We start from the raw sequence: 144,179 nt of genomic DNA on the forward strand, positions 1-144,179 counted from the left end.
GAATACCTTTACAACGCATAGTGCTTTGGGGCGCTGGATAGTGAATAGTTTAATTTACTATTCCAACTCCAGTCCCCGTGGACACTAGGGAAGGTGTTGGATAGTAAATTAAATCTATTCCCTATCCTAGAGCGCCCCCCAGCGCAATGCGTTGTAATGGTTTGCGTTGTAAAAGTTGCGTCGTAAAGGCACTGCGTGGTAAAAATTGCGTTGTAAAGGATGTTTCCCGGGCCACACGCGGCACCGGGGTGCTTGTGACGAGCTGAGCTCGTCACGACTCCGCCCACTCCTGTGGAACGCCAGCACAGGAGGGGAATTAGGCCCGCGTGGGCGTTCCACGGCTGTTATGACGAGCTCAGCTCGTCACGACTCCGCCCACTCCTGTAGAACGCCCGCACAGGAGGGGAATTAGGCCCGCGTGGGCGTTCCACGGCTGTTATGACGAGCTCAGCTCGTCACGACTCCGCCCACTCCTGTAGAACGCCCGCACAGGAGGGGAATTAGGCCCCCGTGGGCGTTCCACGGCTGTTATGACGAGCTCAGCTCGTTATGAGCACAGCTCCACTGTGCCTCGGGTTAAGTGAGCAGGCTTGAATCCCAGCTGAAGTGAATTCTTACCATCAGAGCAACTTTAGCATCCTCCCACGTCAGCACAATGCCAACATTCGCTTATAGGGGCAGTGTGCTGCCCGTCACCCATTCCGGGATTGCCCTATAATTGACCCTTGGCAGTGACTGCAGGAGAGTAAATTGTATTTACTCTGTACAAACACCACACTGTCATCTCAGGTTCCCAAAGCAGGTGCAAACAGACAACATAAATGCTTTGAAAAAGTCAAAGCAAACACAGCGCTTCCATATTTAGGCAAACAATGTGCTGAATGAAACCGGTAGACAAAGGGGTGCTGCACCCAGGGCGCTGCCGCTCCCTCTGCAGCCATCAATACTGGACGGAGATCTAGATTTATATGCACAGTGTTGTCGTCAATTATGTTAATTCAGATGTTGCATTGATATTATCATTGGTGTCATAGAACGTCATGAGTGTTGTAATATGTGTGTTCGTAAGCAGTGCATGCGGAGGGCGTGAGTTAAATTTGCGTTATGGCACGAGTTATAGTTACTTGAGATAACTATAACTTGTGAATTTGAGTGGTTTTGTTAGTTTAAAATGGTATGTTTTAACTGACATTTTCACCTAACTATAGCATCCTTTTAACCATAGCTTTTTCAGTGGATTTCTAAGGTTGTTTTTTTAATGTAAAGTAAAATATACTCCCAATTCCTAACTATAACGACAATTTACCCTTCATTCTTTTAATTGAATTTCTCGATTTTTTAAAACACATAGTAATATTTTATTGCCATATGTAAAGCCAACACTCAGCTGAGCACGGTCTCTGGCAGTCAAATCCTGCATCCAAACCCCTGCGGGCAGCCAACCACCCGCTGCACACGATCTTTTGCCATGCACGGGGTAGGGTTGGCCTACGGGCCTGGCCTGCAGTAAGGAACTTCGTCCAATGCCTGTGGTCAGCCAACACCCCAACCCTTCCAGACATGAGCTTTGGGGGTGGATAGGACTAGTCGCAATTAGCTACCACAGGTACTCAGGCCCACCACTCTTTAAAAAAACATTTTATAAAAGTTTTTTTGAAAACATCTTTTATTTGTCAATTCGCATGTGTTGTGCAGGGCTCTGCACACCAGAGTCATCTGCTAAAGCAAACCAAATACATCCATCACAGCAAACGACTTTTGTTTTTACTCCCCCCCCATGGTCAACAATACAATACATAAGAGCATTTAACGATGTCGCAACCCTCCCCCAACTCCCCCTCCCACTCCCATCCCCCAAAGATCTCACAAGTCCATACTACCTCGTCCATAGCATTAAAAAGAAGATGTTCAGAAGGTCCTACTCTAGGCCCACCAACCCCCTTGCTCCTTCCCTCCCCTCCCCCTATACTGGATCCTCGACTTAAACCGGCGGCAAAGGCTCCTCTACCCCCGGGGGTTCTAGCCAGAGGCCCCAATACTCCTCCCATCGGCTCCATATTTTATAGTGTTTGCGCGGGCACCCCCTGGCCACAAAGATGGGCTGCTCCAGACCCGTGCAAAAGTCCAGGCCATTTTTACAAGCTGCCACCGATGGAGCCCTTGTCGCCTTCCAGGCATTAGCAATATCTCGTTTTGCCAGGGTAAGGCCTAGAAGCATGAGGTGTCGTTTATAGGCATTGCCCCCACCCCCTCCACAACATGCAGCTGTGGTGTGCGGGCAAGCTCCGAGCCCAGGACCTCAGAAAGACAGGCAAAGACCCCCCTCCAGAAGCGATACAGCGATGTGCACTGCCAAACTGTATGAATAAACGTACCCTCTGCCCGGCCACACTGAAGACATTCCGGGGAGGCGATCATCCCCGCCCACCACAATCGCGTCCTAGTAAAGTAGACCCTGTGGAGGTATTTGAATTGGACTAGGCGAAGCCGCATCGCTATGGCTGCCCCCGCGAGGCTGCCAGGGCCTCCGTCCAATCCTCCTCTTCCAGCCCGCCCACGTCTGCCTCCCAGTCCCCTCAGGGTTTCTGAAGTGTAGGGGAGCAATGTGTGACCAGGGACTGATAAATACGCAAAATCTTTTTTTCTTTTAGATCCCCCATAAAGATTTTAGCTTCAATGGGACTAAACTCAGGAATGGACTCCAGACCCTGCAAGCTAGGGGATAACGCATGGCGCAGCTGTAGGTATCGATAGAAGTGTGCCTGGGGCATATGAAACTCCTCCTGGAGATCCCGAAAGGATTTAAGTGTCGTGCCCCTCAGTACATCGCCCAGGGTGGAGATACCAATGGCATCCCATCCCCGAAACCCCGGAATGGCCGCCAAGTGGGGCAGGCGCCCATTGTTCCACAGAGGAGTCTCCCGGGCCAGGACGCCCCACCAGCCCATGTGCCGCAAGCGCCTCCCTCCAAACCTTGAACACCACCCGTGTAACTGATGGCAGCACGCTCCGCAGCCGTGCTGAGTACAAAAGTGTGTGCAGTGTGTAATGTACCATAGGTAGTGTTCCAGTGCGGACGCTGGGTCCTCCCTATCCCCATACCACCACTCATTGAGGACCTGTAGATGCGAGGCCTGATAATACGAGAGGAGATCCGGGGATGCCAGTCCCCCACAATAGGAGGATAAGAAGCATGTACGAATGGCCACTCGCACCTTCCCTCCCTCCCACAGAAACTGCCCCAGCACAGAATTTACCAGTCGGAACCATCTAGACGGAATCGGATACGGGTGATTCTGCAGCAGGTAGAGAAGTTGGGGGAGCGCTACCATTTTGAAGATCGCGGATCTACCAAACAGTGTCAGTTGGATGCAGGACCTGGACTTAAGGTCTGCACGCACCCATTCCCACACAGGTGTCATGTTACGCTCCCAGGCAACGGCCGGTACATCCGAGAGTCCCACCCCCAGATATTCAATACACCTGCAGTCGACTAAACCGCGGTCGCCCATGATCCCACCCTCGTCTGCCCTCCCAGCGCCCACAATGTGGATTTGCGGGGATTCATGTACACGCCTTACGTTTCCCCGAAGATCTGCATTATATGCAGAAGCCGTGGCCCCGTCCTGTCAACTACCATCATAAAAAAGAGAACGTCGTCCGCATACAACGCAATTCTTTCAGAAAGACCCGCGGCCCATTCAATACTCCGTACCTGGGCGTCCATGCGCACCCAGGCCTCCAAGGGTTCCATGGCCAAGGCGAACAGATACGGCGACAGGGGACATCCCTACATTTTACCCTCTCAAACTTAGCCATCTAACAATCGCAACTTTTACTCTTAAAGTTAATTTGTGTTATTTTCTTTGAGGAGTTAAGGATCCAACGTATTATTAAAAAAATACAACTTACTGTGTACTTGTTAGAACCGTAAGCGAGGAGCATTCCTTCTCCATTCTCCGCAACGTTCTCAAGTTCACTTGTCACTTCAACTAGCGTCAGTCACGTTTCTTTAGGCTAACTTGTGACTTATTTAATGAATGCCGCCCTCTTGGGAGTATTTCATTTCAGCACGCCTGCATTCATTTTCAGGAACGCGTTTTGCAATTTACGTGCAACGTTAAAATATACAAATTTTTCTGCTACGCTCTAGTTCTTGGATTTTCAGCGCATTTCACAGTTAACCTTGCCTGTAACATCGTCTTTCGTCTAATAGCGGAGTTTAAACTTATTATTCAGTCTTCTTTTCACCACGTTTTGGATTTTATGTACTTTACTATTCATTACCTGGGTATTAATTCATTCTAATGGCTACACAGAATTCTTCGATACAACCTCCACAAGCATTTTGGCCAGCAGGAAGTGAACCATGTATGAAATGGTTGCAATGGAAAGCTTATCTTTTTAACTTTATCGAGACAATAGATGAATAAGGCAAAATGAAACAAGAAAAAAAGAAAACATTTTTTTACATTCGATTGGTGCTGGTGGCTTAAAAATTTATGATGAAATTACTAAAACAACTGGTGGGGGGTGAATCTAATGTATTTTTAGATGTTTTAAAAGATTTTGATAACCACTTTTCTCCCAAAGTATGTATAGGTATAACAAGATATAATTTATTTCATAGAAACAAGAACCAGGTGAGACTGTTGACATTTATGTCGCTGCTCTTAAAAGATTTTTTAGAGGATTGTAAGTTTGACCATCTTCAAGAACAATTCATTAGAGATCAAGTTTTTATGCATACTCGTGATTCAGCAATCCAAGATAGACTCTTGATTAATGGAGATGCTGATCTTAAGGACGTTTTGGCCATAGTCAGAAAAGCTGAACTCTCGAGTAGAAGTGCCAAAGCCATTAAGAATGAGATAAAGATAAAGAAGTGCAAGAACAAGTTGTTTCCAAGATTCATAATAAGCCTAATTTTAAACAAAGACTTCAATCCAAAACTAATACACTAGATTTTAAGAAAAGTGAAGATTTAAAATGCTACAGTTGTGGCAGTGATTCTCATTTGGCCAATAACAAACTGTGTCCTGCCATCAAGGAAAAATGTTCTAATTGTGGTTTAATAGGCCATTACTCTAGAGTGTTTAGAAGGAAGAAAAGTATTTATGATTCATCAAGTGATGATGAAACCATTGTTAAGAAAATTATGCATTGCTCTGTTAAGGATAATTTATGTGATACTCAGAAGGAAGAACAGTTTATCTTTAACATTAATGATACTTCCACCAAGGAAATAAAAAAGATGCCAATTTGTAACATGTTGATTGGAGGAGTTTCTATAGATATGTATGCAGATTCAGGCTCTCCTTATACAATTGTTAACAGAGAAGTGTGGAAATCCAAATTTTGCCATTATTTAGGTGAAAAACTTTACACTCCTGATATTTCTCCTGAAGGTTATTCTGGAAAGAAAATAGACATGATTGGTTTTAGACCTCTCAATTTCAGATTTAAGGGCCGAGAATCTTTAGGGAAATTATTTGTGGCTAAGCGTGGACCTTCTGTACTTGGGTGGAAGGACCAAGTGAATCTTTACATCATTTTAGATCCCAATAGCTCTTATCCAGTTCTTGTAGTGGATGATAGTAATGGAATTGCGAATATCATGCTATCCAAATTTTCAAACGTTTTTAGTGGCAAGATTGGCAGTTTTAGGAATTTTGTTCACCATATAGTTTTAAAAGAAAATGCCAATCCGAAGATTCACAAAGTTACAGAGGTTCCAATTTTAATACGCAATGAAGTTGAAAAGGAGTTAGACAAACTTGTTAAAGAGGATATCATAGAGCCAATTGAATCCTCTTAAAGGATTTCCCCTATTGTCGTAGCCAGGTGCTCTAATGGTAACATTTGTCTAAAAAATGACCTTCGTCATCTTAATGACAACATAGTAAATGATAAGTTTCCTTTACCTAAGATTTAGGAAATGCTTTCCTTAGTAAATCGTGCCATGTTTTTCTCCACAATAGATTTTTCGGCAGCATATCACCACATTTTACTTGATGAAGAGAGTAAACATCTCACTGCTTTTATCACACCTATGGGATGCTTCCCATATAAGAGGATGCCATTTGGATTGGCATCAGCAGCTACTATTTTTCAACAAATGATGCATCATCTTTTTGGCAAGCATCCCAAGGTGAGGTGCTTCCAGGATGATATCCTTATATTCGGGAAAGATAAAATTGAACATGATGTTGTACTGGAAGAGGTGTTGGGTACCTTAGAGGAAAAAGGATTAACTGTTGAGCACTCAAAATGTAAATTTTGTGTGAAATCCGCAACTTACCTTGGTCACGTTTTATGTGCTGATGGTGTTGCAACTAAACCAAAGTTGGTGGATGCTATAAGAAATGCTCCTACACTGTCCAAGAAGGATGAGGTAAGGTCCTTCCTAGGGATGGTGGAATTTTACACCAAATTTGTGGCAGGTTTTTCTAGTAAAGTTTACAACCTCAGACAATTGCTCAAAAGCAATGTTAGATTTGTATGGTCAGATGCATGCACGAATGAATTTGACAGTATCAAGGAAGCCATTATTCATGCTCCGGTTTTATGCTCCTTCAATTTAAATACAAAATCCATTATTACTGTTGATGCTAGTAATAAAGGTTTAGGCGGTGTCCGCTCTCAAATTGATGAGAAAGGAAAATAATATATTGTTGCATATGCTTCTAGGGCACTCTCTTCTCCTGAATGCAAGTTTTCAGTCATTAAAAAAGAAACGTTAGCTGTTGTTTGGGTCTGGGAACACTTCCAAAGTTTTATTTGGGGTAAAGAATGCATAGTTAAATCTGATCATAAGCCTTTAGTTAAACTTCTTACCACTGAAGGTCTATTCAAAGCTACAGCCAGGATAGCCAGGATGTCAATGCATCTACAAGATTTTATTTACAAGATAAAATACGTTCCTGGCAAAGGCAATGTTTTAGCAGCTTTTCTTTCACGCATACCGTTAGATATTCATGAATGCAATGTTAATGAGTGGGATTCTTTACATGTTGCCCTTTTCCATTATGAGAGTCCTTTTTTGTGAAAAAGAAAAACATGGGGAGAAGAATATTTGAAAGAAAATGATTTAGTGTCCCTTATTTCTCTTATTCGTCAAGGTTGAAAATCCAAGGTAACTTCGAGTATTAAACCATTTTGAGAGGTAGGAAACGAGTTGTCTCTTACTGACAGTACTGTCTCTCGTGGGGATAAAGCTATTCCTCCCACGTCATTGAGAGATTCTATTTTAAAATGATGTCATGAAGATCATTGCGGCATAGTAAAAACCAAACAGAAAGTCAAAAAATGGTACTGGTGGCCAGGAATTGACCTTAATGCTGAAAGAATTGTTGGAGATTGTGTTATTTGTGCTAACTCTCACAAAGCACTTAAAACTTTGGGACCTGACATGTGTGAACCCATCATACCTGATGGTCCGTGGCATACAGTTGCAATAGATATCATGGGTCCTATTGGAAGCACTCCCAAATATATAATATCAAGATTTATAATTTTTTCGAGATGGCCTACCATTGTCATTGTGGAGAAAGTTGATTCTGCCTCTGTTTTACAATTCATTGACAGGGTTTTCATTGAAGAAAATCTTCCTGTTCAAATTATTAGCATTAATGGAGTTCGATTTATATCCGAATTAGCAAAAAATTACTGTGAAAGAGTAGGTGTGAAACATAGGACCACCTCATTGTATAATCCCAGTGGGAATGGTATGTGCGAGAGATTCAATAGAGTAAAGAAAAATGCAATCCAAACCGCTGTCATGAAAGGGGTTGATTGGAAACTTCAAGTATATCAAGCTGTTTGGTCTTATAGAACCAATGTTCATGAGGCTTTAAAAATGTCACCATTTGAAATTATGAGAGGCCGAAGTGCCAGAACTAATTGTAATCCTGATTGGTTACTTTAAAGTTCTGGTCTTGATATTTGCACTAAGTCTGTAAAAAATGATATTCTTGAAAAACATTTACAATATAAACGCATTTTTGATGATACATTTGGTTCAGGGTTAGTTGACATGAAAGCTGGAATGTGGGTTAAAGTTAAAAAACCTTGGAAAGTTCGCAAAGGTGAATCTCAATTTTCTGATCCTATGTTAGTCAAGAAAGTTCTACGTAATGCCGTCCTTTTAAGTGATGGTAAGGTTTGGAATATCAGAAGGATAGCTATTTTCAGAGGGAAGAACAAGTTTGCAACTCCTACTCCTTCATTGCCTTTTGGAACTTTTGATGAAGTTGACAGCCAAACCATTTCTTCGGATTTTGGTGTGTCTATTGCTCAGAAAGATTGTGTTTGCAATTCCAGTGTTGAACAAATTGCTGAGGGGGAATGAGTTGGTGTTGTAACATCTGAAAATGAAAATGTAACATCTGAAAATGGAATTGTTGAATCTGAAAATGGAATTGTTAAACCTGTTGAAAATATTGAACCTTTGAAACCTGTTACAGATGTTAATTCTGTCAAGAAAAGAGTATGCTCTAAACACAAGTGGTTGGAGGATTTTGTGTGTTCATTTTAGTGTTTAAGCTTTTCTTTTCTTTTTCTTTCTTTTTTCATTTTCCTTAGGGAGGAAGATGTGTCATATTTATAGTTAGTAGAATTGCTTTCATTCCCACCTTCTGTATTCCTTGTGCTCTCTGCAAGGATCTTTATTCCTTGCAGCGGCTACGGGAAGACAGTTGCTGAGTAAGAAGACCTGTGCAGGCTGCGTCCTGCCTTGCTCCTGTGTTCCTTTCAAATAAACATCTTTACTTACAATTAAGTGTATACCTTATACTTTACAGGTTTGCATCCATAAGTAATGATGCTCAAAGATGAAGAAAGTTGTGCACCTAGCTTGTTTTGAGTAGTGTTTTTTTTTTGGGCCCGAGAAGTATGCAAGCCACATGATTGGTCATGCTGGGAGCAACGTGATCCAACGTCAGCCTCCTCATCTGGTGCTGGCGCTGCCTCCGCTAACCTCACGCTGCTGCCTACCCTGACACCTTGCACAACAACAGACAGGTCCAGAGCAAGCTCCCCTCTACACATGTTCTCTGGACTTTGCATGCACTCCAGGTTGGGCAGTGTGCCCCACCAGATGAATGCAGGCGTGGCTTCTATCATCAAAGGACTCCAAGACCAGTAGAGGGACTGTGTATACCCGGTCAAATTAAGTCAGGGACATTTGTATCATGCACATATCACTTCCGAAGAGTCTCATGGCACTTGCAGACGGCTCTGACAAGTGAACAGATCATGGTTTAGTTTCCGAAAAGCCATGTCTTCAGCTTCTTACGAAAGCAACTATGTTCGTGAATGGTACGCAGTTATAAGGGCATTTTATTCCATGATGACGGAGCAAGAAAGGAAAAAGCTCAGCCGCCATTGCTGGTAATGTGGATTCTGAGAGGAGTAAGCAATGCCTCGTTGCTGGATCTAAGCGTTCTTCATGGCTGATACCAGCTTAGCTTTTGTGACCAATACTTTGGACCATGCATAGGGTTTTGAAAAGGATCCGCTTTTTCACTGGGAGCCAGTGGAGGCCTTTAAAGCAGGAGGCAGAAGCAGATCTTCGCGGAAGGTCGAGGACTAACCTAGCTGCGGTGTTCTGCAGAACCAGGAGCCTATTTAAGAGGTTTTCATTTATTGAAAGTAGTAGGGCAATTCCCGTAGTCCATTCTGTTTATAATAATCCCTGTACTAATCGTTTCCGCGCCTCAATAGGAATCCACTTACAAACCTTCCGCAGACTTTACATTACACCAAAACAGGTGCCAGTGGTGCTTAATTTGAGCTGGTGGTTTCCAGCGTTCATTACTTGCACCTAATTGTCAACACCAGCACATATGGCAGTCCGCCACATGGTGGTGCTGTTTGTCTAATGTTGAGATGTGTAAAACAATGGTTCTTTATTAATACAATATACATTAAAAAGAGCTAACACCTTCCGCCCAAGCCATTCTTACAACTTTGTGGGCTGGAGCAGTCTGATTTGTCACGTGTAAGAATGTGATGAATAGTAGCTGTGCTGGTACTGTCATTGGCGGCGCTGAACGGGGCAATGGGCAATGTAGGCTGCAAAGGCCTCCTGAAGAGGGCCTTGGCACTTATTTGTTTCTAATTAAACACCAATACCAAAGAAATCCAGGAGGGGTGAATCAGGATCTCCACCAATGGAGGGAACAACATCGACAACAACTCAGTCCATGATAATATTAAAGCACCTACACCTGGCAGATGTGCAGAGACGTGCACAGGAGACCCCAGGGCAGTAGGCTTTGCAGTCAGTCTACTCCCTTTCCGCACAATTTACATTTCCTAAAGGGTGTTGGTTTTACGACTTGGGGGGGCGCACTTCCATGCTTGGGGATGTATAGCATCTGATTTACTGTAAGCAGCTTGCCGAGCACCCCCAAACCACAGGACTGCACCCTGCAGATGAGCACCAATCAGTGCAAAGCATGTGTCCAAGGATATCCAGCACCTGCTGTACCAATACCATCAGGCAATCACTTGACTAAGCTAGTGAGGACTACATCTACCACAATGCATTGGGGGAACTGATGAAGGTGGTAGTGTGCTCTCTTCTCTGAATATTTAGACTTTATATCTCCCTAGAACCTAAAATCATCTGCACCAACAGAAAACAGCACATGAATAGATGGAATAGCTTAATGTGCTCCTATTGTTAAAAGGGTCTACACCCTGATTACACCCTCTACCATCACCCCCTCTGAACTGAAAAATACCCCTACCCCACACCAGGGCAAGAGACACTGGTTACATTCTAACTCCCAAATAGGCCTACATTTAAACATACTTTAAATGTTTTCAAAGTTGTAAAAATCCATTACGTTTCTTTGTTTTAGTATCACTAGCTCTTTATGTTAAGTGCATTGATCTGTCTTTTTTTGTTTTGTCTTCTTTTCTCTTCATTTCGCACTGAACTTGATGTGTTCCCACTTTTTCAGTTTTGTGTCCTGTGTGGTTTAAAAGGGAATTGGAAAAAGGGCTTGGGGTGACCTGGTATTATAGTAAATAAGGGTTACCATTGCGAATAATTAGCCAAAATCTTGCATATTCGCTTTTCTGATATCTAATTCCAGGTTTACTTATGGAGGCTGCTGCGCTGATGTGCCACCAGCATGCCAAACGTTTGCCCGTCCACACCTGGACTGGACCAGGCACCAGGACCCCTTGCTCTTCCAGCCCAAGAAGCTACACCCCTGCAGACCTCTGAGCCCTGGACCCTGATGCACCTGCAACCAGAGCTTCCTCTCTTCCCCACGTACCACTAGAGGACAGTTTTCCAGCCGACACTGTACACTGTCGCCTCACCTTCAACACCGAAGCAACCAACGACACTAGAGACACCACAAACATGGCCACGTCGAATGAGACCACCACAACATAACTCCAGTGCATCCTACTCAACGCACATCACTTGGTAAACATGCCACAGAGTTCTGGGACATGATCTCATCCCTCACCCTAATGTCATCTTCCTCACAGAAACCTGGCTAAACCCTGCCTTCGAACCAGAAATCGCTATCCACATCCCCGAAGGCTACAAGATAACTAAGCCTGGGCGGAGTTGGCAGAGTTCAACTATGCAGAGTTCCACGGAGTTGGAAAATACTCCCCTCCACCCTCCCTAATTTAAGCATAACAAAAAAAAGGCACTTACCTGCTATGGTGTCTCCAGGCTGCCCTCCTCCTCGCAGTGGTTTCTCCTTCCTAGCTGTCCTTGCCCACACAAACCCCTACATTGTACATCTTGCATGCGCAAAGTAGGGGTATGCGTGGACAAGGGCGGTGAGGACGAGGAGGAGAGAGAGACCACAGTGAGGAGCCTGATCACCAGACTCCACCACATCAGGATCCAGAGAGACGCCCTCAAATGGATCACCTCATATTTCAAAGGCAGAACCCAAAGGATCCGTCTCCCACCATTCACCTTGGAGCCCAAGAAGATCATCTACGGAATCCCCCAAGGATCGTCACTCAGACCCACCCTCTTCAACACCGACATGACCCCCATGCTCGACACTGTCAGATCACACGGACTCAACATCATCTCCGCCAATGACACACGCCTCAACCTCTCATGTCCGAAGACTCCACCACCACCAAAGCCATGTTCCAAAGATGCATGAAGAATGTCGCAGACTGTCTCAAACAACTGTCTCAAACTCAACATGGACAAGACGGAAGTCCTCATCTTCGTGAACAACACCTCACCATGGCCCATGGAGCTCAGCCACCCTCCCCCCACCCCAACAAACAACGCCCGCAACGTTGACATCATCCTGGTTAGCAAGTTATCTATGAAGAAACAAGTTAATGCAGTCTCATCTGCCTGCCTCTAAACCCTTAATATGCTCCAAAAGAGTTTCAGGTAGCTCCCAGTCAACACCAGAAGGACCATCACACAGGCCCTCATCACCAGCAGACTGCACTACGGAAAAACACTCTACGTATGAATGATTGCACGCCTCCTGAAGAGACTCAAGAGATTACAAAAACCAGCGACTAGACTCATCCTTAACCTCGCCAGAAGGACCCACATCACACCCCATTCCAAGATATTTTACACTGTAGATGCCAGTACTAGATAATGAACCACGCTTGCAAGGCCCAGCACAACGAAAGACCAGCATACATCAGCAAATGCCTGACCTTCCACAACTGAACAGACACCTTTGATCCGCTTCCCTCTTCCCTGCAGACACCCCACAAATCCACTGAACCAACAGCAGAGGACGCTCCTTCTTGCACCTAACAGCCAAGGCGTGGAACGACCTCCCCCTGAACCTCAGAACAGCACAGTCCTTCCAGCAATTCAGGAAGGATCTCAACTCAAGACCTGGATGTTTGAATGATCATAACACCATGCAGCAGCCAACACCTCCAGCGCCTCGAGACCCTCATGGGTGACTTGACGCGCTATGATTGATACATTCTGATTTATTCGCATACTTCTTCCTTTCTTGCCGCTGTTCTCTTGTCCTTCGTGCTTCTTGTTGTTTTGAGCCACCTCCTCATATCCTCCTTCTGCAGAGCATGCCTGGGTGAGATTCCAGGGGCCTGGACACACAATGGAAGCCAGTGGAGAACCAGGTACAGGGAGTCTGGGTGCTCTGGTGGGTAGAGAGTATGCCCTCCGGTCCCATGACTCACACGCAGACAGGGCCACGTGCTGGCGGCAAACAGGACCCGGTCTGGATCGCGACACACAATGGAAGTCAGTGGACCAGGAGCGGGAAGTCCTGGGACTCTACGGGCAGAAAGTAGGCCCTCTGGTCCCATGACTCACATACGAGCAGTGACATGCGCTAGTGGCAAACAGCATCTGGTCTGAACCTGAAAACACAATGGAAGCCAGTGGACCAGGTACAGAGAGTCTTTGGACAAGGGCACAGGTTCTAAAGTCCTAAAAAGCAGAATAGGGGTGAGTAACCAAGTTAGGCAGTTTGAAAGTGACATCATGACCCAGGACTTCACAGCATGTGACATACATTCCGAAGCGTGACAAAACATGTGGCATCACAGGAAGTGGCATCACAACCGATGACCTCAACAGAAGTGACATCACAAGAAGTGACATCAGATCTTAAAACCTCACACATATTGTAGGGGAGTAGGATCTGCTTCTTATAGTTACCCCCACTTTTTGCTGAAGTTTCACTGTTTTCGGCTTAGTCTGGCTGGGATCCTGCTATTCAGGACCCCAGCCTAGCTGCTTTCTCCTCTAAATTGATTGCATGTACTTTAGGTACACTCCAGATTGGATTCTGGGGTACCCTTAAAAGTCCCTAGTATATGGTATACTATGTACCCAGGGCATAGGTACCCCAGAGGCCTCCCAGGGGCTGCAGGATGTATTGTGCCACCCCTGAGAGACCACTCAAACTGACACCACATGTCTGCTACTGCAACCTGTGTAAGGTGGTGCATGCACCCTTTACTTAGATATAGGTTCACTATATCTACCTTATATCACTACACATATAAACCTATCAGTCACCCCTATGGCAGGCCTTATCAATCCTGAAGGCATGGTGCTGGATTTTGTGTGAGAGGGTGCCCATGCATGAGCAGAGCCCCTCTGCAGCCTTTATAATCTATCCTCGGGGTTGTTAGTGATGCAGCCAAACCATATATACTTAAGTGCATTATAACCTCGTGGTAAATGCTAACTTTAAAACGACAGATGGAAACATGTTGTGTTTGGTGTCAAACACCTTGGAATCCTATCTCCACACCAGTAACTGGTGTGGAAGGTATGATTCCACCCTCCTAGAGGGAGAAATATGACAACACAGGTACACCTGGTACCAGCTTTACAGGACCTGGCATCACCAAATGGATGCTGCCAGCCACAGAAACGAGTCTGCCCTCCTGCTGATGAGCTGAGCTCGAGCAGGAGAGGCTGGACAGGAGGCTTCCTGTCACAGGGAGGGGTAACCACCTCCAAGACAGGCTTCAGTGTATTGGGGCTGGGTGGGTGCACTCTGAGAGTGCTTTGATGTCTGCACTGGGGGCACATTTTGGTGACCCTGTTCATAGTCCAGTTCAAACCTGTTGCAGGAGCCATTTGCTCCTGCTCTGGCGCAAAACTGGACAAAAGGGCATGGGTGTAACCACCCCTCTGTCTCGACCCTCCCATAGGTGAGTCGCCAGAGTTTGTCCCACCCCTTCCTTGGGTATAAAGTAGGAACCCCTGACTACAGGACTTTTGATTTTACCTGGACTAAACTCTGCTAAAAAACCAAGTATCCTTTGATGATCTATGCTTTGCTGGACAACTGAAGAATCTCCCTTGGAGTACAGGAGTTACTCCCCTGCAAGTCAGGCACCTTAAACCCATCTGACCGGTTTGCCTCTCCCAAGCTCCTGAGGATTCTGAAGATTTCTGCAACACAGGAGGTGGGTTTCCAAGTGTCTCCGAGATCGACCAGTGCTCTCAGGAATCATGAGACCCGCAGCCCTCTTGGGGGCAATGCAACCCGTACCCCTGTGCACGTATACATTTGCAGCAGCATATGCTTTCCGGTGACCCCTGAAGCTGTGCTTTCGGCTACTTGCAGTCTTGACCCCGAGCAGTGTTTCCACCAAAGATTTCCGGCCTACACTCCACGAGTGTTCCGTGGGCTGGTATTTTGTGATTCCTCTTGAGGTCCCTTCGTGATCCCTGGTCTGTTGGCCTGTGGGTCCCTGTGAAAGTAACCTTAACTTTCTGTGGGTTTCCTGATTGCTCTAGACGTGCCCTGACTCTCCATTGCTTGGAGAGTACCCAGGACCTTGCGGGTCATCGCTGAAGCCTCTTTCCTCTGACCGCGTGATTTGCAGTTGCCAAGGCTTGTTGGTGTTCAATTTGGACACTGACCCCCAGCACTCAACATCCTTTGTGGGACAACTCACCGCCGGACTTTGGTCATCCTCGAAATCTTCTGGTGCCCGTGGCTGCAGAGTCAAGCTTTACCTCTTCTCACCTGAAACACCCGACAAGGGTGGGCATTCGTCTATCGTGCCCCTGGTCACTGTGAAGTGACCCAGACTCTGTCCCCACTGCTTTCAGGTTCTTCTCAGCTTCGATCCAGGCTTGGATAACACCGGACACTTTTCCTCTTGATGGCAGCAACACTTTTCAGCATTACGCCATTGAAAACAACGAAGATTCCCGACACCACTTGACACCTCTGCACCCGCTTCCCTGGGTTAGGTGACACGAGTACTCCGGTGCTCACATGGGTGCTGGCCTTAGAACCTTCAAAGTTTGAAACGTTTTGCTCAAAGTCCTCTCCTAAGTGTCCTTAATCTTTAAAATTCCAACCGCGACTTTCCCATAGAGTTGTAGGAAGCTGCAGCTGTGTTCTCACACTGCACCTGTGTCACTACCTTGGGTGGTTCCTTGGGGTCCCAGTGATTCTATGTGCTCTAGGCACTGTGTCTAGTCAAGTTGTGGTTGTTATACCACTTTCTTAGTATATGGTTTGGTCTCCCCCTGGAGCCCACTGTGTATTGTGCTATTAACTTGTCGTTCTAGTGATTTAATATTGAGTGCTTTGTGCTCTGATCTCATAAAGATTAGTAGAGAGTGTTTAGTAATAAATACATATTTTTATAATAACTCTTGTGTGGTTCTCCTTTCATTTGGTCCTTCAGGAGGTTATAAACTGGTAAAACAAGCCGCTTTACATTCCTTCAAGACTTAGCCTGAAGGCTGCTCTCCACAGCTACCACTAGGATAGCGTTCAATAAGGTTTGCCTTTAACCTATCATCAATGAGGGTTGTTTGGACTGGTACAAGGTGCCCACTATAATTAGCGGTCAGCGTATACCAGGCCAACTTCTCACACATATGTTTAGCAGGTAGGTCATGAGTACATTTGAGTGCATTACAATATTTAAGAAATTAGATTTTGCGTCGGAGTTGAGTCAAAAAAGTGACGCAATCCTCATGTAAAATCTGGGACTAAATTTATACATTTACTTTTTTTTAAGTCTGCCACAAAGAAATTGGCAACAAGAAAAAACGTGGCCGTAAATCTGGTCTACTTAATTGGTTGCAAAGTCTGCATTTTAAAATATCTTATGGGGTTAAGGCACTTGCTGCAGAGACCTTTGTTTGCCTGGTAAATCAAAGGGAATAGTGATAATGTTAAGATAACTCTGGAGTGTTTGAAATCAGGAAGTGTTTGCAGTGTCCCACAACTTTTTGCCAGTGAGTGGCACTCACTGGCTGAGTGGACCAGGTACCCAGAGTCCTGGGGCTCTGGCGGGTAGAAAGCATGGCCTCGGGTCGCATGACTCATGTGGGCGAGGCCACGTCCTGCTCAGGTGGGCCCTCGGGTCCCATGACTCATGTGGGCGGGGCCACGTCCTGCTCAGGTGCGCACTGGCCGCAAACAGTCCGGCTCTGTAGACTCACCAGCTGTCCCTGGAACGCACCGGCCCCTGAGCAAATAAAGCAGCGCCTGCCCCTGGCTCGAAGACAAGCGACCTTGATTTATTAGCGCACACAATCACCTACTGTTTGAAGTCACCGGGCGCGGCCGGGCCGAGGCCGCCGAGCCATGCACTGCTGGGAAAAAGGGAGTGTGCAAAATAAAAAAAATCCTGCAAATAAATAGGTTGAGGGGCAGGGGACCCAGCAGGACAGCTGCACATCAAGAAAGAAATGAGTTAAAAGACCCCAAACTCACCAGGTCTGCAAAAGGCCATGGGGTAATTGAAGGGTTTTCTCGATTTCAGATCGTGACAAATGTCATAAAGCTGAGAATCGTGGCTGGTTCCGTAAAGACAACGGGGAAGCAGTACTGAAGGGTTTAACAAAACGGTAAAGATCATTAGAGGAAGCAATCAGGGTACACTAATCACTGTTTATACAAGATATTTGAACAGGTTGATTATATGGTTAAAAGGTATCAAAGAAAGAACAAACGGCAGACCAAGGTCAAGCACGTCCGTATGTCCTATAAATTCAAAAGGTGGTGCAATCACTTCCCACGCCCGCCGTCCAGGGGTGTCAATAGTAGCCAGATTCACCAAAAAAGAATGGACGGTGCACTCGTTGTGAAGTCAGTACACAAACGTTAAGAGTTGTTCCAGAATTGCTTCTTTTTATTCAATAAATCTTTGAAACTGGCACACAGCCAACGCGTTTCGTTCCCGATTCTTGCCAGAGGGAACTTCGTCAGGGTTCCTATATATTTTGCTGGTCGAATACCAGTAAAGGTGTATATATCTGGGAAATCGGACCCAATGGGCCAAAAGGTTAGCCTCAATTGCGGTATATTTGGCGAAGTTTTCTCGCAACTCCAAATAATAATCAAACCCAATGGGGCAAAAGGTTAGCCTCAATTCTGCTACGGTGGGCGAAGTTTCTCACAACTTCAAGTAATATGCGTAAAAGCTTCCTATGCAGTAAGGTAGAACTGTAAGTGGGGACCAAAAAGTATTTTTTCCATTAACGAGCTGTGAATTTATGGAGTAATGCTGTATAGGCTGAAACAAGTGAGTCTTTTCGTAGCGTGGCTTAATAACCAGCAGTACTATAGGAGAATTGAGATCGTGGCCTTAGATAACAACTCTGGTCCAGTTTTTAAATATAGCTCTAATGAATTGAAAGAACTGAGAACACCCATACATCAGGATTGCACGGGCTTACACCTTGACATTGGCTTGACCTCATGCCCGACTTGTGGTTTATCCACAACAATCACATATAGAGGGGGGGATAAGACAAACACAAGGAGGGCGCAACCACAAGGGAAGGATAAAAAACTTCTGTTCTTGAGCCTAAACTGTAGATCTTTACCCAAGCATAAATATGAAATCTTTAATCTATTGCTGGAGGAAAAACCGGACGCTCTCTTTTTGACTGAGACATGGCTCCAAGAGAGTTCAGGGCCGGATATTGCAGTGGCTGTGCCTGATAATTATGCGATTGTCAGGTTGGACCGTCTCAATCAAATAGGAGGGGGTATAGCCGTCCTCTTCAAAAAAGAATATAGCTGTGAGCTTTTGAGACTCCCTACCATCAAAGGGGAGGCGGCGATTTTTAAGTTGGCAGTTACTCCGAACTTCACCCTCTCTGGGACGCTGGCCTATCGTCCACCAGGCTCAGCGACGGATTGGATGGCGGCCTTACCTGAAATTATAAGCCCCTTGGTTCTGTCTGCTGCGAATTTCTCTCTCCTTGGAGATTTTAATATTCATTTGGAGAATTTAGCTTGCACTACCATAGCAGATTTTATATCAGACTTAGCTGCACAGAACATGAGGTTGTTAAATACAGAAGCCACTCATAGTGCAGGCCATTTATTGGATCCAATTATTTCTAATTTAAGGGATGTCAAGATTTTGCCGTCAGTTCCACTTAGTTGGTCAGACCACTATCTGGTTGGTTTTTCCCTGCAGATTGCCCCCCAGAAAGGCAGCGACCCATTGGACTATCCCAGACTGATAAGAAGCTGGAAAAATCTAGACCTTGAGATGCTGAATAATCATCTAGAGGCACACCGCCCGTGTTTAAATGGGTTGTTGCAGTCTCTGTCTGAAGAAGTACAAACTTGGTTAAGGGTAGCTATAGATACCTGTCTGCCTCTTTCTAAAGCAAAGCGTAAGGGGAGGAGGCCACCGGCACCTTGGTTTAACGAAACATTAAAAAAGGAAAAATCGGAATGTAAAGTTCTGGAGCGGAGATGGAGAAAGCACTATCTCCCAGAAGCAAAAACAGAATATAAAAACAAGCTGAAAAATTATCGGTCTCTCTGTGACAAAGCACGAGCAAACTATGTCTGCTCCTCGATATCAGAGGCCTTAAACCGCTCCCAAATGTTATTTAAAATGGTCAAAGAACTGGCTGGGTCAAAAACCACAGCTAGCCCCCCAGAATTAAATAAAGGTCAATGTGAAGCCCTAGCATCATTTTTTATTCAGAAAGTGGATAAAATCCATCAAGGAATAGTGACAGCTAAACAATGTGATTCACACCCCAGGGCAATTCCCCTCCTGGAGAGGAGCAAGAGTGTGGATCGGAGGTAGAGCGGCCTTTGAATAAAGGAAATGTCCTAGATAAATGGCCTAAATTGAGTACGGAAATTTTAATTACACTGCTCAGCTCGATTAAGTCAGGATCCCCGAAAGACCCTTTACCTTGTAAAATCCTGAAAAAACTCTCTCCAGACGTACTGAATATTATCACAAGTTTATTAAATAGGTCCCTGCATGAAAATACAGTACCGTCTGAGTGGAAGCATGCCATGATTCAACCCATTCTGAAGAAAGCAGGAACAGACCCCAATCAGCCCTCCAACTTTCGTCCAATTTCACTATTGCCAATCTTCTCAAAAATTCTAGAAAAACATGTAAACCACATCTTAACTGAATTTGTTACCACCCATGAACTACTACCGCCCGGCCAATCAGGATTCAAAGCAGGCTTCTCAACGGAGACCACGCTCTTGGGGGTGACGGAAAATATCAGGAGTAGGCTGGACAGGGGAGAAACTGTGGCCCTGGTGTTGTTGGACCTCAGTGCCGCGTTTGATTCAATATCCCATGCGGTCTTGGTTTCGACATTGCAATCATTAGGTATCTGTGGTCCAGCATTGGAGTGGCTTATTTCTTTTCTAATGGAAAGGTTATTTCAGGTCTTTTCTCAGAACGCATGCTCCGACATCCACAATTTCGAACATGGTGTTCCCCAGGGATCAATTTTGAGTCCTTTATTATTTAATTTATACATGAGCCCTCAGGCTAAGATTGTGGAGGAAACAGGATTAGTGATGTTTTCTTATGCGGACGATTCCCAACTTGTTGTTTCCCTGACTTCTGAGACAGTGGAAGATGAGTCCACCCTGAAAAGTGGCCTGAAGAAAATCGCAAGATGGATGCAGGATAGTTTTCTCCAACTGAATGGGGACAAAACGGAGGTTATCATCCTAGGGAATAATAAAAATTTGTGGGGCCCCCACCACTGGCCAACTGAAATGGGTAAGATTCCCGTCCCAGTGACTCAAGCACGCAATCTTGGAGTCATTATAGACGATGCGCTTAAGATGCATAAGCAGGTGGAAAAAACTGCAGGAACATGCTTTGCCATCTTAAAATGGCTGAAGAAAATCTGTTGGATGCTACCTGAGCCAACCAAGAAGACGGTGGTGAATGCTTCGATTACCTCCCGTATTGATTACGGAAATGTCCTGTACTTGGGTGCAAATAAAGCACTAATTCGTAAACTACAGGTAGTCCAAAATTCTGCAGCTAGGCTAATATGCAGAATTCCCAGACACACCTCAACCACAAAATATCTGCGAGATTTGCACTGGTTGAAGGTGGAAAAGCGGATCAGATTTAAGGCACTTTGCATTATGCTCAAAATAAACATGGCCAGAGCCCCGAAATATCTGATGACACTGGTCCACCCGTACCTTCCTTCTCGATCATTGCGCTCCTCTACCCAAAAGAAATTCACTATTCCCAGATTTAAGCTTTCCAGCGTAGGAGGCAGGTCTTTTTGCTATCAAGGCCCAATGCTGTGGAATTCCATGCCTCTTGCAGTTCGGATGGAAGATAATTATGGCAGATTTCACAAAAGCCTAAAAACGTGGCTATTTAACATCTAAATTCCATATTCCGTAGTGTTGCTTACCTGTACAAATCTCCGCGCCGGGAAACCCTTTGTGGGTAGCTGTTGCGCGTAACAAATGCAATAAATAAAATAAATAATAAATACTGTGTGCCAGTTTTAAAGATTTATTGAATAAAAGAAGCAATTCTGAAACACCACCTAATGTTTGTGTACTGACTTCGCAACGAGTGCACCTTCCATTCTTTTTTGGTGTCTATGGTGAAAAGGCCCTTTCTTTGAGCACCGGGGTCACCGGGCTGAGAACAATTCACCCTCTCTTGCTCGTCAAAGAACCCTTCACGACATTGAGCCCCAATATGAGGGCAAAAAAGAGTGAAATTTGGGATTTTCTTCTGTTACAGCAACTAAGGGGCTTATTCCTCAGAGTCCTGCGTAGTCACTTACTATGAAGCCACGAAGGCCCCGTGCGTGGCTTTCAGTGGCCTCATAAATGAGTAGAATCGTTGAGTCGCCATACTCTGTACCTGGAGGCGTTCCATGGGCATTACTCTGTACCTGGAGGCGTTCCATGGGCGTTACTCTGTACCTGGAGGCGTTCCATGGGCATTACTCTGCACCTGGAGGCGTTCCATGGGCATTACTCTGTACCTGGAGGCGTTCCATGGGCATTACTCTGCACCTGGAGGCGTTCCATGGGCATTACTCTGTACCTGGGAGGCGTTCCATGGGCGTTACTGTGCGTCTGGAGGCATTCCATGGGCGTTACTCTGCACCTGGAGGCGTTCCATGTGCATTACTCTGCACCCGGCGGCGTTCCATGGGCATTACTGTGCGTCTGGAGGCGTTCCATGGGCATTACTCTGTACCTGGAGGTGTTCCATGTGCATTACTCTGCACCTGGAGGCGTTCCATGGGCAATACTCTGTACCTGGAGGCGTTCCATGGGCATTACTCTGCACCTGGGAGGCGTTCCATGGGCATTACTGTGCGTCTGGAGGCGTTCCATGGGCATTACTCTGTACCTGGAGGTGTTCCATGGGCATTACTGTGCGTCTGGAGGCGTTCCATGGGTATTACTCTGCACCTGGAGGCGTTCCATGGACATTACTCTGTACCTGGAGGCGTTCCATGGGCGTTACTCTGCACCTGGAGGCGTTCCATGGGCATTACTCTGTACCTGGGAGGCGTTCCATGGGCGTTACTGTGCGTCTGGAGGCATTCCATGGGCGTTACTCTGCACCTGGAGGCGTTCCATGTGCATTACTCTGCACCCGGCGGCGTTCCATGGGCATTACTGTGCGTCTGGAGGCGTTCCATGGGCATTACTCTGTACCTGGAGGTGTTCCATGTGCATTACTCTGCACCTGGGAGGCGTTCCATGGGCATTACTGTGCGTCTGGAGGCGTTCCATGGGCATTACTCTGTACCTGGAGGCGTTCCATGGGCATTACTCTGCACCTGGGAGGCGTTCCATGGGCATTACTGTGCGTCTGGAGGCGTTCCATGGGCATTACTCTGTACCTGGAGGTGTTCCATGGGTATTACTCTGCACCTGGAGGCGTTCCATGGGCGTTACTCTGCACCTGGAGGCGTTCCATGGACATTACTCTGTACCTGGAGGCGTTCCATGGGCGTTACTCTGCACCTGGAGGCGTTCCATGGGCGTTACTCTGCACCTGGGAGGCGTTCCATGAGCATTACTCTGCACCTGGGAGGCGTTCCATGGGCATTACTGTGCGTCTGGAGGCGTTCCATGGGTATTACTCTGCACCTGGAGGCGTTCCATGGGCATTACTCTGCACCTGGAGGCGTTCCATGAGCATTACTCTGCACCTGGGAGGCGTTCCATGGGCATTACTCTGCACCTGGGAGGCGTTCCATGGGCATTACTCTGCACCTGGGAGGCGTTCCATGGGCATTACTCTGCACCTGGGAGGCGTTCCATGGGCGTTACTGTGCGTCTGGAGGCGTTCCATGGGCGTTACTCTGCACCTGGAGGCGTTCCATGGGCATTACTCTGCACCTGGGAGGCGTTCCATGGGCATTACTGTGCGTCTGGAGGCGTTCCATGGGTATTACTCTGCACCTGGGAGGCGTTCCATGAGCATTACTCTGCACCTGGGAGGCGTTCCATGGGCATTACTGTGCGTCTGGAGGCGTTCCATGGGTATTACTCTGCACCTGGAGGCGTTCCATGGGCGTTACTCTGCACCTGGAGGCATTCCATGGGCATTACTCTGCACCTGGGAGGCGTTCCATGAGCATTACTCTGCACCTGGGAGGCGTTCCATGGGCATTACTGTGCGTCTGGAGGCGTTCCATGGGTATTACTCTGCACCTGGGAGGCGTTCCATGAGCATTACTCTGCACCTGGGAGGCGTTCCATGGGCATTACTGTGCGTCTGGAGGCGTTCCATGGGCGTTACTCTGCACCTGGAGACGTTCCATGGGCATTACTCTGCACCTGGGAGGCGTTCCATGGGCATTACTCTGCACCTGGGAGGCGTTCCATGGGCATTACTGTGCGTCTGGAGGCGTTCCATGGGCATTACTCTGCACCTGGGAGGCGTTCCATGGGCGTTACTGTGCGTCTGGAGGCGTTCCATGGGCGTTACTCTGCACCTGGAGGCGTTCCATGGGCATTACTCTGCACCTGGGAGGCGTTCCATGGGCATTACTGTGCGTCTGGAGGCGTTCCATGGGTATTACTCTGCACCTGGAGGCGTTCCATGGGCGTTACTCTGCACCTGGAGGCGTTCCATGGGCGTTACTCTGCACCTGGAGGCGTTCCATGGGCGTTACTCTGCACCTGGAGGCGTTCCATGGGCATTACTCTGCACCTGGAGGCGTTCCATGGGCATTACTGTGCGTCTGGAGGCGTTCCATGGGCATTACTCTGCACCTGGGAGGCGTTCCATGGGCATTACTGTGCATCTGGAGGCGTTCCATGGGCATTACTCTGCACCTGGAGGCATTCCATGGGCATTACTCTGCACCTGGAGGCGTTCCATGGGCGTTACTCTGCACCTGGAGGCGTTCCATGGGCGTTACTCTGCACCTGGAGGCGTTCCATGGGCATTACTCTGTACCTGGGAGGCGTTCCATGGGCATTACTCTGCCCCTGGAGGCATTCCATGGGCATTACTGTGCGTCTGGAGGCGTTCCATGGGCATTACTCTGCACCTGGAGGCCTTCCATGGGCGTTACTCTGCCCCTGGAGGCGTTCCATGGGCATTACTGTGCGTCTGGAGGCGTTCCATGGGTATTACTCTGCACCTGGAGGCGTTCCATGTTAGGGATTGTACACATTTTAAAATTAATTTCAAAAATCCCTTTTTCAATTTCTTCTCTTAAAATGGGTTTTCCTAAAACATCCTTTCTTCCTCTATCACCTGTGGAAACTGTGCTAAATGGAGCTCCTTCCACACTTTCAGTGGCAGGTACACATGGATCAATCAGGTGTCACATAAACATTGCTTAATGTGAGCCGGTGGGGCCCACCCTGGCACTCTTTTTTGGGGACCTGAGCTTATTTTACATTTTTTTACTTTGATCCAGAGCATGAGAGAGAGTAAAACACTACCGGAGATAGAAAGAGAATGATAGACAAAATACAGGGACAAAGCAAATATGAAAAAGAGGCCGCAGGAGTGAGACGCAGAGGCAGCGGTGTCAGGTGAGGAATGAAAGAAACAAGAGATGGAAGAAAGACTAGCCGCCTTGGTGTTCAGCACCTTGACCTTCAAAAGCACCTGCTTGGGCTTTTAAGCAAAACTTTGCCCCCGGCACTTCTTGTTTTACAAATTAAGCACTGAACATAAGTGTGCAGATAAGTGCAGCAAAAACACTTAAAAATGTTATGAACCGAGTTTGTAGGGAATTTCCACAAACCACTCCTGTCACAACCCTGAGAATTGCCCAAAGGTACAACTTAAGAGATAGCTTAAGAAGGATGAATGTATTCACACTTAAGTTAAGCACTCTTAAGTCACCAACTTACACCGGTTCTTGAATAGGGTGTAATTTCTGCAAGAGTAGGTTACACCTATTTACAGGTGTAAAACAGCCCTAAGTCAGGAAATGTTCCTTTGAGTTGTAATAAAGCTGAGAATCGTGGATGGTTACTAATCTGACGTCAACACACATTCATGGCTGCCGCTTGGCACAGACTGTGCTTAGAACACCCAAGGAAGTTTTCACTAAGACAGCAGTAAGTTCCTGTGAGGCATTGGTGAGTAGGCTTCAAGAACCTGAATTCCCTTGTGCACTGCCCACGACCCCAGTGTGTGGGGAATAAAAATGTCCTCTCTCCACTTCCTCTTTGATAACTTTACCTCTAACAGCTAGTCTGACTGTTAGGTTTGCATAACTTGACAAAAACATTCTTCTTCGTCCAGACAATTTTTGTTGTTTATAATTTGGTGGAGGATAGTGTTGAAGGGAGATGACCAACCTAAAAAAATGAGCGCTCCCAACTCCGCCGCTATCCGTAGAGTTCTGGAGCCCAATCCAGCAAAAGTTACCAGTAGCTCCGCGTCCGTGCCGCGGCAACCACCGCCCGGAAGAGCGCGAGTCTCTACCCAATCCTGGAGCTGCTTTCCTAGAATTTGTTCAAACAAATAGCAAAAATAAATAAAATGAATAAATGGGGTGAAATTTACCCGCATCAGTAGGGATCATGGACGTCAGTTCACCAAAACGCCAGGGGTAGCAGAAATGACATCTCTTCTCCCATAACCAGAGAAGCTGGTCTTTGAAACCCCTCATGCGGTGTATCAGCTTGTACGGTCCTCCTTCGGCAGCTGTACCCCTCTGAGACGGCGCTCTCCCGCCGCAGCCCACCAGAGCGGTCTATTCTATACTCCTCGCCCTCTCCTCACCCATCAGCAGTCTGTTTCACAGCCTCTGTTCAATGTTGCCTGTTGTAGGGATCATTGGCAAAGCATGGATCCCCCTCAGCTTCTGGGTTTTCACTCCTGGTCACCTCCACATCTCACCCTGCAGGTGTTCCTAGTAGATCCAACCTGGATGTCCCTCATTTCCGTCCTCATTCGGGATCCAACATCAACTGAAAACTGACGACAACCAACCTCCCACCTTGCTTTCAAGTCAATGTGGTCACCGGCCCGCCAAAGATCACCAGCTTCCGCCACTGCCTTCTTAACAACTCTTGTAAAAACAAAAATGACCTTATTCACCCCTGGTACCACCCTGCATTTCACATCTTCTTTCTTCCCATACCCTTGGGATTCCAAGGATATCATGAGCAGAGACTGAAATTTAAGCCACCAGTAGAACACTGGATACAAGTGTGGATATGACGTGCTTTGCTGAGTCCTTCTCTCCTTCAGGGTGCACAGTAGAGGCCTTCTGCTTCAACATTCCAATGCTCATCCTTCTGTTTGTCGCTGGATCATTTAGAAGATTCTCCCGCCACGGGCGGAAAGTTCTCGTTGCATTGCAGCCCTTCTGCCTCAGGCTATACCAGTTGTTAAAGGTTTAAACTGATCATAGCTGATACTGTGCATTACAAGAGCAGGTTAAAAACCTGAGATCAGCTTCAGTTACAGCAGTGTCAAGACGGATATTGATAAACTTGTGAAAACAGAGAAGTGTCTGAAAAAGGTCAAGCCCTGGAGGCAGAACATTTAAAGAAAGTCAAAGAGATCAGCAGGTTTCGCCTCCATCAGGGAGAAGGCTGGAGGACAGGGCAGCTCCAAGTAAATATGAAAGAAACCTTATCAACCAGACTGTTGTCAAGAGTTGCGGGAGTTCAAATCCAGTAGAATGAAAACCAGGTGACACCAACAGCTCAATGCATTCACTTATCATGATTGCAAGTTCATTGCCACGAGCCTTCAAAAGACCCTCCTTACACCACAGCTGGGAGTTGGGCATGATACTTTGCAGGAGGGTAACATGGGGTGGGGAGGATTTATTACTCCTGAAACAAACCTTGCTCCACAGTGGGAGAGAGATAACAGGAGCAGTGGTGGAAGACAGACCCTTCAAATCTATAAACCCCCCTGTGCTGAACTCCCAGTAAAAAAGAAAACATTTGTTTCATAAACATTGCTGCTGCCTTCTAGGTACACTGAACCCTTGGATGCGAAATGTCCATATGATCTAGAAATCAGATCAAATTGCGAGGAAGGTGGACCAGCTCAGGATACAGCGAAGTTAAGATGCATTAGGAGAAAGGAGACACGCGGTGATAGACATCCCTGGATGTCCGTTGGTCCTTTGAAGAAAGGACAAGATTGTAGCAATGCTCCCACCACCAGCCCTTCAACGCCAAGTGTAGAGGAAGGAGGCACCAACTTGTAAAAGTGTCTGCTAAAACTGGGTCCAAATATCAAAACCCTGCCAGAGATCACATAGTCTAGTTCAATAGAAATGAAGGGAGTGTATTTTCCATAGGTAAGATTCTGCATAATAAAAACTCTGCAATTTCATGAAGTTGAAAAAAATCTAAAGTTTAGAACTGCTGGTATTTTTTTCTAACAAATTGCTGATTGTCATGGGTTTATTATATTTCAAGGAAAGGAAAACCTTTTGCATAATAATCCCAACTCTCCAAATATGTTTAAAAAGTTCTTTTAAGAGGGGTTCATAAACCCGCTCAATGTTGCTAGGATTAGCAAGTTATTTCCATGTTTGTAATAAAGTAGAGATGTTAATTAAGGTCTTTTAAAAGCAATTTTGAATTCAGTGTCCCCTCCTGGTGAAACATAAGAAAATAAGTTACTTAACTGTGACTATAGTTCTCCAGCAGTAGTATCTTTCATATTCATGTGCTTGAATCTTCCCCCGTTGTCCCAGGGTACAATTCCAAAAGCAGTGTAATGTTAAACATAGCTTGGGACGGCCATACAGCCTTCACTTTAGTAATATATCTCCATCATTTAAAAGAGACAAAACTTCAACCAATCAGGTTGTAGCACCCTTTAGAACCAGAGGGGCTTCTGTCTCAGATTTTCAGAGCACAAGTGTGAATATGTATTAGTACCAAAGAGAAGGTGAGCCTGTCAGGGAAGGAGGAGGGTCGCATGTGAATCTACAAAAAAAAACAGCAATACCAGAGAACTACAGTTACAGGTAAACAACTTATTTTCTTCTCCAGTATTGAATCTTTCATAGATGCACATGCTTGAATCAGATTAAACATCATGTATGAATGAACACTAGAATGTACTTCTAAGCAGATATAAATACACATCGATATGCATTGTGAAATGTGCACAATATATTAGCAGATGGCAAGATATCACTTGCTATGATGACTCACCTTCACTGGAAAAGATGATGCAACACTTCCTGGCCCGCTGCCGCATCACTGTGGACTGTGGAATCCGAGCATCAGTGCTGCGTAAAGGTGTGTCCATTCTTCCAGGTCGCTGCTCTGCAAGTACCTTGGATAGACACACCAGCAAAGAACACTGTCAAAGTCAATATGCTTATGGGAGAATGAGCTTGCACCCAGGGCACAAGTCCTAAAAAAAGAAGTGGGGGGACTCTCCAAGGTAGGCGTGGTCACAGGAAGTGACATCACGACAGGAAGTGACATCACAACAGGAAGTGACATCACATGTAAGGCAGATCTATCATTTGCATATAATGCAAGATTTAACAATTGAAGCTGCTTGGTACTTAAGCCTGTGACTTAAGGTCCCTGCATGGAAGAATTAGCAGCCCAAATGTGGATGAAGTTTGGCGAAGGTGACATGAACACATTTTCAAAACGCTACAGGAAAGTTTGACTGCAAGATTTTGTATACATTACAGGTTCCCAGAGAGGCTGCTTCCCACACTCGACAATGACTATTACACACAGTAGGGCTCCATATTCACGTTATTCTATCGATGAGTGTTATATGTTATCTCCCCACCTATTGTAAACTAGCGACTCTGTATTAAATAGTTTTGTCCCAGCTGCCTCTCTCTAGCTGTGGCTAGATTTATTTATTTTATTTATAAAGTTTTATATAGCGCGAACTTGATCCCGAAGGATATGAACAACTGTGCCCCTGCACTAACACAATACATAGAAAGCTTCAAAAGTTTGAATTAAATTGTTTACATGAAATAGTAACATTTAGCACATCAATCTAAACAGATAGTGGAGGTACGTAATTCAGTGACAAATAGTCGAGTGAGAAGGGTGAGTCAATTAATAGTCTGTAATTAGAGTGTCCATTTTCTGTTTATTGTTCCGTTTCAAAAGCCAACACGTGTTTCATCGCACGGAACAAATGCGAATCTTCAGGGCTAAACAAAAAATACAAATAACATCTTCACTAAATATGTTCTGCTTGTAGAATTTTTTCAAAAACGGGTGACTCTTGGTGTCACCATGGTGACACAAGGCATGCTAAAAAGGTGGGGGGTGACTTCGTGTCTGTGTGAAGAACAGTCATGGCTAAAGTGACATATGTGACAAGGTGGAGTGTAAAGTGACAAACGATATTTTTTATATAAAAGTGTAAATAGTGTAACTCGTTATTTATACATTTAGAAAACTGGCCGGTCTGAGAAGTGAAGTGGTGAGGCAGATGGTGTGTCTGATAGAAAGGACGATATCCCCAGTGACTCATGAGTGACCTATGTAAACATAATGGAGTCAGAGTACACGAAAAGTGATGGCAGTGTTAAATATTCGTGATTGTTCGTCTAATGGTTTGCTGAATTTGCAGTACTTAGAATTTATAAACGCAATTGTGCACAACTCTTCTAGACGAAGTCTATCCTATCTAGGTCAAACTGCCGATTTGAAATGCCAGACATACCTGGAAAAAGTGGCTTTCGAGATAGGATGTGCTTGTTCAGATAGAACACAAGAAGGGGCGCGAAAGGACCGGTCAATGCGTAGACTCTGGTGTTTGTCACAGACAGGATTTCATAACAAAGATGGAAGAGAGAAGGAGGAAAAAATTGAATGCGTAAAAATAGTGAAAAAAGTAAAACAATGAAACAAAGTGAAAGGGAAAAAACACGCTGGGCGTTAGGTTTCGACGTAGGAAGACAAGGTTTTATATATTACACCAAAAAGAAAAAGAAGGGGGGCTAGTATTTCAAAAAGTAGTGGTAGTATTACACAAAACGGGGGGACAGGGCTACATATGATCTATTGCCTCTGGGTGACTGTACTCATGATTAGTAGTGAAGGTTCTATTTACAATGGTAAAAAACTCACCAGGACAATCGAAATTGTGTTTCCTTTGATTTCGGTTATAAGAGTAAGTACCACAGTCGGGGCGGAATCCCAAGTATCTAATTATAGAGCAATAGTATCTTTAGTGTAGCGAGAACGATCTGCAATTAGAGCAAGTTTAAAGCGCAATGTAAATAGCAATATTGGTTGACAAGTCGTCAAGCACGAAGGCAGAGAGGGAGCATAAGTGTAGAAACGCACCTACCTCGGTAATTTACAGGTTAGGTGGAGACCGGGAGGAGAAAGGTCTTCGTGGTTTGGGCGGGTGCGCTTGTAACCACAGAGTGCCTCGTCCTTAGAAGAAAAGAAAAGGAGGGGTTTAGTCCCCATGGACTGCACAGGATTCAAAAGCGTTTTTCTAATGTAGTTGCCAAACTACATAAGGCTGCAGAAGTTATGGGACCCAGAGCGCTTACCTGACGAACGAAATTCTCCCTCTTGGAGTTTCCCGGCGCCGTGTTTCAGAAACGGACACGTGACCGGAAGTGGAGTTCAGTTAAGTACCGGTTGCGTGTGGGTTTGTTAGAAAGACTAGAACGTGACCATCGAGCTCTATTGCAGAGAGAGTGGCAGAAAGAAGAAGAAATACTACCCTGATTGGTTGGGTAGAGGAAATGTATATCAATGTTCGGAGGATATTATTTTCACATAAAAAAGCGCGGGCGGGCAGGGGTTTTTTGACGTGCCCAAAATTGGTGTAAAGTATTACATTCTCGTTTGCAAATCAAGTATTGCAAAAAAATTTTTACAAATATATTCTTTTGTTTGTGTTGTAAGTGATAGAATAAATGGTATAATCTTTAAACATATCTTGAGACCGTGGATTTAATTACAAGGTGATCCACTTTAGCTGATGCGAAGCCCAAGGGGCCTCAGACATATAAACGTCAAGAGTCAGATAGGACAAAAAACAAGTGACGAAACACCCAGCTGGGTAAATATAAAAACATCGCAATGCAAGTGTGTTTGCATATATAGATGAGTTAATATACATCTAGACAGTCTCGGTGAGAAGAGATGTGAGCGAGATGCGTTGCATGTCTAAGCCCGGGTAGGGGTAACTTAGGTTCATTAATACTGATAAGTTGCGACTCTTATTCTAGTCGTCACACGAGGGATCAGGAATTGTCCTGAATGAGCACTTGTGTTTAAGTGGAGCAACTGTTTACTCAAATGGAAAAGTAAGTGCACAAGCTGGTTTTGAACGCAAAATGAGAACAACAATAAAGTATTGTTAACACATGGTTAATTACGTCAATGCATATTCATATTGGAGTTCTTAAAGGGGAAAGAAAAGGACAGCAACAAAGATACAGTTTGGAACAGGGTGCATCCTTAGTCACCCAAAAAGAATTGCAATTCTGGGTCATAATTTAAACCGCACTCTATGCTACGAAGGCGCATTATCCAAGTCGCTTCTTTGCGTCTTAAAAGTAGTTCTCGGTTACCACCTCTCACATGGATAGGCACAGTTTCTATTCCATAGAACGAAACTTGAAAGTCTTCTATGTTCGGTTGACATTTGGCTACATGTAGAGCCACTGGGTATTTAGGATCTTGTTTCAAGATTGCTCTCATATGTTCAGAGATTCTTTCTTTCAAAGATCTTATTGTGCTACCAACATACTTCTTACCACAATGGCATTCGATGATGTAAATTACGTATTTGGTGGTGCAATTTATGTTGGTTCTGATGTCGTATACTTCTTCTGAGGGGCCTATAAAATGTTTAGTCTTATGCTTGGCCCATTTACACATTGGGCATAACCCACATTTGAAGAAGCCATTACCACGTTGAGTTAGCCAGGTCGGGTTTCTATCCGACCGTGGCACTGTGGGACTGAGCCTGTTCCTCAGGGTCCTCCCTTTGCGAAATGTGATTTGAGGGGTGGTAGGGATCATTTCTTTTAGTGTAGAGTCATCTCTTAACAGCTTCCAGTGCTTGGTCATGCTGGTCCTGATCGGGTTGTGTAGAGCATTATATTCTGTAATCATTCTCACTGTACTCTCTTTCTTTTTTTGGGGGTCTTTGGTCCTCGGCGTTTCCTCTCTCTTGATTTTGTTTAGTTTGGATTGTGCTTGGGACAAGATTGCTTTTGGGTAACCACGTTTGGTGATTCTCAAATTCATGTCACTGATTGTTTTATCCAATTCCTCATCATCGCTACAGTTACGTCTTGCACGAAGAAATTCGCCAAACGGTATGGACTTGATCTGATGGAAGGGATGAAAACTATCCGCTCTTAGAATTGCATTACAAGATGTGGGTTTCCTGTATAGTTTGCTTTGTAGGGTGTTGTTGATTACATAGAATTCTAGATCTAGAAATTCAATGTGCGATTTGCTCTGTTTCATGGTGAAACTAAGTTCCCAAACATTATTGTTGAGATAGTCAAAAAAACTTTGTAGTAGAACATCAGTTCCGGTCCATAGTAAAATGCAATCGTCTATGTAACGACCCCAGAACAGAATAGAGTCAGTGTATTGACTGCTGTGCGTACCCCAAAGATGGTCTGCCTCAAACGCTCCCATAAAAAGGTTGGCGAAGGAGGGTGAGAATTTCGAACCCATGGCTACTCCTCGTTTCTGTTGGTACCATTTCTTATTAAACATGAAAAAGTTGTTGTCCAAGATCAATTTCATCATGGAAATAAGCATTTGTGTATGTGCCCAAAGCGAGGCCGGCCTTTTGGACAACACTCTAGTGATTGCTTCAATGCCTAGTTTTGGATTGATGCTGGTATAAAGAGCAACCACATCCATAGTGACTAATGTGGTGCCTGGTTGCCATTCTAGATCTCCTAGCAAGCTGAGAATGTGTTTGGAGTCTTGGATGTGTGAGGGGAGATTTTTGACAAGTGGGCCCAGAAATAAATCCACATATTCTGCTAGTCTTTCAGTCGGACCTCCAATTCCTGAAACTATCGGTCTACCAGGGGGAAATGGGAGATCCTTATGAATCTTAGGAAGGGTGTAAAGCCATGGATATGTTGGTTTCAATACTTTTAGATACATGTATTCTTCTTCATTAAGGAGACCATCCTCTTTCCATTTCAGTAGATGGTCGTTGACGGTCTTTGTGAGTGCACCCATGGGGTTAGATGCGATGGGTTCATAGCAGGAGAGGTCTGCTAGTTGAGTCATTATCTCATTGTTGTAGTCTTCTGCGTTCATTACCACAATGTTTCCTCCTTTGTCTGCCTCACGAATAATAATGGAGGGATTCAGTGTCAGTACAGACAAAGCGTTACGCTCTCCTTTCGTTAGGTTGTCTTTAAATATGAATGTTTCTTGTAGTTTTTTGGTGATGATCTTGTTAAGGTCTTCCAACACATGTCTGTGAAAATTGTCAATACTGTTACCGCCTGGTAACGTGGGAGTCCATGTGGACTTGGATTTGAGACCACTGGCTACCCCAAGGTCCATGTCTATGTTGAGTTCTTCTAAGAGTTGCCCCATTTCCATAGGGCTGTCTTCTCGTTCAGTAATTGACAATAGTAGATGGACTGCTTGTATATCTTTTATTGTATGTACAACATTGTCATTCAATACATCAGGAATGTTTTTGATATTTTTCTTAACAGGAGCTTTACCTGCAAAATACTTTTTTATTTTTAGATTACGGACAAATTTGAAGAGATCTATTTTTGTTTGACAAATATCACCGGTGGAGTAAGGATTAAAACTCAAACCTTTTGCGAGTAACTTTGTCATGTCAGAGGTGAGGGGGAAAGAGGATAGGTTGATAACTTGCACCTCCTTGTTGACGTTATCTAATTCTTTGTTCTCCCTGATCTTAGTTTTTTGCGATATTCGTCGTTGTCCCCCCCTGGTCCCTCTGTGGGTTTTGGAGTTATAGGGCCTCTTCGGGATTGCGCCCTGTTCCCTTTGCGAATGCTTTCCATTTCTACTAAAAAAGGACTGCTGTTCGCGTCCAGATTGTCTTCACTTTCTGTCTCTGGTTCACTGGTACCCACAGTGTTTAGGGATGTAGTACTTGATGAGATAGAGCCTGGGGCAGATGTATTGCCCTCCGGTTTTTTGGATTTGGTAGAGGGAATCAGGGCATCATATTTTCGATCGAAAGTGAACACTCTGCCGTTACGGTAGTCACCATCGTCTCTTTTGATTTGTCTTGCTTTCCTATTTTTGATTTCTTCCTGATGTTTAAGTAAAACCTCGTCCAGAATAGTATAGTTTTTTACAGTTGGTTCTGGCAGGTTAAGGTCTTTTATTTCTTGTTCAAGAATAGCGATTTCTCCCTGTAGTTTCAGGGTTTTGCGGTCCGCACTTTCTATTAGAATGTCCATAAGGACAAAAGAATTGTTGTTAACAGAGTCTTCCCATTTTTTCATAAGGTCTACATCTAGATTGTCATAGGTCGGAAAGATTTGAGAGCGCAAGCCTCTGGGTATTTGCTTGAGGCGCATATATTGCTTCAAAGTGGTGGGATCCCACCATCGTGAGTTCTCTTGCATCTTCAATTTTTCAAGTTTTTTGAATTTCTCTTTGAGGCCCTCCACTCGAGGGGGACCAGAATTGGCTGCTGCTGTATGAGTAGGCATGCCTTTAGCTAGATTTTCAAACAGGTCTGCGGCTACTTTGTCTCTATCCATGTTGTAAGGAATACGTTTAGATTGTTTAGACAGTTAGACGGTGCAATTAAAGGAGTACTGGCGGGGGGCAGCCCACTCTGGCAATCTGATATAGTAAAAAACAACTGATGAGGTCTTTTTAGAATTCCAGAAACACTGGGCGCACACCTGGGTAACCGCTAGATGATGGAAAACATGAGTAAATGGTGTAGGCAATGGGGCGAGTGGTAATACCTCACAACCACTCAGAAAGACCAGAAAACTGGTCTGCAATGAATATGAACAACTGTGCCCCTGCACTAACACAATACATAGAAAGCTTCAAAAGTTTGAATTAAATTGTTTACATGAAATAGTAACATTCAGCACATCAATCTAAACAGATAGTGGAGGTACGTAATTCAGTGACAAATAGTCGAGTGAGAAGGGTGAGTCAATTAATAGTCTGTAATTAGAGTGTCCATTTTCTGTTTATTGTTCCGTTTCAAAAGCCAACACGTGTTTCATCGCAAGGAACAAATGCGAATCTTCAGGGCTAAACAAAAAATACAAATAACATCTTCACTAAATATGTTCTGCTTGTAGAATTTTTTCAAAAACGGGTGACTCTTGGTGTCACCATGGTGACACAAGGCATGCTAAAAAGGTGGGGGGTGACTTCATGTCTGTGTGAAGAACAGTCATGGCTAAAGTGACATATGTGACAAGGTGGAGTGTAAAGTGACAAACGATATTTTTTATATAAAAGTGTAAATAGTGTAACTCGTTATTTATACATTTAGAAAACTGGCCGGTCTGAGAAGTGAAGTGGTGAGGCAGATGGTGTGTCTGATAGAAAGGACGATATCCCCAGTGACTCATGAGTGACCTATGTAAACATAATGGAGTCAGAGTACACGAAAAGTGATGGCAGTGTTAAATATTCGTGATTGTTCGTCTAATGGTTTGCTGAATTTGCAGTACTTAGAATTTATAAACGCAATTGTGCACAACTCTTCTAGACGAAGTCTATCCTATCTAGGTCAAACTGCCGATTTGAAATGCCAGACATACCTGGAAAAAGTGGCTTTTGAGATAGGATGTGCTTGTTCAGATAGAAAACAAGAAGGGGCGCGAAAGGACCGGTCAATGCGTAGACTCTGGTGTTTGTCACAGACAGGATTTCATAACAAAGATGGAAGAGAGAAGGAGGAAAAAATTGAATGCGTAAAAATAGTGAAAAAAGTAAAACAATAAAACAAAGTGAAAGGGAAAAAACACGCTGGGCGTTAGGTTTCGACGTAGGAAGACAAGGTTTTATATATTACACCAAAAAGAAAAAGAAGGGGGGCTAGTATTTCAAAAATAGTGGTAGTATTACACAAAACGGGGGGACAGGGCTACATATGATCTATTGCCTCTGGGTGACTGTACTCATGATTAGTAGTGAAGGTTCTATTTACAATGGTAAAAAACTCACCAGGACAATCGAAATTGTGTTTCCTTTGATTTCGGTTATAAGAGTAAGTACCACAGTCGGGGCGGAATCCCAAGTATCTAATTATAGAGCAATAGTATCTTTAGTGTAGCGAGAACGATCTGCAATTAGAGCAAGTTTAAAGCGCAATGTAAATAGCAATATTGGTTGACAAGTCGTCAAGCACGAAGGCAGAGAGGGAGCATAAGTGTAGAAACGCACCTACCTCGGTAATTTACAGGTTAGGTGGAGACCGGGAGGAGAAAGGTCTTCGTGGTTTGGGCGGGTGCGCTTGTAACCACAGAGTGCCTCGTCCTTAGAAGAAAAGAAAAGGAGGGGTTTAGTCCCCATGGACTGCACAGGATTCAAAAGCATTTTTCTAATGTAGTTGCCAAACTACATAAGGCTGCAGAAGTTATGGGACCCAGAGCGCTTACCTGACGAACGAAATTCTCCCTCTTGGAGTTTCCCGGCGCCGTGTTTCAGAAACGGACACGTGACCGGAAGTGGAGTTCAGTTAAGTACCGGTTGCGTGTGGGTTTGTTAGAAAGACTAGAACGTGGCCATCGAGCTCTATTGCAGAGAGAGTGGCAGAAAGAAGAAGAAATACTACCCTGATTGGTTGGGTAGAGGAAATGTATATCAATGTTCGGAGGATATTATTTTCACATAAAAAAGCGCGGGCGGGCAGGGGTTTTTTGACGTGCCCAAAATTGGTGTAAAGTATTACATTCTCGTTTGCAAATCAAGTATTGCAAAAAAATTTTTACAAATATATTCTTTTGTTTGTGTTGTAAGTGATAGAATAAATGGTATAATCTTTAAACATATCTTGAGACCGTGGATTTAATTACAAGGTGATCCACTTTAGCTGATGCGAAGCCCAAGGGGCCTCAGATATATAAACGTCAAGAGTCAGATAGGACAAAAAACAAGTGACGAAACACCCAGCTGGGTAAATATAAAAACATCGCAATGCAAGTGTGTTTGCATATATAGATGAGTTAATATACATCTAGACAGTCTCGGTGAGAAGAGATGTGAGCGAGATGCGTTGCATGTCTAAGCCCGGGTAGGGGTAACTTAGGTTCATTAATACTGATAAGTTGCGACTCTTATTCTAGTCGTCACACGAGGGATCAGGAATTGTCCTGAATGAGCACTTGTGTTTAAGTGGAGCAACTGTTTACTCAAATGGAAAAGTAAGTGCACAAGCTGGTTTTGAACGCAAAATGAGAACAACAATAAAGTATTGTTAACACATGGTTAATTACGTCAATGCATATTCATATTGGAGTTCTTAAAGGGGAAAGAAAAGGACAGCAACAAAGATACAGTTTGGAACAGGGTGCATCCTTAGTCACCCAAAAAGAATTGCAATTCTGGGTCATAATTTAAACCGCACTCTATGCTACGAAGGCGCATTATCCAAGTCGCTTCTTTGCGTCTTAAAAGTAGTTCTCGGTTACCACCTCTCACATGGATAGGCACAGTTTCTATTCCATAGAACGAAACTTGAAAGTCTTCTATGTTCGGTTGAAATTTGGCTACATGTAGAGCCACTGGGTATTTAGGATCTTGTTTCAAGATTGCTCTCATATGTTCAGAGATTCTTTCTTTCAAAGATCTTATTGTGCTACCAACATACTTCTTACCACAATGGCATTCGATGATGTAAATTACGTATTTGGTGGTGCAATTTATGTTGGTTCTGATGTATACTTCTTCTGAGGGGCCTATAAAATGTTTAGTCTTATGCTTGGCCCATTTACACATTGGGCATAACCCACATTTGAAGAAGCCATTACCACGTTGGGTTAGCCAGGTCGGGTTTCTATCCGACCGTGGCACTGTGGGACTGAGCCTGTTCCTCAGGGTCCTCCCTTTGCGAAATGTGATTTGAGGGGTGGTCGGGATCATTTCTTTTAGTGTAGAGTCATCTCTTAACAGCTTCCAGTGCTTGGTCATGCTGGTCCTGATCGGGTTGTGTAGAGCATTATATTCTGTAATCATTCTCACTGTACTCTCTTTCTTTTTTTGGGGGTCTTTGGTCCTCAGCGTTTCCTCTCTCTTGATTTTGTTTAGTTTGGATTGTGCTTGGGACAAGATTGCTTTTGGGTAACCACGTTTGGTGAATCTCAAATTCATGTCACTGATTGTTTTATCCAATTCCTCATCATCGCTACAGTTACGTCTTGCACGAAGAAATTCGCCAAACGGTATGGACTTGATCTGATGGAAGGGATGAAAACTATCCGCTCTTAGAATTGCATTACAAGATGTGGGTTTCCTGTATAGTTTGCTTTGTAGGGTGTTGTTGATTACATAGAATTCTAGATCTAGAAATTCAATGTGCGATTTGCTCTGTTTCATGGTGAAACTAAGTTCCCAAACATTATTGTTGAGATAGTCAAAAAAACTTTGTAGTAGAACATCAGTTCCGGTCCATAGTAAAATGCAATCGTCTATGTAACGACCCCAGAACAGAATGGAGTCAGTGTATTGACTGCTGTGCGTACCCCAAAGATGGTCTGCCTCAAACGCTCCCATAAAAAGGTTGGCGAAGGAGGGTGAGAATTTCGAACCCATGGCTACTCCTCGTTTCTGTTGGTACCATTTCTTATTAAACATGAAAAAGCTGTTGTCCAAGATCAATTTCATCATGGAAATAAGCATTTGTGTATGTGCCCAAAGCGAGGCCGGCCTTTTGGACAACACTCTAGTGATTGCTTCAATGCCTAGTTTTGGATTGATGCTGGTATAAAGAGCAACCACATCCATAGTGACTAATGTGGTGCCTGGTTGCCATTCTAGATCTCCTAGCAAGCTGAGAATGTGTTTGGAGTCTTGGATGTGTGAGGGGAGATTTTTGACAAGTGGGCCCAGAAATAAATCCACATATTCTGCTAGTCTTTCAGTCGGACCTCCAATTCCTGAAACTATCGGTCTACCAGGGGGAAATGGGAGATCCTTATGAATCACCCGTTTTTGAAAAAATTCTACAAGCAGAACATATTTAGTGAAGATGTTATTTGTATTTGTTGTTTAGCCCTGAAGATTCGCATTTGTTCCTTGCGATGAAACACGTGTTGGCTTTTGAAACGGAACAATAAACAGAAAATGGACACTCTAATTACAGACTATTAATTGGCTCACCCTTCTCACTCGACTATTTGTCACTGAATTACGTACCTCCACTATCTGTTTAGATTGATGTGCTAAATGTTACTATTTCATGTAAACAATTTAATTCAAACTTTTGAAGCTTACTATGTATTGTGTTAGTGCAGGGGCACAGTTGTTCATATTCATTGCAGACCAGTTTTCTGGTCTTTCTGAGTGGTTGTGAGGTATTACCACTCGCCCCATTGCCTACACCATTTACTCATGTTTTCCATCATCTAGCGGTTACCCAGGTGTGCGCCCAGTGTTTCTGGAATTCTAAAAAGACCTCAGCAGTTGTTTTTTATTTGATCCCGAAGGATATCAGAACGCTTTACAATTTGCAGCAAAGGTAACAAATCAGAACATTAGTCTAACATTGGGAATCTTGGCTGAAGACAATGGAGCTGCCGGGGCATTAACTTGGGTCAATGCCTACATTTTAGATATATTAACTGGCCATTGTATTTATTTTAGCAGATTTATTTATTTCTATTTATTTTAGGAAATGTATTTAGTTTTGGTATATTTTAGTTTGACTTATTTGCCTTCATTTACTTCAGTGCAACAAAATATAAACATTGCTTTACTTTGTATTAATACTGTTTATTTTTGTGATAGTTCCTAAAAAAAGGGTCGATTATGACTCATGCATTGTAATGGTTGTTTCCCCCTTTACAGAGACTACTTACTATAAAATCGGGGTGGGCCTAGCTCATGATGTCATTCTGTGGGGACCCCTTGAAGAAAGCGGGCAGAACCTTTGCAAAACTTTGTGCCCCCCTATCCAGTAGTGCAATTATCCAAACACTGACAGGATTGAGCCTAAATTAAAAATATACTGACATACGTAATGCCAAGTCAGACATCATCATGGAGTCATGTTTAAATGAACAATCCAGCGCCATCCTACACCTCCCCATTCCACAAAATTATACAATTCAGACCAACAACACAAACTAGAAGGGGGCGTTGCTGTCATCAGTAAACATTCCATGTGGAAACAGCGACACACGGAAGAACACACAAGGGTACACCATCATACTACTTACATTTTGTAGCCTGGTGTCAATTGTTCAATGCAGGGCTTAATTTGTGCCAGTGCTTAGCGCCGGCACTTAATTGGCAGGGCCGGGTCTAGTAGGACTCTGATTCTACACGCACGAGGCGCACAGTGCATGTAAAATGTTTTAATTTAACTTACAGCACTCTTGCTAGTACTAATACTTAGTTAACTCCTCAAGTCTCGTGCAGCCGCATCACATTGTGTTTAGTTTTTCACATCTCAGTTTACCCTTAATTGTTCACGATCACTTGAATAATGAAATATTCTGAGTGGGAGGGCTCTTTGGCAGCACTCTGCCAGGTTTCTCTCTCGTCACTCTCATGCTGCTGTGTTAAAGAGCCTCGGTTCTACCGCACAAAGAATTAGGGTGACCAACTGGCATTGGTGCAAATTCAGGACGGTGAGTGTAAAAATTCAGGACAAAGGGTCAAAATTCAGGACACAAATTCTGGACAGGAGGTCAAAATTCAGGACAAACCTTCAGGACAATAGGTACGTTTTACAGACACCTCAGAGGTCGCGCAATAGTATATAAGTAAGCCCAGCCATTTCCAAAAGTATTCAACCATTTGCAAACCTATCCATCATGTATCCTTCCATCTATCATTTCACTCATCCATCCCTTCATCCATCCCCTCATCCATCCTTTCACTCATCCTCCATTATCCATCCATCCATCCACCCTTTCACCCTATCCATCTGTACACTTATCCATCCACTCTTCATCCCATCCATCCATTCACTCATCCATTCAGCCATTTACCCTTTCACCAATCCAGCCATCCTTTCACTTACTAATCCTTCCACCCATCCACTCTTTTAGTCATCCATCCATCCTCCCTTTCTCTCTCCATCGACCCTTTCACTTAGCCTTCCTTCAATCCATCCATCCACCCACCCATCCATCCATCTACTCATCCACTCATGAATCCATCCATTGCCCCTATCACTCATCCATCTATCTTTTCACTCCTTCACACATCTATTCATCCTTTTGTCCATCTACCCTCCCTTTCACTCACTCATCCATACTTACACCCACCCTTTCACTCATATGTCCATTCATTCACCCTTGCACTTATCAATCCATCCATCATTTCACTCATCCACCTACCCCCCATCATCCACCCACCATCCACCCACCCACTCATCCATCCTTTCACCCACCCACCATCCAATCCACTGATCCATCCTTTCACCCATCCACCATCCACCCACCCACTCATCCATCCTTTCACCCACCCACTCATCATCCATCCATCCATCCTTTCACCCACCCACTCATCATCCATCCATCCATCCTTTCACCCACCCACTTATCCATCCATCCATCCCTTCACCCACTCTCCATCCATCCATCCTTTCACCCACCCATCCATCCATCCCTTCACCCACTCTCCATCCATCCATCCTTTCACCCACCCATCATCCATCCATCCATCCATCCATCTGTCCTTCCCCTCATCATCCATCCCCTCATCATCCATCCACCCTTCCCCTCATCATCCGTCCATCCTTTTCCCTCATCATCCATCCATCCTTTTCCCTCATCATCCATCCATCCTTTTCCCTCATCATCCATCCTTCCCCTCATCATCCATCCATCCTTTTCCCTCATCATCCATCCATCCTTTTCCCTCATCATCCATCCTTCCCCTCATCATCCATCCATCCTTTTCCCTCATCATCTATCCATCCATCCATCTGTCCTTCCCCTCATCATCCATCCATCCTTCCCCTCATCATCCATCCATCCTTTTCCCTCATCACCCATCCATCCTTTCCCCTCATCATCCATCCATCCATCCTTCCCCTCATCATCCATCCATCCTTCCCCTCATCATCCATCCATCCTTCCCCTCATCATCCATCCACCCTTCCCCTCATCATCCATCCATCCTTTTCCCTCATCATCCATCCATCCATCCTTCCCCTCATCATCCATCCATCCTTTTCCCTCATCATCTATCCATCCATCCATCTGTCCTTCCCCTCATCATCCATCCATCCTTCCCCTCATCATCCATCCATCCTTTTCCCTCATCACCCATCCATCCTTTCCCCTCATCATCCATCCATCCATCCTTCCCCTCATCATCCATCCATCCTTTCACCCACCCCCTCATCATCCATCCATTCCCTCATCATCAATCCATCCATCCCCTCATCATCCATCCATCCATCCACCCTTCCCCTCATCATCCATCCTTTCACCCACCCCCTCATCATCCATCCATCCTTCCCCTCATCATCCATCCATCCATCCTTCCCCTCATCATCCATCCATCCATCCTTCCCCTCATCATCCATCCTTTCCCGTCATCCATCCATCCTTCCCCTCATCCATCCTTCCTTTCATCCATCCTTCCCCTCACCCATCCATCCATCCCATCCATTTATCCTGCCCCTCATCCATCCATCCTTCCCCTCCATCCATCCATCCATCCATCTCCTCATCCATCATCCTTCCCCTCACCCATCCATCCATCCCATCCATTTATCCTGCCCCTCATCCATCCATCCTTCATCCTTCCCCTCATCCATCCTTCCTTTCATCCATCCTTCCCCTCACCCATCCATCCATCCCATCCATTTATCCTGCCCCTCATCCATCCATCCTTCATCCTTCCCCTCATCCATCCTTCCTTTCATCCATCCTTCCCCTCACCCATCCATCCATCCCATCCATTTATCCTGCCCTTCATCCATCCATCCTTCCCCTCCATCCATCCATCCTTCCCCTCATCCATTTTTCCTTCCCCTCATCCATCTATCCTTCCCCTCCATCCATCCATCCTTCCCCTCATCCATTTTTCCTTCCCCTCATCCATCTATCCTTCTCCTCCATCCATCCATCCATCCATCTCCTCATCCATCATCCTTCCCCTCACCCATCCATCCATCCCATCCATTTATCCTGCCCCTCATCCATCCATCCTTCATCCTTCCCCTCATCCATCCTTCCTTTCATCCATCCTTCCCCTCACCCATCCATCCATCCCATCCATTTATCCTGCCCTTCATCCATCCATCCTTCCCCTCCATCCATCCATCCTTCCCCTCATCCATTTTTCCTTCCCCTCATCCATCTATCCTTCTCCTCATCCATCCTTCCCCTCATGCATCCATCCTTCCCCTCATCCATCCATCCTTCCCCTCATCAATCATCCAGCTACCCTTCCACCCATACATCCAGCTATTTACATTTTCTCTCCATCCTTCCCCTCACTCATCAATCCATCTATCCTCTCTCATTATCCATTTATTCAATCTTTCATTCATCCATTCACCCTTTCACTAATTCATCCAGCCGTTCACACATCCCTTCACTTACTCTCTCGCCCACCTTTCCATATTAATTTTGAGCTGAGCCCTTTTGAGAAGAGGCCCATCAAGAGCTTCACCCTCGCTGCAGGGGCCGTTCCAGGACTGGGACAGAAGCCACCCAGGGCGGAGACAGGATCCACCACAGGGGGGGGACAAGAGCCATCACAGGTGGGGGTGGACGGGAGCCAATACATGGGGGGACAGGAGCCATCACTGAGGGGAGGGCAGGAGCCATCACAGGCGGGGGGTGGACTGGAGCCACCACATGGGGGACAGGAGCCATCACTGAGGGGAGGGCAGGAGTCATCACAGGAGAGGGAACGTGATCCACCAGGGTGGGCACAGGGGTGGGCATGCAGTATTCTAGTATCATCTTGGGCTTCTCGCCCCCTCCTGCACAAGACAACGAGAAGACAGGCTCTCTGTCCAAAATGCCATCCCCCACTGTGATATACAGTACTTACAGGAGATACTCCGAGAGAACTGATTGAACTGATTGTCCTCCATACTTTGTTAATCAGTGTGGGTGCGATTGTGCCATTTCTTTATTGTATTACATTATGCATGTTTGAAGAACCGAGGTTTGCTTACAAATTAGGGACAGTAATTAAGCTCGGTGAAGAGAAGCAGGTGCTGCCTCGGTGTAATCAGGGGTGTAATCTGGCCGAGTCTAGGATGTTTGGGGCCCTGGGTAGAAATGGAATGTGTGAGCCCCCCTTCTAAATAGCAGATACAAGACGCATTCAGGGTGGTTTGCGTGTGAATGGATGCCTCCTGCTCCTGAACCTGCAGCACCTCCCTCTATCACCTTCAAGCACCTTTTAACAGCTCATCAAGGGGTGGAGGTGTGAGGGCTGCCATCCCGCTGTGCCTCTACGGTGTTGCTGGGGGTCTGAGCTTTCATACAGCATCGGAGTCAAGAAGGGAGGTGGGGGCAAGTTGTGCCCGGTTAAAATTACGGACAAATGGCAGGGGCGTGGTGACCACCGGCGTGCTTGGTAACTTCCGGATTCAGCCAGCCACTCGCCCACCCGGAAATGCTTTATTTACTTTGTGCGCGCCGCGCTCCCGTTTTTTAATGGTGGACGCGGTTTTGATTCAGCAGGGTGGACGGCGTCCACCCTGAAAAACCCTCGGAAATAAGTGGGGGGATGCCGTCCACCCGCGTGGTACCCCGACTCGTGCCCTGCTTGCACCTTAGTTTGTAGCGGTGTGCCAGCTTTATGATGACAAAAACTGTACGGCGCTATTAATCCATCTTGCTATGCTTTTCTAGAAAGTGGATAACTTTCCTAGGAGTAATTGTACGCAACTAACAACTGACTTTATTTGCGGAATTGCTTTGTCTTGTAAAGTTAAAACTTCAAACATCTCTTAACATCCCTGGAAGGTAAAGTTATTTCTGGTACATTTTTTGGGGATCTGGAAAGAACGGCTTTAGGACAATCCGTTCATTTAAATGGAAGTCTGATGGAACCTTTGGAATGAATTTTGGGTTTGTTCACAAAATCACTCTATCGCTCTTGAACTGTGAAAAGGGTTCTTGAATCGTTTGTATTTCACATACACATCTTGCTGAGGTCAGTGCCCGCAGGGGTGCTATTTTACCAGAAAGAACCCTAATTTCTGCTTTGTGTATAGGCTCAAATGGGCTCTTCATTAATTGTGAGAGTACTGTATGTAATTGCCAGAGAGAAGGAGAATGTTTCCCTGGCGGGTAAACCCTACAGACCTTTGAGGAAGTGTTGATGAGTCTGCTAGACCATAATGATGGTGATCTCAATGATCTTTTGAAGCAATGGAGGCATGAGTGAGACCTGTCTGTGCCAGATGGAGCAAGTACGGAAAAACTCTTCCGGTGTGGATGACACTGGGTGTACACTTGACTGCAAGCAACAGATGCACAATCACTTCCATTTAAGACTTAGGCATAGATGCATCAAGGTCAAATCCACTCACAAAGGGGCAGATTCTCAGAATCTGCCCCTTTACGAGCAGGGAACCTGAAAGGGATGTTTTATGTGCACTTAACAGGCCAAGTGCAGCTATCTTGTCCCTCTTTCTGGAGTTGGATGTTTGTTGTTCTGCACTGTGTCCAGTCTAGCCCCCAGGAATGTTATCCTTGTGGACAGTCGAAGAGCTGATTTTTTGTGGTTTAGCATAAGGCCTAGTTCATTGAAAAGGGTAAGCATGCCTTAGTTGACCTTTGTGCAGATTGATGGGAAGGGGCCTTGACCAAACAGTCATTGAGATGTGAAAATACTCAGGGTCAGATGTAGGTCGCTCAATACCAACCGGTATTGGGCTTTTTAGATGTAGGTGGCATTTTTGTAGGATTCGGTATTTTACCGAATCGGAAATTTAAGGATTCGGTAAAATACCGAATTCTTAACATACCGATTCGGTAAATTACCGAATCCATGATGTAGGGAGCACTCAAGTTAGTGCATTCCTCAGTTAAGGATTCGTTATTTACTACCAACTACAAGTTGGTGGTAAAATAATGAAAACCTTTGAAAAAGCATTTTTTTGCTTTTCCAACAGTGCCATGTTGCAGACATACATGCCCTTGGAGCATGTATGTCAGCAACATGTCTGCCCTTAGGGCATGTATGTCTGCAACATGTGCACCCATACACAATTAAGGGGTGCAACAGGGTGTCAAAGTGACACCCTGCCACCCTTCAATGTTTTCCCCCTTTTACCGAATCGGTATTTACCGATTCGGTAATTGACATTCATTCCTATGGGCCTCCAGAAAAATTACCTACATACTATTTACCTATTCTTAAATACCGAATCGGTATGATTCGGTATTTTAGAATAGGTAAATAGTATTTACCTACATCTGGCCCTCAGTGTTTTTCCTGTCTTAGGAATGCTCCTACTGGAGGCAGGCACTTTGCGAAAACGTGGAGGGCTGACTTCAGGCAAAATGGGAAAACTTTAAACTGATAACTGCTGGCGGCTATGGTGAACCTTAAAAACTTTCGATGGCATGAAAATAGGCCTCTTGTAGATCTAATGTTGACATATAATCTACCTGGTTCAGAAGCTGTAGGATATCTTGAATTGTGACCATTCAACATGTCTGTTTCCTGAGATATTTGTTACATTTTCTTACATGCAAGATAGGTCTCCATTCCCCAGATATCTTCCTGATTAAAACAAAACCAGAGTATTGGACATGGCCCACCTTAGGGGAATTTACCCCCAAACCTTTTACGGTCCCCCCCCCCAGTTTTTTTCAACTCTCTCTGCATGACCCTACTGCAGAGAGAAGGTTCATATGCCCGCCTTGCCCGCATTGGGCAGCGTGTGCCCTGTAAACAGGTACACCACATACCTGGGGTAGGTATGGCACTGGCTAGTAGTGGGATGCAGCTTTGAGTGTGCCACCCACCCGATCGTCTGTCATCCCTAGATTGGGCCTGCAAGTGAAAGCCTGTGGGGCGCCATTGAGCCACTGCCTAGGTTGGCATCACTTCCACCTCTGACAACCCTGAGTGGGTTGTCCCATACCATGAGGGCAACCAACCCCCCCAGGAAGTGTGAGGAAATGGTGGTAGGCTGAAAGCCAGATAGTGCGGAACCCCCCATGGGGGGCTTACCCAGCCATGGAGTTTGCCTCTTCTCTTGGGATACTCCTGGGGTGTCGCTGATTCTCGTGAGTGGCCTCAGGGCCATGAGCACATCCTTATTGTCATGGCAACGTGGAAGTGTGTGTGCCTTCCTACACAGACTAGGAAGAGGAACTGACACATTGTTCAGAAACGTGGGCTGGTCTGCCAAAGCAGACCAGGTAGTGCGCACTTGTACCTTGGTGATGTTAACTATGCGTCCAGCCTGCCATTACAGTGCCGGGGTGTGCACTTTGGCCCGTATGCTGTTTTGAATACATGTCCAGCCTGCTGGGGCGGGCTTGAGGATGTGCCCTGGCACCTATGGAATTGTGGATAGGTGGCCCATGTGCCATAGCGGGCCGGTGAGTGCATACATGCATCCCCGGTGTTCTGAAACCTGCTGTATCAGGTCTGTGTCTGCACGCTTGTACCCTTGGTGCTAGTGGCAAGTGCCTGGCCCACCGTTACAGTCCAGGAGTGCACAATTGCACCCGTAAGGCAGTTGATGCGAGTCCTGCTGGCCCGGGCAGGGTGCTGAGTGCACACTCGGACCTAAAGTGCTGGGGCCTGGGTAAGCCCATAGCCTGGTCTACCATCACAGACCGGTGGTTGTGCACTGACATCTATAGTGATTAAACTCATGAGCCGCCTGCCAGGGCAGGCTACTGTATGTGCACGCCCACAGCCATGGAGCCCATGATTGAGTGTATTAACTCTGCCATTGCAGGTTAATACGCCAGCATGGACACATGTATTAATTGAACATGTGTCCAGTCTGCTGTTGCAGACTCAGGTGGGCGCACTTGCACCCCTGATGCTCGGGACTATCAGTCCAACCTGCCATTGCAGGTCGGTGTGTGCAATAACTCACATGCACCCAGGTAGAGCGGAATACCTGTGTGTGTTTTTTTCACTACCTGGGAGGCCTGCTCTTCCCATGAGTTAACGTGGGGAAGTGGTTAACACAACTTCGGGATGCAATAGTGGATTGCAGTGGAGCAGCCTCATTATGTTTCCTTTCAATGAATTCGTTTTGCCAAATCCTTTCCAATAGTAAAAGTTTTTTGGGAATAACTCCTTTAAGAAATGGCACTTATAGATTATGGACATTTCTATGCTATACGAGTCTCGTGTACCATGGTGCCTAGCTCTAGTGGACACAAGAGGTCGGGGAACACATCTGTTCATTCTACAAGCAGCAGTCATAAACCATAGGCACCCCACAGGAACATCAGGCCTCTGCTATTTGAGGGCCAAATGGGATAGATTGGAGAGAGAGGTCGTGACATTTAACCTCCAGGGGCCGTATTATGGCCCCACTAACGATTAAGATCTGCTTTCCCCTTCCCCATGGAAGACGGCCTACAATTTATTTAGGGGAGACATCTGTGGTTCAAAGGAAAACCCCTTGAGCCACCCTGAACTTCAAAGACACACAACAGTATAACTAATGGTGCCATTCTTCAGCAAATGGTGAGATATGCTTGTGGACACCCTGGTCCGGAGAACCCGGGCTGTGTAGTGCACACTGCCAGGGGACTCTGTCTGCCCATGAAGGAGACCGCGTGCCCTTTCTGAAAAGTGGCTTTCCTGGGCCACAGGCCTGCTGAAGTGTAGTGCCCGGAAGTGTGCTCCCCAATAATCCATCTGTGGGCCTCCTGTTCTCCCAGAGATATCAAAGACCTCCCACGAGGGACCCCCAACATCTACCTGTGACATTTGGAGAGCTGCGCCCTCATCCGCTACTGAATCCCAACTGGTAGCGCGGTGTGAGCATGGAACTAAGACTTGCGTCTGGAGACCGGATTCTCTAGTGCGGAACACCAGAAATCTTGCCCATATCTGAAACATGTGGTTCCTGCACTGCGGGTACCCTGACACTTATAAGCGCATAGTTGGAGGCGAGCAGATCTACCGGTTGCCAGACCTTGTGTGGCCCATTTCGTCGATCGTGCGCATCTCTCTCATGCAACACACTGACTGCTTACTCATGGCGTGTGGTGTCCGATTCACAGGGTGCGACCCTACGAGGTGGGGGAGTATCCGTAGTAGTTCCCCATTCTACCTTATGTGGATCTGCTGAACTTGCGCCTTTGTGTGTGTGTGTGTGTGACTGGACTGGTCTGGTGCAACCTGTATCAGTCATCAGCTGTTCCCTTTTGACTCTCAGTGTAGCAGACCATCTGCCCACTCCACACGGGCCCCTCCCGAAGACATCTTGGTGCCAGGTAATAGTTCGAGACTGAGTGACTGGGTTTAAGGAACGCTTCCTAGACCATCGCATACGGGTCCAGAGGCTGCTTGACTCCACTGGGTTTTGAGAGCCATGTGTGACCTTCCCGAGTGGCTGCTAAACTTCCTTTGTTTAAGTCTACCTCCTAATTAAAGCTTGCTACATATCTCCACCAGCTTCCAGAGGACCCAGACTAAGTGTGACTTTGGCCATGTGCAGTCTAGTGTCCGGGAGGTGGGGTTGGTTATCTTCCTTCTGGGGGTGTAAGACAATCAGGGTGAATTAAAGGGTGGAGGGAGGCAGGGGGCAGGGAGTCTGCTGGGTGTTTATTCATTGACCTACTGGGTACCAGTGGCGCCGCATTAGGGTGCCGGCAAGTGGATTCCATATGGACTGGCTGATACCTGCCGCTCCATGTAGCTGTGCAGAGTGAGTGTGTGGGAGTGAAAGTCTGCGGACCACCTGTAATTCACGACACTGGACAGCAGATCCGCTGTATCCATTGATTTCATGCCAAAAGCACAATACATTTGACATTAGGTTTAACCGCGTGGCTCCGGCCCACGGTGCTGCTAAAAAGTGTTCTATTTTCATGAATATATATACCTTTTATATTGTTGTGACCAGGGGTGTAGCCTATAACCATATGAAACTGTATTATCAGGATTGCTAGGGTGCGCCTGGGGTGGATAGCGTGTCTCACCACATAAGCGTGCTCTCTTTTTGTGGGGGTAGGAGGGTGGGGTTAGATTAGGAATTGTCCACAGTGGGCAAACAATTCATTCCATAACAATACAAGTGGGCCTAGTACTACTAATAATATTTCCAAATGTGTTTTGTGCCGAAAAGTATGCACGGTTCATGTACATATGATTGGATGTGTGTTGAATATTGTTGTTATCTCTTTTGTGATACTTGGTGTATTAATGTCAAGTGACTACAGTGCCTTTGCTTTACACATTGCCTCTGAAGAAAGCCTGACCACTCAGTGCCAAGCCAAGGTATACCAGATAACAGGATCAGATCGAACAGTTGAAAGAGTCCCTTACTTATTTACTTACATAAATGTATTTTTTAATAAAGTTTCACATTGCTTTTCACTTCAAGAAAGTATGCATATCGGAAATGGAACCAGATTGCAGAAACAGGAAGAGACTCGTACGGCCTTCAAACCCGCAGCGTTATGGCCCCGGTTTTATCTGTATTTAAATGTATCAATGCGATCAGCACTCTTATTCGGTACCCACCATGTGTAAGTATTGCCTGGCAGTGCACCGGTTACCAATGCAGGGTACCAATAGTTTCAAATTTACTCTAAGTAAGCATAGCACGCCAGCCCCCCCTGGAGTACCTTACTCTTGAGTCAACAGTTTCCTAAGCTGTTCCCTCTTGGGTAAAAGTTCCGAAGGCGCCTGGAGATGCTCCCGCCCCTGTGATGATAGGTTTTATGAGCCAAGAAGGGTTAAATCAGGTCTCTCTTAAGGTACTCTGGAGTCCAAGCCAATGCACCTTATTTGTGAGGTGACCTCATTTTTGGGGCACATGTACAACAAGCTCAGTACTCCACTGCCATAGTTTTGGATTCTGGTGTATGCCTTGTGTAGGTGGCTTTTGGGATATTTTGTGGTGTTTGCGCAGTGGAAGGCTGCACTGGTGGTTTTAGATGTAGCTCTGATGGACTAAGTGCCACACCAAAAAGACCATCATCATCGGAGTCATCGTCATCTTCAAGCAGATGACTGGATGGCTAGGGCGATACCTTGCTTGGAGATGTATGCTCCAGCATCAAAGATATGGTTTTTCCCATTTCCCTTTTTTTTTGTTGTTGTTTAAAATTTCCTCATCGATGGCAGTCTGACCAGCACTGCGGTTGAAATCGATTGTGACCGTCGACGGTTACAATTCTTTACCTTGTGAGATGGGTAGAGGCGGTATATGCAGTCCTTGTGTTGGTCCTCAGAATGCAGCCTCTTCTACCTACAGGTTCTACAGTTTAAAAAAATTGTTTTAGCCAATTCTAACATTGTATAGTCAGATTTGAAGCAGATGGGAACTGGTAATGATAGATAGATAGATAGATAGATAGATAGATAGATAGATAGATAGATAGATAGATAGATAGATAGATAGATAGATAGATAGATAGATAGATAGATAGATAGATAGATAGATAGATTGAGGGAGATAGATTGATAGATAGATTGATAGATACATAGATAGATAGATAGATAGATAGATAGATAGATAGATAGATAGATAGATAGATAGATAGATAGATAGATAGATAGATAGATAGAATCCCACTGAATATTCAATAGTAGGTTGATCTGAGCAGAGCTCAGGGGAGATTCCCTCACAGTGTGCAGTAGAAAATCTGAGAGACCGAAGCCTCTGAGGGGAGTGTTCTAGAGGGTGCTGAAACCTGATTGGTTGAAGTTTGGTCTCTTTTAAATGATAGAGATAGGTTACTAAAGTGAAGGCCTTATGGCCTTCCCAAGCTATGTTTAACATTACTCTGCTTTTCTAGACGTACTGCGGGACTCCCACTTCGACACCGTGGAATGATTCAAGCATGTGAATCTATGAAAGATCCAATACTAGAGAATTTCTCCTTTCAAAGAAGGTAAATATCAGGTTACAAAATATAATAAATGTTTCACACAATATCTTTCAGAAAACTTGCAGAAGTACAACATCCTCCATTATACCAATATCACGTTTATCAACTCTGGGAGTCAGTTCAATCATTTCTAATCAAATCAACGCCCACAGCCCAAGATTTTAAAATGTATATGCATTTGCCCCCAGAAAACATAATTTTACATTTTAAAGTAACTTATATCTCCAAAAACCTGTTAACTTGTTTGTCTTTCAATATTTTAATGGCCCACATTACAGTTTATAAAGTTCCTTACATCACTCCCAACTTTGTAATTTAAATGCATTTGATCGGGATTTTTTTTCTTCAATAAAAGCAGCTCTTTCAGGTTTGCAATCAAAATATATTTTACTAAGAGACTCCTGGGTAAAGTGCATTTCCAATACATTTAGGAAACAAAAGTTATACTGGAATTTGAAAAATAAATCAGAATCCGTACATTCGTGGTGCGCTGTAGAATCTTCCCGTGGGCAGTATAGCCGCTCTGTGAGGAATCCCTTGAATCAAGAGAAAACTATAAAAGGCACCATTCAAGAGGCATGAGGATAAAACGAAAACTATTATAAAAAATAAAATCAATGTGTCACTTCTTATGACAACAAATAAATATTAAATGCATTCTTCAATCTAGACAAAAACATTGACAACTTGACACTTCAATTTTCCATATTAAAAAAAGCCTTAAATTAGTGAAATCTTGCAATTTTTTTGTAAAGCAGCCAACCAAAAACAACAAATCTCTGGCAGCATAGTCTGTGTGAATAGTTCTGGAATCTGTACTGCATAGCGTTGTCCAGGATTACTGCACCTTGCATTGGTTGTTCTGCAGTTTTTGTGCAGTGATTGCTTTGTGTGCAAGCATTCTTTTGCTGGGTTGCTGCAGATGGGTCCCTGCAGACTTTTTTTGGTTTGCTGTATAGTTTTTTGTTTATTTTTTTGCTGTCCACATGTTATTGCCTGTCTTCATTTTGGTTCCCTTCAAAAAACTTGGGGCTCTCAGGGAGCCCCGCCCGCACCTTCCTCTTTTCCTTAAAGCGCCCAGAGCGGGAGATCTTGAGGTTCCTGCGGCCTGTCTTTTCACTGAACAGATTGTCTGCCTGGGCATCGCCACCCTGGCCTGGCTGGGGGTTTGGTGGCTGGTTCTCGCGAGACCTGGTGGTTGGGCCTTGGCCTGTCCCACCGCCCACAGCCACGCCTCCTCCAGTGCCAGGAAAAGTCCTCTCTGCGCTTGGGGGTGTGTGGTCCAGTGACCCTCCACTGGGATACACCGCCGCCTCCTTGGGTTTCTTCCGGACAGTCAAAGCCTTCCACCAGCCTGGGTTCCCGCCCTTTGCGGTCGCGCTGTCGGCCATCTTTGAAGGGGGTTGATGTCAGCCTCACACAACAGGGCTAGGGCAGCCGGCTCTCTTCACACCTGCAGCACCAAACAAAACAAAAGACAAGAAATAAATACCAGATAACAGGAGACAGATCCTACAACCCGCACAGTTTTGGCCCTGGTTTTATCCATAGTTACATTTATCAATGCGCCCAGCACTCATATTCGGTACCCGCCATGGGTAAGCATTGCCTGCCAGCGCACCGGTTACCAATGCAGGGTATCAATAGTTTCAAACATACTCTACGTAAACATAGCACAACAGCCCCAGCTGCATTACCTTACTCCTGAGTGAACAATCTCTTCAGCTATTCCCTCTTGGGTAAAAGTACCAAAGGCGCCTGGAGATGCTCCCGCCGCTGTGATGATAGATTGTATTAGCCAAGAATGGTTATATCAGGCACCACTTAAGGTATTCTGGAGTCAAATTCTATTGTGCTAAAGCTAAGGCAGAAGAGCCCTTCACCTAAGCCAGAAGGGTAGAGAGGTATTCCAGGGAGGATACGTCCTCGCGATTCAAATGCTGGTCACCAAAGGTATCCCACCTGGATTGGATTGGATTGGATGCAGATTTATAAAGCGCGTGGTTACCCTGGAGCGTCCCAGCGCTGCAAACACCCAGACTACTGAGGACAAGAGGAGGAGTTAAAGGCCCTGAGGGAACAGAAATGTTTTTAGGAGTTTTCGAAACCGAAGAAGGCTAGGTTCCGCTCGGAGCTTAAGCGGTAAGGAATTCCACAAGGTTGCTGCATTGATGGAAAACCGCCGACCACCTGATCGCGCCTTTTTCGCTCTGTGGACTTTGGCTCGACACTCATGGTCTGAGCGAAGGGGCCTATTAGCTTTGTAGGGGAGCACTAGGTCTTTCAAAATAGGGGGACCCTTGCCTTGTAATGATTTATGGGCAATACAAATGGATTTAAACTTTATCCTTTCGCGGACAGGCAGCGAGTGCAGCATTCTAAGGGCTGGTTTTGCTGATGACCTAGCTCGAGTACCTGTTAGCAGCCTGGCTGCTGAATTCTGTATATATTGTAGCTTATTAATAGTGGCTTCGCGAGCGCCAAAATATAAGGCGTTGCTGAAGTCTAACCTTGAAAGGATCAATCCCTGAATCAGAAGTTTCTTAGAGGGGGCGGGAAGAAGGGGGAGGACCTTACGGGCTGAACGAAGCAAGCCAAAACAGATGCCAGCAGTTTTCCTGGCTTGAACTTTAAAGGAAAGGTCCTGATCAATCCACACTCCAAAACTTTTGATTTCACTTTTAGGAGACGGGGGATCACCCATACAGGCCGGCCAAATGGCGTCAGGCAATGATGTCATCTTATGCCCCAAGAGCATTAGCTCAGTGTTTGAGCCTTTCATCACCTAGTGTGATGAAAGCAATTCCTTCCCTGCGCTTGAGCGGTTGACACCACGAGGGTTTAGTGCCGAGCTTTCATCACACTAAGTGGGATACCTTTGGTGACCAGTATTCTGGAGTCCAAGCCAATGTATCTCATTTGTGTGATGACCTAATTTTTGGGGGCACATGTACAACAAGCTCAGTACCTCACCCACATAATTAACTCTGTTACACAGAGAGGCAAGGGTCATACATGGTGTATACTGATTCCCTGCTGCTGATAAAAATGACAAACATTTAATCTGAGAGGAAGCAATACATCCCCAGCTGATGCTGGCATGAGTGGCCTGGAAGAAAAGTCAGCTTGTCGCGTGCTCTATACAAGTAACCAGCATTATCACTAGGTTCTCGTCGCCCAGCCGTACAGTACAATCACTTTCACTTGCAGTTTTGTCAACTAAGGAAAATTTGGCATGGAGTTGTGAGGTGATGTGCCCAGGATCATACAGCTTCAAGTGTCAAGTAGGGCCAGTTGGGATTTGAGCCCAAATTACCTGGGCCTAAATTCCAAAGTTTCAGACTCAAGACTAGTTAAACATAGGTACAAGGGTTGTGCATTCGCGGTTTCTAGAACTAAATAAGTGCTTTGTGGATATTAAGCTCTCATCTGACCCCACTACCCCTAGTAATGTGTGCTCTTCAGCAGCTTCATGAGGGTAAGGTAGAGGACTGATCTCATGCAAGGGTTGGGGTGGGGAAGTCCTCCAGCTTTAGGCCTGACCTCCCAGGTCTGAGCCCCCAAGTTCTTGCACTTGCCCAGAGATGAGTGAGTTAGGAGGTAGCTCAGCAGAAATGGCCTGACTGGCAAGCAATGAGGGGGTAGTTTCTGCAGATACCTAAAGCTCTTACCCCAGTATGGGGCAGAAACCTTGTGCCTGATGCTGTTTGGTTTTGGACTTTCTGGAGATTCTCAAGATTAAGTTTATTGTTTAGTTATTTGAAACCTTAACAATTATGGCAACAAATAAAAAAGAGCATAGGGAAATTTATAAAATAAAACAATTAACTTAACTTCACGTTAAGCAAACATCATCTTGTGAGGTAAATGGACCAATGCAAGAATGTATTATCAAAAGACAAATACATGAAGATTCTCAATTAAAAACAATTTTTAGCCTGAAATAATTGATGTTGCAATAACCCAATGCAACCCGGGCTCAGAAGTCAGGAAACGGAACCACACAGTTCATTTGAAAAAGCGGTAATCTTTTACAGAATAATATCTACTATTGTACATGAACGCTTCAGTCAACCAAGCCTGGACTGGCCGTACTGGGCATCAGGCGTTTCTCGGGAGGCAGGAAGGGTGGGGACCGGTTTTGTTAGTGGGGGCCGGTTTTATAGCACTGTAGCAGTTTTAAAAGCACTGCAAGGTTCCTTGTATATCCAGCTGTTTTCGGGCAACAATAAAAGTGTCAAGATAACTCTGGGGAATAATGTGCCTGCTGGAGAGAGATTGGAGTTTTGTCTAGTGGCAGTTTTGACTCATGTAAGTGCTGCAAAGAATGTGTACCATGCTGATCACAGAACAGTATTTTATATGCGTAGCTCAGTGGGTTACTGCTTTTGTCGCAGAGATTCTTTTGTTACAGCAGTTCATAATTCACAATTCTAATATAGCACAGTGAGCTATGAACTCCCGTGAAGGAGCTGCCTGCAAACTGCAAGGTAAATGTTAGAGAGTTTTTTCTCAGTCTTTCATTATCCTGGTTTTGCTGAAAAGGGTTTGTTTTGGTAGAAATACATTCTTGTTAGTAAAGACAACACTAAGCACTGTGTTATGTTTTGAATCGTAACTTTGTGGTTCTCCAGACCAAGAACTCTTAAAAAAAATGCCTTCCAGTCTGGGTGGCATGTTAACCCTACACCTTGAAATCCCCTTTGCCTTATGTAAAAAATTCTATACACTGATTTACCACGTATGATTAATTGTCTCTGTATGTGATGTAAAGTGCTCCAACACCCTACACTGGTATGCGAGGTGCTATAACGCAAATGAAATCCCTGTGAGAGAGGGGCTATGGAGAGATGAGACGCACTGTTGGTGATAGCGAGGGAATCACTGAAGAGCCCCAACAAAGACGGTCAGATCCTGGTGCACAGTAAGGCCATCATGACTATGCTTTAAAAGCTACAACAACTGAATATATATTGACAAAAATGTTGTAAAATGCACCATTTCCCCCACATTTTCTTGATGGGAGAACCCCTCCAGTGTCCCCTTTAGAAGTGACCAGGTTCACTCACTGTGCTCGCTACACTCCATACGGGGCTGGCCTGGCAACATATGCCAGGGCTGCTTTGGGTTCTCAGTCTGGCCCTGCATTCAAGTGCACACGACAGCAAAAGTAAGAAGGTCAAGTGTATTTCTTATCGACTTGTCCAGTTCTGGCCCTCTGGGGTCACACTGGAGGTCAATCTGAAGGGACACTAGAGTATGGTAGAGGTCCTCCAGGTACCCTTCCCCACATAAGTATCGTTTTATTGGATCCATTGAGGTCAAAGTTGCTTTCTCTTTTCTAGCAAAAGATGAGAACTCTGCATTTACTGAGCTTTTCTTATTTATTCTGGAGGTGATTTTATGTGCCTTCTGCGCACAGCTGGAATCAAGCTTGCCCGGCTCACATGTGTAGGCCAGAGGACACGTGTAGATACTGAAGTGTAGTGGGGTCACAAATAAACCCTGCTTGACCCCGGAGGAACAAGGTGATTGGAGCATTCCAGGAGCTCTATTCTGATCTTCTGTGTGTGGTTTTGTGGAATGGCTGGCCCCGGTGGAAGGCATGGACTGCAAATCTAGTCCATTTACTTAGCAATGTAACCAGGTAGATATGGAAACCTATCACAGCTGCTGAAAGGGCAGGAAGGATAAGAGGTGCCTGGTACCTGCCAGCAAGAGCAGGCATGAGCTCCTCACTTGCAAAGTGTACACAACACGACGCCGGGCCAACTCAGAGGAGTAGCAAAGAGGCCACTGGCAACAATGCAAGTGAAATGGGCCTGTTACTCAGTGGTTCCCGAACTGTGCACCGTAGCTCCCTGGGGAGCCGCCAACCCTAGCCAGGGGAGCCGTGCACCAAGCCCGTTAATGCATTTAATGTTGAAGGGTCTGTTGGCTTCAGTTAAACTAATTAGACTTAAACGCATAAAGTTGATGATTTGTAAGTGACATGCCTAAAGCTGTAAACGTAGTGCTTAATTGATGGCATGTCGAGGGAGGTGACCTCCATATTTCACTGGATCCCCAGATTCCATAACTCCCAAAGTCAGCGGATGATGTCAGATTAATTTTGTCAGACTCGTTAATGGTTTCGTTTTTCTCCAAATGAATTTTACACCAATGCAAGTTATCAGGAAAGTACAGTTGTCTTGTCTATTAAACACATTAAGTTTTGACACTTGTACTTGAACCATAGATACTTCCAGTACATATTTCTTTCAGTGCACACACATTTCCAGACAGGCCTGCTCTCTCCTTGAGCACAGGGAAGTAAAACACCATATACAGCATAATGCCAACATCTGAAAGCAAGAAAGAGGGACGTTAAAAAAAAATCAATAAAAAAAAAATCAGAGGAATTTATTTAGCTTGCATTGATTTGGAGGCAATTTTAGGGAGGAGACAGCAGAAATAATTGTGTATGTGGTTTAAAAAATCATGAGTCCCCCAGCTAAGACAGGTGTGCTGGCACGTATGACCGGTAGAAATGGAAGTGCATGCAAATATTCTTCAAGCGCAGAAACACTTTGGCAATGGGTCTACATGCATAGGGGTGTATCTAGCACTGTAAGTGGGACATAATAGTTTGAGAGGGTACTCAAAAAAGGCATGGGCAAAGAAGTCTAACTAGAAATATTTTATTAGAGGCGCCGCCTTAGTAATAAGAAACATCCTGTGCATATGATTAGAATACCTTCATCAGCTTCATCCCAATTTTTTCAGGGAGAAAAATGCAAGTACTCCCGAGGCCGGTCTTACAACCCCCCCCCCCCTCCAAAAAAGGTACAAGTGGGGAGCCACGGGCAATGGCCAATGGGTCAAGGGAGCTGCGGGTTGAAAAAGTTTAGGAACCACTGCTGTAACAGATTAGCCATAAATGGCGTGCCTGGCCCCGGTGCCACTTTGCTTGCTTGTCTAATGATAGTGATGCCACTGGGGTATATGGAAGTAACGTGCAGTTAGCCACAAAGCCATTCATTGCTCCCTAATCACAGAAGCTAAAGTCAAGTCAACGGTCTACTTCATATATGGACCCTTACGTGTCCTGATTTAGACTGGATGCATGTATGTATGTATGTATGCATGTATGTATGTATGTATGCATGTATGTATGTGTTGCATGTACGTATGTATGTGTTGCAAGTAAATGTCAAGGTTATGTGAACGGGTGAGAGGTGGTGCGTCTTGCAAAGTGTGTCTTCACTTTTTTCTGAATTGTAGGAGAGTTGGTGCTGGTCTGATGTTGACTGAGACGCTGCTCTTGATCCCGGGAGTAAAAACAAAGACGGTTTGCCTTCCCTTGTTTTCCTTCTTGCAATGTTTTTCTCCAGTCTGGTGATGTCCAGGCTCCTGGTCAGGCGTTGCCCCCTGAATAAGGAAAGTTTGCTTTCCAGATAAGCTGAGGTCTTGTTGTTCAGGGCTTTATGAGTGATGCAGAGCACCTTGAAGGTGATCTGGACTGGAAGGGAGGCCGCTGTAGGCCTTTGAGGTGATGCGGTTGAACTTCTTGGAGCCCTTGAGGAGCAGAGCTGCTGCGTGTAGCTACCTTTCAAGGGTGGTACAGCGGAGATCACCGAGCATGGTGCTGCCGCTGTCCAGCTCGGAGACAACTAATGCTTGCATGGTGAACGTGAAGGCACCTTCTGGGGAAACAGCTTCAATTTGCTACGGAGAGAGTTGGAATGGGTTGCATGAATGAACTTGACCATAACACAGCAGGGATGAGATTTGCAAAAGGGACAGTGGAGATTTAAGCTTCCTGATGACTATGGGACTTGTCTCATTCACTGCCAGAGGCCTCCATATGTTCTCTACTAAACAGAAGCTACCTTCCAGACTCTGCATCTGTCAGCCACTCCACTGGCCCTGTTGAGTGCAACCCCATTCCAACTCTGAAGACGTGTCCCGTCACACTCCGGAGTCCCCAGGCTCACAGCACTGCCATCTTCTGCACCCACGCAACTTCCACTGGAACACCCGTCTGCCCCATCATAGCATGTGAATCCATCACTCTTGAGCTCAGGTGCTCACAAACATTTTCCAAGGGGCCAATAAGTTTGATCTGTGATGTCACTGAGGTCTGCACTAATGCCAGTGGGGTGGCGGCTGGGCGTGGAGAATTGGCGGTAAGGTGGGTATAGGGGAAGCAAGGCATAATTGCAGAAAGTGAAACCATAAAACCAGGGATTAATCCTTGTTTCCCATTTTATCAAATGGTGTGATCCTGGGTAATTGTTTTATTTCACTGTCCCTCCTATTTCTTCATTATCACAAACAAGAGGACCTCAAAACAAGTGACTTAAGAATGTGCACTGTACAAAACCTTCTCCTGTGTTTGATTTAATAAACTACAATATTGTTCTTTTATAATAGGTACCCAGGTCACAGAAGGAGTGCACGTAACAACTGGTTTGCCCTTTTAGTTCCCCATTGGCATTATTGTCAGGGTGGAAGGTAGGATTAATGTTTATAAATTCATATATGAAAACTCTCACTTTTAAAAAAATACTTCCCAATGCACTGATATCATCTGATAAACTAAGGTGAAATGGTTCTGCTTGTTAATTAAATACACTTTTTACATTTTGAACAGACTATCAAATTTGTATTCTTTTGCTGCAAGATGTCTTTAAACATGAAGATGTTCTTAGAGAAGTGTGGCTCAATGGTTAGAGCGGCAGACCCTGATGCAGAGGTCTAGCCCGGGACCAGGGTTCAATTCCCCGCCTCGGCGGGTCTTGGGCTAAAAATTCCACGGACCTGATAATTCTCGCCTCGGTGCCTATTCCAATCATGGAGTCCCACTCTGCGACTCTGGGCAATAGCTTGCTTAATCTCCACAACGGCCCCCACAACGCTAAGGATGCCTGGCCTCCACCTTGGGGGTGCCCAGGAGTGGACGCCTCACAGGGAAAGCCAGGATGGGTTCCACAGCGGTATTCGTACAAGTGCCTTGAGACCCTTGCGGGTGAGTAGTGCGCTATACAAGTATCAATTTACATTTACATTGACTTAAAGTTGAGCGATGCCAGACTCTCCAGTTACATGCTTTAACACAAATGAACATTTAAATGATTCCCTACCTATTTATTTAGCATCTTTTTGTTGATAGAGCTGAGACAAGTAAACAGCAGCCCAGAGCTGCTGTTGACCGGGGGCTGCATCTAAAGGTCAGAAGGGCCGCATGCGCCCCCCCTAGGCCGTACTTTGAGTATCAGTTCTATTGAGTGTGCATCTGAGGTGACGGCCTTCACGGTTAAAGAGGATGTAGCCTACTTTTGGTGGGCCCAGAGTGATTTGCATATGGTTGGTCCCTGGCTATAGTCAAGCAAAGAAAAAAAATAAAGAATAATAAAATCACAAAATAAGAGAATGCCAAGAATAATCAGTAGTGTCTAGATACATTCAGGAATTTAATTTATCACTTTTTGAATTTCTCAGAAGACTGAATCAGAGACCCTCACAAAACAATGGTCACTAAACTTTATCAATCCAGCCTCTAACCGCTAATCACAAATTCTTCTACAACTACCTCAAACATTTGCATTCACGGAGCTCAAACATGCACTGATCTCTCCTGTGCTTAGTTTGACCAACTCTTGGCCTCATCCTATAGAGGACCGTGGATAATTCACCGGCCTTTCGAGCTGAGCCGCAGGTCTTGAGATGGTGGTAAACACCGAAGTGTCCGCCCACACTGAAAACCACAGACAAGGGTCTGTCTGCGATGAGGAAGGGGCAGCGCTCCGATGAACATAAGCAGAGGAGAACTGCACAGTGCAATGGACCACAGGCTAAGAAAGGGCTTTGATCCATCACAACCTCACAGCAACATTTGAAGGTTGGCCAGACACTACTCCCGACACTACTCCTGCACCAGCTCTACAAACCCTGCAGCATCAAAGGAAGAGCCTCTCAATAGTTTGCCTCTTTGATAACCCACTGGTCTCATCAGATTAAACAGGTGCCCTGCAAAACCACCTCTACCAGCATCACCAGCAGGGTCCACACGGGTCAGCGTCATCTCCATCCTTCTTCAATGCTCGCGTGATAGCCCGGGCTCAAATCTTCAACAGTTTCAACAGGGCCTACGTAAGTAAAAGATACCCAGCTTCACAAAGTGTGTAACAACCCTGGTATCATCTCAATGACAGACTGTTTAACACCAGACCAAAACTAGATGAAGAGAACTGTCTGAGCTTAAGTCTCGCCAAGACCGAGGTACCGCTAATGGATCCTGGGGAGGCCACCAGTGTTCTAGTTAGCTGCCCTCAGCCCCGTCCCCTCATCCTCCCAACAGTCACCTTTGCATCTATTCTGGCACTAGGAGTTGCCAAGGAAGCAAACCTATCACTGATGCCCCGGGCCAAGGTCACCTTGGATGAAAGCACCTTCTATCTGCCGTCCATCCCCATAGGAATCCTGCCCGTGCTCTACTGACCTCAAAGGGTCGCCCTTACTCTTGTTGGGGTCATTTCCAGGATGGGCCCCTGCGTAAGAATGAACAGAGGGCTCCCAGGGAAGACACGATCAAGGACTGAGAGACTGCAGCATCATGACACCCTACTCCTTCTGTGCCTAAAGTGCATAGGACATGCTGCACCGTCATCACTCTACTGGGCTCATTCTTTGCATCCAGTGCATAGGACATGCTGTACCGTCATCGCTCTACTGGGCTCATTCTTTGCATCCAGTGCTTAAAACATGCTGTACCGTCATCGCTCTACTGGGCTCATTCTTTGCATCCAGTGCATAGGACATGCTGCACCATCATCGCTCTACTGGCCTCATTCTTTGTATCCAGTGCATAGAACATGCTGCACCGTCATCGCTCTACTGGGCTCATTCTTTGCATCCAGTGCATAGGACATGCTGCACCATCATCGCTCTACTGGGCTCATTCTTTGCATCCAGTGCACAGGACATGCTGCACCGTCATCACTCTACTAGGCTCATTCTTTGCATCCAGTGCATAGGACATGCTGCACCATCATCGCTCTACTGGCCTCATTCTTTGTATCCAGTGCATAGAACATGCTGCACCGTCATCGCTCTACTGGGCTCATTCTTTGCATCCAGTGCATAGGACATGCTGCACCATCATCGCTCTACTGGCCTCATTCTTTGTATCCAGTGCATAGAACATGCTGCACCGTCATCACTCTACTGGGCTCATTCTTTGCATCCAGTGCATAGGACATGCTGCACCATCATCGCTCTACTGGGCTCATTCTTTGTATCCAGTGCATAGAACATGCTGCACCGTCATCGCTCTACTGGCTTCATTCTTTGCATCCAGTGCATAGAACATGCTGCACCGTCATCGCTCTACTGGCTTCATTCTTTGCATCCAGTGCATAGAACATGCTGCACCGTCATCGCTCTACTGGCCCCATTCTTTGCATACAGTGCATAGAACATGCTGCACTGCCTTCATTCTACTGGCCTCATTCTTTGCATCCAGTGCATAGGACATGCTGTACCGTCATCACTCTACTGGCCTCATTCTTTGCATCCAGTGCATAGAACATGCTGCACCGTCATCACTCTACTGGGCTCATTCTTTGCATGCAGTGCATAGGACATGCTGTACCGTCATCGCTCTACTGGGCTCATTCTTTGCATCCAGTGCATAGGACATGCTGCACCGTCATCACTCTACTGGGCTCATTCTTCGCATCCAGGGCATAGGACATGCTGTACCGTCATCGCTCTACTGGGCTCATTCTTTGCATCCAGTGCATAGGACATGCTGCACCGTCATCACTATACTGGCCTCATTCTTTGCATCCAGTGCATAGGACATGCTGCACTGTCATCGCTCTACTGGCCTCAATCTTTGTATCCAGTGCATAGAACATGCTGCACCGTCATCACTCTCCTGGGCTCATTCTTTACATCCAGTGCATAGGACATGCTGCACCATCATCGCTCTACTGGCCTCATTCTTTGTATCCAGTGCATAGAACATGCTGCACCGTCATCGCTCTACTGGCTTCATTCTTTGCATCCAGTGCATAGAACATGCTGCACCGTCATCGCTCTACTAGCCCCATTCTTTGCATCCAGTGCATAGAACATGCTGTACTGCCTTCATTCTACTGGCCTCATTCTTGCCATCCAGTGCATAGGACATGCTGTACCGTCATCGCTCTACTGGGCTCATTCTTTGCATCCAGTGCATAGAACATGCTGCACTGCCTTCATTCTACTAGCCTCATTCTTTGCATCCAGTGCATAGAACATGCTGCACCGTCATCGCTCTACTGGCCTCATTCTTTGCATCCAGTGCATAGGACATGCTGCACCGTCATCACTCTACTGGGCTCATTCGTTGCATCCAGTGCATAGGACATGCTGCACCGTCATCGCTCTACTGGCCTCATTCTTTGCATCCAGTGCATAGAACATGCTGCACCGTCATCACTCTACTGGGCTCATTCTTTGCATCCAGTGCATAGGACATGCTGTACCGTCATCGCTCTACTGGGCTCATTCTTTGCATCCAGTGCATAGGACATGCTGCACCGTCATCACTCTACTGGGCTCCTTCTTTGCATCCAGTGCATAGGACATGCTGTACCGTCATCGCTCTACTGGGCTCATTCTTTGCATCCAGTGCATAGAACATGCTGCACTGCCTTCATTCTACTAGCCTCATTCTTTGCATCCAGTGCATAGAACATGCTGCACCGTCATCGCTCTACTGGCCTCATTCTTTGCATCCAGTGCATAGGACATGCTGCACCGTCATCACTCTACTGGCCTCATTCTTTGCATCCAGTGCATAGGACATGCTGCACCGTCATCACTCTACTGGCCTCATTCTTTGCATCCAGTGCATAGGACATGCTGCACTGTCATCGCTCTACTGGCCTCAATCTTTGCATCCAGTGCACAGAACATGCTGCACCGTTATAGCTCTACTGACCTCATTCTTTGCATCCAGTTCATAGAACATGCTGCACCGTCATCACTCTACTGGCCTCATTCTTTGCATCCAGTGCATAGGACATGCTGCACTGTCATCGCTCTACTGGCCTCAATCTTTGCATCCAGTGCACAGAACATGCTGCACCGTTATAGCTCTACTGGCCTCATTCTTTGCATCCAGTGCACAGAACATGCTGCACCGTTATATCTCTACTGGCCTCATTCTTTGCATCCAGTGCATAGGACATGCTGCACCCTCATCGCTCTACTGGCCTCATTCTTTGCATCCAGTTGATAGGACATGCTGCACCGTCATCGCTCTACTGGGCTCATTCTTTGCATCCAGTGCATAGGACATGCTGCACCGTCATCACTCTACTGGCCTCAATCTTTGCATCCAGTGCACAGAACATGCTGCACCGTCATCGCTCTACTGGCCTCAATCTTTGCATCCAGTGCACAGAACATGCTGCACCGTCATCATTCTACTGGCCCCATTCTTTTTATCCAGTGCATAGGACATGCTGCACCGTCATCACTCTACTGGCCTCATTCTTTGCATCCAGTGCATAGGACATGCTGCACCCTCATCGCTCTACTGGCCCCATTCTTTGCATCCAGTGCATAGGACATGCTGCACCCTCATCGCTCTACTGGCCTCATTCTTTTTATCCAGTGCATAGGACATACCTCCCCTGCACCCTCATCCCTCTACTGGCCTCATTCTTTGCATCCAGTGCATAGGACATGCTGCACTGTCATCGCTCTACTGGCCTCATTCTTTGCATCCAATGCATAGAACATGCTGCACCGTCATCGCTCTACTGGCCCCATTCTTTGCATCCAGTGCATAGGACATGCTGCACCCTCATCGCTCTACTGGCCCCATTCTTTGCATCCAGTGCATAGGACATGCTGCACCGTCATCACTCTACTAGCCTCATTCTTTGCATCCAGTGCATAGAACATGCTGCACCGTCATCACTCTACTGGCATCATTCTTTGCATCCAGTGCATAGAACATGCTGCACCGTCATCACTCTACTGGCCCCATTCTTTCCCTAAAGTGCATAGAACATGCTGATTGAGGCCTTGCAATTGGTAGGAGCGCAGAGAGGCGGTGCTTTGCTAAACTACAGAGACTGTTTAACGCATACCTCTGCTTGAATAGAGCGCTGCTGTCGGCACTCAAACACCCAAACTGCGCATGACAACCTGACCGAACTCTCCCCTGTGGCCAAGGCCTGCACTGTGTGTGCATATTTTTCTACAGTCAATTTGAGAGTCTGAAGCTGCCTAGAGCAGTGGTTCATGGCATTATACTCTCAGATTCAAGAGAGGAACAGTGGAGAAAGTGGACTAATGTTCATTTTCAAATGCCCCAGTGGGTGAGCCGCCACTCAGTTGTCCATGGAACTACTCAGTGACTTGCAATAGCTTTATAATTAGGGCTCCCGGATTTATGGTATTTATTTTTGGGACATTTCTGTCTGTATTTATCCATATTTATTTTTTACTAAGTTTATCAGCATTTATCCATATTTAATTTGGATTTTGTAGAAAATAAAACTGAAATTAGTATTATTTCTACATTTATTTAACCGGGAAATATGCACTTATGTGCTTGAATGCCTACTAGGTTTCAATGCTGTAAACACCAAATCAATGTACTTATACGACAATATGCAAATTTCAGTATCAACTTTGTGCATATCTACTGCTGTTAACCCCTTGCTTGGGACGGCCCCTGTCCATCATACGTCATGGTGGGCGTGTGCGGAGGACGGCCGGGGGCCGTCTGAATCCCGCCCACTATTCAAAACGCCCACACAGCACGAAAATGTGCGCCACATGCAAGGGGTTAAATCCTCTTTACTGAAATTTCTTTCTTTTTTAGCCCCCTTACATGTCAATCCGCACATCTATTGGCCTGGCAGTCAGGGCAGACAGTATTTAGAATTACTCCAAAAGCACCCAAATTCCATTTTTATCCACATTTAAAAATAAATACAGACATGAAAATATTTTTTTCTGTCTGTATTTATCTGTAAAAATCAGTAAAAATGGAAAACAGGGAGCCTTATTTACAATATATGGTTAGACTATGCTATATTCCACATATAATAAACAGTGACCACTGACGAAGCGCACCCCACAAACCTATCTCTTAGCTCAACAGTAGTATCTCTTGTTCAAGTTGAGATTTGAACCCAGGACTCCAGGGTACAGCCAGGCCTCTGGAGCGAGCACTCAATCCACAAATCAAACTTTTGGGCTTCTTAAAAGGACACATTACATGCACAGAACAATGGCTTCCTTTCTTGTTTACATTTGAAAAGCCTGCCTCGTCTCCTTGGCACGGTGCAGCACTTGGGGCCATGCCACACTCACCTGTGCCGCGGAGGAAGCCTGGGAACAGGTGGTGCTCACACACGGAAGGGCAAGAATGTCTTATTGTGAAGCCGCAGGGGATTAAGAGGGCGGGGCCTTGCATCATTCGTCCCCACAGGCCTGGACTCACTCCACCTGTAAGAACAGGGCGCCGCCGACCTGGGAAGCAGTGCATGCCGCACTAGAGCCAGGCGCGGCTCGGTACCAGGGGCGCCCGGTACTGCCCCATCTCCTGCCGGTGTGTACCCATAAACAGCCCGCGGGCCCAGCCATTGTACAGATCTCTGTGGACGTTTGCTGTGTTTGGTATGCTGAAAAGCTGGTGCTTGCTCTCGATATACACCCTTGCACCTGCCCGATACCAGAACGGTGATGGATCAAACCCAGATCTGTTGACTGGGTAAACCCCTCCCCCTTTTGTACCACTTTGGCCGCCATAAGTGTGGCAGGGTATGCTCAGACGTGAGTCCCTTGCTCACTTTGCCACTGGATTCAAGCAAGCCGGGCTGAAGACGGCTGGAATGCCAGAAACCGGTCCTCGGAAGCTTGTTTCCGGTCCAGGGAAGGCATGGCTTGGCAGTTCGGGCTGGACTGTTCCCATGAGGCACAGGGTCAGACTGATTTGCATATGGCCATGTCTGAACTGGGGTGGCAGAGTGGGCTAAAGAACGGTGATAGATTAAACCCAGATCTGTTGACTGGGTGAACACATCCCCTTTAATACCAGGCAGAGGCCGCCCTGCAAGCTGCGCGCCTTATTGTACTGTTGTGTGATAATCTACACAACGTTAGCACCTCCAGAGCAAAGGTTTCCAAGCAGGTTTACCATATTTAGGAGAAGAATATGGACAGCCTGCATAGAGCGTTCTAAAATAGGAGACGCCAAAGGTATCTGGGATCCCATTGTCGAAGCGTGTTTCCCATTATATTTACCCCACACTGCGGGGGACAGAGCTAGGTGGAATATTTGTAGAGAGCATTGAAAACGCCTCCCCTGGTTGGGTTCTTTAGAGTCACTGGATGATCTGCTTTTTATATGACATTTTTCTTTCACGGCACGCATGTCGATTGCCCCAAGAATCACTCGTGACCTTGCACTTCTGCTGTATGCACCTATTAATATTTGCCATGCATCCTGTAATTTTTAAGATGGTTTCATTAAGGCTCAAAAATATGTACTAAACATACCATCTCCTTTCTATTATAATATATATTACCAACTGGCAGTTGCCAGTAGGTAGTTATAGTTAGGATCTAGTTTCCATAGGAAAAGCGTTTTTGACTTGCCTATATCTTTGGTGCCGTTCGATGATTCGTCAATGAATTATCTTAAAAGATGCAACGCTCTCTTCAGCTGCTGTCTGGAAAGTTTTGGGGTGATCTGTCAAGTGGGGGGGGGAGGAGTCAAGAATATGGGAGTCCCAAAACGCCTTTTCACGATGTTAATTCCCATAAGGGATTTTGAACACGACTACAGCGCAAACTGCTGGCTGGAATGCTCTTGGTCCAGATAGAGGCCTTTTTGTGATTTGGTGTTAATCCATTCAGTAGTTTTAGAGATATTAAATGAAAACCAAATTTGTATATCTAGGGGCGTGGATCCTCCGTGGATGCAACAGTCCGTGTGCTGAAATCGGATTGGCTGCCAACACTCTAAACAGGAAGCGTTGGCAGCCATCTTGGGACTCAGCTTCAGCCGAATCCCACCAAAAACTTTTAAAATAAAGAAAAGGGGGCAAGGTGGGAATACCCTGACCTCCTTCCTTTCCCAGGTGTGGTGGAGCGGTGCCCGAAGGGACCGCGGTTCCCAGCGGTGCTGACTGGGTGCGCTCCACGGTCCATGGTTCTCACTTTAAATGACTATGAGTACGGACATGTGCAAATCACTTGGAAGCTTGGCCCATTTGGCCCCGCCCACCTTAGTAGTATGCAAAGGTCTCCCTGCCTTTTACCAGAATGATGGAAAGCTTACCAAGCGCTACCTCCCCCCCCCCCATTGCATTTCCAGACGATTTTTATGAGGAGTTTGTGATGCCCAGGAATATGAGGACATCTCCACCGAACAAAGAAGCACTTACTTCATATAGGTAAGAGGAAGACCCTTCTTGGCTGGAAATGTACCTCTTTGTAGGGTCATTGTCTGCTTTATAGGAGGATTCATGCTATCACAGATTTCTGGATAAAGAATGCACCGGGAACAATCACATCGCCAAAACGCGCACAAGATTACTGGTGACATTTCCTTGTTCTCCATTACACAGCTGTAGTGCAGAATACGGACTGAACATGTTTCCAAGGAGGTAGCACCTAGTAATTAACCAGTAGAAAGTACTCCATTTGGGTAGATATTATTTGCAAAATTGTGGACTCTTTTTGGATTAAAGGGCAGGTGTGGCTCCTTTATGGCTGGATCACTCACACAGCTACCGACACACCCACACAGACACCCACTCACACACCCACTGACAGACACGCTCAGACACTAATACAGCCACACACAGACCCACTCACACACTCACACATCCACTCACAGACACAGTGACAGTTGTGCACCCACTCACAGATCCATACAGACACTTACAGACCCATTCAGACATTCATACGCCCACTCACAGATCCACTGAGACACTCATGCACCCGCTCACAGTCCGATACAGACACTCACAAACTCACGCACCCACTCACAGACCCACTGAGACACTCATGCACCCGCTCGTAGTCCGATACAGCCACTCTCAAACTCACGCACCCACTCACAGATCCACTGAGACACTCGTGCACCCACTCACAGTCCGATACAGCCACTCTCAAACTCACGCACCCACTCACAGATCCACTGAGACACTCATGCACCCGCTCGTAGTCCGATACAGCCACTCTCAAACTCACGCACCCACTCACAGATCCACTGAGACACTCATGCACCCGCTCACAGTCCGATACAGACACTCACAAACTCACGCACCCACTCACAGACCCACTGAGACACTCATGCACCCGCTCGCAGTCCGATACAGCCACTCACAAACTCACGCACCCACTCACAGACCCACTGAGACACTCATGCACCCGCTCGCAGTCCGATACAGCCACTCACAAACTCACGCACCCACTCACAGACCCACTGAAACACTCATGCACCCACTCACGCACCCACTGAGACACTCACGCACCCACTGACAGACCCGCTCAGACACTAATACAGCCACACACAGACCAACTCACACACTCACACATCCACTCACAGACACAGTGACAGTTATGCACCCACTCACAGATCCATACAGACACTTACAGACCCATTCAGACATTCATACACCCACTCACAAATCCACTGAGACACTCATGCACCCGCTCACAGTCCGATACAGCCACTCACAAACTCACGCACCCACTCACAGACCCACTGAGACACTCATGCACTCACTCACACACTCACTATCAAAGGCTACAGGTAACAGGAAAAAGTATTTCAAAAACCTTACAAATTCACGTAAAAACCAAAGGTTACAAGGTCGTTATTGTTAGGAAACATTAAAAAAATCTTAGAAATTCACTGAAAAAAACAAAGGTAACAGGTATGTTAAAGATAGGCTCAAATTTCACTTGTACAGAAGCAGAGAAATTGAGCAGTTATAATTAGCTGAGCTAAGACGTACAACGTAGGGGTTTGCGTGGATGAGGCCGGCATGGAGGAGAGAGAGACCACCGCGAGGAGGAGGCAGCCCAGAGACGCCAGAGCAGGTAAGTGCCTTTTTTGGGTTATAATTAAATTTGGAAGGGTTGAGGGGCCAGTTCACTCCGCTCCGCAGTCTGAGTTTTGCCTGAACTCTGCATTCTCAATGGAGCGTGGAGTATGCAAAACTCAGCTGGCGAAGCAGAGTTCTCCGCCCAGAGTTAACCACAAACCACAAGAACAAAGGGTAAGTGGTCTGTAAGTGTGACCAGAACCCTGATATGACAATATTAGGGGAAACATCCTTTACAACGTAACTTGTACAACGCGGTACTGTTACGACGCAGCTTTAACAACGAAAGTCGTTACAACGACTTTCGCTGGAGGGCGCTCTAGGATAGGGGATAGTTTAATTTACTATCCAACACCTTCCCTACTATCCACGGGGACTGGTGTTGGAATAGTAAATTAAACTATTCACTATTAGCGCCCCCCCGACGGGGGGCGTGGCTAAGCACGCAATGGCGACGGACGCTCTTGGGTAGAGCTCCGCTACCGGCTCTCCTTCCCTGAGCCAATTATCCGGCAATTTTCACAGTAGCCGCCCAGAACTTCGAGCGGACCCCCCCGGAACCCGCCACCGCACACCGGGCAACTTTTCATTCCCGGGCACCGACGGGGCCGACCCCGGCCTCTCCCACAGCTCTCTTGCGGGACCGGGCGCCCCCTGGCCGGCGGAGCATCCAGGAGAGTCCGCGGCTTGGGCCTAGAGGGAAGGCCCGACGGACCACCCGCACAGAGCTGCCCGGGCTTCACGAACTGCTAACTGCCTTGCCGGGTGGGCACACCAGTGGTCCGGAAGACGCTCCAAACGGCTGCGGGACACCAAGGACGGGCCCGGATGACGGGGAGAGCAGGCGCCCCCCACCTACGTCGTGGCCCCCACGCACTCACTGCTCTGAACCGAGGTGAGGCACGGTGAGGCAGTGATCGACCCGGGGGGGACACGGGAGACAGCGGATGCCCTACGGCAGACAGCCCTCCCCCCGAGGACCCACACAACGACCGGCGCCGCCGGGGGAGCCCGCAGTGCCGAGGCGGACGCTGGGGGGCCGGCGGGAGGCAGTGGCTCCCAAGCCCGACGCGAAAGGCCTGGAACCCTTGCCAGGGAGCTGCGCAGCTACCGGGGACAGAACGGTCGTCCCCCCCCCACACTGAAGGCGTACAGAGGAGCGCGCCAGCGCCCCCCCCCCCCCATAGAGGTGGAGGCTGCCAGGGAGACAGTGGGGCACGCGCGAAGAGAGGACCTGGCCCAGGCTGACCTGCCCGGACCACACGGGCACATGCACCACAAGCGCCTCCTCAGCCACTGCGACGCCCGGACCGGTGAGGCGCAGCCATGGGGCGATAAGGCGAGGTACCCCCTGGCAGACCACCCCCCCCCCCGGGGGCAACAACGACGGCCTTGACTGAGGAGGTTGCTGGCAACTGCTGGGTTCCCCACCCGGGAGTACACCAATTCCGAGGACACCATCATTAGGACACCACGGGCGCCGACCCGGCCGGACGGACGCCACCCGCACATGTCAGGGGGAGTGCGGACCCGCACCGGGACTGGTGGGGCCCCGCCGAAGGGGAAGACAGGCAACTCGCTACCCAAGATGGCCGCCGAACAACTGGCCTCGAGGCTAGACAGCGTGCTAGCAGCGGTGGAACGAATGGAACAGTCCCTTCAGCAAACTAGAACCTCCCTGGAGTCCAAAATAGACGGCGTCGCTGTGGACCTGACCCTCCTGCGCGACGACCACAGGAAATTATCCGACCGGACCAAGACCCTGGAAGGCGCAGTAAAGGAGATCGAGCCCAAAGTCACCCAGACGGACAAGCAGGTGCAGGACCTCCTGAACAGAGTGGAGTTCCTGGAAGATAGGGCCGAGGATGCGGAAGGGAGGGCGAGACGCAATAAGATCAGACTTGTGGGGGTTCCTGAAAAATGGGAGGGGAACCGCCCGGCCCAGCGTGTGGAAGACTGGCTACGGACACTGCTGCCAGAAGGCTCGCTGTCACCCCACTTCGTTGTGGAGCACGCGCATCGGGTGCCGACGAGGCCCTACACCACCGGCGCCAACCCGAGGCCACTGCTCTTCAGAATACTGAATTATAGAGACAGAGACACGGTGCTGCGGGAGACAAGGCGACTGGGTGAGATACGCATAGACAATGCGTCGATCATGTTCTTCCCTGACTATACCATCCAGGTACAACGCCAGAGGCACGACTTCATGGAAGTGAAACGGAGACTACGCACCGCGGGCCTCAAGTACTCCCTGCTATTCCCTGCCAAGCTGAGAGTGGTGGCGGGAGACAACACCTACTTCTTCAGCACGCCTGTGGAGGCCAGTGAGTGGCTGGACGGGGGAACGGACACGGCACCCAGGCACTCTCGTGGGGACGACACGAGGACCAGGCCGCGAGGACAGCGCCGCCGCCGCAGAAACAGGACCCAGCGGTCCCAACACGCGGAGGAGGGGGCACGCCACTCTCCCCCGCTAGACCAGATGCTCCTGGAACAACGTGACGCACTACGGAAGGTTTCTCAAATGAGTAACTCGCCCTCCCAGGAGACAGCCCCGGAGGACGGCCCACTGCCGGTACCAAGCGACGACGACGAGGCCATATATGGGATCCAGAACTCACAGATCTCAGTGGAACTGCCTATCGTCACGCCACAAACCTCTGACATGATCCACTGATTCTATAGGCGATGTTTGCATTGGTCCTGCCGCAACGAGGGGGGGCTGGCGGTGGTCGGCTGGACGATGATGCGCGACTGGCGCCCGCCACTGCTGGGGGCTTCTCCCTCCCCCCCCCTGCCGGCTGGTTGAACAGTGGACTCCTGGAACAGTGAGTAATGCCCTTGTGGCAATGGTGGTCAGCGGGGTGGGCAATGACGGGGTTGTCTTTCAACACACACCCGAACCTGGCCGTCTCCACATGCGGGCCGGGGCACGAGGGGGCTCCTCCCGGTGGGGGCGCGCAGCCCATACCACGTGGCACTCTGCCCCTCACCTGCAGACACTCACGCAGGCATGGCCGCACGCATGCCGAGTACCTTGGAGCACTAGACCATAGTTGGTGGCCACTAGCACCCTGTATCCAGTGGCTCAGGGAAGTGACCTGCTTCCCTTAACTGACTGTATATCCTTTCTGCTGAGACTGTGCTTAGCGCACACTGCCCCTTAGACAAGTAAGGATGTTCCTCTCACTTGAGAGTATGGACGGTGGCCTGTTCCGCCACTGCCCTTTTCGTATTTTAGTGGGGATAGCCCGCTGTTGGTTGTTGTTATTCATTGTTTTTCCCTGCCCTAATGTTTTCCCGAACATCGCTGAGTGCACTACAGGGGGCGGAGTCGGGAGAGCTGGGAGAACCACTGCGAGAGCTCTTGCTGGAGCCGCTGCTGTTAGGAATGTCGGGGGGGAATGTGTATTGCCAAAATGTCTGTGATAAAGCTATGTACCTGGAACATTAGAGGTATGCACACACCCGCGCGCAGGTACCAAATATACTCCTACTTGAAAAGGCACAATGTGCAGGTCGCACTACTGCAGGAAACGCATCTATGTGGGGCGGAGGTGACAGCGCTGAGGCGACGATGGAGGGGGCAACTGTATGCTACTGAATACTCTTCATATGCCCGCGGGGTACTGTTGTGGGTAAAGCCGGGTACTCCCTTCGTAATGTCGGAAATACACACAGACACGGAGGGGAGGTATGTCTTGGTAAAGGGTCGTATGGACGGGCAACCAGTGGTTCTGGCGTCCATTTACGCTCCTAACACGGACCAGGGCACCTTCCTAGCGCGCATATCAGAGAAATTGGCGCCCTGGCACGGCGTCCCATGGATACTGGGAGGCGACTACAACACGGTACTAGACCCAGTGATGGACCGTTCGGTCCCGCCAAGGCCAGAGGCAACTTCCCAGGGGGCCACGAGGGCACTCACTCAGTGGGCGACACAGTGGGACCTGAAAGATGCATGGCGCGCGCACAATCCCGACGCTAGGGTGTACTCTTATTTCTCAGGGGCACACGCATTGCACGTCCGCCTTGACAGGTACATGGTATCAACGGAAATGTTGCCACACATCACTGACTCCCAATACCTGGGCCGGACACACTCGGACCATAACCCCCACACCATGCACATGGCTTGGGAACGCCCGCACCCACCGATCCCCACATGGCGCCTACAACCTGCTCTACTACTAGACGCCCCCTTTAGGGACTCCCTGCAGGCCTGCGTAGCACAGTACTTCACTGACAACTCAGACACAGCGTCCTCCCCGAGGATAGAATGGGACGCATTCAAGGTGGTGGTAAGGGGGCACTGCTAGAGCACTCAGGGAAGCATACAGAGGAAGTTGGAGGTGGACTTGCGCAGAGTGGAAGCAGACTTACTACGCAGGGAACAGGAGGCGGTGGGTGGCACTGGAGACCGGCTACAGGCGGCCCGAGCGGAGCATGACACATTACTGGAAAGGCTGCGACACGTAAACTTCGCGGCCCACTCGGCGCGGGTACACCAGTACAGTGACAAGCCCGGTAGGCTATTGGCTCGGTTGGTCAGGCAGGAGAGCCGTACGGAGCCAGTATCCGCCATTCGCACGGCTGAGGGAGAGCTAGTATACACCCAAAGCAAGATACACCAAGCGTTCGTGGGACACTATCAGGCACTATACAAATCACAACTGAGGGTCTCTGCGGCCTACATCGCAGATTACCTGGTAGACATCCCGTTGCCCTCCCTCACAGGTCCGCAACAGGACGCTCTAGGAGCACCATTCTCCCAGGAAGAAATGCGCGAAGCCATTTTCGCACTGTCCAACGGCAAGTCCCCTGGTCCAGATGGACTACCCGCCGAATTCTTTAAGGCCTGCTCGGACACGCTGATCCCGGTGATGCTCAAATTGTACCATACTGCTATGGAGGAATCTGCGCTCCCAGACTCGCTTAATGAGGCAAACCTAGTCTCACTACTGAAGCCGGGCAGGGATGGTACACGCATGGGATCCTATAGACCGTTAGCCATGCTGAATACTGACTATAAAGTCTTCACCTCCCTCCTGGCCCGCCGCCTGGCCCTAGAGGTCCCAACCCTGGTGCATGAGGATCAAAACGGCTTCATGCCGGCGCAGAGCACCTCTCGTAACCTGCGCCGCCTCTTCCGGATTCAGGAAGCGGCCTTGACACACTGGCCCAGATCGGGGTGTCTGGTTTTAGACCTGGAGAAGGCCTTTGATTCTGTAGAATGGCCGTACCTGGGGGCAGTGTTGGACAGATTCGTGGTGGGCGATTCCTTCGCTGACATGGTCGGACTACTATACCAGAGACCCAGTGTCCGAGTGAAGACGGGCGGACTGCTGTCAGAGAGGGTTAGGGTACGCAGAGGTACCAGACAGGGCTGCCCTCTGTCGCCCCTCCTCTTCTCTTTAGCCATCGAACCCCTGGCGGCGCTACTGCGAGACAGAGGAGCAGAATGGGGGATCCCGCTGGCCGACGGAACACACACAGTTTCACTCTATGCAGATGACCTGCTGCTTTATGTGCGGGACCTCACCGCGGTACCTGCCGAGCTGTCGGACATCTTCCAGACCTTCGCGGAGGTCTCGGGACTCAGGGTCAACTGGGCCAAGTCCGGAATATACTCGTTCGGCCGGGACCAGGAGGAGTGCGATGTGCACCTTGGAGGGACCCGGCTCGCCTGGTACCCGACCACGTTTAAATCCCTTGGGCTACGCATCTACAGAGATCCACAGGACATACTGGAGGGCAACCTGGTGCGTGCCATTTCCTCCTTGCGAGCCCAGATGTCCTTCTGGAAAACTCTGCCGCTGAACGTACCCAGCCGGATAGCTCTTTCCAAAATGATAGCGCTCCCCAGGCTACTCTATTACTTCGCGAATATCCCTACGTATGTCCCTACACGGATATTCCGCGACCTGGAATCAATGCTTCGCGGCTTGATCTGGAACACGGGTCGCCCACTGGTGGCGCTGGCTAAGCTGTACTCCCCGACTGCGGAGGGAGGGTTGGCTGTCCCTAACATGGAGCTATATTACCTGGCTGCACAGCTCCAATGGGTAACGTACTGGCTCAGCGGTACGCACCTAGACGATACGGCCTCCGCAGACTACCAATGGACCCACCCCCAGGTTTGCGCCCTGTTTCACCCGTTGACCAAGGGACCCCGTCCTCTGCCCTTGCATATGGCCGTGGCCCACAAATGCTTTATCCGTAGCCTGAAACTGACGCAGAATGTCAGGCCATATGCTCCTGCCCTCCCCCTGCTAGGCACCCCCAGGAGGAGCGGGATGGTAACGTTGCGCAACCTGGAACACTGGACCACAGCCGGAGTAGAGACCATGGGTGACCTGTATGCTGACGGGGCCCTGCTCCCGTTTGCGGAACTATCGGCAAGCACGGGACTGCCGGCTGGGCAATTCCTGCTCCACGCGTCGGTACTGCGGGCATACACTGATCCCTGGGGAGACGTCCAGGATGAACCACCGTTGCACCACTTGATCCAATATCTACATGTAATGGGCGGAGGCTCACACATTACGCATTGGTTAGCGCAGGCGCTTCTCATCCACACGCAACAGCCCACGCAGCAGATCAGGGCTAAATGGGCAGCGCACCGAGGGAGGGATTGGACAGATAAGGAGTGGAACCTGATCCTAGCCAGCCCAGTGAACATCCCCCGTAACTCCCGCTTCCGTATCATCCAGCTGTACATATTGCACCAGGCATATCTGACACCGGATAGAATAAATAGATACTTCGCGATAGACACCACCGCTTGTCCCAGATGTGACCTGCTGGATGCGGACATCCTGCACATGCTTTGGCACTGCCCAACACTGGCCACGTATTGGGGGGAGGTGACATCACTCCTGATTCACAGCACGGGCCCGGGACTACCTGACACGTGGGAGGCATGCATCCTTGGGTTATATAAAAGGACCAAACTAAACAAAACGCAGGCACGGTTCTGGGATCTGGGCCTCATCACGGCCAAACGGCTGCTCACTAGGCACTGGAAACGGCGGGAACCACCCACCCCGGCACATTGGTTCACATCCTTCACAAACTGGGCCAGGGCAGAAGGCACGGCACTTCACCGGGAAGAAATAGCAGGTCTGCGGCAGTTCCCGATCGTGCAGCTCTGGGATGGCATCCTGGGGTCCCTGCAGGGGGAGGGCGCTGTCAGAGGGCTCACATAGAGGAAACGCCACCGGGAGCGGGCCCCAGAGGCTACAGCTCCGTTGACGGAACCGCAGCACACCATGCCGCCCACCCCCCCAACCCAGACACAGATTACCCAGCGCGCAAATCTCAGACACGGCCGGCTACCCACACGGGCGCTCACCAGCAGTCATCGCCCAGCGACATGCCCCCAGCACAGAGCCGTTGACACCGCCCAAGCAAGTGCACTCTACCCCCCCCCCTTCCCCATATAAGTTCCCACATTTGTAGTATCGGATCCCCTGCTCACCGGCGGTGGCCTCTCCAACCCCCCATGACACGGTGGACGGACGCCGCCAACGGCGCCACAGGCAGTGAACACAGGCACAGACGCCGCCTGATACACCAACAGCTAGGCTACTCCACCTGACTGATACACGCGCCGCCAACCAGGCCGGCGGCCGGTGAAACGCCACGGCCCACAAGAGCTGTCCCACTTTAAGTCCGAGATCACTCGCGCATGCGCAACAATGGCCCCCAGATGCACTGGAGCAACATCGACATATACCACACTGACTAGAGGGGTCTCCCACCAGCACTGTGCAAACAGGACAGCCTTGACGCGGCGCGGCCGCGAAAGGAATATTGGGATATGCTGATACGAACGGTACTGTTTAGTTGTTGAATTCAAGGTTTAGTTCTAGAAAAACTGAAAAACAAGACGTCATTTATGGAATTATTCTTTTTACTGATTCAAGGTATTGTGACCACACTGCCTGTACTTTAACATTCCAGAGACACGAGGAGCGCAACGACACGCCCTCTTGTGCAGACCAGCGCACTCACGATTTACCGTCCTTTTGCAGCCGGCCCGCAGGGTTGTAGGCTTTGCTATATGTACTGCTCTTTTGAACATTAATAAACGTCTTTCAAAAAAAAAAAATAATAATAATAATAATTAGCGCCCCCCCGACGCAAGTCGTTGTAACAACTTGAGTTGTAAAAACTGCGTCGTAAAGGGACGCGTTGTAACGGTACGCGTTGTACCGTCATACATCCAATATTAGACCATAAAAGACATGTTACCTGTTTGTATTTGTATATTACATATTTCTTTCAAGGTAGTTACCTTGAAATACCTGTTTTCGTTAAAGAGTAATTAACACTGTAAGCTGAGTGTAATTAGTATGTTTAGGTTTTGTTTATCTTTTTTTAATAAATTGGTTATAAATCAGTACACAGGGGCGAGTGTCAGTGGATTTATGCGGTGGCGGCAGTGTTCCCGTTTCATTGGGGATTTAGTGTACTTGCCTCTTAATATTCAAAATGTGCAGATTTCACCCAAAATATTGTTTGTCACTCAAATGGATCAAAATAATATTGCCAGAGAATGTGGCACGTAATTTTCATTTTTTGCTCCACATATATCCTTGTTACATAATTTAGTCCTCCATGGCACATAACCCTAGTAAGTCCTAACAATGTTAAGACTCTTTCGAGAATTTTAGAGTTTGTCATTATGATGATGAAATCAATATTTCACAGGCAACCGCTAAATATCTTCCATATTTTAGGGTTCCCTGTGACATATGGGTTTTTATACCACTGGTTTTGTGTGCAATTAAAGCACCAAAATATGTCATATATAAATTTATATAAACACACTCTAATTTTGTTGGCTTTCTTTTTTTGCGTGTTGTAGGTTTTATCAAAAACCATGTATCCAAAACTTTAAGAAAGAGAGAAACACAGTCCTGCTGCCCCCAAATGGTTTTATTTACAGGACAGAAAGGGGGTGCACTGCTGGGACAGTTAGACATTTTTATGGAGTGTCTAAAGTCGTGGTTTCTGGTCTTGTGGGGTTGATAGTTCTGCGCTTTATAGGATAAAAGAAAGAAAACAAGTTCCCTTACTATTCACCCTTCAGCGGAGAAGTCGTGTGTGTGGAGGAGACAGTAGTTGGCATCGACACCCAGTCAACCCTTGGTCTCAGCCTAGATAAGTCGCTTCAACGGTGGCGGCAGTCGCAAATGTCCACGCCCATTCCATCCTTGCTAGACAATGACCTCCGCATGCTCGCGCCTTCCTCTTGGCTGAAAACTTCTTAAGCACACACCCATTCTTCTTCTGACACTCACACACACCATGCGCTGCAGACACTCTTACTCACACTTACTATTACTGTATGTCCAAAATGATGAGGAACATTGATGCCGCAAGCCAGACCTAAAAAGTAACTCTTGGGGTTGAGCCACAAAACAATGGAAGGAATGAAAGAAGCGAAAACACTCTAGAGTAAACATGGGAATGTCGGAGGCTCCACTGAAGACAACGGAGCGGCTCCGGGCTTATAATGGCGGGCAGAAGCCCGGAGCACCGACATTCCAATGTTAGTCCTCATGTTTCTACCTTTTTAGTTTAGGACACTCTACCCTCAACGGGTGGAATGTTCTAGATCGGTTATTAAAGGGACACTCCCTTCTATATAGGCTGGAGCCGCAGGTTCAGGGCCTTTAACAATCGGTATAGCCCTCCGAAGAGACTATAAGGCCATATTAGAACATTGGAATGTTGAGAGCTCCATTGAAGACAATGGAGCGGCTCCGGGCTTATAATGGCTGGCATAAGCCCAGAGCTCCAACATTCCCATGTTTGTCCTCATGTTTCTCCCTTTTTAGTTTAGGACACTCTACCCTCAATGGGTGGAATGTTCTATATCAGTTAATAAAGGGACAGTCCTCTCGCTATAGGTCAGAGCCGCATTTTAAGGTCCTTTAACAACCGGTATAGCCCTCGGAAGAGACTATATTAGAACTTTGGAATGTTAAGTGCTCCATTGAAGACCATGGAGTGGCTCCGGACTTATAATGGCTGGCATAAGCCTTGAGCTCCAACATTCCAATGTTTGTCCTCATGTTTCTCCCTTTTTAGTTTACAACATTCTACCCTCAATGGGTGGAATGTTCTTAAAGCCTTATAGCCCTTCTGCCTCAGGCTACACCCGTTGTTAAAGGCACTCTTCCCCCAATAACTCGCGGTCAGGGCCTTCAGCAACAAGTATAGCCCTAAACATCGGGCTAGAAATCTATAATGTGTCCACTGAGGAAGTATGGATCTTTGTATCTTTTACTAGAACGAGTTATATTTACTCTTTGACTTTGCACGGCCTAAGAATGCTCGATTGTAGGCACTAAAGGAGGTTGGAGCTTGAAACCTTTAACCAGCAGGTCAACTAGAGCTTGGAACCTTTACCAAAAGCAAGTCAACTAGATAGTAGAAGACTCAAGTTTCTGCTAATTTGTATCCTGTGAAGCGGGTTGGCGATTGGTACCTTTTACTAATGCATGTCAACTAGTCAATAGAACCCAAGAGTTAATGAAAGACCCGCTGAAAGCGGCTCGAGTTAGTAACCTTTTACTGACGCATGTCAACTAGTCAACGAAACACAAGAGATACTGGTGGATTGTACACGCTGAAGGAGGCTGGAGATAGGTACCTTTTACTAACGCATGTCAACTAGTTAAAAGAACCCAAGAGTTACTGGTAGACTGTAGGTGCTGAAGGAGGCTGGAGCTGGGTAACTTTTACTAACACATATCAACTAGTCAATGGAACTCAAGAGTTAATGCAAGACCCGCTGAAAGAGGCTCGAGTTAGTAACCTTTTCCTGACGCATGTCAACTAGTCAACGAAACACAAGAGTTACTTGTAGATTGTACCCGCTAAAGGAGGCTGGAACTAGGTACCTTTTACTAACGCATGTCAACTAGTCAACGAAACACAAGAGTTATTGGTAGATTGTACGTGCTTAAGGAGGCTGGAGCTAGGTACCTTTTACTAACGCATGTCAACTAGTCAACGAAACACAAGAGTTATTGGTAGATTGTACGTGCTTAAGGAGGCTGGAGCTAGGTACCTTTTACTAACGCATGTCAACTAGTCAACGAAACACAAGAGTTATTGGTAGATTGTACGTGCTTAAGGAGGCTGGAGCGTTGTACTTTTTACTAATGTATGTTAACTAGTCAATGAAACACAAGAGTTACTGCTAGATTGTACCCGCTGAAGGAGGCTGGAGATAGGTAACTTTTACTAATGCATTTCAACTAGTCAATGAAACACAAGAGTTACTGCTAGATTGTACCCGCTGAAGGAGGCTGGAGATAGGTAACTTTTAGTAATGCATGTCAACTAGTCAATGAAACACAAGAGTTACTGCTAGATTGTACCCGCTGAAGGAGGCTGGAGATAGGTAACTTTTACTAATGCATGTCAACTAGTCAACGAAACACAAGAGTTACTGCTAGAGTGTACCCGCTGAAGGAGGCTGGAGCTAGGTAACTTTTACTTACGCATGTCAACTAGTTAAAAGAACCCAAGACTTACTGGTAGACTGTACGTGCTGAAGGAGGCTGGAGCTGGGTAACTTTTACTAACACATATCAACTAGTCAATGGAACTCAAGAGTTAATGCAAGACCCGCTGAAAGAGGCTCGAGTTAGTAACCTTTTTCTGACGCATGTCAACTAGTCAACGAAACACAAGAGTTACTTGTAGATTGTACCCGCTAAAGGAGGCTGGAGATAGGTAACTTTTACTAATGCATGTCAACTAGGCAATGAAACACAAGAGTTACTGCTAGATTGTACCCGCTGAAGGAGGCTGGAGATAGGTAACTTTTACTAATGCATGTCAACTAGTCAACGAAACACAAGAGTTACTTGTAGATTGTACCCGCTGAAGGAGGCTGGAGCTAGGTAACTTTTACTAACGCATGTCAACTAGTCAATGAAACACAAGAGTTACTGCTAGATTCTACCCGCTGAAGGAGGCTGGAGATAGGTACTTTCTACTAATGCAGGTCACACAAATTAAAAAATTAATTGAAGCCAAGGGTCCCTTGTGCAGACACAGCAGATCTTTAAACTGCAGAGACATTTACAATCTTAATATGTGGAGTGCATAATATCTGAGTAAATCTGGGACTCCTTATGAACCTCAATAAACCACCACGTGTTATCACTAGGGTGTCACCCTGTCTACGAGCGCCTCAGCGACACACAATCAGTGCATTTGCCATGGTCGTCTCCTTATCACTAGTGGGAGTAGTGCTTGGTTCTAGTGCCAGGGCTGTCACTGGGGCAGGGGATTTAGCTCAATCAGTGTCTGTAGTGGGGGAGTACTTACATTTACAGGCCGATGTGCTTACAAATCCAGGGGCGGGGCGACTCCAACAAGTCCTTCCTCAAGTTATTCCAATATCATTGGCACAAGTGCAATCAAGCACTGACGTCAGAACTGGTTTCACGTGGAACCAAACACTGCGCTAGAACGAGGGGCAAAGGCACAAAGGTCACCTTTTTGTGTTTCTTTGCGTTTTGGGAGGTTTGACCAGGCGTCCCGGATTTGCCAGGACAGCTCCTGGTTTTCACCAGCCGTCCTGGCAGATTTCGGGAAATGTAGGTAATGTCCCAGTTTCTAGAGAGGGTCGACTGAAAACGGAGGAAGGTGCCTTTTTAGGTTTTACAAAGCAGGGGTAGCTGCCAGCTGTTAGAAGAAAGCAGTTTAATAAACAGCATACATGATTCTGGCTTTAAATGTCTTTATTTTAATTATGTTCTTATTGCCTCTTCTGCATTTCTATGCTGATGAGCGATGTCATTCAGCGCGCTCAGTTAAAGTAAAATTGTAGTCCTTCTATTTTTAGGTCTCGGCTAGTGTAGGCTGCGCACATGTGCAGTCTCACTGGCGAGATTTTATGTTTCTGAGTACGTTTCACTAGCGAGGTTTTCCAATGGCTGGCGGCACCGTTCATGCTAAATGGTGGCCAGCCATTGGAAAAGAGGTCACAGTGACGTACTCTTTTCTCTTTTGAAGCCGTCCCACTTGGACTGGCTTCCTTGACTTACTGCTGGCGTAAAAGGTATCTTATCTTCTTTATGGGGCAAAACAGATGGCCCTATAAAGAAGAAAAGAAACCTTTTACGCCAGCAGCAAGTCAGGCTGAGGCCGTCCTAGTGGGATGGCTCCAAGACTCACTTGTATGCCCGCGACAATTGGCGGAGGGAAAGTTCTATCATTTTCTATTGGCTGTGATGGTTGTCTTTCAACAACATTGTGCATTTCGGGCTTAGCCCTGCCCCAAAGCTCGACGTCAGAGTAATGGCTGCTTGAGGGAGCACTCCCCGTGGTACACGGTGAAAGAGGCTGCGGTGTTTGCCGCTTGGGCACCGGTCTCTGTTGACTACTAACAATGCTTACCCTGGGCGTCATATACGGTGATGTGCGGCGCGAACGGGTGGCCATGGGGAGCCATTGTGCGCCAGGCGGCAAGGAGCAACAGTGACCATCCTCAGCAGACTGCATCCACCAGCAGCTGAGGCTTGGGGCACGCTTGCAGACCTTGATCATGGGGCCGGCCCGTTCCTCGCCACCAGTGCTGACATTCGGGATCCTGTTGCTGATCATGGGGAGTGTCGGAGCCGTGCCACTTCTGCAAATAGGTGCAGGTGAGAGACATGACAGCGGTTTATAAACGGAGGAGGGGAGCTGGAGTCTATTTCAGATCATAACTTTTGTTTAAGCCAACCCAGTCAAGGCTGATTTAAGCATTCAGTACACCTGAAGACAGCGTAGGTCCCGTGGGTTACTTGTAATCTCTCATGAGAGCAGAGGAGGCCCAGCCCGATGGTTCATTCTTAGACAAGTGCCAGCTTTACCCTGGAAACTTGCAATCAGAAGAGTCAGTGGCGATGTGTGGGGTTCAAGTCCAGTATCGGGGGCAGGGAGAGGGTTGATGGGAGATCAAAACTGGGAGAAGTCAGGGTTGAGGTGCCTGGCGGAGAATACATGGTTGTGTTTTGTCAATGTTTGATTCTGTTGTGCATTTGTTTTGAGTAATCAAACCAAGACCTCAGTATGCCTGTAAGGACGATAATGTGAGGGCACCGGAGGATTGTGTGTATACTCTTTTTAGAGATGCACCCTTTGTACCGGCCGATACAGAGAGAGCGTTGGGAGCTGTGACGGAGGGTAGAGCCCCAGGTATTGACGGATCCCCTCCGACCTTTTTTTAAACGATAAATCTAACTGGGTTCAGTACATCACTATTTTGGCTAATGCCGTTGCTCAAGGTGCTCCAGTCCCAACATCACGGAAAGGGGCTGAAATTGTACCCATCTTTAAAAAAGGCGACAAGTCGAGACCAGAAAATTACAGGCCCATAAGTTTGATAGAATGCTTACAAAAAACTGTGGGTCGCATGGTCTTGAATATTCTTCAGGAGTGGATTGATGAACATGCAATTCTGTCACCCTTTCAGGCTGGCTTTCGGTCAAAAACCAGCACAGTGGACCAGAGATCCTTCGTTTTATAACACTACATTGGCGCTCTGTGGTCTTGGGGAATGGTTCACTTTACGTTGCTTTTGTTGACCTTAGGTCAGCTTTTGACCTAGTTCTTCCCAGCAAATTATGGTCTGTCCTATCTGAGTTGGGGATGGCACCTGAGTTATTAACATTAATCATTCTTCTGCATGAGGACAATTTTGTCCACATAAGATGGGGTGACCAGGGCAGTGACACAGATTCATTCCCTGTGGCCCGAGGAGTCCGCCAAGGATGCGTGTTAGCGCCAACACTATTCTCTCTTTACATTAATGGTATAGTGGACTCCTTTATGCATGTAGCCACTGATGCCCCAGCTGTGGCTGGTATCCACACACCTATTTTACTATTTGCGGACGATACGCTCATTTTATCTAAAACCCCCAGTGGCCTCCAACGTGCCCTGAAGAGTTTTAACGTTTTCTGTACTTTTCGGGGACTGGAAATTAATAATAATAAAACAAAATGCATGTTTTTCAACTAGCATAGATCATTTAGGGGCGGTATAACAATGGATAACCTCCCCTTGGAACAGGTTAAGTCTTTTGTATATTTGGGCATAACTTTACAAAAAGATATGGGATGGAAGGGCCAAATGGATATGTCTGTTTTGAAATTTCGCCAAAACGCAGGAGCTATCTATACCAATCATAGGCTGTCACATACCAAACCTATAAGTCCGGTCATACAAATTTATGATTCGAAAGTTTTGAGCTCTACGTTGTATGGAGCTGAGTTGTGGGGCTTTGGAAACCTTGGAGCGATTTATATTGCTGAAACAAAGTTTTTAAGGAAAATCATAGGCGTCCCACAAAGTACCCCCTCAGGCCCGTTGCTGTATGACCTTGGCAGGAAACCCGTAGCGGACCTGGCCAGGCTTCGCCCCCTCTTTTATTGGCAGAGGCTCTGGTCCACAAAGGAATTAAAACACTATGCGCTAGGCATTATGGACGTTATTCTGGCTGATAGCCAACATAGAATCAAATGGCTTCGGGAAATCAAGTCCCTTCTTGAAATGATGGGCATGAGAGTATTATGGACAGACCCTGCCAATGCGCCTTTCCCCTCTAAAGAAGCTTTCAAGGCAAAATATTGGGAAACGGTGTTCTGCAACACATACCGCAGCCAATCTTCTTTCTCTTTAACGGGTACATTTATGGAATTCAAATCCTCTCCCTTCCTTGAGCAATACTGGGACACCATATCTAAACCCTGTGACCGGAAATTATATTTCCAGCTAAGGATAGGCACTCTGCCAATCAGATCATTTACTGCAAAGTGGGGTAAAGGCAAGTGCGATAAATGCCCTTTCTGCATAGACCAAATTGAAACATTACCCCATGTTCTCATAGCTTGCCCTGCATACTCTACTCCTCGGCGTGCATGGCTAAGTCCGATAGTAAATCACTGGGCCCTAGAAACTGTGCCGAGGCATTGAGAGTACTTTGTTCCGATCCTGCACCACCAATTGCCATGGCAATGGCTACATTTCTAAGCTGGTCATGGAGTATACGTATGCGCCACATTGGTGGAATCCAAAGCTGAGTAACACCTAAACTCCCCTGATTACAATGTTATGTTATGTTATGTTATGTTATGTTATGTTATTTAATTTTTGTATAGCGTACAGCTACTCACAGGGAGTGTCCCGACGCTTTCCACCCTCAACTCATAGGAAATAACACAACACAGCTAAAAACAGACAACAAACAATGCAGACACAGTGGGAAGTTAAAAAACAGACTAGGAGTTAAAAAGCCAGGTCTTCAGGCCCCTCCTAAACTGGAGCAGATTGACAGTACTCCGAAGAGAAAAAGGAAGCAGATTCCAGAGCTGGGGGGCTCTGCAGCCAAAAGACCGCCCTCCCGCACGGGCCTTCCTCACCCGTGGAACCACCGCTTTAAAGAGAGCTTCCGAACGGAGGGAACGAGCTGGACGATAGAAAGATAGTCTCTGCTGCAGATAGCCCGCTCCTGAACCATGCAGAGCTTTATGCATCAGGGTCAAGGATTTAAACTGGATCCTCTTCCTGATGGGGAGCCAATGAAGGGTCTGGAGCAGGCCGGAAGCTCGAGCTCGTCTCCCTAAGCCAAAGATCGCCCGGGCAGCAGAGTTCTGCACCACCTGAAGGCGCTGGACCAGATAGTCAGGGAGGCCGAGAAAAAGAGCGTTGGCATAATCTAGCCTCGAACCGACCAGAGCCTGCACAGTAATCCTCCTGTGCTCCTCAGATAACAAAGGCAAAAATTTGCGGAGCATTTTCAGTAATCCGTAGCAAGTGCCGGCCAGGCCAAGAATGTGAGTTCGGAGCGACAGCTGATTGTCTAGCTTGACGCCCAAATTTTTGGCCACCACGGAGGACTGTGCGGGAGGACTCATGTCGGACGGCCACCAATGCTGCCACTCCGGATCGGCAACGCAACCAAAAAATAAAATCTCGGACTTGCCTGAGTTGGCCCTCAGACCGTTCCGTTGGAACCAGTCGAAGACCAGCGCCAGGCAGTCCCGGATTCTCTCTCCCACAAACTCTTGATCTTTCCTGCATGTGAAGAGGAGTTGCGTGTCGTCGGCATAGGAGACGATCTGGGCCCCATACGCCTCCACCAAGGCCGCCAGAGGGGACATAAAGATGTTGAATAATGTGGGGCTCAACACAGAACCCTGTGGAACCCCAACTCCCAATGGCGGCATCTCGGCGGAGCTCTGGGAAACCCAGACCGTCTGGCGGCGGCCTTCCAGGAAAGAAGTAAACCACCTGAGCACCGTCCCCCTCAGGCCGATGTCATAAAGCCTGGTTAGAAGCGCCTTATGGGGGACGGTGTCGAAAGCCGCCGAAAGGTCTAACATGACCAACATGGCCCTTCCGCCGACATCCAGAGTCTCCCTGATGATCTCAGTCACCTCTATCAAGGCTGTTTCCGTACTAAAATTAGGACGGAAGCCCGACTGAGATGGATGGAGCAGATCATTGGCTTCCAAAAAACTAGAGAGAACCCCATGGGCATGTTTTTCCGTCAGCTTCGCCAGTGCTGGTAACAGCGAGATTGGCCTGTAGTTCGCCAAAACTTCGGTGTCAAGGCCCGGTTTTTTTAGGAGGGGGATCACCATCGCTCTTTTCCAAGAGCTGGGGACCCGTCCCTCCCTCAGGGAGGCATTGAGGATGAAGTTGACCAAAGGGTTCACCACTGCCGCCATCCCGGCCAAAAATTTAGCAGGGCAGGGGTCAAGTGGTGAACCAGATTTGAGGTTGGCCAACAACGTAAGAGAGGCCTCGCTGGAAACAATGGGGAAATCGGACAGCACTGCCACCGAAATCTGCGGCAGTCCACAATCCAGCCTCACACCGCTACCTCCATCCGGTTCCTCCGCGAAGGTGGCCTGAATGGCCTTGATCTTATTTGTGAAGAAACCAGCGAGATCGCATGCCCAAGCATCCGCCGATAACCGAATAACAGTTTGAATTAATTACCTTTGTATTACATTCTGATTCTTTTAAATACTTTTTAATCTAATGGATTAAATGTCCTTTCCTCTTTTTATTATATTTATACTGCATATTTTAATGTTTTGTAATTCATGGTTTTTAACGCACTTGTTCTGTTATATGTATGTGCTTTAAGACTTAATTGTCGTAATAAAGCTTTTGAATTTGAATTCAAACCAAGACCATCTGCCATCAGGAGTGAGATCTAAAGTTGAGGGTCTAGATGAGAGTGAAGGACACGGGAAGGATACCTTTGGAAAGGTAGGAAGGAGTTAGGAGCTGCTGGATACAATGAATTGGCCTCTTGGGCAATGTCTTGTCAGGAACTTAAGTGGATCCACGGTAGTGCACATGGTAATAAATTGTAAATTGATACTTGTATAGCGCACTACTCACCCGCAAGGGTCTCAAGGCGCTTGTACGAATACCGCTGTGGAACCCATCCTGGCTTTCCCTGTGGGGTGTCCACTCCTGGGCACCCCCAAGGTGGAGGCCAGGCATCCTTAGTGTTGTGGGGGCCGTTGTGGAGATTAAGCAAGCTATTGCCCAGAGTTGCAGAGTGGGACTCCATGATTGGAATAGGCACCGAGGCGAGAATTATCAGGCCCGTGGAAATTGGAGTCCAAGAGCCGCCGAGGCGGGAATTGAACCCTGGTCCCGGGCCAGACCTCTGCATCAGGGTCTGCCGCTCTAAACATTGAGCCACACTTCTCCACCAAGAGCCCTCTTAGTTAGGAAACTTAGCATCAAAGGTGCTGGTCGGTAATATGAGGGTGTAGAGGACAGATTGCAGTTGTAGGATCTGATCTGGCTGTGGCTGATGCGGGAATCTGGCAGAGATAAGCATCTGTATAACGTCTGATGATTGCCAGGGTTTTAAAAGAGAGGTTTTGAGAGAAGGGTCATATTATTTTCTTTTGCTATTCCCTGTAAATATACATGTGGTTGCCAGGCCAAAGGTATGTGGCAGTTATAAAATATGTTCAGCACTGAAAGAGATTAAAACCTCTCGCAGTTTTGTACAACATAATCTCAACAGAGAGGCAGTCCGTCGAAGGGCAGGATTGAGCTTTATGTGACTATATAGCCATCACGGAAGGACCTTCAACTATGCTAACGCTTCTCTTGGACAATTTCAAAAGCCCTCATTGGTTGAGGGTGCCTGTTGATAGAGAAGCTGGCTGCTTTCTACTGTACATTAGTGATTTGTTATTAAACTCCACCCCATATATCCTGCTTGGTCGTATGTCAATACAACGCGGTTGTTATACCGCACTACCATAACAATGCAGGCTTTACAGCGCTGTAGGGTGCTGGACTTAGGAATAGTAAAATGTAACATTCCAACACCAGCCTATGTACAGTATGGAAGGTGTTGGAATAGTAAATCAACTATTCCTTAGCCTAGAGCGCCCTCCAGCGCAAGTCGTGGTAACGACTTGCGTTGTAAAGCCCGCGTTGTAATGGTAGCGCGGTGTAACAACCGCGTCGTAATGGATGTTCCCCATCCTGCTTGAAAATAGGATAACGGCTTCTAAATGGGTATTTTTAAATAAATGACAGGAGACTTTCACAAGGCAAAACTTTTAGGGAGAATGTATCAAAAATTAATTGCTGGTTGTAGGGAGTTCTGCTCTGCTTAACCCACCTCGATGATCTCCTTTAAGCTGGTACAAATTGCCTTTATCTGCACATGTCAACATTGGAGAGTTATGATGGCCCTGATGTGTGCACTTTGACCAGGCTCTTCCTCATGAAGTGTATGGTTAGTTATCTGTTGAGCTTTGTACAATATACAAAGTGGTGTCCTTTTTGGTCCCACATAATATAGCCCCTACATAGAGTTTCAGTTGCTAAATACCCACGGCGTCTGTTTTTAGGAACAGCAAGCAGTTCATCACATGAAAACACAATTTGACTAATTTTTTGTGCATTTTATGCTCTTGACTTCTCACAAATACTACGTCTGCCCTAAAGGATAACGTTTTGGGTAGAGGTTGCTTGTTGATTTCTTTGATTGTGTGTACCAATTCGGCTATTTTCTAATGTACAGTGTAACAGTTGTTGTGCCACGCTGAAGTGTGTTGAGGTGTGTCATTACTGAAGAGCGAATGTTGAAGACTGGTGCACAACCTTGATCTTTGTCAATAAATTCGTATATTTTTATTAGGTTATGGGTGCTACAAGGGTAACGCCTCCTGTCTTGGACTTTGATAATCACGTATATATATGTGCTTCTAATGGAACATTAGTTGCATCCTCTTGTGTACACCTTTTGGGCCCTGGTGTTGGGCCAAGGATTACTTAAAAAAATGTGAGTCACTTCGTTGTAAGTTTTTTTTTAACTTCCAATTCTTTATTTAATTTCTTTTTTGCATCCTTGTATAGTATTTATGAAATTGTTTCAGCATTTTATCATCATTACATGTGAACGTATGGCATCTAGCTTCAGTTCCTCCTATGCATTTCGGGCATATAGCCCTTCATCAGGGAGCATTGATGCCGGTACGGAGCTGACACCACGGTGTCAGCCCGTCTCTGGTTCCGGAGTCGGGGGAGATGGCGTCCACTCTGCATCTCCTTCCTTGGTCCGGGCTACTGCTGTACCTCCTGTTGCATCATGTCCTGTCGCACTGGGATCCTGCATCCTTGGACTACGAGACTCTGATCCCTGTCACTCCGGGGATTCGGGCGGATCTCCAGTGGTGGTTTTCCCCTCTCTCTCTTTCCCGGGGGTTTGATCTCCTTCCTCCTCAGTCTGTGGTTGTGTTGTCCACTGTTGCCTGTGCTTTGGGGTGGGGTGCCGTTCTGGGTGCCTCCATGGCTCGGGGTCGGTGGTCCAGTTTCGAATCCCTCCTGTCCTCGTGCTGGGAAGTGTTGAGGGCGGTTTGGTTGGCTCTTCTTGGTTCGATCCTCTTCTTCGGGGTCGGACGGTCTCGGTGCTGACGGACATTCAGGTGGTTCGTTCTTCTGTGATTCCCCAGGGGGGCATGTGTCGTGCTCTGTTTCTCCTGTTCCGGAAGATCGGCCTTTGGGCCGAGTCGACTCTCTTGTCTCTGGCGGTGGTCTGTCTTCCGGAGCGGTAGGATGGGCCTGCGGGTTCTTTGAGCGGGGTGTTCCCCTCCTCGGTGTCCCTCTGTCTGTCCCCGGATCTGTTCGATCTGATTGTCCTCAGGTTCCGCCTTCCTTGGCTGGATCTTTTTGCCTCTGAGGATTCCGCCCTTCTTCCTCTGTTTTGCAGCATCGTTCCCTCTCTGTTGGCGTGGGCCACCGATGCTTTCTCGTTTCCGTGTTCGGAGGGGTCTGCTATTTGCCTTCCCTCCGTTTGCCCTGTTTCCGCGGGTCCTCCGGTGTGTTCGGTTGGTTCGGGCGGAGGTTCTCCTGGTGGTTCCGGTGTGGTCTCGGCGGTCTTGCTTCCCCCTTCTGCTGACCTTTTCTGTTTGCCCTCATTGGAGGTTTCCCCTGTCTCCCTTCCCCCTGCGGGCTCCTCTTCTCGAGCTTGCCTCCCTGCGATGCCTCCGGCTGGGGGTTTGGCACTTGAGTGGTTGAGTTTGCTGGGTCTGGGTTGCTCGGTGGAGGTTGCCCTATGTCTCCAGCTTTCCCGGCGCCCTTCCACCTTGATGTCGTATGCCCGTCACTGGAAGAGTTTCTCCACCTGGTGTCTTGGAAGGGGTCTCTCTTCTGCCTCCTGTGAGGCCGTGAGGGTGTTGGACTTCTTGCGGGATGGTTTTGTCTTGGGGCTTGCGGTTTCTTCCCTGCGGGCTCAATGGGCTGACATTCTTGCTTTTCGGGGTTCCTCTGTTTCCTCTGTCTCCCCGTTGGTGGCTCGACTTCTGTGGAGTTTCTTGCTTCGACGTCCTGTCTCTCGTTCTCCTGTGCCTCCTTGGGTTCTTCCCTTGGTTCTGCGGGCTTTGACGGGTCCTCCTTTCGAGCCTTTGGTCTCCGTGGCCCTGAAGTCCCTTTCTGCTTAGGTTGTTTTCCTGGTGGCCATTACTTCTGGGCAGAGGGTTGGTGAGTTTGGGGCGCTGATGGCTTCTCCCCCCTTCTTGCGCTTTTGCGCTGTCATGGTCATTCTCCGTCCGAGTCCGTTCTTTCTTCCTATGGTGGTGTCTTCTTTTCACTGTCTGGAGGATATTGTTCTCCCTGTGTTTTTTCCGGCTCCTGCCTCTCCTGAGGAGGTGCTCCTCCTTTCGTTGGATGTGCTGAGGGCTCTCCGCATCTACTTGGTGCGTACGGCTGTTCTCCGTAAAGTGGATTCCCTGTTGTCACCTATGGCCTCTCTGGGCTGGGGCTTCAGCCTTCTTCGTCCACCTTATCTCATTGGGTCTGGGGCGCTGTGGTTTCTGCTTACGTTTCTGCCCGCTGTCCTCTGCCTTCGTCTGTTCAGGGTCGGTCGACTCGGAGCGTGTCGTCCTCCTGGGCCATGTTCAAGGGGGCCTCTTTGAGGGACATTTGCTCTGCTGCCACGTGGGCTTCTCCCAATACGTTTGTTGCCCGTTATCGGCTTCGGTTGGGGATGGCGGCCTCTGCTGCTTTTGGGGCTAGTGTCCTTTCTGCTGTACATGATTTATGTTCTGTGTTGTTTTCTGTTGATTAACACTGGACCTGTTTTTTCTCAGACTGTTTGGTCTGTTTTTTTCTTACAATCACCGTGTGCTTGGGTATGGGCTCACTTGTAAGGAATGGGACGGGGAGACAGGACGAGGAGGTAATGCCCGGTTACTCACCGGTAATATCCATTACTCCGAGTCCTGGTCTCCCCGTCCCATTCCTGAGCCCTTCCCTCCCTCCCTGGTTTGGGTTTTCTTTGGGTGATTGTATGTTTTTCGTTCTGGTTTCTTTGGTATTCTCAGGATGTTTGGTTTCGGCACTTCCCCCTTTATCGTCACGTGATGGTGACGTCATCCTGGGGGAAGTGCAAACTGCTCAGCTAGGCTAGGGGTTCTGTGGAGTAGACTAGCTGCTCACTTGTAAGGAATGGGACGGGGAGACCAGGACTCGGAGTAATGGATATTACCGGTGAGTAACCGGGCAATAGTTTGCATCACATATATTTTCCTGACTGAATTGCACTTTAAATCACAGGAACTGCAGCCCTGATGGTCTAATACGTTAGCTTTGATAGTTCAAGTTCTGGTTTCCCACATTTCTAGCGTTGTGTGATCTGGTCAGAAAGATTGTCTTTGTTTGTTAGCGTTGTCTTATCTCAGTCGATAGTGGCTGCTGAAAGTAAACATGCTGCGTAACCCAATTTGAGTGATTTTAAAAAGCAAGACATTTACATATTGAACGTTCAAGATGATTTGTGCGTCTTGGTGGGTGTTTAGTCCGAGCACTCCAGATGTGAAACATTGTTGTCATGGAGATTTAGGAGGGAAGTTTTAATAGGCACAGAAAAGGCCAACGAGCCATTGTGAAATCCGAAAGCACAAACAAGAATATCGAGGGAGATGGACAGAGGTTCAGGTCTTTTTTCCAATATTAATTTCCAGCAATAAATACGAATTAAGTTTTGCCTCTTGTCTCAGTGGAACCTATAACAAGCATTGAAAATGCAATAGGTCTCGCCTTTTATTAAGTTAAAGCCATTTGCTTTGCTATACAATGTCATTAGCAAAGCATATGGCTTTAACTTAATCAAAGGCGAGACCTATTGCATTTTCAATGGTTGTTGGTGAAAAGTACCGGTTTTTGGCTTGAAAGTTCAAGTTCTGGTGGTCACCCTAGTTGTGGGGTGCACAAGAAGCGTCTCGTGCCAGAGGAGTGACACTTCTTGAATACTCAATTACAACGCGCCTCGAGCTCCTTGCTGGATAGACGTTCGCACAGCTTCAGGGCGCTGACCTTTAATCACTAGCTCTTTGTGCAAAGTTTGGGGGGCACTTCGCACGCTTTGCTGGACAGGGCCCCTTTAATCCGGATTGTCCTCGAGCATATTTGCCTGTTTGTTGTTAGTGGTTCATAGGACACAACAGAAGCAATCAAGCCACATAGAAATGACACGGGCTGGCTCCACGCTTGCCTCTGTGCGTCTCCTCGTGCAGCGCCTCGACTCTCTTCGGAGCTTTACTGCGCTACAAAAATCCGAAAAATAATATGAGAGGTTTTGAAAATGAACAACCAATAGAGGCCCGAGGCTGACACACACATGCCTTAATAAAACCGCCCGCTTCGCCTGAACTACGTAATCCCCCCCCCCACTGGAAAACATAAAAGACAGGGACTGTTCACGGTTACAACAGAGAGCACCTTGTTGTTGCCTCTTATACAACAGCCTCGTCACAGGAGACGGGGGTCACTTGACTTGTATCCACGAGGTGCGGGGGCGGCTGCAGATCGCGTCTGACGTCAGCAGAGTCGACTATAAGTCTAAGAGCACACATAGCGCCTCCCAGAGCGCCGGGATTACGCAGGCACATTCAAGCCTCTGTGTCACCTGACGTGTCTGTTGTCGCACCAAGGAGCCGTGACGAGGACAGACTGACGGCAAGGACACACGTCTGTCGGGTTCACGCAGCGCTCCCAGGAAATGAAGCGCCCGCGGACGTTTACAGTAAAGAGAATTAATTGTCAGGAACGAGTCCAAACCCCTGTCAGTGCCTTGAGAGGCGGCTACTGTCCTGGGCGAGCAGCGCAGCCGTGCCCCTCCCTTCTCTGGCCCCTCAGGCGACGCAGAGCCGGTGTGACAAACACAGCTGCACGAAAACATTCACCAGATTATTTTAATGTACGGTTTCTAAATTAAATATTGTCGGATGAGGCCCAGACCCAGTGTTCTCGCTTCCTAAAAGCATAATTAAGGTCTCATTTCCAATGTAAAGTACTAAGTGCATAAAAAACATTATGGGAACTGTGATGATGCATACAATGGGGGCGAGGTCAGTCAGCATGTGGGCGGGGTCCAATGTGTAGCTAAAAAAACGAAATATTCTGTACTTTTTGGGTCTTTCACCTTCAATTAGGTACATTCAAAATAACATACATCGTAAATGGAAATTAAATACAAAAGTTATGTTAATCAGTAGGAAACGCACTATGGTACATTACGAAACCTCCGTTAGTTAATGCACCCCAGAGGTCTGTGTGTAACCAGAGAGCCACAGACTTAAACCATGGTTGGTGAAGTGGAGAATAGTGACTTGGGTATTATTAGTGCAAAAAGGTCCCCGACTGCGACAGAAAGCACTGTGAATATGTACGTCATTATTTTAAACTTGCATTACACATAGTATAAGATAGACTGTTACAAAATGTGCAAAAATGTTGAAGATAAAATGGTGCTTCCAAGTTATATATTTTAGTAATGTCCAGACTGCACGTAATGCAGTTTCTCTGACATAACTGTCCCTTAAAAGCACACACGTCACAGCTCAGCTTTTAACTCCCCTGCACTACCGGTCAAAAACAATAAATCTTTGTCATCACAAAGCTTTAAGTGATTCCATCAATTAAAGCCAGAACCGGCTCCCAGGCACCCTTTACATTTGAAGATTAACCAGTTGTGCACACTTGCATTTGTTTCAGGCACCCTGGCAAGGATGCTAGTTTGTTTGTTTAGATATCTGCCACTGGAGACTCCTTGAATGACACTTCAGTGGAAGCATTTAAGCTATCGGAATTAACCATTCTGGATGGATGTCTTTTCACAAATTAAAAAAGTGCGGGCTTGTTGTGCCCCTCCGATCCAGCCCACTTCGACCTCTGGTTATGCACTATTTTTAGTGAAAACCTTGAGATTAGGCATTTTCCATCAGTGGTTTACAAATGTCAAAATCAACTCGATCTGAGAAATTGCAGGATCCAAGCAGACCCTCAGGGATCTGCCCAATGGAAGAACCTCTCTTAGAGGGGAATATTCCATGGGGTTGGGGTCAGGTGGCCACGTGTTTCACGGGTAACATCGCCCCAGCCCTAAGTACCTGCCCAGCACAGTGCTGTATCCTAGTACTACAGCAAGCGGAAGTGTTTATCCATCCTGACCGGCGCCATCTTGAATTTACACATGCCACGGTTGTGCGATGCATTCTTTTCTGGGCAGGCCCGGACTGGCCATAGCGGGCACCGGGCAATCCCCCGGTGCGCCGCACGGGTGGGGGCCGGTTTTGGACCCCTGGGGGCCGTTTTTGCAGCATAAATCGGAAAATTGGCCGAAAACCGGCCCGACAAAGTGCTCGGCTGCTCCCCCCCAAGTGGGGGGGGGCAGCCGAGCACTTTGCCAGGCCCTGTCCTGTTTGTGGTACCTGGGATGACACCAGATGTCCGGCTCGAGGCTGGCCCCAGGTTCATTAGTACTCATGAGCATAAAACAAGCTGAGTGTCCTGCCAACTTTGTATCCTGGCACGGGCGCTCACACCATCATCTTACAAACACCCCTCCCCTTGGTGCAGCAAAAGAGGATGGCCACCCACAGAGTATGAATTCTGATTTATTCAGTACCAGTTCATTGTGGGGTGGGAGCAGTGGGGTAGGAAAGACGGGTTAAAAGACGCCCATTACCCACTCATATACTCCTCCTCATCCCAGTCTAAAGGATATGAAGTGGTTCGCCTCCCAGACAGCTGCCCCAGGTGAACATGGTCCATTTTTAAAAAAATAGGCCATACATGTACTTTCCTTATGTTTGGCCAATACTCAGCATATGCAGCCCCCCCCCCCCCCACTCCTCCTCCTGTTTTTCCGGTCCGAAAGTGAGCCGTGATGCAGTAAGTCCACTCTACACTTATTGGCTGGTTTTACCATGTTTTTTTGAAGAATGTAATAAGTAAAAACATGCTTCATACAGCCATAAAGGATTGAGGCTTACTGCTTTCTTTAGCCGGTGTTTTGTTAAACACACTGACCATGAACATGTTTCTCGCCCATGTGATGACCTGGGCGGGACAGTTGCATCATGTTTGGTGTCCGGGCCATTCTGGAGCGAGTTGATCACTGGGTTCCGGGGCCCTTGCTGCAGCTGCACATCAAGGAGGGTAGGCAGCAGCAGTGCTTAATTTGAGCCAGTGGTTTCTGGTGCTCGGCACCAGCACTTAATTGTCAACATTGGAACTTATGACAGCTGCCACATGGTGGTGGGGTTAGTGCAAAACAAATGTGAGCAGAACAACAGGCAGTTGTTAATTCAATATTCATTAAAAAAAACTAATTCCAGATGCACAAGCCATTCTTATAGCTTTGGGGGCCTCAAACAGTCTGAAACGTCACACTTGTAGCCGTGTGATGGTAATAGTTGTGTAGGTACTGTCATTGGCAGTGGCAATGTGTGGTACAAGCTATGTTGACCTCCTGATGAGGGCCCTACCACTTTTTTATTCCTTCAAATTAATCACTGGCGGGATTTGTTCGGTAATCAGATCTCATGTGATGGGATTTGTTGGCCAGGTAACTCCATAAAACAGGAAATGGAGCACTGCTACAGCGCGTTCCAGTCTCCTGATAACCATGGGAGTAAGGAAAGGGTTCTCCAAGCAGACAAGATGCCCAGTGCCCTGGACAAGAGGAGCAACGTCACTAGAGCAGACCTCCAAGCCTTGATGAAGCGGGCAGTATATAAAGCTACGACAGAGCCCTAGCCCTAGCCAAGAGAAGAGGGCAGGAGATGACGAGGATCAAGATGTAGCTCCTCGAGGCACATGCATCCAAGCACCTCAGTTTCAGGAAGTGTTGAAAAGATCTCAGAGAGGTGCTTGATTCTGAGGAAACACCTTGTGATGAAGAGGGAGTTTACACCACAGATACTGATACTTGACCCCTTCGCGATGTCTTAAAGTCTTTGACACTAGAGCGGGGTTCCTCAAAGTCGGTCCTGGAGGGCTGGATCCATGACAGATTTTGAGCATATCCGCATTAAAATAAATATAGTTATCTTAACCCCTTCGCTGCGGGGTGTTTACCCCCCCCCCGCTGTGCGGGGGGGAGGGGGGCCGCGAGCAGCGCTGCCGTGCTGGTGACGAGCTCAGCTAGTCACGAGGCGCAGCAGAGCTGCCCTCATGACGAGCTCAGCTCGTCACGGCCACGCCCGTTTTTAGAACGTTCAGCACAGCAGGGAAATTAGCCCCGCGTGCGAATGTTCCAACGCCGTGACGAGCTCAGCTCGTCATGAGGGCAGCTCCGCTGCGCCTCAAGACGAGCTGAGCTCGTCACGGCCACGCCCATTTTTAGAACGTTCAGCACAGCAGGGAAATTAGCCCTGCGTGCGAATGTTCCAACGCCGTGACGAGCTCAGCTCGTCATGAGGGCAGCTCCGCTGCGCCTCATGACCAGCTAAGCTCGTCAGCAGCACCCATGAGGTTAAAAATCTGCCATGGATCCGGCCCTTCAGGACCGACTTTGGAGAACCCTGTGCTAGAGGAATGGAAAGAGGTAGATAAGGCTGCATTCCACGTTTTTGAACTAGAGGTATATCTTTGGAAACTTTGAGGAAAGCTTCCCCCAGACTTCAAAAGTGAACACAATTTGTGATTCTAAGGCTTTCTCATCTCATCAGCATTCGAGGACTCGATGTTACCAGATTCTGTGTACAATTAGATGGAATCCAGTAGAGCCAACACCTTTAGGGCCTACACAACACAGGTCCTTCTTAAAGAGTGTCTGCCTCTTTAGGACTGCGTATAGGCAAATGATAAAAATGTTATATCGATTGAATTTGGAGTTGCTGGCTCAATTTCTATCCAACACCACATTTGTCAGTCTTTGGCCTTCCACAGTGGATTCAGTATATAGCCGTAGGACAAAGTGGATGAAATCTTGAAAATTGGAACCAATTCAAAGTTCTCAAATTTCTAAATTTCCAGTTCTGGGGCAAAAATTATTTGTTGCAGAACTTTGATGGAATGGTCAGAAGGCAGTCAAAGAGAAAAAGATCCTAAACGTGTTAATGTGTAAATAGTCATTGATATCTAAGCATCCTGTTATCAATATTCAAGAAAACTCTTCTTTCAAGGAGGGGCACAAAGTCGGGGAGAGGGGGGTGGGTTGATAACAAGACCCTATCAACCAGCTCACATAGTAAAGACCAGCAACAACCAGAATGGCCATATGGAGGTGGGAGGAAGACTGAAATGCTGTTTCCTGCAGTGGAGTTAAATGATAACAGCGGACCATGGTTATAAGAAAGGTCAAAAGTCCTCCTAGGCTCATGTGCTTCAAGCGTTTGCCATCACCAAAAGACTAGTTCAAAAGTCAGTCACTGATTTCAGCAATTCAAGCCCCGCTTGAGGAGAAAGCAATGGTACCGCTTCCAAAGGGACATGCGGGTACCACTTTTTATTCAATACTCTTCCTAGTTCCAAAGTCAAGTGGAAGTTTTTGTCCAGTTCTGGACTTTAGTCATTAAACAGGTTTCTGTTGGTTGAACCGTTGAGAATGATTTCACTACAAACCATCCTCCTACTAATAAAAAAATGTTTTGGGGTCAAATTGAATCTCCAGAAACGGGGAACAGCGTTTACAACGCAACTTTTACCACGCAGTACCTTCACCACGCAACTCTTACAACGACTTGCGCTGGGGGGCGCTGTAGGATAGGAAATAGTTTAATTTGCTATCCAAAAACTTCCCTACTATCCACGGGGACTGGAGTTGGAATAGTAAATTAAACTATTCACTATCCAGCGCCCCCCAACACAAGTCGTTGTAACGACTTGCGTTGTAAAACCTGCGTGGTAAAGGCATGCGTTGTAAAAGCATGCTTAATAACGACATACATCCTCCAGAAACCGTATTTTCACGTCTCACTACGTGTCGAGAGTCTGCTGTTTCTTAGATTTGCTGTAAGAGGCATTTTTAATTTTAAGCTCTTCCATTTGGCCTCGTAATTTCTCCTCGAGCATTTGCTGGCTGAATACTATCCACACCTTCTTTCTTAAAGGCTCATGAGGATGTGAACACAGTGACGTGGGTTCTTCTGAAACTGGGCTTGTTGTTAAATCTCCAAAAGTCACAGCTGGTTCCCTCTCAGATCAAGAACTTCATCGGGCCCGCATCAATACCCAAGTGGGTGCTGCCTTCCGTCCACTCGAAAGAACGAGGTTGATGCGATCCAGCATCTGGATGATATTAACACACTCCTTGCTACAACCACAGGACGGTTGAGGATATGGGTCTGTTAGCAGCCTCCACAGCGGTGGAAACCTTGGGCTCAATTTCACCCGATTCCAGCGGTGAACCATATTAAGACTCACTGGGATCGAAGCTCGGGAGATGATTCCAGTTATTGCCCCAAAAGTCAAAGATATACAATTAACTGAAGGGGATTACTTTTCAATATCCAACCCCAATCTTTTTAACCACAGACACCAGTCCTCGGGGCTGGGGTGCAGTTCCAGAACATCAAGAAAGAAAAAAGCTCCTTGGTCACTACTGTAGTAATGTGTCCAGTCTTCAGACTGGAGACAGTTTTTCGCAATGAAGAAAACTCTCATCCTATTCCAGCCTTTTTTGGAAGAGAATAAGTGTATTGTGAGAGCAGACAACCAGGTAGTACAGTGCTACTAAAAATTGCCAGATGGGGTGAGAACCGAACCCCTAAATCTGGTGGCATCCCCGATATTCACTCAGGTGGACGCGCATCTATCACCTCAAGAGATGTGTACACACAGCAGATTGAATTATTGGGCAGATGGACTCAGTCGCAATCTAACCGTTGTCTGTGATGTATCACATATCCACGCACTAAATCAATCAGATATGTTCCCGATTTGGGTTTCAGTGGTTGGATCTGTTTTCATCCAGCCAAAATCCAATGTATCCTGTCTTCTGTATGGCGACGTGGTGACCACTGGTTTGGGCAATGGATGCCGTCCTCTTCCGTGGCCTCAAGAATTACTGTACACATTCCCTTAGATTTCCCTCTTCCCGAGGGCGCTTCGGACCATTCGGAGGAGAGAGTGAGAGTGATTCTGGTGGCACCATAACTGGCCGAGACACCAACATTTTTCCTTGCTCTTGACCCTCTTCACAGAAAAATACATTCTTGTTCCCTTCAACTTGTAGAAGATGCTGATAAGACTTGCTATTGCCTAAAGAAGTTTTTAGGTCTCGCCTAGGCAGCACGCATGTGCTGCACTAGGAGATGACCTTTAGAAATCGGTCAGCTCTTTTTCTCATATTCCTGCCTGTTTCGGCATCCACCTTGCAGGAGCGAGCAGCGGCGCCCAGGGGCCATATGTTTTCAATTAGCGCGAGCGCAACCATGCACGCATGTTTCCATTTGCCTGCTCGCGGTTGCTTTCACTTTTGTTGCTGGCTCGACATCCTGGAGCTTTCACTTCTGCAGCCATGCCTGATGTCTTTTCCGCCATCAATTCTACCGTATCCCACCTCATGGCTCTCTCTCGCACATCATTGCTTCCGCTTCCCTGTCCATTCCCCCCCCCCCCCGCCACACCCTGCCTGAACTCCCATTGCCACAGCAATATGCATGGAGCTGCTGTGAGTCTTTTATTCAGCCAATGCAAGTTAGGCAATGTAAGCGTCTGTTGATTTTGCCTGTGCCATAAATAAATGACAGCCTCCAAATGGCAAATGCTTAGTGCATGCTTCACGTTTTTTCAAGCAGCGGCTGCTGCGGAAGACACAGCAGGGTGCGCGCTTTGCTCGCACTGCCATTGTCCCCTGCTCAGGAACTCACTGGAGCCCACACTTGCATTAAATGGTGCAAGCAGTTCCCTGGCTCAGCATGTCACCTGTGAGATTGCGTTACTCCAGGCATGCACGGCGCAGCTTAGCGGCAACACAGTAAACTTTAAAGTGGTGGGGTTAGTCGAATGTATTTGAGAGGGCTGCACTGTGCGACTATGGAGCTTTTCAATGCTTGCTCTCGCTAAAGCACTATCAGTGCTATAAGTCTCGGCGTCAGCTTAAGATCCTGTGATTCTGGACACTACATGTAATCGTCCCATGCCTTCAAAAGAAAATGAATGTGAACGTGTGTAATCTAACTGGTGCTCATGTATATCGCTCAAATACCTTCAGGTCGAACTTGCGCTATACAAAACTGAGAAAGGCACCAACAATTTCGTTTGATCTTCTTAATGGTGTGATCTGCGCGCTGGGACATTTTTCCCACTGCTATCTCTAATCTGGACATCTGTGTTGTGATCGTCAACACAAAGGAGCAGAAGCAGGGACTCCGAAGATTACATAATTCTCACTCACACCCACTGTACGCTGCACAAAGCCTGCAATTACATCAAGCGCTGTTGTGTTGTTTCACATTTGGTTTCTACTGATAAGACCCCTCAGGACAACAGGGCTTTGCTTATAAACAAACACAGCTTTTCAATGCTTGCTTTCTTTAAAACGCTATTGGTGCTATTAGTCTCGGCGTCAGCTTAAGATCCTGTGATTATGGACACATCACGTAATCTTCCTGTGCCAAATGAATGTGACCGTGTGTAATGTAACTGGCGCTCATGTATAGTGCTCCAATACATTCAGGTCAAATTTGCGCTATACAAAACTGTGACGGGCACCAAAGGTTTTGTATGTTCTTGTTAAGGGTGGGACCTGCGTGCGGGGACTTTTTCTCCCCACTGCCATTTCGACTCTGGACATCAGTGTTAGGGTCGTCGACACAAAGGAGCAGAAGTGGGACACTCCAAAGATTACATAGTTCTCACCCACAGTACACTGCACAAAGCCGCCATTACATCAAGTGCTGTTGGGTTGTTACATGTTTGTTTTACACTGATAAAACCCCTCAGGATAACAGGCTTAGCTTATAAACAAACGCAGCTTTTCAATGCTTGCTCTCTTTAAAACACTATCGGTGCTAGTCTCTGCGTCAGCTTATCATCCTGTGTTTCTGGACATATCACGTAATCTTCCCGTGCCTTAAATAGAAATTAAATGTACCTGGTGCTCATGTAGAGAGCCTCCAGTTCCTTCAGGTCGAGTTCACGCTATTCAAAACTGCAACAAAGAAAAACAAGCATTGGCATAGCCAATAGGTCTCGCCTTTGGGACTGTATAAGTATTTAGTTATGCAGCACAATATCCTTGGTGCAACAACATCAACGGTTGCATGGCTAAACACTTATAAGGTCCCAAAGGGGAGACCTATTGGCTATACCAATGCTTGTTATTAGTTGCCATTTCTTTAGCATGAAGATTAGGGAAATTAGCTGCATCGATGGCTACTTATCTATTATTAAAGTTTTTCCCTGATTTGGTTATTTTGAGATAAGATCCAAGATTTATTTCAAAGATTCCATCCTCATTTTATTTCACCCAGGAGATTATATCACCGGTATGCCATGGTAATTCAAATTTTTTTTTTTATTCAATTATGGGCGTCCCCTTTCCTCTGAGAAGAGCCGACCCCTCTATTTGAAATGCACTAAGCCATTTGGAGTCTCAATGCTATGCAAAGGAATGTTGAATGAATCATACATTCACCCCAATCAAGAGATCTGGGCCTCAATTCATCGTTTGTTTGATCACCATGCCATTCCAGTTTGGACCCAGCCATATGCAAATCAGTCTTGACCCTGTGCCCAATGGGAACAGTCCATCTCGAACTGCGAGGCCAGGTCATCCCTGGACTAGAAACAAGCACCCTAGGACCGGTTAAGGGCTTTCAGAGAGCACGGGATCCACGTCTGGGCATACCCGTCCCACTCGGGGTGACAAATGCAAAAAGAACAATTGATAGACAGAATGCAGAACAATGTCATACATTCACCCCAGTACAGAGATCTGGGCCTAAATCCATCGTGTTTTTGCTCACCATGCCATTCCAGTTTGGACCCAGCCATATGTAAATCAGTCTTGACCCTGCCCCCAATGGGAACAGTCCAGCCCGAACTGCCAGGCCAGGTCCTCCCTGGACTGGAAACGAGCATCTTAGGACCGGTTTCGGGTTTTCAGCCCTCATCAGCCAGGATAGCTTGATATTAGTGGCATGGAGGGCACTAAACCCGCGTCTGGGCATACCCGTCCCACTCGGGGTGACAAATGCTAAAAGAACAGGTGATGGACCGAATGCAGAACAATGTCATACATTCACCCCAGTACAGAGATCTGGGCCTAAATCCATCGTTTTTTTGCTCCTCATGCCATTCCAGGTTGAACCCAGCCATATGCAAATCAGTCTTGACCCTGTGCCCAATGGGAACAGTCCAGCCCAAACTGCTAGGCCAGGTATGGTGAGCAAAAGAATGATGGAATAAACTCAGATCCTTGTGACTGGGGTGAATGTTTGCATTGTCTGACATTCCGTCCATCAATTTTTTCTTTTCCATATGTCGCTTTAAGTGGGATGTGTATGCCCAGACGTGGGTCCCATGCTCACTACACCACTGGATTCAAGCTAGCCTGGCTGATGAAGGGTGATGCCCTGAAACCTTTCCCAGAATGTTTGTTTACGGTCCAGGGAGGACCTGGCTTGGCAGTTCGGGCTGAACTGTTTCCACAAGGAACAGGGTCAGACTGATCTTCCGAGGAAGCCCTGATGAAGTTCCTGTGGCACTAGGGAACGAAGCGTGTTGGCTGTGTGCCGGTTTTAAATCAAGCAACTTTAAATAAAAATAAGAACTTTTTTGGACTACAAGTTTGTTTCTTGTCTGACTTCTATCAGAGTGCACCTTGCTTTCTTTGGACTTTCTTATCTAATTGGCATCTTTCAACGGCAGATGCTGGGAGTTGTTGAACTCGTTTGTTAATATATGAAACTAGTGGAATTTATGTGCTTGACCTTGGTCAGCTTTTATGTGTTTTTATTTATGTGTTAATTATCAAAACAGATAAAAGGCATTGCCATTTACAATGTCAATAGCTTAAACTTGCAAATGCGAGACCTATTGCATGCAAATGCTTGTAATAATAATCAAATCCTTGTGTTTCTCATGTATTTCTGAAGTGCTGCTAAAGGTCAAGCAGGAATGGTACCTCCTGAGCAGTCAAGGGCCCTTGTCTCAGCAGGGGGCTGCTCTATGCCCCAGACAGGGAGCAAGCTTCTCTCACACAAGGTGACAGTGAGCGGTGAGTGGGCATCCTCGATAGGTGGGTGGCATGTGAGTCTGCTGGAAGCAGCCATGCCTTTCAGCACGGGCTCACACGGGTGCTCAGGGGCACTCTCAGCAGAGGGGCCGAGGTGGCTCCTGACGCAGGTCCCCCTCCTTCACATCACATGCGGTGCTCAGTGCAGCATGGTTGGCTTAGACCAGGCCTACCTCGTATTGTCTGCACTCTCAGCTTCCGTCAGCAGACCATGGACAGAAGCCAGGTAAGAAACCAACCGTACCAGGCAGCCGGCCAACGTTTGAGCCGTGGTGGATGCAGGCCAATCCTGGAACCGTGCGCCGGTTGGCACCACTGGTGCAGATCATGAGACGTGCTGGTGACGTCAGCCAACGTAGGAACCACGGGCTGGCACCACTGGTGCAGATCATAAGACGTGCCGATGATGTCAGCCGACACAGGAACCATGCACCGACAGGCATCACAGGTGCAGATCATGAGATGTGCCAGTGATGTCAGCCAACACAGGAACCACGCGCCAGTAATGTCAGCCAACACAAGTGTCAATCATAACCGGGTCCCATCAAACACAAACATGTACCACGCAGAGATGCCAGCTTCATATGAACCATGCTCATGCTTGCATCATGCACAATATGCACAGTAGTAGAAACCGCGACACCAATGCTCACATACATGTCAACGTATAAGACATGTCAGGGGTACATACCAGAATATGACAAGTCACAGATACATGATCAGTAGGGAGGAGCATGCTAACACACCAGTCATTTCACACATGAACCAGTGAAATATGACAACACAAGACGGATGACGTGAGCCAACCACAGAACCCTTAAAGTCACTAAGTTAACCTGAGGTCAACCTCCTGATACCTATGACACTCAGCAGACAGGCTTAACTTAGGGCAATGTGTAATGTATTAATGCAGTACAAAAACAGTAATAAAGTGAAGATGCAAAACAATAAAAATCCCAAACTGAATTAAAAAAGGTAGATTTTAATAGACAAAATGACAAAAATCCAATAAAGATAATAGAGCCATGAACTGATAAAGTTGTAAGTAAAAATGGACACAAAAAGCACAAACCACCAAAAATCAACATTGTGGCAGAAGGCAGGAACTTAGGTGCAAATTGAGCACGGGTCGAATACACCAACCAGATGTGCTCCCACATCTAAAACTATAATCTAGTTTGAAGCAGGCATGATACCCACAAACAACCCAAAGACAGAAGTCTGGTAGGACAAAAACAGGCCCCATCAACAACCAGACAGTGGTACACAAGAATTCTCTTGGCATCTCGTTCTCTCTCCTTCAAGTATACTCTAGATGTTGCATGTGGCTCAATAGACCTGTCTAGCAGGACTTGAGGCTGTGCTGTCAAAAGGAAGTCCGCGACACTCACCTTGCATATTCTGTTGATCTCACAGTAGTCAGCTATACTCAAGTCAGACTTACTCAAGACCTGAGCACAGACGGAGAGTTGGTGGAGGCTTATGCTAATTAGTCACTGTAAGGGCATAATAACATTATTTTTCCACATGTCCTAGTTTTAAATACCATGCACCCTGCCTTGTGGGCTACAAGGCCTACAAAGGGGCGACTTACACATGTTTACAAGGTAGGTTTTTACCCATCAAACAGGGTTATTTTAAACAGGATACAGTCCCGGTTTAAACTGCAGCAGCCAGGCTATAATAGTAGGCCTGAAGCCATGCTTTCCTTGCCACACAAGTGGATAAGACAATAAGTGCTACAATTCAAAGGTCACAGTTAACTTTTCATGCCACAGATGCATTTTTTTCAAGCCATATACTACGGCCTTATAGAAAAGTTAAATACACAAATCAGGGATTAGCCCATTTCTCAATGTTTAGGAGTCAGGTCACATACACTCAGCACTGGATAGAAGTCCACCAGCGTGAAGGGTCTGAAAACTAGCATTAAAATAGGTTTCAGCAAAAGGCGAAACATCTGTGGTGACCATGCTGCCATTCAGCTTTAATTTGTAATCATACCTCGTGTCCTACAAAATAAAGGTAACCTAGGAACACTGAGGTATTTTGACGTTTCCATCTGGGTCCCCACTTCCGCCGATGTTGTCCAGTAGGATTTATGTAAGGGCTCCCTCGCACCTGTACAGTCTTCGAGGAGGTCGAGCCCGCCTGGCTGGCATTGCCACCCGGGGTGGAGAGAGGACTCCGATGATGAAGCATGGCACTAAGAGGTGTGTGAGGTTTCCTCTTCCATGAAGGTTGCAGATAGTAGAGTAGGGTTTAGTCTCCCCTCAATCTGTAGACGTGCACTGGACCAAAAATCTTCAAGCACTAAGTGCACTGCTTAGTTGGCCTAATTAACTGCCATCGTAATAGTTTTGTTGTGTTTATTTCTAGTAAGTGAAGGGACGTATGTGTCATACCCTTTTCCTTTCCTCCAGTCGTGTTTTCACGAGGAGACACACCAACGCACGAGTGCCCACCAATAAACAAAGGAGTGGGGGGGGGGCTGCACCCAGGGCTCGAGTTGGGGTACCACGCGGGTGGACGGTGCCTTCCACTTATTTTACCGGGAGCTCGATAACTGGAGCAAATGGAGCCACCCATTCACTCTCTGGCCTCTCTGGGGCGAGATCGGAGCTCATTCAGAACGCACTGGCATCTCTGATGCAATCTATCTAAGGGGTGAGTGAGCGGAGGCAATGATGTGATGGTGCAAGCCACCTTTCGTGACGTCACTTCCCGCCGTGACATCAGCGCCCCCCCCCCCACTTCTTTTTTTTTAGGACTTGTGTCCTGCTGTACCTGTGACATCTGGATGGAGCACTGGGTGACAGTGCACGGGCGCTTATTGCACACTGGGTGCAGCGTTAGGGACATGAAGTTCAATAGACTGACTGCAGGTTGGATACGGACTGAGAGAAAGCATCAAACAGATGCACTGAAGGAGCAGCGCCCCCCTGAGGCACGAGGATGACGTAGGCGCACGAGAGAGGAGGTGTGTGCAACACACGCCCCTTGCACGTGGACCTCACGACGGCGTGCAGCTTGAAGACAAGGGTCACCACCCATGGCCCGTGCCAACCTGGCAGAATTCGAATCCGCACTTTATACACAGATCTAGCAGCGGCGGCTCAACCCACCGAGGTATCTTCCTGAGAACTTGAACCGGTTAATCGTGGACGAGATATATGGAAGCTTATCACCCACTGGAGACATGCGTGCCAGTCGTAGAGGGCACCTACTGATTAACGAGGAGAGGGCTAAGTCAAACCAATCCAGAGATGCGTGCCAACGGGTGAAGTGCCAATGACAGGCGGAGATCTCTGCCCCTTTGAACCCTGGCAACCACCCAGAAGAGATGCCACCCCGGGGATCCTAGCGGGCGAAGGCCAGGCCCAGAACACTGACGACGACGACGCATGCCAGCAGGCCAGGGGGTGGAAATGCGCAAGATCAACCAGTTCAGAGGACCTACCCACCCGGGACCTACGCATGCCAGTAATAAGTGCATAGTATGCCAACTGAGAATGGTGCCAGGGTCGAAGGTCAACTACACAACAGCTCAACGCCGACCTCTCACCACGGACAGGACTGTACCTGCCCCAGTGCCCCCCGAAGGGAGCCGTGCTATGCATGTGATGACGCTCACAGTGGAATCACCCCAATAACGAAGCATTGCTGGGCACTGAGTGCCTACGAGTCAAGAGAAGTCTGGAGGCGAGCATGCCAACGTGTTGATCCCGGAAATGACGTACGCACCAAGAGTATCTGTGGACAGCAAGCATTTAATCAAGGGCCGCATGTCATGGGGGAACTGCTTGAGTAAGTTAAGCCTGCACAGCACGGATTCTGGAGTTCACCCAGTTCCGCACCGAGGATGGAAGCCTCTGATTGGACGAGAGGGGTGTCAGTGGGTTAATGACACAACTGCAATGTCAAACATGAAAGAGACAGCGGCCTGGGTCAAGCACAGAGTGAATGAATGAATGAGTACGCTCTTGTATAGAGGCTACCCGGAGGCATCCCAGCGCTGCGAGACCAGGGACAGAAGAAGAGGGCGAACGTGCAGAGTCATGCCCACCCCAGGCTGCCAGCCACCCAAGGGGTATTTTACCTCCAACTCTCCAGCTCTTGAGCTTCCAAACCCCGCTGGTCACCCATTGGGGGGGGGGGGGGTGCCCAGCAGTTCACGACCAATCGGGCTGCAGGTCGACCGTGGATGCAGACAGCAGCTAAGGGAGACCTGGAGTGCTGGACGACCAGTGTGTGGGGGAGCACAATACCAGTGGCGCAGCACACTATGCTAAGCACAGATTTTTAGCTTAGTTTAGCTTAATTATATCGGCCACGCCCCCTTGGGAGCCCCCCCCCCCGTTTTTTCAATCCACGTAGAGCCTCGGCCACCATCTTTTCCTCTCATCTACTTCTCCACGTAGCTTATTACTTCCTTAGGTCTTTGACCCCTACCCCAGTCCCCCGGCCACCCAACACCAGCTGCCCCCTCTGCGGGCCTCACCCCCTCCTCTTGTGTGGCCCCCAACCCACTTCACCCCAACCTCTAGTCGCACAGTTCATGCTCCCCTCAGTGGACTTCATTTCTACCTTAGGTGTCTGCCCCCCAGCCCTTCTGCTCACCTGAATCATGCCCCCTCGCTTATCTATGCCCCTTGCCGGTCCAACTTACCCCTCACCTGCCCCTTTTCTCACCTACCCGTCTCTCCTGTTGCCCCCTCATATTCTGGATCTCCACTCGCCCCTTCACCTGGGCGCACTTTCTTGCCCCACTTTACCCAAGCACGTGCCCTGCATCATGTAACCTGTGCCACTGGTGCCCGCGCCGTGCCCACTTCACCTCTGCACCCTCATTCCGGTCTCGACCCCTCACCTGCTCCAGCTGTTTACCCTTCTCCATCTCTTTACCCTGGCACCCTCCCCCCATAGGGTGACCAAGTGATATGGGTGCAAATTCAGGACGGTGAGTGTCAAAATTCAGGACGAAAGGTCAAAATTCAGGATAAAAATTGGCAACAAAAGGTACGTTTTAAAGACACATCAGAGGAGGCTGCGCAATAGAATACAAGTAGACAACCAAGATAAGTAGAAGTCAAAATAAGTTTATATTCGGTTGGGACACTGTGCACGTCACGTTTTTCGCTATGCGCACAGCTTTAAGCAACTGTGCAGCTCTTTTGTGGTATTTCATATGATATAAGAATGTTGAAGCTCTAGGTAAATGGCAAAGCTAGCACTTTTTAGGCAACAGCGGTTATAACAATAAAACAGTTGTTAAAAGCGTCCTCCTTAACATTTTGCAATGAAACTTTTACAGACATCTTCTTACAACCCCAAGGAGTTCCACCTACTGTGCTCCAGCAAATCAAAACCTTTTGTTTGCCTCTTTCATCCTAATTGCGGAGATAACCGCGCTGCCACACTGCCTTGATCTTGAAGCTATTCTGGCCAATGGGATTTGCTGAAACTTTTCAGTGCTGGGACAACTTGGGCACCGATTAAAGCAAGAAGCGAATGTTGGCAGCAGTTTTACATGCAATTGTGAAATGGGCGCAAACTATAGAATGGATACGCAGCTCATGGGGCAGAGAAATATATTGAATTATAAGGTAGAGAAATGGCGCTTGATGGTGAAACAATTTTTTGCATTACCTTTAGATGCAGAACTAAATATGTAAAGAAAGCCCTACTGCAAACCGATAGCATCTCAGATGTTGCAAAATTGTGTATGTGTCATAATCTGTTATGCTTGTGACTTGCTTTCTAAACAGTGGAGATTTTTTTGTGTGGATTGTCTTAGTATCAAACATGTGAGTTAGCATGACTTCTTACATTCACGACATATCACTGCACTGCCTCATTTAAAGTAGGACAGCCAAACCGAGAAACTCAAGACAGCCACGAGAAGCAAGACAGAGAGATCAATAAAGGGGGGCACGGGCAGTGTGCCAACATAGCAAACATTTAAAGGTAATCTCCCGCATTTGCAGATGCAGCAGAAAGAAGAAATCTCTCACTTCAGGCAGAGTGACATAGACTCTAGCAATTAACACCCATTTCGCATTCAAGCAGCCTTTACACGCGCGGATTACCTACTCACCCGCATTTCGATGTCTTTGAAGTTGCCCCCCCCCCCCCGGCTGCCCCTCCCTCGGAATCACCTCGCAGGAGACCCCCTCCCTTCTGCTGAGCCATCTCAACTTCTGAATACTTGTCCTTTAGCCCCAAGGCTAGAATGACGGACACATGCCGTCTGTCGCTTCCTGCTCGTACAACGGACATGATGGTAGAGTCACGGACAGTCCGTGAAACTTACGAACGGTTGGTCACCCTAGGGCCCCCCCACCACTCTTGGTTCACCTGCTCCAGCTGTTTACCCCCCCCCCACATGTGCCCACTCGCCCTCACCCCTGGTTCACCTGCTCCAGCTGTGTACCTCCCCCCTCACATGTGCCCACTCGCCCTCACCCCTGGTTCACCTGCTCCAGCTGTTGACTCTTCTCCATCTCTTTGCCCCCCCCTCACCTGTGCCCACTCGCCCACCCCGATCAGTCCTGGTTCATCTGCTCCTTCTCTTTACTCTGCCCACCCTTCGATCAGACCTGGTTCACCTGCTACATCTGTATGACATGCCCCCCTCATCTGTGCCCACCACCCCTGTACCCTCCTGGTTCACCAGCTGCATCTGTTGACCCTTTTCCATCTCTTTGCCCCCTCACTTTTACCATCTCTGACTGATGCCTCCTCATTCGCCTGTGCTTCACTCGCCCATGGCTTGCCCCTTCCCCTCCGTGCCCCCTCACCTGTGCCAGCATGCCCCTCCGGCTGCCTCCACTCCTCGCTCACCTGGTTTTCACTCTGCCACCCCTCGCCCTCTCCTTGCCCTCTTTACCTGTGCTCCATTCTCCCCTGGCATGCCCCTCCCCCTGTACCCCCCTCTCACCTGTGCTTCATTCTCCCCTGGCATACCCCTCCCCCCGTACCCCCTCTCACCTGTGCTCCATTCTCCCCTGGCATACCCCTCCCCCCCGTACCCCCTCTCACCTGTGCTTCATTCTATCATGGCATGCCCCTTCCCCCCGTACCCCCCTCTCACCTGTGCTCCATTCTCCCCTGGCATGCCCCTTCCCCCCGTACCCCCCTCTCACCTGTGCTCCATTCTCCCCTGGCATGCCCCTCCCCCTGTACCCCCCTCTCACCTGTGCTTCATTCTATCATGGCATGCCCCTCCCCCCCTGTACCCCCCTCTCACCTGTGCTCCATTCTCCCCTGGCATGCCCCTTCCCCCCGTACCCCCTCTCACCTGTGCTCCATTCTATCATGGCATGCCCCTCCCCCCTGTACCCCCTCTCACCTGTGCTCCATTCTATCATGGCATGCCCCTCCCCCCCTGTACCCCCCTCACCTGTGCTCCATTCTATCATGGCATGCCCCTCCCCCCCTGTACCCCCCTCACCTGTGCTCCATTCTATCATGGCATGCCCCTCCCCCCCTGTACCCCCCTCACCTGTGCTCCATTCTATCATGGCATGCCCCTCCCCCCCCTGTACCCCCCTCACCTGTGCTCCATTCTATCATGGCATGCCCCTCCCCCCTGTACCCCCCTCTCGACTGTGCTCCATTCTATCATGGCATGCCCCTCCCCCCCTGTACCCCCCTCACCTGTGCTCCATTCTATCATGGCATGCCCCTCCCCCCTGTACCCCCCTCACCTGTGCTCCATTCTATCATGGCATGCCCCTCCCCCCCTGTACCCCCCTCACCTGTGCTCCATTCTATCATGGCATGCCCCTCCCGCCCTGTACCCCCCTCACCTGTGCTCCATTCTATCATGGCATGCCCCTCCCCCCCTGTACCCCCCTCACCTGTGCTCCATTCTATCATGGCATGCCCCTCCCCCCTGTACCCCCCTCTCACCTGTGCTCCATTCTATCATGGCATGCCCCTCCCCCCCTGTACCCCCTTCACCTGTGCTCCATTCTATCATGGCATGCCCCTCCCCCCCTGTACCCCCCTCACCTGTGCTCCATTCTATCATGGCATGCCCCTCCCCCCTGTACCCCCCTCTCACCTGTGCTCCATTCTATCATGGCATGCCCCTCCCCCCTGTACCCCCCTCTCACCTGTGCTCCATTCTATCATGGCATGCCCCTCCCCCCCTGTACCCCCCTCACCTGTGCTCCATTCTATAATGGCATGCCCCTCCCCCCCTGTACCCCCCTCACCTGTGCTCCATTCTATCATGGCATGCCCCTCCCCCCCTGTACCCCCCTCACCTGTGCTCCATTCTATCATGGCATGCCCCTCCCCCCTGTACCCCCCTCTCACCTGTGCTCCATTCTATCATGGCATGCCCCTCCCCCCCTGTACCCTCCTCTCACCTGTGCTCCATTCTATCATGGCATGCCCCTCCCCCCCTGTACCCCCCTCTCACCTGTGCTCCATTCTATCATGGCATGCCCTTCCCCCTGTACCCCCCTCTCACCTGTGCTCCATTCTATCATGGCATGCCCCTTCCCCCTGTACCCCCCTCTCACCTGTGCTCCATTCTATCATGGCATGCCCCTCCCCCCTGTACCCCCCTCTCACCTGTGCTCCATTCTATCATGGCATGCCCCTCCCCCCCTGTACCCCCCTCTCACCTGTGCTCCATTCTATCATGGCATGCCCCTTCCCCCTGTACCCCCCTCTCACCTGTGCTCCATTCTATCATGGCATGCCCCTTCCCCCCGTACCCCCCTCTCACCTGTGCTCCATTCTATCATGGCATGCCCCTTCCCCCCGTACCCCCCTCTCACCTGTGCTCCATTCTATCATGGCATGCCCTTCCCCCTGTACCCACCTCACCTGTACCAACCTGCCCCTCGGCTGACTGCAGTTCTCTTTCACCTGTTCTTCATTCTCCCATAACTTGCCCCTTCCCTCCTCCTTCCCCCGTGCCTCCTCACCCGTGCCAGCTTACCCCTCGGCTGACGGCACTCCTCGCTCACCTGTGTTCCTTCTCCCCTGGCATGCCCCTCCCCCTTTGCCCACCTCACCTGTGCTCCATTCTATTATGACATGCCCTTCCCCCTGTATCCTTCTCACCGGTGCCAACCTGCCCCTCGGCTGACTGAACTCCTCGCTCACCTGTGTTCACTCTCCCACGGCATGCTCCTTCTTCCCCCCGTGCCCTCCTCACCTGCGCTGCACTCTCCCATCCCTCGCCCTGTCCCTCCTCCTCCCCCTGTGCCCACCTCACCTGTGCCACTCGCCCCTCCCCCCGTGCCCCCTCACCTGTGCCACTCGCCCCTCCAGGGCCTCCATTCTTTGCTCACCTGTGTTCATTCTCCCATTGCATGCCCCTTCTCTCCTCCTTCCCCGTACCCTCTTCACCTGTGCTCCATTCTCCCATCCCCCCCCCTATGCCCACCTCACCTGTGCCACTCGCCCCCCGGGGCCTCCTCACCTGTGCTTCATTCTCCCATGGCATGCCCCTACCCCCGTGCCCCCTCACCTGTGCCACTCGCCCCCTGTGCCCTCCTCACCTGTGCTTCATTCTCCCATGGCATGCCCCTACCCCCGTGCCCCCTCACCTGAGCCACTCGCCCCACAGGGCCTCCTCACCTGTGCTTCATTCTCCCATGGCATGCCCCTACCCCCGTGCCCCCTCACCTGTGCCACTCGCCCCCTGTGCCCTCCTCACCTGTGCTTCATTCTCCCATGGCATGCCCCTACCCCCGTGCCCCCTCACCTGAGCCACTCGCCCCCCAGGGCCTCCTCACCTGTGCTTCATTCTCCCATGGCATGCCGCTCCCCCCGTGCCCCCCTCACCTGTGCCACTCGCCCCCTGTGCCCTCCTCACCTGTGCTTCATTCTCCCATGGCATGCCCCTACCCCCGTGCCCCCTCACCTGAGCCACTCGCCCCCCAGGGCCTCCTCTCCCGGCCGCCCCTGCCGTCGCCGCTGCTGCCGTCGTGGGTGCGCAGTGAGTATTAGACACCGAGACACCTGCGACAGGTGCACCGGCCCGAGGGGCGGGGCCCACAGGCGGCCACGCCCCGGGGCGGGGCCAGCCGCCACGCCTTACAGGAGCCTGGCACCTTCCATTCCGGATCCGTAGGGGGAGCTCAGACTGGCACCCCTGACATTCACCCATTCCAATCCCCGGTGCCATGCAGGGCTGACTGAGACCAGGGCACCCAGTCATATAACATACATGTGCTGGGCACATGTACACCCTGAGTCTCACCCCTGGGTGTTTCTTCAACTCCACCCTCCCCCTCTCTGGGACGGTCCCATCCCTGGGGACACTCTGGCTCACCTGTTGCTCTGACAGCAGGTGAACATGAGCCAAGCAGACACGGAGGCCCCTCCCACCGACGTTGGGATTGGCTGCTGAGTCCTAACGCTCCTCGTGTACTGAAGCCGGATTGGCGGGTTGCTTCGAAGTCTGAAAGATGAGAGGCCAGGGGGGTGATGCAGGGGTTTGTTTGGCCTCTCAGCCATGAACAGCTCCTTACCTTCCCACAGGAGGGACCCCAGCCATTCAAAACTGCTCCTTAAAAGCACAAGATAAGCTTCCTTTTGTCAATTTTACATCAAACAAATCATGTTTAATGTCACACCTTGATTTAATCTCTTCTCAGGAAGTGACTCACAAGTCAGACTTGTATGTATACCTTTAAAAAATGACAACAATGTTTTTGACAAATTATAGGTTGGCCTAGAGCACAGCACTTCCAGAAAACAAAATGCTAAACATTTAAAATGATTTAAAAAAAATTAAAATAATATGCAACATATGTTGAGTGTCAGGATTATATATTTGTACTGCATCCAAGGTGGCCCTGCAATGTCTGTTCACAAACGTGGCTTACATCCGTGCTTTAATTTAAATATACCATACATTTTGATGCAATGCAAAAAAGAGAGTACAACAAACACATAGCAAGGTAAATTGTGCACAGATTGGTATCAAATATGACACAACATTAAGATTCTAATGGGTCTCAAAGAATACAAAGCGGCCACTCTCCACTCACAGCAGAAGACCAACTGCCCTCTAATTACATTCAAAACGACCCCTCGGCGAAGCACTACACTACGCTCGCGTAATTTGCAAAATTTGCGCTACTTCGCACTACGCGAATTGCACAAAGCACAGTGCAAACAGGCGTAGTGGTCATTTTTTGCTTGCTCGCGGTCCTCAATGTCAAGTTGGCGACCACGAGCAAGCAAAATGACATCCCGGCGAGACTTTTTCCTATTCGGAATCAACAAGATCAAGTTGCCGATCGCAAGTGTGGAAAATAAACCTCCAGGCAAGATTCTCAATGCGCGGAGGTCAGGTTTCTTATTGCCAGTGGTCGCGTATGCTCGCGACCGCTCCCAATGAGAAACTACCAGTCCGCATTGTGAAAGTTGCAGCTCGAGTAGAAATCTACTCGAGCCGCAGAAAACGACCGCTTGCACTGTGCAAGATTCAGTTTGCACTGATTGCACAGTGCGGACAAGCATCCGGCACTGTGCAATTAGTGCGAACAGCATTTTGCACAGTGCACTACGCAATTCACGTATCTACACATAGCTCGCGAAGTGCACTTCGCGCAGCTACATGTAGCGCTACTTCGCAAACTTCACCCAGGGTTATTCAAAACTATTCCGAGCCCCAATGTCCAAATTGCAAGTGTCCACAAAAGTTGATGTAGTTGTAAACTCCACTTTATTTTCAATCTTGAGTACCGCTAATGCGGGGGAGCGTCACCCCACTGCTCGTTGAGCAGGTCAAAATCAAATTAAATGAGAATAACAAGAATTTATTATAAGAAAAAAAATGTTTGCAGGACTCCAGCCAGGTCTGGCGGGGCAGGGCTGGGCTCGCCGCCGTCAGAGGTAGCAGGAGTGGTTTGCACGCCCTCCCTAAGTGCACATTAAGGCTTGGCTGGCCCTCTGGGGCAGGACAAACAGTCATGCACACTTGGCATGTTCTCCAACCGGGTGGAAAACATGTGCAGCCTCCAAGGTACTGCCTGAGTGGCCAAGCAGACCGCTCAGATCAATCACGACGCTGCTCCTGCAGTGTCGTGATTGGCTGGGATCACGACAGCCTGGGTTGCTTCCGGCGGTAGACAGCGAGGATGGAGGAAAGACGTGCGGTGGCGGCAAAGAAGATAAGATTATTATTTTTTTTTTCATGCCTCCCCTCTTCCCACCTGCCCCTCCACCCCGTACAGAGGCAGCCACCACTGGTATAGCGTCCAATATTCGTTACTAGTGTGTCATTCTCAAAGCGCTATCAATCAATCAATCATATCATTTGTAAAGCGCACTACTCACCCGTGAGGGTCTCAAGGCACTAGGGTAGGGAATGCTGCTACTGCTCGAAAAGCCAGGTCTTGAGGGGTTTTCTGAAGGTCAGCAGCTATAACATATTACCGAAGGGTACACATATTTTTAATCTGAAGAGTTGCCTGATATACGGGTGGTAGCCACAGGGAGAGATACGGACAAAAGGAGGCACTAGCAATTAATATTGGACGCTGTACTTGAGGTTGTCCTCGATAGTAACAATGGCCCTGATGACGTCAGTGCTGTACCTACCATAGGAGAAATACGTGTTGGCTACATTTTTGTGTTGGATTTATTGGACACATATAAAAGATGGAAAATAAAGTGGAGTATACAATTACATCAACTTTTGTGGACATTTATCATTTGGACATTGGGGCCCAGGAACATTTTCAATAAAAAAGAGAAGTGTCCAATGTTTCTATCATGTCAGCACACTATTGAAATGTAGTTAGTATATAAAATGGACATTTGTTGTTGTTAAGAACTGGTGTCTAACGGTATAATTGTGCGTTAAAGATGCTTTTAACTTCAGTAATGTCAGAAATTATTGTGTCTTATGGATGGAGGTCGCATAACATCACTTCCTGGGAGGTTTTAGTGTCAAACATCATATAACGATGCTTCCTATGATGCCATTGGATCGAAGGGTGGATATGTGGTGTCACTTCTACTATCCCTAATATTAAAGCTACAGTGGTTTGAGAAAAATATATAAAAATAAAAATATGTTTACACTAAACAATACAAGTAAATTATTTGAATAAAGAACATCAAAGCAAACATATAAGGACAAACAAAGACTTGAAAAGGGGTACCCAAAAAAAAATTACTAAAATATATTCTTTACTGCAATTTCAAGATATAAAAAGACCATTACAAAACCATGGGGCTCACATAATAACACAAAAACATAATTCATAACATAATATACTTTGTAAGAAAAAAACAATGGCAGAAAGGAAACACAAATTTTAATTAAACAGTCCAACAAATAACAGGAGTAGAAAATGGCAGCCAATGCTTCCTTATATCTGTAAGCCAAGAGTAGGCGTCAACAGCGTTTCGACCTATGTTATTGTAAGGTCATCATCAGGACAGATATATGTCTGTCCTGAATTTGTATATTTCTAAAGTAACTTTCCAAATAGGTATATATCATGGCAGCCTTATCCAAAACGCATCCAAAGTTCAAAAAAGAAGAAAGAAGACGGCACAGGTCATAATTTATGTACCTATTCTAAGGACTGGTACAGTATTTCAACCCGGCTCAGTCGGGATTCAGAGCAGAAAGTATCTGAATTCGTTAAGCTAAATCACATGGAGATCGCGTCTCTCTCCGCGACAATACCCTATCCCTGGCATTTTTGGTGAATCAACTCCCGCGAGTTTTGGTGATGAAGCACATGTTTTGGAATATCTTGTATATATAGAGAAAAGAGTATCAAGGTGAGTACATAGCTTTGCCAATGGCTGTTTTGGGTATTTATATTTTCAAAATATTCAAATGAGCACCCCATGCCAATACAGATACCCTTCGCCACATGGAGTCGACTACTGGATTTAATATCAAAGATGATAGTCCACATTCCTTCTATTTTAACAAATGTAAAACTCAGCTCCTTATGAATAATTATTTTGCTAAAATTTTTTAAAAACATATGCTGGTACATGCATCAAAGCTTTTTGCGAATGCAAACGGTGCAATTCGCAAAAATCGTCCATTTGCGATCGCAAAATTAGCTTTTGCGAGGCATCAAGGGTCAAGGCCCTCGCAATTTGAAAATTCGTAATTAATTGCGAGTTCTCAAATTGCGATTGCATTTAAGGAATGGCATTTTGCGATTCCTTAAATGCAATGCAAGAACCACTTTGAAGTAGCGATTTTGCTACTAGGGGTCGCAAATTACCGTGAAGTTGAACTTCATGGTAATTAGCAAAAACTTTGAAAAATGCACTAAAGTGCATTTTTCAAAGTTGTAGGTTACACACACACACACATGTCCTTGAGACGTGTGTGCGCAACATTTGTGCACAGCTCAATTTCAGGGGTGCAACATGGTGTCCCTTTGACACCCTTGCACCCTTGAAATTGCATGCGCAATTTGCGAGGACCTATTGGGACGCGCAAATTGCGCATGCAATTTCCCATTCATTTCCATGGACCCGTAGGCCCAAAAGAATGAATGAGAAGCCATTCCTTATTTGTGAATCGCAATTTGCGACTGGCAAATAAGGAATGTGTAGGAAACGCTATTTTTATAACGATTCCTATATGCATAGGCTTTTGCGAGTCCTTAATAGCGATTCCTTAATAATCGCAATTAAGGAATCACAAAAGCCTACCTCGATGCATGTGCCAGATGGAGATTACTCCTTTTCAGATGTGCATTTAGAGCTTAATGCACACAGTATCATAACATTATGCAACAATAACCTAATATCAGATTGCTCTAAAGGAATTCTTTCTTCTGCAGATATAAAATCTGTAAAGTTTAAACAGATCCATGTGCACAATTTTAACTATCTGCACCCAGTTGGGGCTATAGTAGCTTTCTGGTGTGAGGTGACAACCCCTTTTAAATGCAGTTAGTGAAGTCAGAATGTTAGCGCCTGATGTACAAAACATTTTTGTAGTCAGGTTTGCAACCCTAACATGATTCTTGCAGGAAACTAAACCCATTTTGAAGTCTGTATCTTTTTTCTGACTACTACAATGAGTTTACAAATGGATATACGATTGTTATTTGGAAGTGGCGTTGGGTAGAGCACGTATCAATGATTTAGGACAGAAGTAGTTGTGGTAATCCATTCATAAGTTACTGACCCTTCAGTTGGGTTGGTAAACCATTTGCAAAAGGGAAGGGGTCTGCTTGGGACCCCTTACCAAATTGTGAATTTAAACAAAAGTTTGTTGGTCAGTAGCCAGTGGTCCATGGGACCACTGGCAACTCTCAAATACACTTTTTTTTAAGCGAACTTTTCTAAACACATTCCCGTTTCCTTTAAGAACAGACTGCATTAAAAAAAAATACTTTATTGAAAGGCAATCACAGACATGACGGTCTGCTTACCCCCAGTAGGTCACCACCCTTGTGATGGCTTCCAATCAGAGTGTTGTCAAGAAAAGCTCCCCTGGGAAACCAATGTAACAACACAATCTTGCAGCCACACTAAGGGGTCCATTAGGATGGCGGGCGGATTGCCCCCGCCAGGCGGGCTGATTGCCCCCGCCAGGCTGGCGGTAGCCACCGCCAGCCTGGCGGGGGCAATCCGCCCGCCATCCTCACTCGTTTTCCCCCCGCCATATTAGTATGGCAGGGGGGACCTTGGCGGACGGAAAGGATTAATATGGTGGCGGTGTCTATCAGACACCGCCAGCCATATTACAATGGGCATTTGACAATGCTTTGCCGCCACGGAAAGGCATGCGGTCTTCACTCTGGGGACCCCCTGCGGGCCCCCAGAGTGAAGGAGGGGTCGGGGCTGCACACGGGGGTACCTATGGTGCCCCCCCCCCACATTTGCATATGCAAATGCGTTTAAACATTTTTAGCATTGTGGCGGGCACAATGCTAAAGATGAAGGATGTGCCCGCCACTGTGGCGGTCACATCCTAATTTTCCCAACGGGACCCCCGCCCTTATGGCGGATGGTCCCGAATACCGATAGGGTGGCGGGCGGACAAAGTCCGCCCGTCATCCTAATGACCCCCTTAGCGTTCAACCAGATATATATGACCCACTCACAGAGTTTCACACTATGAACCAGAAAAGCAAATCAGTACAAAAGCAAAATTAAAAAGGATAGCTATACAGTTTATTAACAGTTATAACAGAAGCAGCTATATAATAAACAATTCATTGTACAATATAAATGACAAGTTAAAAACATTTCATAAAACAACATAAATCAGCATATGGGACACAAACACAGCAAGACAGATATGTTTCAAGTCAGGGAGCCCCACGGTACTAGGACCTATAGATAGGTAAATTGTATGCACAAAGTTATAGGCAGAAAAAACTTCTAGCTAGATAATCAAAAGCTGTTGTTTGCATATGTCATATATCTGTGGTGATTTCCCAAAGTTAATCAGAGTGAGTCAGGATTTGTAACGTACAACATGAATATTAATGAGGTAGATCCGATTGCGACCCACTCAGAATCAGAATTTGGTGAACCAACCTATTTGGACAAAGGCCAGTTTAGAAAATTACTTACTGACCCCAAAATAGCACATACTGGCTGCAGATTGTGACCAGTATTGTGCTAGCTGTAAATAGTGTGTGTGGCCCCAAGTACCTGTTATAACCTTATACTACAGACATAATGACACCCTATTCATCTATAATTTGCTGAAAAATGCGATCTGTCACAGCACCATGCACCTGTTCCCTTGAAGATATAAATTCATAAACCAACTTTTTGACTTCTGGGATGGTGGTGAGAATAGACCATTCAAAGTGCATTTTCTATTGTTTGGAGAAATGCAAAGCCCGCCATCCTCACTCGTTTTCCCCCCGCCATATTAGTATGGCAGGGGGGACCTTGGCGGACGGAAAGGATTAATATGGTGGCGGTGTCTATCAGACACCGCCACCATATTACAATGGGCATTTGACAATTGGGATTAGAAATGTTCATAATCTAGTTGGCTTCCTCTACAGGGCACGTTGATTTGTTTACAACATTTTATAAAGTGTGCTTATCGTCCAACGGCGTTAGAGCACTCAACAGTAGACTGTCAGGAAGAGACTTATCTAATTTGAGTATGGAGCCGGTAGGATGGGAGGATATTACAAAACTAGCTTGCTTTTAAGGGCCAGATGTAGGAGGCCAAATACCGAGCAGTAACGCAGAAATGTCACAGAATTTCTGCGTTACCGACCGGTATTTGGCTGGGAGCAATGTAGGTGAGTTCAAACCTACTTGCAAAATAAGGAATCGCTAAATAGGGATTCCCTTATTTTGCTCTTGCATTTAAGGAATCGGAAATAGCAATTCCTTAAATGCAATGTAGGTGGCACTAAAAATAGTGCACTTCAGCCTTAAGGAATTGCTAATTACCACCAACTTCAAGATGGTGGTAAGTAGCGATTTCCTTTAAAAAAGCACTTTTTTGCTTTTTAAAAAGTGCCATGTGGCACACATCCATGCCCTTAGGGCATGGATGTGTGCCACATGTGCACACATGCACATTTCACGGGTGCAACAGGGTGTCCTTTGGACACCCTGGCACCCTTGAATTACCTCCCGCTATTTGCAATTCGGTAATTAGGAATCACAAATAGTGAATGTCTTCCCATTCATTCCTATGGGCCTCCTAGCCCATAGGAATGAATGGCTAGGTATTCCTTAATAACGAAGCTCAATTACCGAATGGTTATTAAGGAATATTAAGGAATCGCTAATATTTTAGCGATTCCTACCTACATTCAATGTAGCGAGTCCTTAATAGCGATTCGGTAAAAATCGCTATTAAGGACTCGCTAAATTGAATTTACCTACATCTGGCCCATAGTGTCTTGAATTATGTGAACGGTAAGACTGATGTATGGTTTCAACAAACTCCCAGAGGATTCATGTAGTTCCTTTGATGTATTCCTCGTAAAAGTCAAATCCTGCAGAATGAGGAGCCTGTGGGTTTAACACATTTCACAGGATCAAAGAGATACTTGTGCTTCACATGGAGAAAAGTCATTATTAGAACCACAATCCTGTAGAGTGCAAGACGCTTAGGCCCCGATTCACAAAGAGTCTCTGCACGAGTGCGGAGGGTCCTCGGTCGCGGGGAGATCTACCTCATGGTGGGATCCCAGCAATGCACAACTGCAGTGCAGTGAAATTGATAGTCATGCAAATATAGATGACTCCACATTTAATTAAGGTGAGATTCAGGAAGTACCCAAGATGACGCCGTGCAGCAAACATTTCGCACTGGCCTACTTGGTACGCGACTCATTTTTTGTCTTGCAGAAGGCCAGATGCCTGTAGCATAACGCTGATGCTGAAGCTGCCAAGTTCAAAATAATTGTCTCTTCCTAATTATATAAGGCTGCAAATAGACTAGTCGGCACTTAGTACTATCAAGCACAGATATCTGCGGCTGCCAAGCCGACGTCTCACTCAGCATAATTAGAGGCCTTTCCTTGCATGCCTGTCCAGTCATCTGTGACCACTTCACAGCCTCTAGAAATTAATGATCTAAACATTTTTATGACTAAATTGATACAATAAGTTCCCTACCCACTGGAATCTTTAAGGCCTCAGTTAACCCCTCTGCCTATTTTCTTCCATCACTTTCTCCTTTTGGTGACCTCTTCCTTCATTGGTACATTAATAGTTCTCCTTCTCCTTTTCCTTCTTCTTCCTGTTGTTGTTATTGTTGTTCTTGTTCTTGTTCTTGTTCTTGTTCTTCTCCTTCTAACTTCTTCTTCTTCTTCTCCTTCTTCTTCTTCTTCTTCCTCTTCTCATTCTTCTTCTCCTCCTTCTCCTTCTTCTTCCTGTTGTTGTTATTGTTGCTCTTCATCTTGTTCTTGTTCTTCTCCTTCTTCTTCTTCTTCTTCTTCTTCTTCTTCTTCTTCTTCTCCTTCTTCCTCTTCTCATTCTTCTTCTCCTCCTTCTCCTTCCTGTTGTTGTTATTGTTGTTGTTCCTCTTGTTCTTGTTCTTCTCCTTCTCTTCTTTCTTCTTCTTCTTCTTCTTCTTCTTCTTCTTCTTCTTCTTCTTCTTCTTCTTCTTTTTCTTCTTCTTCCTCTTCTCATTCTTCTTCTCCTCCTTCTCCTTCTTCTTCCTGTTGTTGTTATTGTGGTTCTTCTTCTTGGTCTTGTTTTTCTCCTTCTTCTTGTTTCTCTTCTTGTTCTTCTTCTTCTTTTTTCTTTTATTTTTCTTCTTCTTATTATTGTTAATATTATTAATATTATTCATGCCTTCCAAATTACAGACTACGTATTTCAGTTTACCTGCGGATCCTTCTTGGAAGCAAGCCACTGTGCTTTCAGTTCTTCAAAAGTCTAATCCCAGCTCCTCTATCCGCTCTCCTGTCCGCCTGATCTCTTTTTTCTTCTACCCCAAAATACTTTAAAGTTATGCTGATCCTGTATCTGGACTTCGGATCGCTGATTGTCTCTTGTCAAGTTGGTGTCCACCAAACTCACGGTATTTGAACAAAATATCGTGGGACAGAATATCGTGTCAAAAATATCGGGGGGAAGAATATTGTGTAGGTCATTTTCTATGGGTAAGTAAAGGTTTACTGTATATAACTCCACATATATATATATAAATTATACATATATATTCACCCTTGAAATTTGCCAATGCCAGGAGCAGAGCGCCCCGCCTGGCATCAGCCAAGCGGTGGGGGCTGGACACTTCTATTTTTGCAGATTGGACCGCAACAATTTGAAGGTGATTTTAAACTATTCAGTATGTGAGCGGCACAGACTGGTTTTAATATCAAGTCATTTTGTTTGCTAACAATTAGAAGGTTTTGAAATGAACTGTAAACTATTATAGCAATGAACGTACTTCAATTGTTGTGGTTAACTCAAAACTTTTAGTGTATAGCAATTTGGCAATAACTGTTTTATAATGACCTATTACAGGCTTGAGCCGAGTTGCAATAAAAACATTGGAGAAAATATTTCTTCTACATTTAACACAATCGTATATAAGTGGAGTAAACAAAAATGGCTGCTAATTGAATTGAGAAAGGCTAACAGAGCCGAAAAACGTCTCCATGAGCTGATTTTCTGTACTGCAAGTAACAGGGTCCTGGGGTCCCTGTAGGACCCCCTGAGAAGGTCTAGGGGGTCAGGGTGTTTCTACCTTGCCCCCTTTTCATGTTTAAAAAAAAAAAAATTGGACCTTTTTTTTTAGGCAGCCAATCAGATTGCAGGCACGAGGTCGGGAGGGTTGGCGAATCCACAGCAGCACCAGTTGTATATCTGCAAAATGTTAACATTTCTCAGGAACTACTGAATGGATTTACACCTTTCAACAAAAAGAGTGCTTTCTGAATGACCTTTTTGCTAAATTTGGTGTAATTCCATTCAGCAGTTTGGGCTGTAGCCGTGTGTAAAGTTTCCTATGTAAATTAACATGGAAAAAATGTGTTTTGGGACCCCCTCTTTTTCTTGGCCCCTGCTTGATGAATCACCCCAAAATTTCCAACACACCAACTGAAGCAACTGGGCCATTAATTTCGAAAAATTCACAAAGTATCATCAAATGTCACCAAAGATATGGGAAAAAGAAAAAACGCTTTTTGAATAGAAACAAGGTCTTACTTTTAACTACCTACTGGCGACACCAGTAGGTAGTTATAGTTAGGACCTAGTTTCCATAGGAAAGCGTTTTTTGTTTTTCAAATACCTTTGACATCGTTTGACGAATCTTTGCAAAATTTTCAAAACTAGTGGGGCGCTTGGGTCAGCTCCTGCCTTGAAAGTTTTGGGGTGATTCGTCAAGCTGGGGCTAAGAAAAAAGGGGGGGGGTCCCAAAATGCATTTTCCCCATGTTATTTTCCATAGGAAACTTTAGACAAAGCTACAGCCCAAACTGCTGAACGGAATTACACCAAATTTGGCAAAAAGGTAGCGCTTGGTTCAGAAAGAGACCTTTTTTAAAATGGTGTAAATCTGTGCAGTAGTTCCTGAGAAATTAGAAAAAGAAAAAGTTTTGATATCTGTGGGCGAGGAGGTTTTGTGAACCCTCCCGACTACAAGCTTCATTCTAATTGGCTGCCAACACTATAAACAAGGATTTAATTTTTTGTGCATTTTTGACTTCTGTTCCCTTCATCATCCCTCACCGCCCCCGCCGCTGCATCCCCTGCACCCCACCCCACTAACTGCCTACTCGCTGCCCCCGCCTCCTGCCTCCCAGCTGCTCCTCCCTCCCACCTCCCCATATATGCCGGCTGCTGCATCCCCTGTGACCCCGCCCCACTAACTGCCCACTCACTGCCCCCGCCTCCTGCCATCCAGCTGCTCCTCCCTCCCACCTCCCCATATATGCCGGCTGCTGCATACCCTGTGCCCCCGCTCCACTAACTGCCCACTCGCTGCCCCCGCCTCTCGCCTCCCAGCTGCTCCTCCCTCCCACCTCCCCATATAAGCTGGCCGCCGTGCAGCCGCACCGCCGCACCGCTGGCGCGCCAAAGTCGCGCCTAAGGCAAGCCCGTCTGCGCCCGGACTGCGCCCAGCACCAGAACCACTGGCCCTCCGCACCCGCCATGACGATCGCCGCCACTACGACGCCAGCACTCTGCACGCTCTCAACTCTGGACGGACCCACATCTGCTTCAAGGCCGCCCCGAAACTCACACATGGTCCCTTCACCTGCCGGAACTGCAGCAACACCAGCCTCAGAGCAGACGAACCACACGCCAAGAAAGACCTCAACCACCTCCGATGCATACCACTGACACCCGCTCCGCATGCAAACACGCCATCGAGCTGTGGGACCTGATCAACACAACATCCCCGGACGTTGCCTTCCTGACAGAGACATGGTTGAATGACTCCTCTGCACCCGACATCGCCATAGCCATCCCAGAGGGCTTCAAGATCACCCCAGAGACCGCATCAACGGAGTCAGAGGAGGAATCGCCATCGTCCACAAGAACAGCATCAGGGTCTCAACTAGCACCGACGTCGCGCTCAGCACCGCCGAACACATGCACTTTCAGATCCACACGGACCCTAACTCCACCCTCAGAGGCACCCTTGTATACCGACCCCCCAGACCCCGTCCCCAGTTCAGCGACTCCATCGCCGACTTCATCAGCACGCACGCCCGGACCTCCACCGACTACATCCTCCTCGGAGACCTGAACTTTCACCGATGAGAACAACAACAACTAAAACTCCACAACCCTGATTGATAACCTTGCCAACCTCGGACTGAAGCTACTTGTCACAACGCCCACCCACTCCGCCAGCCACACGCTCAACCCCGTCTTCTCCTCAAGCCCGCACGTCTCCGTCAGCCACACCACCGAACTCCTCTGGACTGACCACCGCTACATCCACTTCGCCTTCCAGAAACCCGCCTCACACCACCGCACCCAACAGATTCCCCACCGCTGCTGGAGCAAAATCACTGAAGACCAACTACATGCAAGCCTTGCTCTCAGAACACCCACCGAATCCTCCAACCCCGATGACACTGCCCACAGCCTCAGACGCTGGATTGAGGACTGTCCTAACACCCTCACCCTGCTGAAGAAACCCCCCACAGAGACACCAGCAAGAGGGCCAGCTGGTTCACCCCAGAACTCCTTGCCTCCAAGCAAGCCTGCCGAAAATTAGAGAAGGAATGGCACGGTGAACAAACTCCGGACAGCCACGCAGCACACAACGACGTTATCCGCAACCACCACCACCTCATCAGGGTGGCCGAGAGGACCTCCTTCAAAGACAGCCTCGACAACAACGCACACAATAGCAAGGAGCTCTTCAACATCGTGAAGGAACTCTCCAACCCGAGCTCCAACACCAACGACATCCAGCCGTCGCAAGCCCTGTGCGACTCCCTCGCCACCTTCTTCCACAGCAAGATAGCAGACATCCACAACAGCTTCAACACCTAGACAGCCCCAACAGACAAGTACACAACAGACCCTCCACACACCATCGACCACGTCCCCCTGCTAGCCTGGGCCAGGGTGAGCGTTGATGAAACCATCAAGACCATTAGCACTATCCACTCCGGCTCTCCATCAGACCCATTCTCGCACCACGTCTTCAACAAAGCAAGCAGATCCATCGCACCCCACCTGCACAATGTCATCAATCTCTCCCTCAAGACCGCAACCTTCCCAGAGAGCTGGAAACACGCCGAGATCAACGCCCTACTCAAAAAACCTGAGGAAGACCCAAGAGACCTCAAGATCTTCCGGCCCATCTTCCTGCTCCCCTTCCCGGCCAAGGTCATAGAGAAAATCGTCAACAGACAGCTAACCCGATACCTCGAAGAAAACAGAATCCTGGACCCTTGCCAGTCAAGGTTCCGCAGCAACCACAGCACCAATACTGCCCTCATCGCCGCCACCGTCGACATCAGGACCCTGCTGGACAACGGAGACCGCAGCACTCATCCTCCTAGACCTCTCTGCCGCCTTCGACACCGTCTACCACCGCACTCTACACGCAGGCCTCCACGCCACAGGAATCTGAGACAAGGCTCTGGAACGGACCACCTCCTTCCTCTCCGGCAGAACCCAGAGCGTCTGCCTCCCCCCATTCTGATCAAAAGTCTCCAAGATCATCTGCGGCATACCCCAGGGATCCTCCCTCAGCCCGACACTGTTCAACATTTACATGGCCCCGCTCGCACACGTCACCCTACAGCACAACCTCAACATAATCTCCTATGCCGTTGACACTCAACTGATCCTCTCCCTCACCAAGGACCCCATCACCGCCAAAGCCAACCTCCACGAAGGAATAAAGGCCATCGCCGACAGGATGAAGATCAGCAGTCTGAAGCTGAACTCGGACAAGACGGAGGTCCTCATCCTCGGCTCCAACCCTTCAGCCTGTGACGACTTCTGGTGGCTGACGGCACTGGGGACAGCCCTGACACCCACCGACCACGCACGCAATCTGGGAATCATCCTAGACTCAATGCTCTCAATGACCAAATATGTCAACGCCGTCTCCTCCTCCTGATTCAACAACCTCCGCATGCTCTGCAAGATCTACAGATGGATCCCGACAGATACAACAAAGATACTCACCAAGGCCCTCGTCAGCAGCAGAATCGACTACGGAAACACCCTCTACGCGGGAGCCCCAACCAAGCTCATCAAACGACTACAACATATCCAAAACGCCTCAGCACGACTGAGCCTCGACGTAGCACGACATGGCCACACCACCCCCCACTTGAGAAACCTGCACAGGCTCCCCGTCAACAAGAGGATTAACCCTGGGCGTAGTGTGCGTAGTGGGGCTACGCGAAGCTACGCAAAGTGGGTGAGAAACTACGCCCACCTGCGCACTTCGCGTAGCCCCACTACGCGCCGCATGCCCCCTCCCCATCATACCGAATTTAATTAAATGGGCTAAGAAAAATAAATAAAATGCACTTACCTTGTCTGCGGCGTCCCGGGGCTCCCTCTGCTCATTCACGCCGCCGTCTACTAACCAATGCGCATGCGCGGGCGGCCGCGCATGCACATTGGTTAGCAGATGGCGCCGTGAACAAGCAGAGGGAGCCCCGGGACACCGCGGACAAGGTAAGTGTATTTTATTTATTTTTTGGTGCCCATTTAATTAAATTAAGTATGATCGGGAGGGAGGGAGGGAGGGAGGGAGGCAGGTGGCGGGCAACTTCGCTACGCCCAAGGAGTGGGCGTAGTGTTGCCTGCTTCACCTACTTTGCAAAGGGCGAAGTAGGCAACACTACGCCCACTTTGTGGGCGTACCGAAGTTGCCCGCCCAGGGTTAAAGAGGATATCCGTCAAGCCCCTCATCCACGCACACAAAGCACTCCACAAGACCGGCCCAGCCTACCTCAACAGACGTCTCTCCTTCTACATCCCCGACCACCAGCTACGCTCCGCCGACCTCTCACTCGCCACCGTCCCGCGCTTCTGAAGAACAACCATCGGCGGGAGATCCTTCTCCCACCTCGCCGCCAACACATAGAACACCATCTCACTGAGCCTACGACAGACCCAAGACCTGCAGACCTTCAGGAGGCTACTCAAGGCCAGGCTTTTCGATCAGTAGCGCCCCCCCTCCCTAGCGCCTTGAGACTCTCGCCGGTATGTAGTGCGCTTTACAAATGACTGTTCTCCAGTAAGTCCCATACAGTGGTAGTGGTTAACGTCTTTGGAGGCCACACCCCCTTTCTCCACGCTCTGCAAACGCGCCTCCTCACACACTACGGGTTGGGGGATAAAGTCCACTTTGGTCCAGGGGGACTTTGGGAGCCAAGACACCCTCCTGGTACCTCCTGTTAGTCCTGGATGTATGACGTTCCATCGCGCACAATTACATCGCGCGCTTTTTCCCCGCATCTATTTGATCGCCGAGTCCATTACATCGTCTGTTTTCACCGCGCAATCTATTGCAGCGCGATTCCATTGGTTTCTATCGGCCGTACTTTACCCCGCAGTACACAGCGGAATTCCTGAGCGCTGATCGGAGGCCTAGCCCCCTTTCTCCACCTCTCTGCAAACGTGACTACTAGTTAAAGAAGCATTTGCAATGTAATAGGTTTCACATGTGTGAGAGTTAGAGCTATAGGCGTTGTAAATGTAAAAGAGTTTCACTAATGTTTCTTGGAGTGGAGTGGATGCAGGTTGTGTGTATTGGAATTATGTGGTATGATGTGCAGTGAAATTACGTGGATAGACTTTGACTTTGATGTGGATAGAAGGTATGTGGTATTTAGTATATAGAAATTATGTAGAGTGTGATTATGTGTATGGAGAGTAAGTATGTGGCATGGTAGTATGTGTTGTGGAGTGGTAACCTCAGGTTTAGTCTTCCTCTTTTTCATAGAAGCTAAACTATAAAGTTAATGAGACAAAAAAGAAGGAACCCCTGAGGAGCACTTCTAGAACTAGTGAGAGGTATGAGCAGGGCCACTGCAATTATGCGACTGTTTGGCTGCACCAACTTTCGCACAATTATACATTTTTCACATTTGCCCCATAATCCATCATCTGCTCACACGCTACCAAAAATGCAGCGACAAGTGTTACAGCGTGGTATAAGGCCCTTTGCAAACCTAGAATGGTCACCTGTTACTTATTGCTAAATGTGGGTATTAAATTGGAAGTAATGGTGTGCAAACCACTCACTTCTTTCTGCACCTCTCGTGCCACTTTCTGCATTTCTGTTGCTTCTTTCTACATCTTTCTTTTTTATATACTTCTTTTGCCTCTTTCTGCTCATCTCTTCTACTTTCTGCACCCCTCGTGCCTCTCTCTGCACCTCTGTTGCTTCTTTCTGTACCTCACTTGCTTGTTCCTGTAACCCTCTTGCCTCTTTCTGCACCCTTCTTCCCTCTTCCTGCACCACTCTTGCCTCTCTTGCCTCTTTCTGCATCCCTGTTCCCTCTTTCTGCACCTCGCCTGCCTGTTTCTGTGCCTTTCTTGCCTCTTTCTACAAGTCTCTTACTTCTTTCTACACCCCTGTTGCTTCTTTCTGCACTTCTCTTGCCTCCTTCTGTACCCCTCTTTCCTCTTTCTGCACCTCTGTTGCTTCTTTCTGCACTTTACTTGCTTCTTTCGGTACCTCTGTTGCTTCTTTCTGCACTTCTCTTGCCTCTTTCTGCACCCTTCATGCCTCTTTCAGCACCTCTGGTGCTTCTTTCTGCACATCTCTTCCTTCTTTCTGCACCCTCCTGCCTCTTTCTGTACCCCTCTTGCCTCTTTGCGCACCTCTCCTACCTCTTTCTGCACCACTCTTGCCTCTTTTTGCACCTCTGTGGTTCTTTCTGTGCTGTTCCTGGTTCTTTTTGCACCTCTTGTGTACATTTCTATATCCCTCTTCCTTCTTTGTCTACCGCTCTTGCTTCTTTCTACACTTCCCTTGCTTCTTTCTGCACTGCTATTGCTTCTTTCTGCACCTCTCTTGCAAATTTCTGTATCACTCTTGCCTATTGATGCGCCCCTGTTTCCTCTTTTTGCACCTTTCTTGCCTGCTTCTGCACCTCTCTTCCCTCTTTCTGCACCTTTCTTGCAAATTTCTGCAACTCTCTTGCTTCTTTCTGAACTTCTCTGGCCTCTTTCTGTACTCAAATTGGAAGTGCAAGCTGTCAAGTTTAAAGGTCTGCGTACTCTTGTGACTGAGGAATATGTCTACTTGTATATGTATTCTTACATGTGTTATGCATCTGAAGATGGTAGCTTAAAAAGTGGGTAACTTCTGTTTATAGGTGGTCACATTTTTTCAGTTCTGCTCTGTCATTCAGTTGCACAGGCAGATATGTCTTATGTATATATGTGTTATAGAGTCCCTCAAATATATTGTTGACTACTCATGTGCGCTGTATTGTGAGCAGAAAGAAATGCATACACCTTTTTTTATACAAATTTACAGAGTATGCTGTTTGAAACACGGGTATTCAAGTGTTTATATGTTTATTTTCATTTAACACAACTCTAGGTAGAATCAAAGACACGCATGCATACCTTGACAAACTTGGTCAGATTTACAACAGTGATATGCTTAGGATTGCTGTTTTATATTTGGTGTGCCTAACATTCTGAGTAGTCGATTAATAGTGAACCCTCAGAGAAAAGTGAGGTTTAAGACATCTTCGGAGAAGGATTAGCGATTAGGGTACTTTGTATGATTCTGTTGTAAGTTACAGTCAAAGTAGGCCTCTTTCTGCACCTCTGTTGGTTCTTTCTGCACATCTATTTATTCTTTCTGTAACTTTCTTTCTCTTGCTTGACTTCTGTTGCCTCTTTCTGCATTTCTTTGCTTCTTTCTGCACCTTTCTTGCTCTTTCTGCACATCTATTGCCTCTTTCTGCACTTCTCTTGCTTCTTTCTGCACTTTCTTTCTCTTTCTGCACATGTCCAACCTATGTAGGCATAGTTAGAAATTAGGATTTAAAAAAACCTTAAAAATTCACTGAAAAAAGACAGAGGTTTCAGGGACGTTATAGTTAGGGATTACCATTTAAAAAACCTTCGAAATTCACTGAAAAAAACACAGGTTTAAGGGACGTTATAGTTGGGGATTAGCATTTAAAAAACCTTAGAAATTCATTGAATAAACCACAGGTTTCAGGAACGTTATAGTTAGATGGACATTTCCCTTGTATAAAACTAGAGAAATTCAGCCGTTATAGTTGTTAGAGCTAACTATAACTCGTGCCCCCACAATGCACTGCTAATGACGTCACATAATGCATCACTCATGACATGGTTAGTGACATCACTGATGGCATCACTGATGACATCTCAAATGACATCACTGATGACATCATCCACGTGATCATCTGATGTACCTCCTCACACCCTAATAAAACCTTTGATACACCCACTCTAAAATACAGACTACCAATATCGAAACCATAGACAGACCAATAGCAGTTAGCACATACCCGCTCAGTAATTCATAGGTCTACACACACACACACTCGCTCACTAACCCATACAGTCACTCATACACACAGTCATTCATCAATAGAGCCACTGCTATTTCTACTCATGCACCCATATAGACACTCACACACTGCCACTCATCCAAAGATTTACTCAAAAACACCTAGCCAGTCACCCAAAGAATTAATTACGCTGCCATTTACTCACCTATACAGTTATACACACACACCACCTCCCTTATTCATACAGATAGTACCATATACGTACTTTCTTCAACAATTGCTGACATACGAACACACTTATCCATGCATCTACTGTCACAATCACTCACTGTCACATATACTAACTTATATACTCCAACACTCATGTATACTGCCTTTCACATATGTAATTACATACACATATACCACTAAGACATCCATACACTCACCAACACAGCTATAGGTACACTCACTCACCCATACAGTCCCTAACAAACGCACTCATAAACACATAAACCCAGTAAATCACCCACTCACACATCCATGCAGGGAATCACACACCCCCTACCCACACAGACACTTTGATACCCATATAGGTACTCAGAAAACCAATCATTAACCCATATAGACACTGATGTAGCTACTCACCAACCCATGCACTTACACACCAACTGACAGACTGATACAGACATTCACACAGATTAATCATTCACTCATGCATTCCCTAAGACATGTTTAATGGCTCATTTATACAGTCAGTCACGCACCCACTAAGTCATCCTTTCAGACACTCATACACCCACTCATTCTTCAATACACCTTGGCATATATATATATAACATTCTTGAACTTATTAGAAACACTCAGTCACTGGATGATGTCATCAGTGATGTTATCAGTGATTTCATTTGAGATGTCATCAGTGATGTAATCAGTTATGTCACTGACCATGTCATGAGTGATGTAATATGTGACGTCATCAGCAGTGCATTGCGGGGGCGCGAGTTGTAGTTAGCGCTACTAACTATAACGGCCATATTTCTCTGGCTTTATATGAGTGACATTTCCAACTAACTATAACGTCCCTGAAACCTGTGTTTTTTTCTGTGAATTTCTAAGGTTTTTTAAATGTTAATCCCTAATTATAACATCCCTGAAACCTGTGGGTTTTTTCAGTGAATATAATTATGTACGTACATATATGGGATTTTTTTTTTCTCCCCCATCGTGGGGGCAGCAGTTAGGAAAGCACAAATGAAGCCCATCTTTAATTCTGCAGTGTGATGGAGCAAAGATTTAATAGCATCAAAACAAATCAAGACATTTGATATGGTGATGGGCAAATGATAAATATTCACTGAAACCCATTTCCCGCACATTATCATTTATGTGTTGTGTGATTTGATCAGCAACACTGTATGTCTGTGCAAATTCAGTGACCATTACAATGGCAAATGCGCTGTTTGTAAGTGACAACTTGCAACCACATCATGCTTTAGTATTATATTTGTGACAGTGAAGCCAAAATACACCACCGCCGGCACCACTTCCCTGCGAAATGGGCGTGGCTCACTTGCTCCACTTGTTCTTTGTATGACCAACTAAGGGCTCCATTTAGATCTTGGAGGGGGGATTACTTTGTCACAATGGTGACAATGGTGAGGGATATCCCGTCCTCTGAAATATAAATCACACAAGATATAATGGGATGATAAACAATATATGGCCATGATTAGGGATACAAATTCACGGTGAAAAAACACTGTTGATCCAATTGGAATATAACAATGATGCTGTCGCCGTTTCGACCCCCAAGAGTCAAGGTAGGCTGTTTAAATACTTACAACTGTGATTTTGTATTTCTAATCATGGCTATATATTGTTTATCATTCAACTGAGTGGCTTTAAAAGGCCGTTCTTCATTGTAAATAATTATGTGATGATTATAATGTAACCACTTTCCTTTTACACTTTTTAAACCCTCACTTGATGCACAATACCTATCCCTTTTTTCCTTTCTCCCCCATCGTGGGGCACTTGTTTGATACAGCTTTTGTGAGTCATTTTGCTGGGACAATTAATGATTTATAAGCAACTATGTTCAATGTGATTAAATAACATTGATCCATTTATATATTCATAGAGTTTTCATGTTATTATGCTTAAGGTGTTTTAACTGTGTGTGTTCTCCAGAATTGTTCTACTGGGACCAATTATTTACTGTACTGTCTTCTACCCAGGTCCCAGTGACTTTATTGGTTTTACCCTTTTTTTGTAACTACACCTCCTTGTCAACAAACCCACACTGCCCAAACCTGCACCACCACCTCCAGGAAGAAACTGGAGCAAGATCACAGAGGAGCTGCTCAACTCCACCTTCAATCGCGATGCCCCCACCGCTTCGACCGATGCCATCCTCACAGCCAAAGGACTGCACAGATGGCACCAACTGCACATACAAGCTCGCACCCCCGTGTAACCCTGATGCACAATGCCCCAGAAAGGTCACCTGGTTTACAACCAACCTCTATGAAGCCATACTCACCTGCAGAGGTCTCAAAAAGAACTGGAGGAACAGCAAATCATTGGAAGTCTGCCCCACCTAAAAGAATGCCAGGACGGAACACCACCAACACGCATCAGATCCATGAAAAAGGACCTTCATCCAGAACAAGATCCTTGCCAACTCCAGCATCTCCAAGGAAATCTTCAGCGTCACCCAGGAATTCACCAAACCCCCCCAGTGAAACCAGGGTCATCACCCACTCCCAGAACCTCTGCAACAAGCTTGGCTCCTACTTCCACCTGAATATCAAAAGCCTCTATGACAACTTCAATGACCATACACCTGACTCTGAAACCCCTCCCTCCTCTAGCAATGCCAGCCAGCCCACCATCTTCTCCTGGACCCCAGTCACTACCGAAGACACTGCATCGACCATGAAAGGCATCCACTCAGGAGCCGCCATGGACCCCTGCCCCCCCACATCTACCACAGAGCCTCCGCCACCATCACTCCGGAACCATGAAACACCATCAACGCCACCTTCAAAACCGACATCTTCCCCTACTAAGGAAGCCCTGAGCAGATCCCATGGACCTCAAGAACTACCGACCAATCTCCTTCGAAGGTCACCAAAAAGACCGTTGACGTCCAACTAAATAAATTCATTGATGAAAACTCCATTCTCGACCCTTCCCAATCGGATTCTGCAGCAACCACAGCACTGAGACCGCTCTACTAGCCGCTACAGATTACATCTGCACCCTCCTCGACAAAGGACACACCGCGGCCCTGATCCTACTAGACCTATCAGCAGCCTTCAACACTGTTTGCCACTGCACACTCACCACCAGACTCTATGACACCGGCATACAGAGAACTGCCCTTGACTGGCTCCACTCCATCCTCACCGGCAGAACTCAAAAAACCAGACTGCCACCCTTCCTCTCCGTACCCACGGAAATCAACTGCGGAGTCCCCCAAGGATCATTGCTCAGCCCCACTGTTGGGCTTGGCTCTTTTTGCAGGGTCATCCCTGAACTTTTTGCCTTCCTCCTGTAATTTTTCTAACCTGTTGTTGGCTGTTTTATGACTCTAGGCACTTTACCACTTCTGATCAGTGCTAAAGTGCATACGATCTCTATGTTAAATTGATGTATGGATTAGAGACTCCATGATTGGCTTTTTTGGTTTACTTGTCAGACCCTAGAACAGTGCACTGCGGGTGCCCTGGGCTAGTAAATCAAATGCTGCTGGTGGGCTTGCAACACTGATTGTGCCACCCACCGAAGCATCTTGTAAAGTGTGTTTCAGGTCTGTCATTGCAGAGCCTGTGTGCAGTCTGGTCCTGCCATGTTGACTGGGCAAGTGCACCCACTTGTCAGTCCCTAAACCTTCCCTTTTATACATATTAGTCACCCCTAAGGTAGGCCCAAGGGCAGGGTGCATTGTAAGTAAAGTAAAAGGCAGGTTATGCCCTGATGTGTGTGGAATGTCCTGATAGTGAATTACAGCCATTTTCTTCCTTCACTATTGCAGGGCTACCTGTTCCCCATAGGTCAGAATGGGCAGTTTGATTATAACATCTTATAATCCTAACTGACTCAGGGAACTAGGTAGGAATTCGAGTTTAGTATGCCTGAACTCAGAATGATAAAATACATCTTTTAGTGAAGTTGGTTTTAACATTCTGTGTTTGAAAATACCACTTTTAGAAAGTAGGTATGTTCTTGCCTAACTGTCCAAGCCTACCTCTACTAGGTTGTGTATTCCTTGTCTGGAGTTTGAGTGACAGGGGTTGGGGGATTCCAGGAGACATGGTGAGTCAGCACAGGGCTGAATAGACCCATCTGCATGTAGAATGAGGGGGGGGCACCTGGGACCTGAATAGGGCTGTGCCTGCCTTCCACAATGCTGGCTCCACCTCCTATGGTGCGTCCAATGTCCCTAACCTACACTGTCAAAGGAAGAGATGGAGTCCTGTAAACAATGTGCTCCAGGACTGAACAGAACTGGGTTGGACTAAACACAGACACTGACTGCCTTCAGAGACAAAGATTTTGGTGTATAAAAGAGGGGACCCAGACCCAAGAACTTTAGATCACTTCTGGGAATCAAGACAAACCTTTGCTGAGGAGAAGAACCAGGAAGCTGAAGTAGGAGATTGCCTCTGTGCTGTGTGTTTGGGGGTTGGCCTGCAGTGGTTGCTTCATTGCCAATGAAAAAAGAAAATCTCTGAGTGTGCTTTCTATCAACTTGAAGAATAATCTCCAAGGGCTTGAACTAGAGCTTGCCTCCTCCCTGAAATCTCAGGGATACAAGACTTCACCAACCAGCTCCCCACTGAATTCCCTTGCTGGGAATCAAAGTGACTGCTGTTGAGGATTTCGATAGTGTGTTAAATCAAAATGGGGAGAAGGGAGAGTCCGTGATCCATTCAGCTTCCTTAATCTCAGTATCAAAAAATCAATGGGGGAAGGGATCACTTGTCCTGAGTAACCAGGGTTTATTAGCTATTTGTTTCGGATATCGATAAAAAACCCTCATGGCTAGAATGGCAGTGTATCTTGGTTCTCTGCCTCCTTTTTTTAGCAACGTGACGGCATCATCATCGGGTTTGATCGTATGCTTCCTCCAGCCGGAGGTGAACCACTGGTTAGTACAGTATTTATTTTATTTATTCAAAACATTTATAAAGCGCAGCCGTCACCTTGCAGGTATCCTGGCGCTGGAGAATACTCCTAAGTGAGGAGACTGAGGACGAGTAGCAAGTGAATGGGAATAGGGAAAAAGCCAGGTTTTGATACGTTTTCGGAAGGGAAGTAGTTGCGATATTTGGCGGATGTCCAGGGGCAGACTGTTCCATAGTTTTGCAGCTGCGACTCTGAAGGATCTACCCCCAGTCCTGACCTTGTTGAATCTAGGTACTGTGACAAGGCAGGCCGAGGCAGAGCGGAGAGTTCTGTTGGGGGTGTACCAGGAAAACATGTCTTGCAAAGGTCTGGGTCCGACTCCGTGCAAAGCCTTAAAAACAAGGCAAAGGGCTTTGAAGGCCACTCGCTGCTTTAAGGGGAGCCAGTGCAGCTCGGCCAAGGCCGCTATGGCAGAGGACCTCCTGGTCCAGCCAAGAGCTAGCTTGGCGGCGGCCGACTGGACTCTTTGTAATCGATCCAGCAGCACAACTGGAGACTCGAGTAACAGTGCGTTACAATAGTCCAGGCGACTAAGAATAGTACACCTGACTATTAACGCTCGAGCTTGTGCGGGGAGGAGCGGCATGATCTTGCACAAAGAGCGCAGTAGGGCTGAGCAAATCCCCACTGTTTTTGCAACTTGAGTTTCCATACTCAGCTTGTTGTTCATCGTGACACCCAGGTTGCGAACCGTGGTGACTGGCTGTGGTTTTTCCGGTGCTTCCGGGGGCCAAAATTCGGTAGGGAACAGGCGTGGGATTCGACTTCCAGGGCAGTAGTGATTAGTGATGAAAATTGGAGTGAAAAAAAGGTTCTTGATAAAAAGCTTGGATGAGCAGACAGAAAGAATTTTGCATTGGGTCTGGAAATCAGGCTTGGTTAAAAATATTTGGGCGTGCGTAGGAAGTGGAGTTATGGGGCTTCCACACTGTATAATGTCCATAAAAATGTTGACATGTTTCAGCCTCAATCTGCCCAGAGGGGGTCAAGTAGGGTTTCATCAGGACCTAGAATCTATAGTGAAAAAAATGAATAGTTGTAGCCCTTTTATTTTAGGGTTAGTCTAGGTTCATTGTCCTGACTATGATAAGGTCTGTAGGTACCTGTAGGTTAAAAGGGGAAACAAGACAAACAAAACAAACATATACAGATAGCGTCAATTTGTGCGATATCATAGATGGATGCTGTCTGTGTGCTTCAGTACAGAAGAAATATAAAGAAACTAAAAAATGGCAATTCTTTGCTTCCAATGATAAAATTCACTCCTTCCCATATGGCAAAGGTTCTCTCATTGTTCATTCTTCACATAATGCTATGATCTGTATTTTCAGATTATGGTGGCCTAGTTCGCTAAGGTAATGGAGGTAGGCTGTGTGGTAGCAGGCCTCTGCTCATGAAACATAACAAAAATACTAATGGAAAACGTGCGGTCTAAAAACAGAGCATATGCCTCCTGTTCTGTGTGCATAATCAATGGATTTGTAATCAAAAGAGTTAGAGCGCGGAACGTACTGTATATGTCCTTCGAGCTGCTCCCAAGAAATGGAACAAGGTGTGGGCAGGCTGGAATGCTTACAGGGGGGACATTTGTGAGCCCTTACCTGAGGGGGAGGACCTTGATTCTGAGGAGGAGTAATAGCTGGGACTACGAAGTTATGTTTCTCAGTATTAATTATGCGAGTGAGTTGAGGTGATTGCAACTAGTTCAGACACTGAGCAGTGAAGCGTGTTGGGGTGAGGAGAATTCTGAGTTCTAGTTGGAAAGTGATGACACTAAGTTGGGTTATGGGGGGGGAAATGTTTCTTAAAAGTTACTAGACACTTTTCACGGGAGGGGCATCGTGGAAATAATACTTGACATGTTGAACACTATTGGTCTTATGTACTAGAGGGGCGAACCATCATGTGCAGGATTCCGACAGGCGAATTGAGATTGTGATGTAACAAGATTGCCACCGCCTGCGACTCTGGTTTAAAGTTATATACGCATAAATATGCCGAATGTATGTACAATTCTCACTGACTGCACCGCCTTTATATTAATAAAAGAAAAAAAAAAAGAAAAAAAAAGAGTTAGAGCGGTCTTGCTCTGTGTAAGGAATATCAGCATTTCCTAGTTTTAATGACTAACCCATGTATGCGTGATGCGCGAGTGGTGTTGCTTGTGGGTGAAAAAGGTTAATATCTTCATCGAGTTGCGGTGTGGTTCCGCCACGGGCACTGTATATATTCATAGACGGTAATAGTGACTATGGTGGCTGGCATATTCTTAAAGGCTATGCAGGTGCGAGTCGGGCGTGCGTGATTTGTATGACTTCGATATTGTGACACGTTTCTCCAGCTGGCAGAGCGGGCAGTCCAGAGGGAAGCCAACATTACATTTCTGGATGACGTTAAATCGAAGCTAAGATTACATTAACAGAAGGATGTTGAGTAGGCACATTTGTATTCAGTGCTAAGAAGAAGTGTGGCCAAGCACTCTCCCAGCAGCACACCGTGACATAGTGCAGGGCCCTGTGGTTGCATCATCCTTCCATATGAGTTACTCGGATGTACCTGGAGCTGGAAGCAAAGGCTGTAGGATGTCATTTTCTTTTTAACATACAACATTTAAATACCTGTAAATGAGCTGCACAAATATTTCAAAATATATCAGCAGTTAGGAAAGGCACTTGTTTGGTACAACTTTTTGGAGTCATTTTGCTGTGACAATTACTGATTTATAAGCATTTATGTTCAATTTGATTACATATCATTGATCCATTCATACATTCATAGAGTTTTCGTGTTATTGTGCTTAAGGTGTTTTAACTTTGTGTGTTCTCTAGAATTGTTCCACTGGGATCAATTCTTTACTGTACTGACAAGGAGGTGTAGGCAGTGAAGGTACGTCCATGAGGGTTGCGTGGTGTGACTGAATCGGATGTTGTTCCCACCTGCGAAGAAGGGGTCGAGGGTGTGTCCTGCCTTGTGGGTAGGGCTGGTGACGAGCTGTTTCAGTCCGATGTTAGCATGGTTGGCCAGGAGGGTTCCGGAGTTTGGGTCACTGGGGTTGTCAAGGTGGTAGTTCAGGTCTCTGATGAGTATGTGGTCCATGGAGGTGATGGCGTGGGGCAGGTGGGCAACTAGAGCCAAATTTTGGGGGGGCTGAAAAAGATTTTGGGGGGGCTAATTCGTCCAGCCATAACCAGAGTGGCTGTAAAAAGGGGTGAAAACACAACAAACGCCTCATTTACAAGTAAACGGTCTTTTAAAGACCTGTGAGTCTTTTAAAGACCTGTGAAGTACTCGGTGTGGCTGCAATTAGACATCCCCAGCCCGCAAGGCTGTCTCAGCCCGGGCTGACACACACGACGGGGAGGGCTGAAGCCCGGTGAGCCCAATGGGTGTTGCGCGCCTGGCGTAGGGTGTGATGAGGTCAGCGATGGTAGTGGCGAATGAAGCATGAGGTCCGGGGTGGACTGTAGGCGAGGGTGCTACAGAGTGTGGTTCCAGGGCTGGTCAGGACCTGGAAGTGAAGGTGTTCGGTGGTGGAGAAGGAGTCGCCAGTGCGGGAGGTGTAGAGTCGGAGGACGGTCTTGTGTGCAATGGGGAGTCCTCCCCCTGGGCGGTTGGGGCGGTCCTTCCTCCTCTGTCCACAACCGTTTAACTGTCTCACCAAGGCTTGATGCATTTTTATGGGTCTGTCTCTTTTACTCATCCCACGTCATTCTATATGTTATATGTATGTTTCCACAAAGGTCCAACCTGGCCAAATGCAGATGAAAGAAGGAAATAAAAGTTTTTCACCGCAACAGTGCCCCCAAAGGACACCCCGAACATATCAAGAAAAGGGAATGAAGAAAAGACACACAAGAGTTATAAAGAAACTTTATAAAGTTAAACCGAACTGCCAGGTCTTCAACAGCCCCTAAATGTGACATACGCATTTCTGCCTTGATATGTAAGGGAAGAGGCGGCGGCGGGTTGAGGTCAGATACTGAAAATCTTGGCACCAGAGTGAAGACTATTGGCTTTTGGAATTTATTACAGCAGGATTGCCTT

The 144,179-nt window shown here is 47.3% G+C and overlaps 1 long non-coding RNA gene across 1 annotated transcript; it reads right to left on the reverse strand.

Moving 5' to 3' along the window:
• Positions 1–52,633: 52,633 nt before the first annotated feature.
• Positions 52,634–116,845, reverse strand: LOC144784930 (uncharacterized). The gene is made up of 2 exons (XR_013601720.1): positions 116,439–116,845; positions 52,634–53,846 (listed from the first exon to the last, which is right to left on the reverse strand). It is a non-coding gene; the product is annotated as an uncharacterized LOC144784930 (long non-coding RNA).
• Positions 116,846–144,179: the final 27,334 nt, after the last annotated feature.

The sequence above is a fragment of the Lissotriton helveticus genome, chromosome 10 (genome assembly GCF_964261635.1).
Source record: "Lissotriton helveticus chromosome 10, aLisHel1.1, whole genome shotgun sequence".
In the NCBI taxonomy this organism is placed as follows: domain Eukaryota; kingdom Metazoa; phylum Chordata; class Amphibia; order Caudata; family Salamandridae; genus Lissotriton; species Lissotriton helveticus.